Source organism: Typopeltis vanoorti, chromosome 8 (assembly GCF_054136105.1).
Source record: "Typopeltis vanoorti isolate ZY-2024b chromosome 8, IOZ_Tvanoo_1.0, whole genome shotgun sequence".
NCBI classification, from domain to species: domain Eukaryota; kingdom Metazoa; phylum Arthropoda; class Arachnida; order Uropygi; family Thelyphonidae; genus Typopeltis; species Typopeltis vanoorti.
Genome location: NC_143556.1, coordinates 18,619,249 through 18,729,857, shown reverse-complemented (window position 1 = coordinate 18,729,857; position 110,609 = coordinate 18,619,249). Strand labels below are relative to the sequence as shown.

General features: G+C 34.1%; 1 protein-coding gene across 1 annotated transcript; it reads right to left on the bottom strand.

Moving 5' to 3' along the window:
• Positions 1-24,685: 24,685 nt before the first annotated feature.
• Positions 24,686-109,965, bottom strand: LOC150103770 (dolichyldiphosphatase 1-like). Its single transcript, XM_090396539.1, has 8 exons — positions 109,821-109,965; positions 77,409-77,509; positions 58,178-58,262; positions 45,532-45,628; positions 39,984-40,082; positions 38,203-38,331; positions 31,465-31,554; positions 24,686-27,883 (listed from the first exon to the last, which is right to left on the bottom strand). Exons 1-8 carry the CDS (start codon positions 109,927-109,929, stop codon positions 27,844-27,846), a joined length of 750 nt encoding a protein of 249 aa, XP_090252665.1. The 5' UTR covers positions 109,930-109,965; the 3' UTR covers positions 24,686-27,843.
• Between the last annotated feature and the right edge of the window lie 644 nt (positions 109,966-110,609).

Below are 110,609 nucleotides of genomic sequence, written 5' to 3'. Positions count from 1 at the left end.
AATGTTTTCATGCTAATGAAGGTTGATCTAGCAATTTCTATCCTTCTTAATATTTCCTTATCACACTTTCCATTCTTTGTAATTAGTTCTCCCAAATATATATAACTCTCTACTTGATGTAAAGTATTACCTCTGATCTTAATATTTATATATAAAGTATTTTCCCTTTTTCTCTTGTTACCAGCATGGTTTTGGTTTTTTGAAGTTGAACTTAAGTCCATATTTTTCACTTAGTTTCAGCATCTCTCCTAGTAGGTTTTGAAGATCTTTTTTACTTTCAGCCTACAGTACAATATTGTCTGCATATCTTAAGCTGTTTATATTTCTGCCTCTTATGCTCCTTTAAATTCTGCTAGCTGGAAGATATTTTCAGTATAGAGGTTAAACAATATATATATAAAGGAGAAAGGACATAGCCTCCCTTTTTTATTGGGAATTCCTCCAAGGTTTCTCCTGATATTTTTATTGAGGCAGTTTGCTCTCAATATATAGATTTATCACTAATCTGTATCTTTACCATCTACTCCTAATTTTTTGATGCATTCTATTAGTTGTTCATGTTTTATATTGTGAAAGGCCCTTGTGTAGTCAATAAAACATAAGCAGACTTCTTTCTGCTTCTCCAGATATCTTTCTGTAATAGTTCTAACTTTGAAGAGTTCTTCTTTGGTTCCTTTATTTTCCTGAAAACCAGATTGTGTTTCATTAATTTCCAATTTGATTTTATGTTGATTTCTTTCTAGGATGATATATATAATATATAACATAACTTTTGCTATCTGACTGATTGTTCTGTACTCTTCACATGTCTTAGATTTTTTAGGAATTGGTAGGAATGTCAAGTGCTTAAAATCTTTTTCATATATTTTGTTTCATATGTCAGTCAGTGATTTTATAGCCTTATCATTTAATGCCTTAACATATTCTGCCATAATTCCATCCATTCCTGGAGTTTCTCCTGGTTTCAATTTCTTAATGGCATTTGTTACTTCCCAGGTAAGAATAGTAGGCTCCCCTCCTTTCTTGCAACAGCTTATTTACTGCATCATGATTGTAGGGTTCCTTTGAATACTCTACCATCTGTCCCTTATTTTGTCTTTCTCCATTAGGATGTTTTTACTGGCATCTTCAATGCAATGAGAGCCTACCCTTTTCCAAGATTTGCTAGTTAGCTCCCAAACTTTTTCATGAAGTTCTCTGGTTTTGTGTTTTTTGTCCAAAAGCTCAATTTCCTTGCATTTGTTGAGCCATAGTTCTTTTTGCAATCCTACATTCTTTCCTGATCTCCTTGTTGAAGAGTTCTTGTATTTAGGACAAATTTTGTTTCTTTCCTCCATTTTCAGTATCTTGAGAATTGTTTTACTGCCTTTTTTATTATTTTTTTTATGCCCTCTTAAAATTTCTGCCATCTATCCTCAATCTCATCTTTAGGATAAGGATACTTGGTGGAAACAGGAACATTAACAGCAGTGAATTGTGCTAGTTCCTTTAAAAATTTATCTTGTGTTTCTTGATTTTTAAGGGACCCAAGATTATATTTTTCTATGTTTACGAGTTTCATTGTTTTCTTTAATTTTTTTTCCTGCTTTAATGATCACAGAGCTGTGATCTAATCCAACATCAGTCCCCGGGTATGCTCGGGCTTGTAAGGTGTTATTCTGGAATCTTTTTTTTAATCATTATATAGTCAATCTGGTTCCCATAGCAGTCTCCTTGTGTAAAGTTTTCTAGGAGGTTGGTTAAACAAAGTATTTATTACCAGATCATTTTCTTCACAGAACTGGATTAATCTTTCTCCTCTTGGATTTCTTTGTCCCAGGCCTTGGTTTCCCATGCAGGAAGAGATCTTTCCTGAGACTACTTTAGCATTTAGATCTCCCGTAATAATAGTTATGTCATCTGAATTTTTGTTAAGTGCATATTGAATGTCTTTATAGAAGTGTTCTACAATAATTTGGAATTTATAAAGTGTTACGAGTTGAACAGGAGAGAAGTAGTGTTTTGAATGAAAAAGAATGCTAAGTGTTTTAGAGGCTGAGGAGACTATTAATGTAATGTGTTTATGCCAGGATAGCTGGATGCGAAATTAGCCCAAGAAGGGGGGGGGGGGGTGATTTGATCTTGAAATGATAATCGAGAATTAGCAAAAGTAAGAGGGAGTGAAAGAGGATCTTACTTGTAGGTAATAAGACAGGACTGTGTTTTAATAGCATCTAAATTATCTAAGTTGTTTCATTTCACCTGAGAATAATAGATCCATGTTTAGGATATTCATTATGGCAAATCAGGAAGCTTCAGTCATTTGAATACTACAGGATTTCGGAAATGAAGGAGGAATGGAGAGTAATCTCATTATCAAGACTATGATTAGAATTTGAAATAAGAGAGAGACTGTAAAAAAGAAAGACCACAGATGAGAGTAGAGAACCACCGGGGTACTCCAGCATAGATGAAGAAATCTGATTAGAGGAAGCTATCCACCATGACACACAAAGAATGATCAGAGAGGAAGCTGGCAATCTAATCACTAAGGACAGGAGGAAGACTATAAGATAATAGCTTTTTGAGAAGGCCTCAATGCCAGACATGATAAGATGGTTTCAGACATCGTGACCAACATGGGCTTCTCCAAATTTTTCCACTGCCTGTATCCAAAGTGAGAATGGCAGAATCCATATTGCATCTCTAGATATTTGACGCTGCCAGGAATTATCCACTGTGAATTTGTTCCTGTGAGCACCACAGTGAACAGTCAGTATTATTTAGGAGTAATGCAGCATGTCAGGAAAGAGCTGTTCCACAACAATTGGTTTCTGCTGCATGACAATGTGTCCGAACATTGTGCTCTGCCTATGAAGCAGTTTCAGGCAACTTCATCTGTGAAGCAGTTTCTGAGTTCACAGATGAAGTATGCCTTGAAAGGGGGAGTGCCTCAACAACATAGAGGACATCCAATGTAGTGTGATCCAGGGACTGGGTTTACATCTGTTGTACAGGAATACCTGTACAACAGATGTAAACATTGTGTGGAGTTGGACAGATTATTTTGAATGTGTAATTGACAATTCCAAATATAGTTTTGTTTTGATATGATAATGTCTCATTACTTAACGAGTGCACTGCGTATTATGTTTGGAAATTAGTTCTGTATGGTATAACTGATTTACAGGATGAAAATTCTGAGTCTGTAGGAGAAAAAGCCCTGCCACCTTTGTATGAGACCAGCTAGATGAGTCTTGTGGTTTGAAGTCTATAAAATAAATATATTATAATACTAATTTTGGTATTACAGTAGTATTACTGTTTGAAATACAGTTCAGTCAAATATTCTGAGTTGTAAGATTAAAAGACTGCACTTCTATAGAAAAAGTTCCTCTAATTGATGAATAGAACTTAATCCATAATGGTCTTTCTTCTTCTGCTATCATAACAGTTATATATAACACACTTTTTTTTTTTAATTTGGTACTAAATTGAGAAAACTTATTTAGTCAGTTTTAAAAATTAGAAACTTAAATACAAGTAGTAGTGAACTGATGATCATTTATTTCTCAAGGTTCAAGATGCATTTGAACATTGGGTAATAAACAACTCATCCCACAATATGGACTGATTACCCTATTATCAGAATGGATTCTCCTGTTGACATGACAGAAGTGTCAAAGGATCTCGAATCTGTGAGCGTACTATAACACTTTTTTTTTTTAATTTGGTTCTAAATTGAGAAAACTTAGTCAGTTTTGAAATTAGAAACTTAAATACAAGAAGTAGTGAACTGATGATCATTTATTTCTCAAGGTTCAAGATGCATTTGAACATTGGGATGAATTGAGTCTTGAATGCTGTCCTAAATTTATAACTATTAACATTTTATATAATGGTCGAGTACTTTAAATCCCATTGTCTAAGGGTCATCTAAAGGGCTACGCTTATGTGGAAAATTACATCACCACTTCATATACATGAGAAAAACAATGTTTTAAAAATCATGTTTTCTAATGGAATTATTTGATGATGAAAAGAGTACAGTTCAGCTTTGAGAGAACAGATGACTAATCTCTTTTAGAGAGAAAGACACTAGGTCAGCCAACATACAACTACAGAACATAAAGCTTATATTCAACTCCAATCACACCCAGCCTCTTGGGTTTTGAAAACTATGCTATGTACATTCACAACATGAGAATCAGTGGGATGAGAACCTTACTTATGTAGAAGGAAATACAAATTTGAAATACTCCTCTGCACTAGAGGCACCTAACAAATTTGACTGCAATATAGGATTTGCTTCTTGTTTCAGTCTTTATCAGCACTGTGCTTGCACCAGCAACAATCAATGTTTCCCTGATGATACAATTTGATTTCGGAAAAAAGACTGAATTTTTTTTTTTTTTTCCTTTATTGTATCATATTGCACTGTCACTTGCTTCCTAAAATAACACAAGGAATAATCAATATATAAACTTGCCAGTCATCCCACTGATTCACAACATGAGAATCAGTGGGATGAGAACCCTACCTCTGCAGAAGGAAATACAAATTTGAATACATGAATCATCCTCTGCACTAGAGATAGCTAACAAATTTGACTGCATTAAATTACTAGAGATATATAGTAATTTCATACAAATTTGGGAGACATTCTCAGGCTTCAAATCCAATAGCAAAACTCAACTGTGGCCACTAGGTAACTTCCACTTTGTCTAGATGAGTCTTGTGGTTTGAAGTCTATAAAATAAATATATTATAATACTAATTTTAGTATTACAGTAGTATTATTGTTTGAAATATAGTTCAGTCAAATATTCTGAGTTGTAAGATTAAAAGACTGCACTTCTATAGAAAAAGTTACTCTAGTTGATGAATAGAACTTAATCTATAATGGTCTTTCTTCTTTTGCTGTCATAACAGTTAACACACACCTTTTTTTAATTTGGTTCTAAATTGAGAAAGCTGATTTAGTCAGTTTTGAAAATTAGAATCTTAAATACAAGAAAGTAGTGAACTGATTAGTGAAGAAAGGGAAAATATTCTGACAGTCATCAGAAGAAGACAGATGAAATGGTTCGGACATGTGGAGAGGGCTAATGGCATTCCAAAGCAAGCAACTAGAAGGAATCATTCTAGGATCAAGGGTTAGGGGTCGACCTCGATTAAAATAGACTGATAACATTAAAAAATGGACAAATTCCTTCCTTTCTTAACTGACATCAACAAAAATAGACCGAGACAACTGGAGGAGGCTAGCAAAGAGTATCACCTACCAGCCATGAATAACCCAATGGTTCATAATGAAGGTTTATTTTCTTGATCCTGAGAATTAGTAATAATATTTTTGGTTTACAGATCAAGTGTTGATCAATTTTATTAACTTAAATAACTAGTTTCGCCAAACTTTAACTGTTGGCGTCTTCAGGGCACTTACATATAAGTTGAAACAATCTCACAATTATGTGTAACTATAAAACTGACAAGAATAACTGTAAAAGACTGACTAGAATAATTACGTTGTTTTCGCCAGGGAACCAGGGCGAACAGCGAAAAGTCAGCTACTTCAACAAATCTGAAAATAAACCCCAACTCAACATCACCAGAGTTAAAGATCGGTACTATCAACGTAAGAAGCCTGAATGGCAAAGAAATGGAGCTAGCTGAGGAATTAGATAAGTACCAGATCGACATAATAGGGGTGACTGAAACAAAAAAGACCAAAACTGGTGAGATCTTTCTGAGCAATAAATACAAACTGTTATATTCAGGCAATAACAATCAAGGAAAAGAAGGAGTAGCCATAGTATTCAACACAAAATACGAGGCTAATCTTCTTGAATGGCAGTCAGTCTCAAGTAGAGTAATGTGGGCAAATATGAGAATGGGGAACTGGACAATGAGACTTATTTGTGCCTATGGTCCCACAGAAGGTTCTACTAAGGTAGAAGTGGAGGAATTTTTTGAGGCTTTAGAAAAAGCAACTGACACAATGAAAAATGAAAAGTTGGTCCTTGTTGGGGATCTAAATAGCAGAGTAGGAAATGATTGTGAGACATACAAAAATATTTTGGGAAAATTTGGAGAAAAGAGCAAAGCTAATAATAATGGCAAATATCTGTTGGATTTTTGCTCAGGACATGGACTGGTTATTACTAACACCATGTTCCAACATAAAAATGTGCACAAATTCACATGGAGAGAAGAGGCTAGGAATAAGAAAAGTCTCATTGACTATGTTATTGTTGATAGTGATGTTTTCTCCATGGTGCAGGACACCAGAGTGTACAGAGGATTTGAAATTGGAAGTGATCACTATTTAGTCTTGAGCAGGATAAAATTGAATTTCATATTGAAAAGAAGAACATGTAAGAAAGTTTTAAAGAGAATAAAAGTTGAGCAGTTCTCAGATGTGAGCTGTAGGCTAAAATACACAAAGATTATTGAAGAAAAAATGAAAGAGTTTGAGAACAGGAATCAAACCTTGGAGATTCAGTGGCAAACTCTGAAGAAAACATTGATTGATTCTGCCAGAGAGGCATGTGGTGAGGTTATCTGTAAGGATAAAAAAATCAGAACTCCCTGGTGGACACAGGAAGTTAAAGAGGCAGTGAAGGAAAAGAAGAAAGCATACCAAAAGTTCCTGTCAAATAAGTCAGCTTGTGCTCTTAGAGAATATAGAGACAAATGCAAGAATGCTAAACACTGTGTAAAACTAGCTAAACAAAAGTCATGGGAGGACTTTGGCAAGAATATAGAAAATAAATATCAAGAAGGTGGCAAAATATTCTGGAGGTTGTTGAAGAAGCTGAAGAATGGAGGAAAGAGTGCTATAAAAGGAATTAGAGATGATAAAGGTGACATGAAAACGGGAGAAAAAGATATCCTTGAAGTATGGAGTAATTACTTTGAAAAACTGCTAAATGAAACAAGCAGTGATGACAGCACAGTGATAAAAAACACTGACCAGGCATGCAGTCAGGAATACATATCCATACTTGAAGTAGAAAAAACCATCAAAGGCTTGAAATGTGGAAAGGCAGCAGGAGTAGATGATATTCGACCAGAAATGCTGAAGTATGGTGGTATAAGAGTCTTACAGTGGCTGCACTGCATAGTTCAAAAAGCCTGGACAGAGGGACGAATTCCCGATGACTGGAGTAGAGCTCTCATAGTACCTATATATAAAAAAGGGAAATAAAACTGCATGTGAGAATTACAGAGGTATTTCCCAACTGAGTGTTCCTGGCAAGATCTATGCAAGTATACTTGAGAAACGGTTGAGAAGAATTGTGGAAGAAAAGCTTGGTGAAGAACAAGCTGGATTCAGGCCAAATAGAGGCTGTCAGGATCAGATCTTCACTTTACGACAAATAGTTGAGAAAGCATGGGAATATAACAAAGATCTGTATTTAAGTTTTGTCGATCTGGAAAAGGCATATGACAAGGTGCCAAGAGAGAAGCTATTCAATACGCTGCAGTTATATGGTGTCAATGGGGCATTATATCAAGCAATACTTAGTCTTTATTTGAGTTGTAAGTCAGCAGTCAGAATTGAAGGAAGTACATGAAGATGGTTTAATGTTAAATCTGGTGTGAGACAAGGATGTACATTATCCCCTCTGTTATTCATTATCTATATGGATCACATTATGAAGGAAAGTGGTATTGAACATGATATCAGAATTGGAGATGTTAATGTCAGCTCTTTGCTTTATGCAGATGATGTTATACTTCTAAATAAATCTGCTACAAGTCTGCAAGATTCTCTGACTAAATTGAATAGCTGTTGTAATAGATATGGTATGAAGGTCAGCAATAAAAAGACAAAGACAATGAAAATAGGCAGAGTCATTGAAAATGTCAACTGTGTTGTGAATGGAGAACCTGTGGAACAAGTAAAACATTTCAGCTATTTAGGCACGATTTTTACTGAAGATGGTAAATTAAATATAGAAATAGACAACAGAATAAGCAAAGCAGGTATGGTGGGAAGTCAATTGAATAAATTCATATGGAATAAGAAAGAAATTAGTCGGAACACTAAATTAGCTGTGTACAAGACAGTGTTCAAACCAGTTTTAACTTATGGATCTGAGAGCTGGGTCAGAAGTAAAGCACTTGACCAAAGACTAGAGACCACAGATATGAGAGTCCTGAGAAAGATTGTAGGCGTGAACAGATGGCATCAATGGCAATATCATATTAAAAACGAGGATATTAGGAAAGAACTTAAAATTGTCAGCATCCAGGAATGTGTTAGCAGAGCTAATCTCAGGTGGTATGGTCACTTAAACAGAATGGGCGAGGAAAGATTAGCGAAACAAGTGTTTTCTGCCAGGTTGGCAGCAAAACGACCTAGAGGAAGACCAAGATATAGGTGGATTGATACTGTACAAAGTGCTTTAGACGATAGAAATATAAGATCTGATAATGTTGGAGTCTTGACAAGTAACAGATTGATTTGGAGGAAAATTGTAGATAGGAAATTAATAATGATGTAATTTTTTCATGTAGTACTATCATACCCTGTACACCCCTTGAGGGTACATAACAGGAATTTGATGATGATGATGAATAATTACAAATAAAATAGTATCGAACATGCGTGAAACACGTATCGCGTGTACAAGATTAGCTAGCTGTTGCTGAGGAACTTTCTGCAGTTTGTATTCAAGTTCATTTCTTTTGTTTTTAAAGATTTGATTACAGTTTTCCATATCTCTGGGAGTATTATGCCTTGATTTGTAAGGGTGATAGTAGAACGGGCGACTGTGGCTGCTTCTTTGAAAATTCTTGAATGGTAATCTTCCTCTAAGTAAGGGGAACAACTTTTGTCCCCCACTCAATGACATGGTTAGTTGTGGAGAAATGAAAGGAAAGGAAAAACTAAAAAACATCAACATATCGGATAATGATCCTCTAGCCAGCCTATATGTCACCTCTCTCTCTTTACAAACGTTCCTGTAGTGGAGGTCATTGACATCTTGAGTACCTTGTTCCCACAAGATATAACCTCATTGTTTGCTCACTGCCTAAATTCTAACTACTTTTTGTGGAAAAATAAGATCTACCAACAATTAACAGGCTTGGCGATGGGGAGCCCATTCTCACCTTCATGTGCTGACCTCCTTATAGAAGACTTAGAAAATAAAATCCTATCCCAAATTATTCCCAAACCTAAAATTTGGTTCAGATATGTGGACGTTATCTTCATCGTGTGGAACAACAGCAAAGATGACCTATATGATTTTCTCAAAAAGATCAACTCCTTCCATCATTCTATTAAATTTACTCTGGAACTTGAAAGAGAAAAACAACTATCGTTTTTAGATCTTAATCAAAAAACAAATTGATGGCAGTATAGATCTATCGGTGTACAGAAAACCGACCAATACAGGTCGCTACCTACATTTCAGCTCCTCTCACCACATCTCACATAAACTCAGCATTGTACACATGTTAAAGAAGAGAGCAATTCGCATCACAACAGACGAGACCCTTTAAGATGAGTTAATTTCCAACAATCTGTACTTGAACGGCTATCCAAGAAGACTAGTCAACAAAGTCCTTTTCTCTGAACCACCACAAAAAAGAACAAGATATTCAATATATAAAAACTATTGCAATTCCGTTTGTAAGTGGCATCTCCTACAAGCTCGCCAGCCTCCTCAAACACAAAATAAGAGTAACATTTAAACCAATAAAATCTATTCGTAAACTACTAAGATCTCCAAAAGACAGCCACCCTTTCTATAAATATGCTGGAGTTTATAATATTCCATGCTCGTGTGGCTCTAGTTACATGGGACAGACTTCGAGAAGCCTTGAAATCAGGCAAAAAGAGCACATTCACTATGTCAAAACAACAGACAGGACATTTCTGGCCTATCATCTCATTTCTCCGCAACTAACCATGTCATCGAGTGGGACAAAAGTTGTTCCCCTTACTTAGAGGAAGATTACCATTCAAGAATTTTCAAAGAAGCAGCCACAGTCAAATTTTCTTTAACCTTAACAGAAATCAAGGCCAAATACTCCCAGAGATATGGAAAACCCTAATCAAATCTTTAAAAACAAAAAAAATTAACTTGAATACAAACTACAGAAAGTTCCTCAGCAACAGCTAGCTAATCTTGTACACGCAATACGTGTTTCACGCACGTTTGATACTATTTTATTTGTAATTATTCTAGTCAGTGTTATAGTTCCACATAATTGTGAGATTGTTTCAACCTATATGTAAGTGCCCTGAAGACGCCAACAGTTAAAGTTTGGCGAAACTAGTTGGTTAAGTTAATAAAATTGATCAACACTTGATCTGTAAACCAAAAATATTATTACTGACCCAACGGTTCATTTAGGACTATGGGAGAAGAGAGAGTGAACTGATGATCATTTATTTCTCAAGGTTCAAGATGCATTTGAACATTGGGATGAATTGAGTCTTGAATGATGTCCCAAATTTATAACTATTAACATTTTATATAATGGTCGAGTACTTTAAATCCCATTGTCTAAGGGTCATCTAAAGGGCTACGCTTATGTGGAAAATTACATCACCACTTCATATACATGAGAAAAACAATGTTTTAAAAATCATGTTTTCCAATGGAATTATTTGATGATGAAAAGAGTGCAGTTCAGCTTTGGGAGAACAGATGACTAATCTCTTTTAGAGAGAAAAGACACTAGGTCAGCCAACATACAACTACAGAACATAAAGCTTATATTCAACTCCAATTACACCCAGCCTCTTGGGTTTTGAAAACTATGCTATGTACATTCACAACACGAGAATCAGTGGGATGAGAACCTTACCTATGCAGAAGGAAATACAAATTTGAAATACTCCATGAATCATCCTCTGCACTAGAGGCACCTAACAAATTTGACTGCAATATACTCCATGAATCATCCTCTGCACTAGAGGCACCTAACAAATTTGACTGCAATATAGGATTTGCTTCTTGTTTCAGTCTTCATCAGCACTGTGCTTGCACCAGCAACAATCAATGTTTCCCTGATGATACAATTTGATTTCGGAAAAAACACTGAATTTTTTTTTTTTTCCTTTATTGTATCATATGCACTGTCACTTGCTTCCTAAAATAACAACACAAGGAATAATCAATATATAAACTTGCCAAAACATTACTTACAGGTGATACTCATGAGTAATGAATATCACCTATGATATCAACCTATTTTAAGCAAAAGGTCAGTATTAAGTATTCAGTTATGAGGGAAAGGTTTCATTATTCCATGAAACAAACACTTTTGGTCATTTCTTGCAGTCATGTAAATAAATATATCTCAACATGCATGTTTTCTGAATAACGAGCTGGCCTGAATGGCCAAGTTGTTTTGCACATCCACTCTCCAGCTGTGGGCATGAATGTTTGTGATTGTCTGTGAAAATACTAGTGGTGGTGGGCAGTAGATGGCATTGGTGTAGATGATGGTAGTTGCGGTTCACAGTAGTTGGTGGATTGAGTGGTGGAGACAGAGAATTGTAGAGTAGTGCCCTCCCTTGAGGAGTCTTTGGACTCCTTGGAAGTGTCACGTAATAATAACAATGATGATCAATTTTCATAATTGTAAAATTAAACTGACAAATGTAGTCAACATTTTCAATCATTCACATTTCAACGGTAAAGTGATGTACTGTGACTCAGTCATTTATGCTACAATTTCTAATATGATTGAATAGTTCTGCGCAAGGAAAGTAAATCCAAGTCTTTGCTTTGTATTTACTTCCCAAATATCAAATAGTGTAAAGATAAATATTGCATGTTAGGTGACCGTATATAATATATAAGTTGATAAAACCTTATAACTTTATATATATACACACACAAACACAACACACACACACACTCAAACTAGTGTGTTTTAGTGTGTGTGTTGTATTGAGCTGAAGCAGGGAAATTTCAGGGACTCATATTATTAATGCCTAAATTTCTGCTTCATCACTATTTTGAAATCTGAATAGCGAAGAGCCCTTCTATTTTATCTTATAAAAAAAAGTCTATGGATATCATGTCAAGTATGTATGTAAGAAGGCACTACTGAGACAATTTTTCAAAAACATCAAGATGTAATTCAAAAAATCTGTTGTGACAGAAAAATGTGTACATTCAATGCATGTAAGTTTATACACTGTTACATTTTTGGGAACTCATTTCCCAAGTGACAAACAAATCTCAGATAATTTTGCATCTTGCTAAATGGATAAAATACAAGGTTCAATGTTCATAGTTTCAAAATAGCAACAATTCTTTATAAAAATTCAACATTTTTTGAACACAAATCAAAACAGATGATGCAATTCAAGAAAATACTTAGAGTAAACAGACATGAAAGATTTATGAATGAGATTCGGGTTAACAATGTATTTTATTTTGTGATGCCAACAATTTAAACAGTTCATGACATACTTTACTAACTAGCTCATAAACCATATTATTTCTCACATAAGTCAACAGTCATAAGTTTTGGAAGTTTTTTTGGAAATTTACATTTGAATTCACAATATGCAGAATGCAAAACACTCATTGGTAAAAATGCCTTGATAGTTATATTTTATGTGTTCATATATAAAAAGTGACAACAACTGAATGAATCAAATGGAGCAGGGAATAGAGTACTGCACCAACATTAAAAATAATGCATATTACAGATAAAACACGAATGGTGAACTGTGAAATGTCCTGTCTAAACAAATTTGAGCTGTTACAGAAAAACAATTTTAAATTACTCTTGAAGTATGGAGACTTGTACCTAAAAAACCACATGGTTTTAAATTTTGTAGTCAATGTTTTCTGATACAGAATGTCACATTTCAGAGCGGTTGGAATACTGAGATATCAAATTGCATGTCTATACAATAATATACAATGAAAAAAATTAAGTTTTTTTTTTTTTTTACATTTTTTATCTACATAGTATGTGGCCTATATTTTGGCTAAACACTCAGACCTTTTGCTAGATATTCCTACGCTGTACCTTTATAGTGCAACTACAGCATATAAATTAAATCAGAAACTGCCATCTAAAGTACTTAGCTGCACTAAAAAATAAGAACATTTGGAACAGTAGATATAAAATTTCTATATATCTCCAAAGAGAGCATCTTTCTAGTTGCACTTAGACAAAGTTTTACACTTTAATGTAGTTTGCCTCCACAACCTAATAAACATGATATTCTTAGTTTAAAAAAAGTGCCTAGATGCATATTGCTATAGTTTAAAAAATAATAATAGAGAGTAGATCTTCCTCTCCTCTAATAATTATGGGTTGATAAAATATGCATATCATTTGCAGATTTATAGCACCTTTTTTATACAATAAATTTAGGTAAACACTGCTATAAAAATGTGCTTTCTCAAAACATCAAATTATATATGTAATCCACAGTGATTGCATTTTTTAAAAAAATCCCTTTTAGAATTACTTTATTTTTATTATGAATTATTTTCAAGTCAAAAAAATTTCCAAAATGCATTTTTAAACACTGTATACACTGTCATTCAATATAGCTAGATATTATTTCATTAAACTGACTTATTGTGTGACATTCTGGAAATCTTCCTCTTCCTAACAATCTGAAATGGAAATCAATGGCTGCTTTTTTTTTTAATTTAATTCTATTATCTCTAGAAGAGCACTTCTAAATTATCTGACCAAACATTACAATCTGTTATCATAGCTGAAGAGCCCAATAATAACTCTCCATATATTTACGAAATGCATTTTAAAATATAAGAGTAATTACAATATGCCATGATTTCCATATAAAATTGTTACTCATAATTTAACAAGATGAAGTAACAACATGCAAGTAATGGTGAATAATACAAGGGCTATTGAATAAAATTATATTGCAGCTTTTGATAAAATTTATACAATGAGAATATTTCATTTATTACTAATCTTGTAGCCAATTTCTGTTCACAAGAATCATGTGGAAAATAAAGGTATTATAAAAAATATAGAAAAAGATTTACTATATAAACATACAACCTTTTTTTAAATATATAAGAATGCAACAGACATAGTAAGAAAGAAAAAATCTGACAGAATTTCTCTGCTCATTTTTTTTTAAGAATAACGAGTATATCACTAATCTTAAATGAAAAACAAAATTTTCTATCTTCTCTCTCTCTCTCTCTCTCAAAAACATGGCATTAAATAGTCTAGTTAATTGGACTATGCTGGTTTTTTGGGATAAATCTTAAAAAACAAAACCAAATCGAGAAAATTTCCCAGAGTTTTCTTCACTCATTTGGAACAGTATGCTGTTGAACTGGAGACTGCAGCATTCGAGAATACCCCTCTCAGGTAACTGCTTGTAAATGGTTGGTTAGTTTAAAGTTTATTGGCACAAGGAGAGCAAAGGTCATACTTACACCAAACCAAAGCTTGTAAATGATTCATCAAATTTGTTTTTGAAGCTGTTTTAGGAAATTTAAATACATATTTTGCTAATGTAATTCATTTGAATAAATGGTTTGTTGCTCAGTGAAATGTTAGTTTGTCTTTTTATATCTTTTTAACTAACATGAAACTTTGCATAATTAAGGCAGCTACTTAATTGAGCCAAAATGTTCTAGTCCTGATGTGTTCCAATTAACCAGATTCTACTGTATTTATAACTAAAAATGTAAAGCATTTTTTTCTTTTTTTTTTTTTTGCATACATATCAATAGAAATTATAATACAATTAATCCATGAAGAAAGGCTAGCATATCAGTTGGAGTAATCTATGTAATGCTATTTATTACCATATCTAACAGAACAGACAGTAAACCACTTTACAATTATCCCAAATTAAAAACAATAAATGCCATGATAAATGAATTTCTCTCTACTCTTAAAATAATACCTACAATGCCCCAAAACTACTTAAACCTGCTTATATATTTTAAGTGTTCTACATAATAAAATTTAAACTATGAAAATAATTCAGTTTATTTGAGAGAATACTAAAAATATATAAAAATTCAATCTTTTTGAAAATAACTATAACAATGAATTTTTTTATATATCTTACAATAAATATAAACTAATAAATATATCATTAAATTGTATTATATACATATAAAACCAACTCAGAAGTAGATAATTTTATTCTGAAAGACAAAACTTTTTAAGAAAACTTCATTCTAAAGTTGCAGAATATAAAATTTATTTTATATATGCAATCACATTTTCTCATGTTCCAGACGTACACATTTTGCAGTTCACGATCATATTACAAAAAAAAAAAAAATTAAGAATGAAAATTATATTGCTCACCATTCTGTCCAATAACCATATTTTTGTCATAGATGAAAAAAAAAATAGTGCAAATGAAACAAGTGAATAGATCGAAAGAATTTCTAACTATAACAACAATCTTTGTAGTAGGTGAAGGAACATAAGTTTAAGATTCCATAGTAGTAACAGTTAATATTTTGATTTCAACATGTCAGGACTGCCATCCTACCAAAATGCATCTAACTTTCAAATGATATACCTTTATTTTAAATAGTAAATAATTCTAATGCAATACATCACAGTATGGTATCCTTCTGGACTATTGCAATGTCAGAGAAAATAAAACTAAATAATAAGCTAAGCTACCGGTCTGGGTAGAGACCCTTCCCATAATGCATAGCATTATACGTCTGCAAGGATATGTGTCTTGCATTATGGGATACTAAGGCAAGTGATGTGAAGTCATACCACCGTTACTACAAGTTGCCCCAGTCCTGAAAATAGTTCAGGTGCAAACTTTATTTGCTTACACTTGGATAAAGGATTAAACCAAGTATATAATTTCTTGATATCTTTAATTTATAGTATAACCAAGTGAAAAAAAAAAACTTCCAACAACTTTCCCTAATGCAGAGTAATTTAATAATAAGGTGTAACACCTTTTGACAACCTGTATATGAAAATATGACTTCAGCATTACTTCAACCTTAGTATCACCTCTGGGTCTGGTTCCCACTGCAGAGACCTCAATAAAGGTTGAAACCAGTCTGGGTAGTGACCCTTCCCAAAATGCATAGCATTATACATGTCTGCAAAACTATTGGAATGCATAAGAAAAATAAAATTAACCTAGTAGGTGCACTATCTCCACTTTAATTTCTGTTTAGCAAAAATATTTTCATTTAGTGACGGGTTGCTATATGTTTGAATGTGAAAAAATTTATCCTTTATATCTGTGTTTGCTTTTGATAGAATAAAATCTGGAAATGCTCTGTCCAACTTTATCCAAAAGCTTGCAACTGAAATTTCATTACAGCTTGTGGAATTATGTACTGATAGCTGAAAATTAAAGAGTTAGCATTCTGCTAACTTTCAAATATAGTGCATGATATTCATTCAGAAGCACCAATAGAGAGTTCATTACTCTGCAACAGAACACAATAAGTAATACTGTGGATACTTATGAAGTACTGAATTAAAAAAGTGAGGAATTACACTCCTTATTTTTAAAACCTCCCCAAGATGCATATAGTTCATGAACATGTAAAATAGATTTAACCTGAGTGAGGAGCACATTTTGGAATAGTCTATATCAGAGGTGCCTTATGTAGAAAGACACACATTAGGTATTTAAAAAAAAAAAATTAGGTGATGCTACAAAGGACTAATATTTTAAACATGCTGCACAGACTCCTGTAAACAAGGAGACTGACATGTTCCAACACCAATGCTTTATAAAACCTGCAAGTCTTTGCCAGATCACTCGATCAAAAATTAACCACCACTCAACCAGCTTCAGTGGATGATACATCAGCCATTCTTACGTATTGTATCTATATTTTGATCAACAGCTAAATATGTCATGGCCAGCAAAGTGGTTAATCTAGTTTTCATGACAACATAGAAACATGTGGAGAATGCTTTATATAACATGAAAAGGTTGTCACAATGCACTGCCAGACAACTCTTAACAATCAAAAATTAAGTTAATTTTCACAGAACACTTTGACTTGTATAATTCTATTTACCTGTTACAACCGATTCCTATTTATACCTTAACATATATAACATATCATAATAACACATTAATATGCTATATTTTATATGTATATAAAACATTATAATACCAAACTAATATATATTACATATATTAATGTCCAACAAAATATCTTAAAATTCATGCTATTATTATAATTAGTTCATTTTAAAAGTTTTTTTATACTACTTAAATCAAAAAAAAAATATGCAATGAAAGTTTGGATCTTCTAAATACACACACACTATACTCAACTGAATCACTTGTATTCAAATTCTCATGTCCCACCATACACAAGTCATATCATAAACAAATATAAATTACAATTTGGAGAAAGAAAATACAAAAAATATGCAAATTTACTAATAGATTACAATTTGAAAAAAAGTAATAAGGTAGTAAATAAACAATGATATGAAAGCATTGAAAGGTTAGCCTTAGGCATTGATATTTATTCGTTTTCATTATTTAACATCAACTTAATATCAGAAAAAAAAATACAAAAAATATGATTTATTAAGCTGCTACAGCTTAATAATTTATATTTATTTTGTTCTTATGGTGTCGCAAGTTATTAAAATGAATAAATTAATGTATATTTTATTCCTATTCAGTAATCACCATATATTTACTAGTAAACTGTCAATTTAGTATAAAAAAAGTCTAAAGGCATTTTATTAATGGACTTTGTGGATTTCCACAATTCAAAGATGGATCCCTGACTTCACAGAACACATAATACAGGCTTAAATAACAGGGATTATTTTATTTTATTTTTTTTTTCAATAATGAAGAAAGCATATTTAAGATGTTTTTCTAATTTCAACTACCGAAAAAATTACTAATACAGTTTAGTTTGTTTTAAAAGCAAATACCATATTTATTTAAATCTAAGGTCTTTTTTTTCCCCTCCTCATTTTTGGTGTTCAGATTTCAAGATGAATCATTTTAAAATAGCAATCCTTCTTTCAAAGAATTTAAATATTAAAAACACGAAGCCATAAACCTTTAATTTTTTCACATATAGGAGCTGGATTTCATATGCAAACTAATTTGGTGAGGGCTATCCACATCCAAAACTAGGAAGGTGGGAGGATTCTGACATATACACATGGAATGTTTACTTTCGTATGATGGAAAGCAAAAGAAATATTTGGCATTCTGTTTTAGTTCATAGTAATTACTAATTGTTTTACACAAAATACCCTGTCAATAGAATACTTAGGGTTGAATACTGCAATTCATTATAAAAAGTGAAGATTGAATAATCCTATTTCTAGTTTGATTTGTTCAAAAATGTACGACTACAATGAAACAGAAATTAAAATTCAGCAGCTAGCCAGTGGACATTTAACATTTGCATGAATGTTTCAAAATTACATATAATTCATACTATTTAATGTCAAAATGAATGTGTTTAATTCATGTTTTAATTAATCCACCTAACTGTGACTCTTGATTTTGAGAATCTTTATACAGATATTTTAAATCAATTTCTCAAGCTATACTTTCAAGTATATATTGAGCCAAATATGACATAACTAGTTGTATAGTCAGTGTATTTACTCCACTGATTAAAATAATTGTTTGCTTATAGGTATTGAAAGGATTATACCAGTATTTTTACTGCATAGTAATTTTTAATGGTGATCTGAAATATAATATAGGATTTACAAAGAGCAGCAGTAGCAAGATAGGAGGGTAATAAATTAAGTAAAATAAAAAAAAAGAGAATGAAACTTATCTTCTGTGAGTGGAGTTGAATTGAAAAATGAGAAATGCTGGCTGCTGCATATAGTTTGAAAGAATTGATGAACTGATAATTGCACACAAGTCATCAAATTATCTACAAGAGATGAACACAATAAAAATCTAATATTTGTGCTGATAGGAAGTGGAAGGAATCAGTGAGATGGAATAATTAATCCACTAATTAGTCTCTTCTGCAGTCAATTTTTAGGAAATTCTGAGAGGCGGTATCCCAGATGTGATAAGCGTTCTATGGTTGGACGGATCTGTACAACTTTAAGTTTCCAAGGTAAAACGATGTCTGCAGCAACTAAGAAAATTACTTTGATGCAGAAGAGCCAATACATGGATTATGTCAAGAAAGACTGAAAGATGAGAAACTGTTACAAGGCAGGACATTTCAGCTTGTCTAGATCTGTATATTATCACAAAAAAAAAAGAGAATAAAAAGAGTTCTAATGAAATCCTACAAAAAAGTCCCTTAACACTGATTTTCAGAATGTGCAATAAAACATAACTGAAGATAATTAAAAACCTGACATTTGATTCATACTTCTGAAAATGGTCTATTCACAAATTGATGTTTAGTGAATAAATATAAATATAATCCACCATCAATTATAGCAACAAAAAGCATCTCATTTAGCAGATGAAAATATAGCTAAATAAATCACAGGCAAGTAAGTACTTTGAGAAGTTCAAAGAACAGCAGGCAGTGAGAACTGCCACCACTTTACCCCTCCAAAGCACATAAAAAACAGCGAGTTATTTTGTATCTTCTCACTATTGCAGACAACAGTGTAGTCGTTGCTTAACAGAATGTGGATTTCTGAACTTCAAATACAATCAAATTACAGTTTGCTTAGAGCACACTTTTTTTATTATTAAAATTGCTGATAAAAATCAAAGTATGCAAACAAATCAAACACACAAAAATATCCTAGAGATACCACTGCTTTTTTTTGGTTTCCATATCTGACTGTTAAATTATATATATATATATATATATATATATATATATATATTATCTCAAATCTGGCATATCAGCTAATAATGTATATTATTAGCTGATATCTGGCATATCAGCTAATAATATACATTATTAGCATATCAGCTAATAATGTATATTATTAGCTGATATGCCAGATATCTGGTGGGATATCTGGCATATCAGTGGGATATAAATGGCCTAATTTAACAAAAAAATAATAAATAAACTATATAAAAAAGGCCAGTCAAGTGAAAGAAAGTTTCAAATCAATGTTTAGAGCAAATTAAAAGGATATTTTTTTTAATAAGAAGAAGAATATTATTATGCCCAATATAATTAAACTTCACTGAATTAAGTTGCAATTTTCTAGCAATAATTCAAATTATTTCTCAGGTTCTTGGTTTCAGCTGCGTGTTGTCTTTATCTTCTCAGGCAATTCTAAGTGTACTCATCATTAACATGCTTTCACACCATGCCTTTCTCTACTAAACTGGTATAAACAGAAAAATGCAGAGAAAAGTGGACAAATTTAGAGAAATTTATTTCTCTAAGAGTAGAAAAATAAATGAAGAGCCGAAATCACATGTATTTCATATTCAAAAGATTTTCCTTCCCATTATTCGAGGGTCATCAGACAGCAGTTAGATGCATGTTAGATTTGAACAAGTATGGTAACAATTATAAATTCATTAAATTTAGTTGCCTTCTATGTTCAAAATTTTCCATTTCACAAGAAATATATAACTTACTGACAACAGATGCATAATCAAAAACTTCAAGCAAAATTATGATATAATTAATGAAAATGAAATTTTTTTTTTAAAAAAAAGGGGAGAAGGTAATCAAATAAAAATAGATAACAAAAACAAAATTACAATCGATAAGTGAGCTTAATTATGTCATACTACTGTAATATCCTATATCCCTTGAGAGTACACATATCAGGAATTGATAATGAAAATCTTTAGAATTTTCCAAATTTAAAACAGAAAATAAATGGTGCTTTCTGTTTAAGATAACATATCACATAGGCTTAGAGCTGCAAAGCTTATTACATTCCATAATAATCCACAACTTTACTATTTCGTGCTTCCTTTTTTCAGAATTTTCTAGGCAATTCTTGCATAAAAACTATCAACATCTATGGTTAAACATAAATGCAGCTAGAGCACATTTAATAATTTAAAAAAATGCAAATAATGCAAAGAGATTTGTTTAAAATTGTTTACGTGTAAATTATCTAGTTCTATTTAAATTAAGGGGATATTAAATCCCACATTGTTTTAAAACCGAATAAGAAACTCAAAGATTGGAATCAGAGAGTTTCTTGCCGAATATAGTAGACCTCCCCACCATAATGTAATAACAGCATACATTTCCTAGGAAATGTGTTTTTACATTATGGGAAATACCTAAGAATAGCGATCAGAACTTTACCAACTTTGCTGCGAGATTTCCGGTATTGCACTATGTGCTAGGGTCACTTGCATTTAGCGGACACTAGTGGTCGCCGATACTTTATAGTTTACTATACTATATTTGGCAAGAAACTCTCTGATTCCAATCTTTGAGTTTCTTATTCGGTTTTAAAACAATGTGGGATTTAATATCCCCTTAATTTAAATAATGTTTTTGTTGCCGAAAGGAAGCTTATTAGCTCTTTATATTTAAGTATCTAGTTCTATACTACCTCAACAAGAGTTACACATACACTTACACACAGTGATTGTGTAATCCCCCTGCTGTAACTGAAAACATGCAAACCCCCCCCCCCCCCCCTCCATAGAAAAATTCAAAGTTACATTACTAAATTTATGTATTATGTGAAAAATGTTGAAAGACAGAAATTTATTTCATTAAAAGAAAAAAATACTGGATCTTTAAGATTCCATCTAAACAATTTCATTACATAACACAAAAAAATGCAAAAATCAGTCCAGAGAATGGTTAAATGAAGTTCCTAATCAGGTATCACATTCAGAGCATATGTATCTTAAAATGAAGCATAACAGACTACAAATAAATCAGCTAATGCCTTTTATTTCCTTATAGGGAGTAGGTGAGGCGATTTAACCCTATCTAACTTTTGGGTTTGGAAATTTTTTTTTTTTTTTTTTTTTTTTAAAGGGGAGGGAGTAATCAAATAAAATAGATAACAAAACCAAGATTACAATCAATAAGTGTGCTTAATTATATAATACTATCATAATATCCTATATCCCTTGAGAGTACACATATCAGGAATTGATAATGAAAACCACTAGAAAAATTTCCAAATTTAAAATAGAAAATAAATGGTGCTTTCTGTTTAAGATAATATATCACACAGACTAACAGATGCAAAAAGCATAGGTATCTCAAAATGATGCATAATATGCTATAAATAAATCAGCTACCTTTTATTTCTTTATAGGGAGTAGGTGAGGCCATTTTAGCTCTATCTAACTTGAGGATCCATGCACAATATTTTTATTATAAAAGATATGCAAATATTTCATCTAAATTTAGCAAGAATTTTCATTCACCCAAACCATATTGCCAGAATTGTCTATAATCGAAGACACTTTTATTAGCCAGATGGTATTTCATTTTTACAACTAGAGGTATATTGGTATTAGCTGGTTTGGCTAGAACATGTACCAACAGAAAATGGTGGTTTCTGTTTAAGAAAACAGCTACAAATATAAATTTAATTGCAATAGCAAAAAAATTAAATTTACAGCTCTATAATATTACCTTAATTGCAGAGATAACAGTATGATGCCTTGAAAAAAAAAAAAAAGGAAATGAGTGCATATCATGAAAAGAAATTTCTATTTAACATGAAATTTCTTTCTGAGTTATAATAAAATATTTCTTTTAAATCAGTTATTTTAGTAACAACTACATATTTTTTATTTTTTTCAGACTTTTTTTTTTATTAGGAACTTATTGTTAAATATAATATATTACTTTCAAAAAGGAAAATAATATTTTACTGGCTTTCATAATTGCAGAATGGCAATGTGAATATTTCCATGTTCCAAGAGAATATTTACTAACAAAGACTGATGTTAACTTATTAACAAACAAAATTATGAGAATCAAATTAACAAACTTCTTATAAGAATGGGGAAAAACTATGAGTCAAAGACAGATTTATTTATGTTGTGTTTATCACCAACATCACAAATTAGTGAAACGTTGTGGTGACAGAACTTCATTCACTCTGATGAGTTTTCAAGTTGAAGTGACATTACTTGTTGATGTAATCACAGAATATTTTTTGTCACATGGTGCTGCAGTTATTTGCAAGAAATAAATTTACAGTAAGTTACAAGACATCCAACAATTAGATCATCTAATTATACAAAGAGGATCCACATAGTGGATGAGTAGGTAGTGCCTCTGCCTTCAACCTACAAGCTGTGGAACAAATTCTGCTGTGGTATGGATGTCTGTGAATGTCTAAAGTGGAAAACAATTATCATTGGGACTATCCCAGACTGAGTGTCATCCTAATTACTGAAGCAGCTTGAAAAAGGAACACGTTTCGTCTCTATAGGGTTTTCAGATTATCTAATGCTCAACCCACCCACTGTGCTGCTGTGGGTTTACACCTTCCATTGGCATGATTAACATTAAAAATAAATACAGATTTAGATTTTGAATTTATTTATATTTTTTATATGAATCTTACCCATAAAAGGATGCGGGTAAGATTCATACTGTACTAAATGTATGTTTACAATCTTTTTATGGGCAAGATTCATAGAAAAAAATATATAAATAAAATTCAAAATATCAAACACTTTTTCAAGCCACTTCAGGCCTTTGCTAGGTAATGAAAATCATCTGCTACCTACAGACATTCACAAATATTCATGGTACAGCAGGATATAAATTCAAATTCACAGCTTGGTGGATGAAAAGTAGATATGCTATCCACATGGTCATCTAGGCTAGCATTTAATATATTAATATAAAAATAAATATTCTGATGACATATTCTTCAGGGAAATCTCTTTCAGCCAGCTGTAGGGGGGGGGGACACACTGCCAGGCTGAAAATATCCAGATGTTATGTAACTTACTGTATGTTGAGAATGCAAGGACATTTTCTAATAGCAGAAAATGAGAACTTAACATAAATGGTAAGGAATGCAATTTGTTAGGTGGAATTCAAAAATGTTATCATGGAAAACTTAGAAAATTAGTTTTTTTTTTTTTTTGATGATCAACTAAAAGAATTGAAATGAATTAATACAATATTTAAATTATCTTTAAAATGAATTTTATGCTTCACAAAATATGACAAAGAAAATTCCTCTGAAGGAAAGTATTTACTGCACAAACAGTAAATAAATTTACTGTTTATAATCCATAAACAGTAAATATAAACTGTTTATGGATTATACACAGAAAAAAAGTCAAGAATAAAAAAAAATTAAAAATACAATTTACAAAGAAATAACATTATAAATTAAACTAGATATTTTTTGAATTGGCATGCATTAGGAAAATGTGTGGCAATTTCATCATCAACAACTGGTCTGTAACTGGCTATAGAGAATTCTTTCTTAGACTAAATGAAAAAATCAGGATAAACATTATTTCTTCAGTAACCTCTTAAAAATCTTCTGGATAAGGCAGAATTACAAAAAAAGAAAGAATTACAGAATATGTACAAACAAAGAGCAGCAGCTTAAAAACTATCTAAAAAAACAACTCTTAAACTGTATGAGCACATGCGAAATGTGTATATTAATGTATTTCATTGATGGAAGTTTTTTCACTTGGCTATGCTATCAATTATATATTTGGTTTAATCCTTTATCCACATGTAAGCAAACAAAGTTTGCACCTGAAGTAGGCGCACACTTTGTTTGCTCACACTTGGATAAAGGATTAAACCAAATATATAATGTATTTCATATTACTGTAAATACTGATTTTTTTATTTAAAAAATTGATAAATGGGGAAAAAAAAAAAATCTGTACTTGTGCTTGTTTGCTTATTTTATATACTGGTATAACATTTTAATTTGTCCTTGATTTACATTCCATATGAAATTAAGTTAACTATATAACTAAAAGGGCTAAAACAACTACATGGTGTTAAATTGTGAATGAAGCTATGTTATGTAATTTATTATTTTTCATTCACATTTAACATGGCTTATTAAATATTAATCATGGTTTATATAAAATTGTTTATTATTCCTTAAATAAGAATTACTAATTAAATATTTACTCAAAATCTGACCTGCTATTAACTTATAAAATAATAATATGTTTAGAATTTTGTATAACTAAATATATGTGGTGTAATGTAAAGTGATAATTTATATTTAACTGTATACGTAATCAAAAAGTTAAAGAAGTAGCTTAAATATTCTGTTGTTTTTATTTGTGAAATATTTAATGTTATGTAATCACTCATGAATAATATTAGACCATACATTACATTAGCGAAATGTTTACGTGCAGTCTGTTGTCATGGAGACGCACGCGTAAACAACCACGAGTGGAGTAGAGCGTGGCGTTCGAACGTAAGGTGGGAGTGAAGGTCATATAAAGAGAGATAGATATATAGAGAAGAGTGGAAGTCATAGAGGAGATAAGAAAGGGATAGAGAAGAATTATTATTAAGAGTGAGGAGAGAGTTTTGCGGAATCAAGATTATATAATCCTCAGGGCAGAGATTTATGAGTATAGTGTTCGGAAGTGAACCTATAAGTAGTGAAACATAAAGTTTAATGTTATAAGCGAAAACTGCTGTTGTTATGAAGAAAGGTTGATGCCGTAATCAGATAAAAGGAAACTGGACAGTCAATGCGAAAATTCTGATTAGTTCCAGTTAATCTGGATTACGATTAAATTCTATGTTGCCCTAGGAAAAGGTTATATTGGTTACTTGGAGAAAAGTGAACAGGAAAAGATATTAGTACCTAATTACTGTTGTTTGGAATAGTGAAGTGCGACTTACAGTAATACAGTTTAAACTATGGAGAATATTTGTTATGTGTGTTCCGCTAATGTTAATTAAGTTAATTCATAAGTGCTCTCTCAATAATTTGATGTATTGAAGAATTTGTCTGGTAAGAGTAGTTGTATAAGTTTCTCTATTCTAGCATTAACTGTAATATACCTCCGATGCTCAAGGTCCGGGAATATATTTGCTTGGAATATAGCTTACGTAGTTTATTGCCTACTGTGAATATAAACATTGAGCTGATAGATTTGTGAAGACTGAATAAGATGTGAAATTGTTATATTAACTTGAGATAAGAAGATTTGTGTTTTTGAGACTGTGAATAGTATATGAAAGTTAGAACATTGAATTAGCATCAGTGACCTAAGAAGAAGTGTTAAGTTAATTGTATAGTTCCATTTTAAAATAGAGTTCTTGTATTTGTTAACCATATCATATATTAAATGTTTTATTTTGTTGATCTAAATATTGTGTTTGCCTGAATTCCTTATTATTGCACCGTTCATAAACATTCGAATCTTGCGGGAACCCCAAGTAAAAATGATAATAGATGATTCGGCCTAATGAGATGACTGTTAACTTAATTTAGAACTGATCCTACTATTTATATAGACTAATCTAAGAATAGGGTGGCGCAGTATAAATATAAATTTCCCTACTTTTGGATCGGTGATCATTTCGTAATTAGTTGTATTATTCATAAAAGTGACTTGAAACTAGATAGATTTAGAACACGACAGAAAAGGAGTCGTCACGACAATGGGTAATGAGTAATATGTAATAAAATCATATTCATTCGCTTTTTTTTGCAGAAGCAATATTTCAGAACACAGAATGAACATTAATTTCATTATAAATTTGTTCCTTCACAAGAGCCAAATTTTTTTAATGTTTTGCAACAGTTACAGCAGTGCTTCAGATAAAAATGACCAAACTGGCTTTTGCTAGCCAAGTGACTTTTGCACCATGCCAAATGCATCTCTCTACATACCAATTTCTAATTTTTGCAAAAAAAAAACTGCTCCATTTGCTACTTCCCCTCAATACTATAACTATTTCATATCCAAAAATTAAGAGTTTTATTTTGAATCTCAAAGATATTGAAGCAATGTGACAACAGAACTGAAAAGATTCAGAAAAACAGTTCCTAGAATTGTTTGAATGGTAGACATTGTCAACAATCATACTAAATAATGGTTAATGATTACAGAAAAATATAACAAAAATTTATGTTAATTTAGTGTCAGATCCTGTATATTATAATACATAATAATTTGGTTCTGTTTTTAAGTCCATTACAATAATGGGCATCATGCCTTTTAAAATCTGTTTAGTATGCCATAAGAATTCTGAACACAAGAACATTGAAACAGTGAGAAATTTTTTTTTTTTTTTTTTTTTTTTTCATTCATTGAAGAAAGAAAACTAGCAAAAAAACAAATTCAAGATCTGACACAAACGGAATGAATTCCAAATGAATAACTGAAGTTTTCTTAATTTTGAATATTTATTCATGTAAAACTTTATATAGTAAAATATTGAAAATTTTCAAAATTATAACATTTATATCTTTTTTCCAAACCACTGGTATTAATATTTTGAAATCTTAAATAACACTTATGTAACGATGTGTGCACACATCGTTACACATTAAAATTCCATATGTTAAATTTAACACTTTAAATTAATATTAATTTCAGTTTAGCATGTGCTCTTGTTATAACAAAATATTAAGTTTCAAAGTGCAAATATTTAAGATAATACAGAAAATACCAGTTTTTTCTTTAAAAAAAAAAAAAAACAAGCAAATATTCAAAGTCCCAATACTCTTATCACTTCTTAAATGGAATGATTCTTTATATATATATATATATACACACACATACATATGTGTGGGTGGTCCTGCAGTATGTTTTCAATGTGTTGAATACTTGCATACAACTTAGTCCCATTCCTATTTTCCCTCTATTTGCATTGCAATAACTGATAGCGAAAATTACAAAGGGAACAAATGAAAAATGGTCCACCAATATAACATGCAATCAATTCACAATAGATGCTGAAATAATTTTTGTCAAAATAGTGTCCTCTTGAGTAAATTTGAGCTATACAATATCTTCCTATTTCACTGAGACTTCATAGACACAAGTTTTCGCTGTCTAGTTCTGTAATCAACAAAAATAATATGTTAAAAACATTCCAAAAAATATATATTAAATTCATTTCAGTATGTTATAATTTGATTTGCACATACATGTCAAACTAACATGATGTTCAGATTAAAACAATCACAATCGTATTCACTTTTGTAAAAATAGCATTACCTTTTGGACAAAGTATTGTGAATATTTGGCTCAGTATATTTTGAGCTTTGAGCATAAAACTGTGAAAGTGGTATTTGAAACTAACAGCAATCATCAATGCAGAAGTGTCAAGTAAGTGAATCACATTTATTATACCCTAATGGATGTCAAAACTATATACTTCTAAGTTCTAACTATTATATACTGGTGATCCAGTATTGTAGGCTTCTGTGGTCACAGTCATGGTGTTATTTCCTAGAATGGTTCAGTAGAAATAGAAGGATGACCAGCCTGCCTACTGTTTTTTTCTTTTTAAAATAAGATTGCCATGATAGCATGCAGCTAATTCCCATCACTAATATGTGTATGATCTACGAGGTATTATAAGATAACATTATCTCCATAAATTTCTCAGACTTTTTTTTTTTTTTTTTCATAGATAAGTCATCTAAAATTTTGAAAGAATGCATGGCAGTGAAGTTGTCCTTTTTTGTTATACATGACTGTCCCACATTATCATGATGTGGGAAAGTAATGGTATTTGATGGTAAGGAGGGGGGGAGGTGGGTTGTGGAATGCTTAGAAAGGCTTATATGCTGGTTAAACATGATAATTAATACTTAAGGAATTGACAGTGTACACTAGAAATATAAATTAAATCAACTTTAATATATACTTTTCGATATTTTGCAACATCACGTTGCCATCTTCATGGGAACTTAAGATAAAGACACGTGCATGCAAGTACTACATAACAGCAAATGAGAAACAAAGCGAGGAAGCGACCGTTTTCCTAAAGTCCTGATGGTGCCCCCTGGCTGGCTATATTAGGTGTTCTTGGCCTTTGGGCTGAAGTTCTTCTGATTATGTTTCCCAAATTTGAGGTAGTCTCATGCATCCAAATTTGTTGAGGTTTGGCATGTTCCTAAGCTGAGGCTGATTCCATGAATAGTCTTTCATATATGAACTTGCTGCGGTGTATTACTGTGGCTTTCTTCCACCTTATTCTGTGGTGAGTATCCAGAGCATGGTCTGCAAGCCCAGAGTGGCTGTACTGGTGAAATCAGATGTAGTCCTTGTGTTCTGAGATTTGCTGTCCTGCCTGTTTGGCCAAAATAGGACAATTTACAGCTGCAAGGGACCTGGTATACACCAGGTAGGTCTAGGGGAAGTGGTTGGTCTTTAGTGGAGCGGATAAGGGATGCCAATTTTCTATATGGCCTGTAACAAGTGGTCAAGTCATGTTTTTTTAGGATTTTGTTGGTTTTTTTGAGGTCCTCTGATGTAGGGAATGGTGATGAATTTAGAGTAATCTTTTTTGTGAAGGGGGAGGTGGTTGTGGATATCTGGTTTTAGTATTTTTTGGATTTTTTTTTGGGAGGGGGAGTCACTGGCTGAGAAATTGTTAAGGATGTGAATTAGTTCAGTGGTTAGGGCTTGATCATTTGAGCAGATTAGTTTAACCCTGTTGAATAGTGTCTTAACTCCATATTGTTGTGGGGGTGAATGTATCTGCCTGTATGGGTGGGTTTTCTAAAAACTGAGAAAACCAAGGTACCATCAGATTGGCAGGTGACTAGTGTGTCTAGGAAGGGAAGGCTATTGTTTTCCTCTTTTTCCAGGGTGAACTTGATTCTAGGGTGTTGATTGTTTAAGTGTGTTAGGAAGGAGAGGAGTGTATCCGGGCCATGTGGCCAAATAGTGAACACATCATCAACATAGCAAAGCCATATGGTAAGTTTTTGTGGGGCAGAGTTTAAGGCTTTCTCTTCAAAAGTCTCCATAAAGAAGTTGGCCAAGGGTGGGGAAAGTGGTGAACCCATGGCTGTCCTCTCTATTTGTTTGTAGAATTTTTCCTGACAAACAAAATAGCCTGAGTTCATTGTGAACTGAAATAGGGCTGAGATATCGGGAGGAAATTTAGCTTGGATTAGCTCTAAGGTTTCTTTGAGGGGGACATTTGTGAATAAGGAGGAGACGTCAAAACTGATCATTATGTCATTATGTTGGAGTGTAAGGTTTTCTATACTGGCTTTGAAGTGGGCCGAGTTTTTTATATATGATGGTGTGTTGCCAGTATAGTGTGAGAGCGCTTTGGCTAAATATTTAGCTAGTTTGTAAGTGCGGGAATCAATGCCATCCACTATAGGACGTAATGGCACATTTCCTTAAGTAAGTATTAATTATCATATAGTGGAATGATTGCTATGAATGACAGCAACAATCCTATCAGAGCTAGATACTCAATATAGAATTACAAACAAATCACCATTTCCAAACCAGAGACGCTTCTGCATTTAATTGAAGAAAGTTGGAAATCTAAGTTTTCAAATGCAAGGAAAACATATGAAAATATCAAAATACAGAATATGTTTCTGTGATGACCTGGAAAGGGTGAAGAATCAATAGCAATTATGAGAGACTGATGAATTCACCAGAAGTATCATGCAATAATGAGAACATAATGTAAAACTAGCTTTTACATTAGTGATATGTAAGTTCTTTTTATGCATAAAAAGTATGAAAAAAAAAAAAAACCTTAATCCAAAATTTCTGATTAGAAATGCCACTTAAAGCATTTACTTTAATTATGGAACCTGAATATTAATTCAAAGGATTACATTCCACTGTAGTATGAATGTTTATTAAAGGCTTCAGATGGTAGATGATTTTTAACACCTGGTAAGTGAATCATGTCTTGCTTAGTAAAGACTTGATGGGATCCACATTTGATCTTTAAAGCATGGTTCAAGAATCATCTAATTCTGGATTTACCACGATACTAACATGTTTGGATTTCCATATTTTATGGGCAAGAATGCCACTAAAACTACAATGCTTGAAAATAATTAAAATGGTTATTCTAACCTTCCATGAAGTCAGATGACTCATCATAAGATACAAGTTTCATAGACCACAATACATATTAGATCTAGTTTGAAAACATTCACTACCAACACGCCACTTGTCTATCACTAGTTGTGCAAAATCTTCCTTTTCACTTCCTTACTTATATAACTTTTTCCAGAGTTGACTTCTCATCCTCCCACCCCAATTACCCTATGCAACATCTCCCCCAACAACTTTTATGTCTCCATTGCACTTTTCCACTTATCTGCTAAGACTCTGAAGAGCTCAGCAAGGAATATGGTGGTCTTCCAACTAAAGTCAGTCTTCCATAAGTTTCAAGATACAGTAATTCTTCAAAAAAATAAAATCAGAAAAAATAAGATTACATCTTATTTTTTCTGTTTTAGTAAACACTTCAAAATTATTATGAATAAAGTAACAGCAAATATGAATTACGACAATGCCAAAAGATGGTGCCTGTTCTCTTTCTCGCCCCCCCATGCTACTACATAACATTGCATCAACTCTGATATTCAACACATGGTGATTCTAATCAACATTATAAATAACCTATACAACATAAAAATAATTACCTGGCTTCTGTTCTATGGGACGTGTATTCAAACCACATCACATTTGGTATTAGAGTGGTATCTCGCAACATAAGGAGCTCACTTATTGGCCTGAAATAAGAAAAAAATACATTAAATCACTTATGGAAATTGTTTATTTTTTGCATTTACTTATCTCACTTTGAACAGTATTAGCTTTTTATAGTACTCAATATTCTCATTTTTCAGCAATTTTTTAAATATCACCATGAGTCACTGCTCACTTTGGTTTAATGGCAAACTCACATAAGTCAGCTACATCTATAGCAAACACTATTGTAACAACTTCAATTACAACAAGCAGCTGAAAAGCTCCATAGGAACAAAGCTGAAATTTGCTATAGCAAGGGTCTACTGTATTCGTTTGGCAATAATATTCCTTGTGTGAACTTTTTCCGTACATCGTTAGCTGTGCGAAGTTGGTCTTTGATCACTGGAAGAAGATTTAACTCTATAACAAGGAATACTACTAACTTGTACTTTTTTTTTCTTTAAATATTTTAAATAGTGAAATTTTAGCTGCAATAGTAGCCACCATAACAATATAAACCAACAGTGGATAGACAAGCTTGTAAAAATTTTAGGAGCCAATATACATTTTTTTACAATGCACTTCATAACAATATACTTTGATTAATGTACTTTTTTTTTAAAATATAAATACCTGTCGAACATCAAAATTTTATATAATCATTAAATTCCTGATGGGATTTAAAGGGGATGGGATGAGCAATATATGATCCTTTCAAGTAGAATCACCTAGCCTCTCCTCCCCGATCCAATTCTCACCTCCACGTGGTGAACCCTGGAACCCAAGCAACCTTGCTCGGGTTCCGGGGTTGCTTGTTCAGGAAGCTTGTTACAAACAAGAGAAGGGAGACTTGGGACAAGTTTGGAAGCCCTAAGGTGGCAGCCCACCAAACTAGGCTGTGAATGACCGATAACCAACACAGCTGAATCTTTTCTTACTCCAATGTCTCAAGAAAGAATTAACTGGATTGTCACTCTGGAAAACGACTCAGACATGTTAACAGATATGAGCAGGATAAGGAAAAGAAAAAGAATGAAAATAAACAAGAATATCTGGAATATTTCTATTTGGAAAGTCAGGATTATCCATCACAAATATCAAGATCTAGACAAAACCCTAATAGAAAGAAATATTAAATTAGCAGTAATAACAAAGAAAGAACAAAAAGATTCAGATGAAAGAGATAATTACATCTATATCCACAGTGGAATCAAAAAGGAAGAAAAGAGCAGAAGCAGGAGTAATGATTTTTATTCACAAATCAATTTTTAAAAAAATATCACACGTTACAAATACTGGCGCAAGAAAATTCTAGAACTAAGATTACAAATAAGCTGTAGCTTCATGACTATTGTTGGTCTGTATGCCTCAGAGGAACAAAGAGAAGAAGATAATGCCTTTTACAAAAAAATAAAAGATAAAATAAATCCAAATGATTATCTATTAATAATAAGAGATTTCAATGTCAGAGTAGAGAACATTCCACTAGGTACAAACATAGAAACAAATGGTGAAACAACATGCAATAGAAATGGATAGAGATTTAGGGATTTTTCCACATATAACTTAAAAATTAGTAACATTTTTCAAGCAAAAGATTGCCATAAATTCACTTGGGAAACAAGAAACCTAAGTATAATAGACTATATAATAGCTAACAGTCCACACAGTTAGCCTAGTGGCTGTGTGCTTTGCAACCATATGCCTGGGGAAGGAGTGTCCTAGGTTCGATTCCCGTTGGTGACGTGAGGAGCTGAAGGATCTTCCTCAGTCATAGCCAAGTTAGCCGGTCTTGGGCATGGACAGTAGGGTTTTCTCCCAGTTATCCTGGGGTTTTTCATCCTGCAAAGCAGGTAAACTGGCCTTGAGAACTCAACACTACAGGACATAGGATACACTGGAGCACAAGGCCGACCACTTTATCCTGTGAATGGTTTGAGGTCCAATGATTAATAAACCCTTGACATCGCAAGGTAAAAGAGGGCATAAAGAAGATGAAATGATTAATAGCTAACAAGAAAAAAGCTAATATGATACTAGATAGCCAGGTATTTAGAAGTGCAGAAATAGAATCTGATCATTATCTCTTAGATGGAAAATCAAGACCCCCTAAGATGGTTCACAATTAATCAAATCAGTGCTAAGAGAAATCTCCAGAAATCTTTTAGTTCAACTCTTGGATGATAAAAGTATTAACTACTTATATTCAGAAAGAATAAATGGAAAACTAGAGCAAATAAAAGAAAATTATGATATACAGATAGAATGGAACACTTTAAAAAATATATTAATAAATACAGCAACAGAGCCTTGGAACAAAAATGGAAGAGAAGAAAGGGAATAAGAAACTAGGATGAAAACAGTGAAGCAATAATCTAAGACAAGAAAGAAGCATATAAACAATGGATAAATAAACACAAAGTCACTGGAAGCAAAAATTAATTATAAATAATAAAGAGCAATAGCAAAAAAAAAAAAAAAAAAAGCATGCCAAAAAAAGAACAGAGAAACCTGGGATAACTTCATAGCAAAATTGGAAAGAGATATTACAGTGAAGAGACCAAATACACACAAAATTCTAAGGAATATGAATAAGGAAGTAAAAGAAAAAGTGAAACTTGAAATAATCAAAGAGAACACCTAGCTGGACTTCTTCCAAAACTTATGGTAAGATAATAACGAATTTAAAACTGGCAATGCTAACTACTAACTACACAGTGGAAGAAATAATATTACAAGAAATCCAATAAGCAACAAAGCAAAGTAAATCAGGAAAATTCCCTTGAGGAGATGAAATAAATACAGAACTTATGAAATATGCAGGCTTTCATCAAATGACTTAAAATTTAATAATATCTAGGCAAGGAAAAATCCCAGAAATTTGGAATAAGGCAATTATCATCCCAATATATAAAATTCCAATCTAATGAAATTAGAAATTTCATTAGAAATTTTCATTAGAAAATCTCTTCTAATGAAATTTTAATTCCATTAAAAATCTTAATGTTTCCATTAAGATTTTTAATGAAAACATTTTTAATGTTTCCATTAAAAATCTTAATGGAAACATTATGAATACAATATAGAAACACAGAGATTTGTAAACTACCAGAAAGCCTTTGATAGAGTCTTAAACATTCCAAATCAGCTGCTTGCTGCAATAACTAACATGTATCAGAATAACCAAATAGCTGTAAGAATCAATGAAAAAGTTACAGAATAGAATCAAAAAATAGAGGGGTCTATCAAGGTTGCCCAATGTTACCACTCTTTATTTAATATCTACATAGATGAAATGGTAAGGAAATGGAAGAAAAATATAAAACCGGCATTTAAACTGGATTGTGAAACTATACTTAATACCTTTTTGTTTGCAGATGATCAGCAAGAAGTGAAGATGAGCTCCAAAGATCAATATATGCCTTAAACATAAGTGCAAAAGAAATTTGGAATGCAAATATTAAAACAAAACAAAAATCATGGCTTTTAAAAGACCATCTCCAGTCAGAAGTAAAATCATGATTGAAAATAAAATTTTAGAACAAATTAACTGCTTCAAAAACCTTGGATATGCTATATCATATATAAAACAAGCTGACATTGACATCAAAATTTCAAACTTTCTAAAGATAACAGGAATGATCAATAATATTTTCAAACCTAACCAAGTTCAAAAGTATACAAGAATAAGAGTTTATAAAGTTTTGGCAAGGCCTTTTCTACTTTACAGAAGTGAATTATGGACCATAAAAACTGCAGAAGAAAAAAAAAAGAATAGAAACTGGAGAAATGAAATTACTGTGAAGGACAGCAGGCTATACTCTCTGGGACAAAAAAGAAGCACAGAAATATGTAAAGAATTAAAAATAGACTCAGTATTGGACAAAATATATGAATACTGAAGGAAGTGGATTGAACATATCAAAAGAATGGACAGTTCAAGAAACACACACACGCAAAAAAAAAAAAAAAAAAAAAAAACGATACCACCCAGTTGGAGGATACACAAATTGGGGACAACCAAAAAAAAAAGATGGAATGAGACTGGAACAGGCCACTGGGCCTAAATCACTGAATGGATGATGATTAAATTCCTGATATGCATGTACAGGATGCTGTTAGTGCTGATGAAAAGTTTACATTAGTAACTTCCTATCGATTATTTTCCTCAAATCAGTATTAGCTGTCAGGAATCCAATTCTGGTATTCTAAGGCACTTCTTGATACTTCTTGTAGTGATGGTGCCTCTCTTGATTTCTGCTGATGTTGAGTTTGTTTTCTACTGACTTTTTGCTGTTTGGCCTGATTCCCTGATAAAACCCTGTTTTTATCAGGAATCAATGTTTCACGGTTCTTAAAAGTCCAAAGAGAAATAGATAATGTTTTAGCCTGTTACCGAGAGATATATGAAGAGAAGAAAGAAGATCCTGTTCAGTCATCCCTTGTTAATTTCATAAGGAAGTTCAAATGGCCAAATTAAACTTTTAAAAAGTTTTTCTATTTTCTACCATCATTTTGATGGACTTGACAAGTAACAGACTGATTTGGAGGAAAATTGTAGATAGGAGGTTAGTAATGATGTAAATTTTTCATGTAGTACTATCATATACTGTACACCCCTTGAGGGTACATGTCAGGAAATAGATGATGATGATTCTATTTTCTATAGGTATTTTTTTCTGGGAAAACTCCCGTGTTACTCCTCTTAAAAATATTATTTTTAAAGCTATTTTGCCTGCTTTTGTTCAGGAGTGCCCCTTTTTTAATGTCATTGGGCTTTTTGCTCAAGATTTCTTAGGGCATTGCAGATGTATTTTTAGAGACAAATATATGTAGCATAATAGAAGAAGAAAATTCGCACATACCTTTTCTTGGATGTTGTAGCCTGTCTTCTTTCTTCAGCGTGCATACTTCTGCTATTATGGTGTTGAAAGGATGTCGGGGGGGGGGGGGGCATTTTTGGAGAATTAATTTGAAAAAACCCAGGTTTTTTTTATATCATATATATACATATATTATATTTAAGGGTGGGCAGAGCACTTTTTTTGTAGGGTGGGAAAAGATGAAAAAGGGGGCTGAAATTAAAAACTTTTTTAGAGGAAGGGGATGGGTTTATGGGAAAAGGAGGGATAGGGTTGACGGGGTGTGAGCTGTTTCAACTGCATGAGTTGTCATCTGAACTCATGGAGGAAGTGGATACTATGTCATGTCGGTTTGGTGTTTCTGCCTTTGAAGTGTTTGTGTTATCGCCTATTGGTCGGAGTTGTGACCTAATTTTTATGTTGTGGAGCTTCCCCTAATATTTATACTGTATTATATTACTCTGAATTAATAATTATAATATTGAAATCAAATTTGTGCATTAATTTTGTGAATGAAACAAACAGAAATAACTGTGAAAACATGCAAATGTAGTACTGTAAACACAAACATTCAGATATGATTAATGGGTGGGTTAAATCTGACTTACAAATTTGCATTATGTAAGTTTTGTGGAATGTAACTTTTAAGAGTAAAGTCATCTACAAATTTTCCTCTTAAAGAGCTGGAGGTTGTCCTTGGGAAATACTTCGTAGGAAAGATTATTCCACAGAACTGAGATAGACGGAATGAAAGATGACTGGGAGTAGCAGTTTCAGTGGGTCAGCAGTTCAACTGTAAAAAGATGTTGGATAGTTGTTCCTCAAGTTGCTGTAGGTTTAACAGAGAACAGGACATAACTGATGCTAGTTGTGGTATCAGTTATGTCCTGTTCTGCAGATATTTCCATAAACAACATTTATGGAAATATCTGTAGAAAAGATGCAGTGAGATACAAAACACTGGCTGAAGAGAGGGGAGGGGTCGTCAATCAACTGAACCACATCAAGAATTTAGAGAGGTTTTAGGTACACCACCCCAATTGTGAGAGTAGTATTCCAAGTTTCAACAGATATCTGATTTGGTGTACAGAGTAACAGACAGAAAAATACAACTTGAGTGGAAAAAGATGCCAATTATTTTGGAAGCTGAGGATGCTCTGAAAGGCTAGCTGTTAGTTAATAATTCCCAATAAGGAAGCTATCTTTACAATTATATAATATCTGTAAGAAATAACATTGTAAATTTTTCTGTATATAATGTATATTTTGCTGTGGCAGAAACTTCTTAGTAGATCCCATAGCAAACAAAGAAATCCTTCATAAATCTTTTTGAACACCTAACAACAATATTTTTCTAAATGCATATTGCATTTAGAAAAAGATTCAGACTACCTCATGAGACTAAATTTACAAAGTTGAATTTTAAGACATAAGAGATCACTAAAATTGTTATGTCTCACAGTACATATGTGTTGTATGTTATGTGTGCTCTCATATAAAATTATCCTAGATCTAAATTTTTTTTCTGTTCTTTATTCTTACATTTAATTCTTTAACCTGTCCGCCTTTATATTATCACTTGTTCAACACCATTATATTTGTAGTATTACTATTTTCTATTATTAGTTGCATTAATAAACTATTATAAGTATTGTATTATATTCATCACTTACATTAATTCTTCAGTCTTAGTAATAAATTTCAAAATTCCTCTAAGATTAGTGTGAAAGAGAAATGTGATGAAATCCATACACTTTTTCACTAACTACCTGCATCTGCTGCACTGTTCTCTAACAATATAGAATTACTTCATAAAATATCACTTACCATGCTGCAATTATGGGAAAAAGAGGAGTAAGGACCAAATGTGTAACTGCAAACCATACACATGCAAGAAGTAATCCTAATGCAGCTCCACAAATGACTTGCATCCATGTATGATACTGTAGATATACCCTATAAATTAAAAGAAGTTCAACAATAATTTTCAATCAAAGTTTTTGAATATAATAATCGCCATTCTATAAGTACTTGGTAAGTTAATTTGATTTAAACATTTACAATACTTCCAATATCATTTTATTAGTCTACTTTGCATCTATTAATACATGTTTCCATATATTTCAGGATATCATAATTATATCTTGAAATATATCCTGCAAAAGTAAAAGTGAAAATACAATAACAGCCCAATATAATCAAGGATTCAATCTTTTGGTATTCCAATTAATCAAATTTAGCAATTAGCACACAGAAAATCACTTCTATACACTAGAACAGCAGTTCCTAAAGTGGTCCACAGGCCAGAACTAGTCTGCAGAAAATATAAAAATTCAAATATGGCAAATGAGCTTTTGACCAAGAAAATCAAATTATACATAAATGATATTAAAAAAAAATCAATTAAGTTAACTTAAACAACAGAAATGTGTAACTACTGTTTATTCACATTTAATAAGGTCTACACACATACACAAATACTTAGTCCTGGCCTAGTTGCCTAACATAACAGATGCCAGTAAAAATAGCAGTTATTTTTACTGTTATTACAACTCTATTTTAATTCATACAAACAAATGACATACATACATACATAGATGTATTATATAATATAAACTTGTTTTATATATTGTATTATATGAATATATTATATTGCTGGCTTGGTTGGTGAGTGGTTAGCGTATCCACTCACCAGCCAAAAGGCTGCGGGTTTGAATCCCACTGTGGGCTCAGATGTTTGTGATTGTCTGTGAAAATACCAGTGGTGGTGGTGGTGGTGTGGGGGGTAGATGATGGTAGTCGTTGCAGTTCGTTGTAGTTAGTGGATTGAGTGGGGAGACAGAGTTGTAGAGTAGGTGCCCTCCCTCGATGAGTCTTTGGCTGTAAGTATCATGTAATAATAAGTGATGGACTGCAAAAAATTATATGGGAAAAAACAGTATCTGGATATGTAAAGTTCAGGAAACACTGCACTACAGCAATTGAAAAAATTCAATTTCTTTTTTTTTCCTAAAAAACACAAGGAAACATTCCTTGCATTTTGAGAGGATTTGAATCCTGATTTTTCAAAAGGGCACATATTTCATTCTTATAAGAAATTTACAACTGTAGAGGCATCATATCCAAAAATCAGGAAGTATTGTTTGATTAACTTCACAGGTCAAAAGAAACTAACTATTGTTGCGAGTTCTTTGTGCACTGAAATATACTGCAAAATGACATTGGGGAGGGGAGGGGGCACAGAAATATCAGCCACAAAAGTCTCCAGAAGATATTGGGCTCCAAGCATCCATTAGCTCAGATTCAAAACCAAAGCACAAGATAGATGAGTGTTATGATATTAACAATTTAGAAATTGAAAAAGAAAGAAATTCAAGTGGATTTTTTTGTGATATTCATGATCAGCAACACATCTACTATTCTCCAACTTGTTTTGGATGAACTATAGTTTTAAATCAAAGGTATATTTTCAAATTCCAAAATGAATGATAATTTGAAAATGTAAACCTATGAATAGCACAAGAAAATTTAAAAGAAATTGAGCATTTCAGACAAAAAAAAACACTCCTTTATTCATTTTCTATAATTTAACTGGATTGGATACTCACCTACTATATGACACAACTAAGGCAGCCCAAAAAGCACTTATAGTAGCAGCATATTTCCAAGCATTTTCTAAAGGATAACTGTTGTTGCAATGATGTAACCTATGAAAATTATCAAACGGAATTTCAGCTACATCTGACATGCCTTTGGTAATTAAATAATGATAATTATAAATAAGTTATAAGCTTATAACATATAATTTATAAGAAACTCATAATAAATATTGACACTACTCTAATCACCAACATTTTGACCTTCACATCAAGGTCATCATCTGAAGTATATATACAAATAAACAGGTTACATTATACACAGTATGCTAAACACTACTGGCCTGACCTTGGGTTAAAAAAAAAAAAAAATATTACATCTAAGCTAGAAGAATCCTGTTATCTACTCAGCTAAAATTATTGAGATAAATTAAAACACTATTGGTGATCACCAAAATATGAAATAAGAGCTGAAATTATTACTCGGAGTCCTGGAGTGAGGATTTGCTGGAGAACTTGAAATAAGTTACGTGGATGAATGTATACCCTCCATATTCTTATAATCTTTATGCCACCATTATTGTGTTTAGACTAGGATGATTGATCAAAATTTTATGTTCTTAAATTTGTGTCAGTGCCAAGTTTCAGTAGGATGTAAGAACAGGCTCCCTTCCAATCAATTTGGTAGAGTGTTCTATGGTTTTATGTGTGGTCAGAAAGCCTGATTTACCAAAGTTGTTAAATTTGATGTGTTGTCTCGTGTCCTATTTCACCAATGTAGGAGTAGTTACAAGTGCACTGGATTGAGCATATATAGGATGGGCCAGAAGTGGGAGAATTCCATGGAGAAAGAAAATGTTTTTCAATTTAGTAGGGTATTTAAAGATAGCTCTAATGTTGTAACTGTGTAATATTCTATTTCATCTGATATCCTTTTAACATATGCAATGGTTATAGTTCTTCTGAAATCTGCATTATTTGCATTTTTAGGTATAGTTTTGCAAAGAATTTTATTGATAGTGTTTTTGCTATAGCCATTGTTTATAAACATATTGCTAATAACATGTGATTCATGATTAATGCCTTGCTTATTAGAGCAAACTGCTATTGTTGTACAGCAAGCCCATATATGTATATATCGGCTGGCATGTGTGTAGACAGCGAAAGAAATACCAGATAACATGTTATCTGGCCACATAGCTGCCAAACTTTGAACACCTTCCACAGCAACCTATACAAACAACATGAATGCATGCACTTTACCAGTGAAGTTGAAAACCGAAATGCTCTTTCATTTCGAGACGTCTTCCTTCAGGTAGTCTTATCCTTCAATGTCTTTCACATACCACACAATACATACATGTTAACTCCAACTCAGAGTCATTAACATCCTCAAAAACAGCAATAACAATTTGCTCTAATGAGCAGGATCCTAAGCATGAATTCCAAATTATTAGCAATATGTTTATAAACAATGGCTATAGCAAAAATATAATCAATAAAATTCATCATAAAACTATATCGAAAAATGGAAATACAGATTTCAGGAGAACCAAAGCCATTTCATACATTAAAGAAATATCAGACAAATAGAAAGCTACACAGTTACAACCTTAGTGCTATCTTTAAGTACCCTACTAAATTGAAAAAAAAATTCAACTCCACCAAGGATTTCCCCCACCCCAACCATTAGCTCACTGTGGGTATACTGAATCCAGTGCGTGCATCTGCAACTTACCCTACATAATAGGACATGCAAAATAGGATATGTAATTCCTATTCAAGAAAAAAAAAAAAAAAAAAAAAAAAAAAAAAAAAAAAATACAGATCAAATTTAACAACTTTGTTAAATCGGGCCTTCTGACCATGCTCTTAACACTACATCAAATTGATTGGAAAGGAACCTGTTCCTTACAAAACTTGGTACAAGCACAAATTTAAGAACACCTCTGAAATTTTGATCAACCATTTTAAACTAAACAATGGTGGTCTAAAAATCCTAAGAATATGGATGGCACATATTCAGCCCATATAATTTCTGTTTCATGGTTCTCCAGCAAATTCTCACCTTAGGATTCTAAGCAACAATTTCAGCTCATATTTCATACATTGACTACAACCAATACTGTTTTAATTTATTTCTTAGTAATTTTTAGCCAAACAGATAAAACAATTCTAGCTTTGATGTAGGAGGATTTTTTTTTTTCCCCACCACAAGTAGGCCAGAGCAGTGTCAACATCTGACCAAATCAATGTTACTTCAGCATTGTGACGTGGCCTGTTTCTTTGTGTGTGTTTGTACTCCAGATGATATCCTTTATATCAAGGTCATCATCTGGAGTAAACATCCAATATCGGGTAATTATTTTGGTTTATATTGAACTCAAGTTATTACTCTAACACAATAGCTGTCTCCATAATTTTATTATAATGAATGCTGATCAACTGTGTAATCATGAAGGAAAGGATGCTTTAATCACATTTTTCTGCTAGTAGTAAATTATTTTATATATACATCACGAGTATACATCATGATAACCATGGAGCCAAAGGTGAAATTATTCACTTGCTCAGAAATTTTTGGAGTTACCAGTCATTAACCCTTTAAATATGAATATAAACTTATTTATATTCATTTATGTATTAAAGATGTCACTAATTTTATGCATAAAAAGTATACTAAATTTATTATCACCATGTTTATAAATTCCTCAAAATATATTTTTCTCAATTTAAAAACACACATTATATATATATAATACATATGGAAACAAAATGAAAAACCACTGCATATCATTATCAAAATTCCTGATATGCATCCTCAAGGAGTGTACAGAATGCTATGACAATACTACATGAAAAATTTATATTACCTTCCTACCAACAATTTTCATCCAAATTAGTCTACTATCTATCAAGAGTCTAATACTGTCAGATGTCATATTTCAGTCTTCTACAACACTCTTACTGCACCAGTCCTAGACCTGGGTCTTCTTCCTCAGGTTCTTTTTTTCTGCATTCAGGTATTAATAAAAAAACACCCATTTGACCCATTTGGCTAACCTTCTGTAGTGACCAAACCGTCTGAGATTATCTCTGCTTGTACATTCCTTTATGCTAACAATGCCACGTTCCTTCTTAATATCTTCATTTTTAATATGATTCTTCCATTGAGGACATATCTGTTCCTTCCCTCTTCTAATTTTTCTCAGAGCTCTCATTCCAGTGTTCTCCGGTCTTTTATCAAATACTTTATTTCTACCCCAGCTCTCATATCCCATAAGTTAAAATTAGTTTCAATGCAACAACTTTTGTAAAGAACAGGTTCCCTTCCAATCCCTTCCTCTGTGTTTTAACTTATTTCTCACCAACTCCCCACATCCCAGATTTGCTAATCCTAATGTCTATTTTCATATTTGCCACCTTTGCTAAAAATTGTGCCTAAATAGCTGACACATTTTATTATTCTAAAATCCCCACTCAGGATACAGCTGACATTTTCAATGTTCTTGCCTATTTTCATTGTCTTGTTACTGTTGATTTCATACCAAATTTGTTACGATAGTTCTTCAATTTACTTAAGGAATCCAGCAGAATTGCGCTGGATTTATTTAAGAGTATAACAGCATCTGCAAAAAAGCAAAGAACAAAGTTTGATATCTCAAATTCTAATATGTTTAATGCCACTTTCTTTAATATGATCCATATATAGATAAATAAAAGTGGAGAAGGTGTGCACCCTTGTCTTACACATGATTTTACATCATCTTCCTTAGACTATGTATTACTCTGTATAATGTTCCATTTATGCTATATAATGTTTTCAAAAAGTTTTCTCATGATTCCTTTGTGTATGCATTTTTCCAAGTCTACAAAACTTAAGTAAATATCGCTATTATATTCCCACTATTTCTTAATTATTTGTTGTAAAGTGAAAATCTGATCCTAACAACCTCTATTTGGCCTGAACTCAGCTTACTGTTCTCGAAGTTTCTCTTCCACAATTTTTCTTAGCCTCTTCTCAAGCAAGCATGCATAAATCTTACCAAATACTTAGTAATGCTTAATTACAAAGCAATTTCTCTACTGAGAAATTTTTCCCCATCTCAGTAATTCTCAAATTCAGTTTTGTTGCTCTTTTTACAAATGAGAACTATGGTAGCTTTACTCCAATCATGTGGAATTTAACCTCTAACCAGACCTTCTGAATTATGCAAATGTGGAGGTAATCTCTAGCTGTCCTTCCACATTTTAGGCATTGGATAATTTTTTTTACTATTCAAGTACTGATATGCATTCACTGAATATTTTTCTATCACTGTTGCTTCATCTGGCAATATCTTAGAATAATAACGTGAGGCATCTTGAGTATTTTTATCATCTAATTCCTTTTACTATACTCCTTCCATTTCTAAGTTTTTTTCAATAACCCATAATATTTTCTTGACATTTATCTTCCATATTGTTATCAATCTTCCAATGACCTCTGCTTACCTACCTTAACACACAGCTCTTAACATTTTTCTCTGTATTCTCTTACAGCATCTACTGACTTCTTTGCTAGGAACTTTCAAAGATGCATTCTTCCTTTCCAGGACTGCTTCTAATTTCTTGCATCCACCATGAAGTTCTGATTTTCCTATTTTTGTAAACAACTTCATGACATGCAACCATAGATGAATCAATATTTTCTTCAGAGTTTGCCAGAGACTCCAAGGCTTGGTTCGGTTTTGAATTCTGTTTTTATCTTAGATAAAATTTTTTTTCAGTTCAGTTTATTTACGACTCACCTATAAATTCCTGAACCAGCATGAAGAATTCACTATGAATAGCAATATAGCAAATAAGACTTTTTTGTGTGTCTTCTCTCCATGCAAAATTGTTCACACCTTTATGTTGAAACATGGTGTTAGTGATGACCAGTCTGTCCTAAGCAGAAATCAAGTAGACACCATTATTATTAGCTTTGCCTTTTTCTTCATATTTCTCCAAAAATTTCTATATGCAAAGGATTCATTGGACATCCAAAAATAATCAGCTTTTCCACTTAATGTCAGTTCTGACTCAAAAAAATTCCTCCACTTCTTCCTTAGCGCATGAGTGCCCTCTGTGAGACCAACAGGCACAAATCAGTTTCACTTCTCCATTTTGAAATTTCCTGCCAATGAAGAAGTTTAACTTAATGTTTGGTATTGAATGCTATCAATCAGTACCTCTTCCTTCCTTCTCATGATTGATATTGACCTAATTTAACATCCTATATTTATTGAGATTTTAGATGAATTTCGTTGCTAAGCACATGCCCTGCTTACTAGGTGCCTAAAGTGGCTTGAAAAAATTCCACATTTGTCTCTAGATCAGGGTTTCTGGAGTATAAAAAATAACAATACAAAATATATATAATTAATAAAAATCCTTAGCTCACTCACAGTACTAAAAAAATAAATTAAAAAAAAAAAAATTAACGACTTCGGGAAGTATCTATAAAACAAAGATTTACTGCCAATAATAAAAGAAAAGCTCAAGAATTATGTGATGTTTTTGAAACAATTCAACTTACCTAATTAAAACAAAGAAGGACAAATATGTGGCAAAAAACCACATAAACTGCGCATGGTTTGATGGCATTCCATATTCTGAATATAAAACTTCTCTTCCTGAAAAATACAGATAAAACATTTTTAAATGTTTTTTTTCAGAATTTGTTAATCAAACTAGAGAGTGATTTTTCTAAATATATACCATATATTATCGCGTATAATGCGAACTAGAAATTTTGTTTGAAAACTAGCCCTAAAATGCCATGTCCCCGTATAATGCGATCTGTTAATCTTGTTCCATAACATTATAAATAATACAATACAAGATGAATTAACGAAAGAAATATTTATTTTAAAACAAAATGTCAAAATCCTTTAAATTCTTCATCTTTTGAGTCGTCAAACATTTCATTTATAAATTCATCTGTAGGGATTGCGTCATCAGTGTAGCAGTTGTCGTCGTCATCTTCATGCTCTCCAATTTGTTGTGCATCATCCTCGCTTTCGTATATGACATGATCTTCGGATCCATCCATTGAATTACTTATTCAACATTTGAGAAATGAGTATAGACCTAGCATGACTGCTAGGTCTATACGTAGCTCACGTGCTTTCTCTTTGCTTGCCTCCGTTAAATGCACCCGGAACATATCCCAGACTAGCATGCTTTGTTGACTTAACAAGCTACCTGGACGTCTGTTCCATACTTGATCCAGCCACAATTGTACATCTTCTTCATCCATCCAACCTTTCTGATTGGCGCGAACAATTACACCTGGTGGAAATTTCATATGCTTCGGAATTTTCTTCCTTTTAAATATCACTGTTGGCTTTAATTTGGTTCCATCTGCCATGCATGCTAGAACAATGGTAAAATGCGTTTTTTCATGTCCCGTTGTTTTTAAGAAGTCACCCTTTTCACCAACTGAGTTTACTGTTAGATTCCCAGGCATATCAAAGTACATGGACGTCTCATCCATATTGCCAATTTGGGAAAGTTCATATCCGTGACACTTCCGTAATTTTATGATAAATTTATGGAAGGAATGCAATTTTTCTTCAAGCTGCTTTGGTAACTTCTGCACAATTTTTGTTCGGTGTCGTAATGTTAATGCTTTGCGTTCCATAAATCTGTTGCACCACCCAGGCGAAGTAAGAAAAGATGAAATACCTGGTGTGTCCTTGAATTTACCATTCTTGAGTTGTAGAGCTCGAAAATGAATTGCATTTCTTGTTACTATAATGCCATCTTGTCGTTGCGTCGAAATCCATTAATTTAGCTCTTCTTCGAGTTCTGGAAAGGATGCTACATCTCCACGACGGGCACATTTTGTTTTGGGGATTTTTTCAAGACTGTCTTTTTGCTTACGCCAAAGTCTAATATTACTCTCTGCTACACCAACTTCTCTCATAGCAACACAGTTATTATGTTCTTCTGCAAACTGCACGACACACAATTTAAATCCTGCTTCAAAAGATGAACGTTTATGTTTCTGTTGCCTCATTTGCAGGCTAGGTTTGTTTAACGAATAATATTTAAAATGAACTGTGGTTAAACCGATATACCTAACTGTGCTATATCTATCTCACTGTGCTCTATCATTTGGCGACGGAGAGCGCATGCGTAGATACAATGCATGCTCGGTCGCCGAATGCGAGTGGGTCAAGTAGATTTGGTTGCATAGGCATTAGGTGGTATATATTGTGTGTGTGCAAGTCTAATAAGATGTTATATTTTTTTAGGATCCGCATATAATGCGAACCCCTAACTTTAAGTAGTAATTTTTACCATAAATTTTTCGCATTATATGCGATAATATAGGGTAATTACAATCATATGTATCAAATAGCTATCGCATAATGTGGACATTTTTTAAAAAAAAAATGGTACTAATATTTTAATACACTGATATTAAAGATCCATCCTTGTTTCATAAGAAAGCAAAATAGAAACACTGAAAGGTTCAAAAATTGGCCAGAACACTTATGAGAATACAATCCTCAGCATTGGATTTGCTTTACCATGCACTACATAAAAAACATGAGCTTCTCAGGCATCCATACAGCTGTCTTTTTATTAGTACTTTTGATAACGGTTTCACTGGCCTGGATCTGTTTCCAACTGGTTGGTTCTCATCAGAGACCAGGCAGAAACTTTTAGAAGGGCAAGAACCTACATTTAATACCAAAGCAATCTAATGTCAGAGTTGTATTTTATGTAAGTGAAATTTTGAAACTTTATAAGTTTCAAATATAGACAAGATAGCTTATGAGAATGCAATCCTTGAATCAGAGTTGCCTTAGCATACGCTACTTAAAAGTAGTGTAAGTATGAGCAACTGCCCAGGCATCCATTTTGTAGTTTATTACTGGTCAATTTTTGAAACTTTAAAAGTTTCTATTTTTCTTGACTATGAAATAAGGATAGCTCTTTAATATCCTTAAAGAACTATCGTTAATGTTAAATAGATATCCCCTATGTCTATCTATTTAACATTATCAAAATGAAGCCTCTGGCTCTTTTGATTATTTTACTACATGTTCACACTGGCATATAATGCCCAGTTAGTGGTTTCACAAAAAATGCTGTTATTTTAATAGAAATATTTATTAAAATTTAAGATACAGCAGTAACAAATAGTATTACTGGCAGTTTGGAGAGCACAGTTTTTCAATTCAAGACAAAGAAGTCCATACATCAAAGCTATCACACAGTTCTTGCAATGTGTACTCCTCCAAATTTTTTGTAGTAATTGTAGGTACAGAAAACCTTAATTCATGTGGTGAAGCCATTTCTAATGTGCACACTATCCTCTACATAACATGGGAAAAAAAAAAAAAAACGCTACGAATGTAAGGTTGGAACTACAAAATGGAGGAAATAGATGTTTCTTTCCTACCTAACCATTTTGGTTTGTTAAGATTGTCTTACACATCTTAACAAACAGTCTTGTCTGGTAGTTGTAATCACATAATAAATGATCTATTTTCTTTCTTTTTGAAGCATCTTGTTGTAAACCATGGAATGCCCAACTCCAAAACTTGCACGGGTAGTAACCTTCTTCACACTTTAAAAACATTTCAACATTGCCACTTCCTTTGAATCGATTATACCACTGTTCTGTGGTAAAATTACCTGATGTATCCAAGTAAATTCTCAATACAAACACAATTCACTGAATCAACGTTCGCAAACTGCCATAAAACAGTCTTCTACTGAAGTGTTAATCATGACAACTGACCACATGGGAAGAGCATGCATGCACATAAAATTGAGTAGGTGGATCATCTTGAGTTAAGCAACTAACAGCAGTTTGATGCTAAACATATCTGCATTTCAAATATAGGTATTCTTTTGTGTGTAATTCTGCATTTTAAATGGAAAGTCTGAATTTTTTCATACACCTGAAAAGAATGGCATGATATGCACTTCATTTCAAATTGTTGTTTTAATGGGGGTTTAAAACTCCCTAAAAAAACAGTTGTTTCACTGTCATTTTCTCTTAATATGCTGTACTTAAAGTGCCTATCACAGTCAAGTAACTCAGCTTCTTAGACATCTAATGTTTCTACAAAGTTAAAATAGGGCAGTCAATCCCAAGTTCTCTATTATATCCAACAATTGTGCATTCTGACCAGTTTGTCTTGTAAGATGAAAAACTTGAGTTTAGGAGGGGGAAATCCTGCTACTTCCATATCATATGGGTTAATTCACCTTAATTCAAAATGCTAGGATTCATTTATTAGTTGAATAATAAATAAATGAATTTATTTATTCATTTATTATACTTAGATAGGATTCAAACCCGACACTTCACTCAAAGGGAATCACACCATACTTAGAGCTGAGAGGCTTTACCTCTTTCATTTCAAGGTTTAATCCTACCTGATATATGGAAGACCTTAATCAGATCACTAAACACACGTGAAATGAACTTCAGCACCAACTACAAAATGTTTCTCAACAAGTAAATCATGTATCCACGACACGTGTATTGTTTCATGCTCAGTACTATTTCGTTATTGAATTAGAATTGTCAGTTAACATCTAGCTTGTAATTTACTTTGCCTACCTTATTTGTACCCTGAAGATACCGACAGCAATAGCCGGCAAAACTAGTTGGTTATTAAATAGTTTATTACCACTTGACCAATACTTCTAAGAGTTAGTTATTCACTAAATTATCATTTGATAACCTTAAGTTAGTATGGAAATTTGAAAATTAAATAATTAACATAACTAAATACCTGATATGCAACTTCAAATTAGTGTAGAGGATATTATGATGGTACTATATAAGTTTACATTATTACTAATTTCTTATCAACAATATTCCTCCAAATTTGCTGGTTTTGACTGGCCAAGTGTTTACCATATCCACTGTCCAATCAGCCAGCAGGCTGAAGGTCAAATCCCACTGTGGGCATGGATGTTTGTGATTGTCTTTAGGAGGCAGATTAATTTCATATATCATTGGGAGATCAAAACCCCTGTTTATTGGAGGCCTGAATCAGATCGGGGGAAAAAAACTTGCATTTAGCTTCTGGAGCAGAGTTTCCAGACTATGTAAAAAATCAATAGAAATACAAAAAAATTACTTTAAAAAATTAATAAAAAATAGGAAAAAAAATTGCTTATCCCACATGGTACTAATATACTATAGGGTTTACAACCTTTTATAAGTGGGTGTCACATAAAGAATGTGTTATCTGTTAGAACTCCAATACTGTCAAATCTTATATTTCAGTCTTCTAAGACACTTCTAACTGCTCATTTTCTCAGAACTATCATATCTATAGTCTAGTCTTTGATCAACTGCTATTTCTAACCCAACTCTCAGATTTGTATGTTAAAAATTGGCCTGAACACTGTCATGTATGCAGCTAATTTAGTGTTATGACAAACTTCTCTCTGGTAGAAAGTTTTTTTTTTAAACTTCTCTCTTATTCAATATAAATTTATTCATCAACTCCCAAACATACTAGCTTGGCTTATTCTGCTTATTCCACATTTAATTTACTATCTTAACTAAAAATTGAGCATAATTGTGGAATATATAATACTAAATAATTATGGTGTTTAAACATTTGAATTTTCGCTTCTTACAACCCTGCTTAATCTTTTTTTGTTCTTTACTTAAACTTCGTGAAATATTGTAAATGGTCGACTGCCACCATTTATTTCTTTCTGCTATATCGTGTGTTCTCACACTCAATAGTATAACAAATTTATTTGTCTTCTGACTGTGCCAGTTAGACCATGTATTGAGTGCGAGATTACAAGATTTTTCCAACTAAAGACAAAGCAGATATTGTTGTTTATTCTTCCCCACTTATGCTAATCTTTACCTTTAATTAGTTGTGGCTTGATTATTGATCACTTAAACTTAATTGCAGGTTCAAAATTTTCGGAATAGTGCATTGACAGAATCAGTCCAACGTGTTGTTCACAAACCATTTAATTAAATCAAAAGAATTATTTACACAGTCTGATTCACAGAAAGAATTGAAATTAATAAAGAATTGTAAAGCAATTACATGTGTGTGTGTATACACAAACACATATGCAATTGTGTGTGTGTGATTCAGACTTAGTTCTATGTTTCCTCCCTTGAAATTAAATCACAGTCTAGAATATCCTGCTAGTCATACATACACAAACTGAAAGTAATGCATACCTTGAGTAAACTTAATTCACTATTAATTTACATTATCTAGTACAGTACTCTTCTTACTCTTACAATAATTACTTACACACAGCTGAGATTTAGACATTTACTATATTTACTTGAGTGAGCTTATTTCGATATTAACTTACACAATCTTATTATACCTATACACAGATACACTTGATGTATACTCTTGCTTGGAAACATCATATATAAGTACTTACAATTCCTGTCCAGTGCTGCCTTTTACATGAATCTTTTGTCCACATGAAAGTACCCCTTTCTTTTCATTCTTTCTGCTGGATCACTCTTGATCTCCCGTCAAATTTCTTCTTTGTCTGAGTTGTCGATTATTCTATGCGCTCTAGGAGCCTTAACATGGCAGCAATGTGCTTGCACGTTCCAAACTGCACACTCTAACTCCTTTTTGACCCAATGGTGGCATCTGCACATACCTGCTCTGACAAACCTTGCCAAAAAGCACCCAACCAAGAATTGCCCAACTGACCTTCTTTGGTTGAAATTATTCCTCCCCCACTCAATCAAATTCATTTGCTGCCTCTATCGCTCCCCTAATGCAACCAACCACTCTGACCTCTTTAATTTCCTCTCCTTAAAAATTGATTTTCTCCAGTCCCACTTTCCCAACAGTGAAATTATCCTCCTAGGAGATTTTAATGTCCACGACACCAACTAGCTTTCCTCCTCCAGTTGTACAGATCCTGCAGGTAGAGATGGTGAAACATTTTCCATCACTAATGACCTTACACAACTTGTTCAGATGCCAACCATAATACCAGATAATCCGAACCACTCCACAAACACCCTAGATCTCTTCCTCACCAATGACCCTTTCAAATACACTAAATGTAGTTGGCTCCCGCTAGGTAATTCTGCTCACAATCTAGTGCTCATCTCCTCTGCCATGCAAAAACACTTACACAGCCACTCCCATACAACAGTAGTTTGGCATTATAACAGTGTCAAGCGGGACTGCCTCATTCCCATGGCTGGACTATTGCCTCCAGCATTTCAACCCAAACATATGTACCGAACTTATCAAAGTAATCCTCACTGGCATGGAAACATACATTCTCCGTGCTACTCTGAACTGCCATTCCAAACTAAACCCTGGTTCGCTAAAAGATGCACCAAAGCCGCACAAATGAAAAACCAAACATACCATAAACGGCTCAAATCAAGAATTCAATCCTCCTTTAGAGTTTATACTCAAGCCCCAAAAAAAAAAATAATAAATAAAAAATCAATGCTTCAAAAAGAGTTCGAAAGAGCAAAAAGCAGGAAACTACAGACGAGCCTTTTAGTCTCTCACCAAAGCAACTGGTCGTAACTTCTGCCCAACACTATTCCCACTCCAATCATACCCATAAGGCTCTATTGCATCATCACCCACAGAAAAAAACAATCTCCTGGCTTCACCCTTTGCTTCCAATGCAAGCATAACCAGTCTTGCACGTTATGCACGTCTTGCACCGTCGGTAGAGCCAGCCCTGCCGACGGTGCAAGACGTGCATTTGCGCAGGGCGGCAAAGTTGGCATAAACTATACGAAAAATAAGGGAGAAGGCCCTATGCATAACTGACAATGGTAAATGCTCCCCAACCATTCCAGATGCCCAACATGCAATGCCACCTACGTCCTTTTGCCAGAAAGAGATCGGAAAATTACTGTCCAAATTAGACACAAAAAAAATCTCCTGGTCCTGATAGCATTCCTCCAATTGTCCTGAAAGTTCAGGCACCAGAACTGACTCCTATTCTATGTTGCCTGTATGTATTTCTTACTCCACTGGTATCTATTTCACAGCCTGGAAATTGGCCTATATTCAAGTGGTTGCACTTGATATCTCCAAAGCTTTTGACAAGGTCTGGCACAAAGGCTTACTAAGCAAACCACCATCGTTTGGTCTGTCCCAGGACTTCTGTAGTTGGATTGCTAGCTTTCTATCTGAACATACACTAAGTGTGGCAGTGGATGGTTCCTTATTCTCTCACCATTCAACTAATGCCGGGGTTCCACAAGGTTCTGTTCTCTCACCAGCTCTCTTTCTGCTATATATCAATGACCTATTTCAGTTGACCTCCAACCCAATACACAGTTTTGAAGATGACAGCATATTATACTCTTCCCTTTCATTTGATAAACCTTACTCTACACAACTCACCTCAACCTACCACCTCACACAATTCTGATCTCCAAGCCATCCTCCAATGAGGTTCAGATAACCTCGTCAATTTCAATGCTAATAAAACCAGTTCTGTCTTCTCATAAAAAAGAACCATTTGTCCCAGTATTATTTTTGACAACATCTGAATTTCCAGACAATGAGATTTCTTTTCTTGAAATTACACTGACAATCAAAGCCTCTTCTGACATAAATACATAATCATTGCATCCTCAGCTTCTAAACTAGGATTTCTCTTTTGCTTAAGGCATTACTTCACCCCTGTACAGCTGTTAACTTTATACAAATCACAAATTCCTCCAGCTATTGATACTGCTTTCAAATATGGAGTGAGGCCCTTAAAAGCTCCCTCAAAATGCTTGACTCAATTCAGAGAAGAGCAATTACTCGTTAATGACCCATCTCTTACCAACTCATTTCCCCCACTTTCACACAGACGTTTGGTTTCTGCATTACTGTATTCTACAAATATTTCCATGGGAAATATTCACCTGAAACAGTATCGATAATTCCCCCACTTAGTACTAAGCTTGTTGGAACATGTGCAGCTGCTGCTCAACATCCCTTTACAGTGCACCTTGAAATACACAGAACAAGTTTCTTTTCATCTTCCTTCATTCTGCAACTGTTGTATTGTGGAACAGTACTGTCGTGTTTCCTAAGGAATACAATATAAAGTCTTTTAAATCAAATGTAAACAAGTTCCTCCTTTCCCCACTATCCATATACAGTACTAATGTGTATAGCTTGATCAACCAACCTTTTGTGTATGGGCTCAACATTAAAAAAAAATGTACAGCTCTTTCTCAGCGAGATGTCCTGACAATTGGCACAATACTTCTCATGGCAGAAGACCCAGGTAAGAGAAGATTGATAAACCTAAAACAAAATCCATCTCAATGATTTGGATTACATGCGTACAATGGAAGTCCATTGTACGCATGCACATCTCTCGAAACTTCCATATATGGTCACGTGTTGACATCTGAACATGATGTCATTCTTCGCGAGTCTTTTGAAAATGTCATATATGGACATGGATCAACAGCGTTAGATAATGACGTCATGCGGCATATTATTTTAACAAAGGCCTATGATTAAGTTATTAGAAAATACAAAATTATTACAGACAAAATTGACATTTCTTTAAATGCAATTCTCCTAGAAAAATAAACACGTTAAGTTACTTATTATGAGAGATTTTACAATGGAAGTCACTTACTTAAAATCGTTTATTTGTAGAATTTTTGGCTATGTTTCATAGCCATTTTCAATATAATGAAATTTTACATAATGACTTTCATAATCATTTAGCATGTCTTCCACTTATGTTTTGGTTTTTAAATTTAAATAGCTGAAATGTTTTACTTATTTCAGGATTCTCCATTCAGAATGCAATAGATATCGTCAGTGTTTGTATTTGCATCGTCTGCCCTTTAACTGATGATTTCCATGCCAAATTTGTTATAGCACTTATTCAATATAGTTAAGAAATCCTATAGCCCATATTTTTTTAAGAGTATAATACCTGCATAAAGTAAAAGAGCTGAAATTAATCTTTGAAATTTTGTGATCAGGTTTCATGTTCATTTTCCTTCATAATGTGATCCATAATGATGAATAACAGTGGTGAGTAAGTGAGTGACATTGTCTTACGGCTCAATTTTACATCAAACTATCTTCCTGTACTACTATAACTTCCTTCATTTCTAAATGCTGGTTTACAACTTAAATATAAACTATGTATTGTTTGATATAACATCTCATTTACATTATATAAACTTTCCTCATGGTACCTTTTCCAAATCTCAAAAATCCTTGTTATATTCCTGTGATTTTGAACTATTTGCGTTAAAAATGAAAATCTGATCCTGACAATACCTATTTAGCCCAAATCCAGCTTGTTCTGTTGTAACAGAACAATAGGAAATTCCTTTTCCTATTCTTAAATTCCATTTTATTTCTCTCTCTCTCTCTCTCTCTCTTTTTTTTATCTGAGATATCTCCATATCTCATCAAATGTGACCATAACAGCAGGCACTGAGGAGACAAATACTTCTACATGACCCATAAGTACTTTTAAGCGTCTCAACACAGTTTCTTCAATTTAATATGGACTATGTGCAAGCACTTGCTATGCCTTCTGCACAAGAAAAGATGGTGGCAACAAAGCTCAATGATGGCAGAGCTCTCTTTGGGTCTTGCCAGCACATCACAGTCATGCTGACAAAATCAACACTGATATGAAGTACTGCAATTTCAAACTAGAGATCCTATCCTATCAGTGGTCCTAACAGGCACTTAACTGCCCACGACTTTTCCCAAGTATTCTTGGACTCTGCAACCACAACCGTAACTTGAGGATAAGGTAGTTAAGCCCAATGCATCCCACTGTGTCCTATTGCTACTCAGCTTTACCCAATTGCAGACTACACATTATTGACACAAAAATAGCTTTCATGTGACTTCTGTTGCCACTGGTTGCATGCTTATCATGCAAAGATAGATGAATCGGCTCATCGACCTCAACCAGCATTTCTTCTGTTCAATATGCCATCCTTCAATAAAGCAGCTCTTGAACTTGGAAATACATCAATAGCTTTCAGCAGCACTTTGATACTACTGACAAAACTTTCTCCTGCAAATTTAGATTGGTGGAAGCCAAATTCAAGCTGCTCAACAATCTGTGCCACAACATCAATCATACCATGCCGAAGAGCATCTGTGAAAATTGCTGAAAAATCTCCATGACCCCACTCAAATTCATTTGCTGCCTCTCACTCTCCCAATAACCACCAATGTTCTGAAATATTCAACTTCCTCTTCTTAAACACTGATTTTCTCAAGTCCCACTTTCCTAGCAGCAAAATCATTTTCCTTGTAATGTTCAAAATACCAACTCGCTCCATTCCTCCAACTGTATAAATCAAGGAGGCAGAAATGCTGAGAAATGGAATTAGCAGAAAAATTGGATACCAGATCAACATGATAGGTGTTACTGAAACAAAGAAGCAGAAATAGGCAAGATTCCTCTAAGCAAAAAAAAAAAGTATCATATTCAGGCAATAATGTTCAGTAAAAACGAGTAGCTATAGTATTCAACACAAAATATGAGAATAATTTCCTGAATGGCAGGCAATATCAAGTAGAGTGATGTGGGCAAATATCAGAATAGGGAAGCAAACAATACAACTTATCTGTGCTTGTGATTCTGCAGAAGGTTCTACTAAAGAAGAACTGGGTGGGGGGATTTTTCAATGTATTAGAGAAGGCAGCTGACAAAGAATGCAAAAGGAATAGTGGATCCTTGTTGGAGATCTAAACAGCACAGTAGGAAATGATTACCAGACATACAGAAATGTTTTGGAAAAATTTTTAAAAATGAGCTAGGTATTAATAATGGTAAATATCTGCTGGACAAGTTATTACTAACATCATGTTCCAATGTAGAGACAAGCACAAACGTGGAGAGAAGGCAAGATATAAGAAAGTCTCACTGACTATGTTACTGTTGACAGCAATATCTTCACTGGTTCAGAGCACGAGTATACATAGGAAGTGATTCCCATTTAGTTTTGAGTGAGTTAAAATTGAATACTATATAGCAAAGAAAAGCATGTAAGAAAGTTTTTTAAAAAGTTGAAAAGCTTTCGGAGACGAACTAGACTTAAATACATAGACATTATTCAAGAAAAAATTCAAGAGTTAGTAAACAAGAGCCAAACCTTGGAGGCTCAATGGTAGACCTTGGAAAAAAACATTGATTCAGCCAAACAGGCATGTGGTGGAATTGACAAAGATAGAAAAATCAAAACTGTATGGTAGACTCAGGAAGTTACAGAGGAAGTCAAGGAAAACAAGAAAGCTTATTGAAAGTTCCTGGTAAAAAAAGCCTGCAAGTGGTGACTTATTTGTGTGTATTCTCTCAGAGAATACAGAAAAAAATGTAAGAAAGCAAAGCAGCATCTAAATTGAACTAAACAAAAGTTACAGGAAGACTTTGGTAAGAACATAGAAAATAAATATCAGGAATGGCAAAATATTCTGGTAGCTACTGAAAAGCTTAGAAACAAAGGAAAGTGAATAAAAGGAACCAGAAGTAATAAAGGTAACATGAAAACTGAAGCTAAAGATGTTCTAAATCTGGAGTAATTACTTTGAAAGTCTGCTAACAAGTAACATCATGGTTGTAGAAAACATTCAAGAGGAATGCAGTCAGGAATATATATGGATGCTGAAGTAGAAAAAGCCATCAAGAACCTGAAATGTGGAAAGGCAGATGGAGTAGATGATATTCAACCAGAAATGCTTAAATATGGACAAAAGTTTCACAGTGGATACACTGTAATTCAGAAAACCTGGTTAGAGGGTCAAATTCCAAATGATTGGAGTAGGGTTTTTATAGTACCCATCTATAAAAAGAAAAATAAAACAATTAAACAACAATTACAAAAGAATTTCTCTAATGAGTGTCTCAGGTAAGATTTATGTAAGTATACTTAGGAAATTTTTTTTGGAAGAGAAACTTGGAAAGGAACAAACTAGGTTTGATTTTCCCATTAAGAAACATAGTTGAAAAATTAACTTATAAACTAATATACAAGAATTTAAGTTTTGTACATACGAAAAAGGCACAGGGCAAGGTACATGCCTTTTTCAGAATAGTAACAGAGGTATTTATCTTTTTCTATACTTATGTTTTAAAAGAATATTTAGAAACTCCAGAATGGTTTTTGAAATGAAGACACAATCTATATTTTAATGTTTACTTATTAGTACATAATAACTCACCTCTACATGGTCTCACTTCTTTAATTAAATGTTTTAATACCCAATTAAATCCTTCATTCAAAACAGTTCCCAGAAAGAATGTTATCTACAGGTGGAAAAGAGAGAGAAAAATGCAAAGAAGTATATTCACTGCTAAATAAGTAGATATATTTCAAAATTTAACAAAATGATTATAATGTTAAGTCTGGTTATTAATATCCTTAACAGGTTAATAAATATTTAAACATAACATTTTTCTAGAGATAACTAGTCTAGCTTATCTAAAGAAAATTCTAAAAGCAACGAGAATGGTAATCGACTTATGTTCAATTCAACATTGAATGATAATAAAATATCGTATGTTTGAAATACTAACTTCATTTCTATGAAGTCAAATTACATAGTTTATCCCACAGTAAATATACAGGGTGGTTCAAAATTCCATGTACAAACTTTGAGGGGAAGTAGAGAACATCAAAATCAACTACATTCACATAGGAAAGCATGACTAGAAACAGCACCCGAAAGTGACAGGTGGTGCATGTTCGCCAGCACTCCAGGTGAGCAATTGCGACTTCCTCATTCAAGCTTTCGACATTGTACGAAGAACATAGATCATTTTACGAATGCTGAGATGGCAGACATGCGCCTCGTCTACAGGTTAGCTGACGGTAATGGACGAGCCGCTGTATGAATGTATCACGAAAGGTACCCAAACAGATGTGTACCGCATCACCAAATGTTTGCATATTTGCATCAGAATTTGGACTATGGATAATTCAGGGATCGCAGGCATAATAGTGGGTGGCCACGATTGATGCAAAATCCTGCCGTGGAAGAGTTGCATGCAATGGACAATAATCCAGAGACAAGCACATGTACTATGATACTTCTATAGCAGACAAGCCTCTGCTATAGAAGTATCTCGATCCAGTGTATTGTGCGTTTTGCACTCTGAGTCCTGACATCCATTTCATCTGCAACACTTCCAGTTACTGATGGCCGAAAATTATCCTCGACGTGTGGAATTTGCCCAGTGGTTTCTGCAGAAAGTGCTGTAGACCCGGATTTTCCAACTTGTGTTTTGTTCACGGATGAAGCTTCATTTACCTGCGAAGGGGTCTTCAATCACCACAATGCTCATGTGTGGGCACATGAGAACCCACACGCTGTGCGATCATATGCAGAATAACAATCCTTCACCGTTGATGTATGGGCAGGTATCGTCGCTGACTGTTTAGTCAGCCCATAACTGTTACCACCACAACTTGACTCCTAGAAGTATCAGACCTTGGAAGAAGTTCTGCCGGATTTACAGAACAACGTTCCAATAACTGTGCTTCAGCAGATGTGGTTCCAACAAGATGGGGCTCCAGCCCATTTTGGCATTTCTGTGCATCAGTATTGGATAGTATTTGGACAGGTTCTTTGGAGCTCGATGGATTGGGTGTGGTGGACCCATTGCATGGCATCCACATGCACCTGATTTATCGAGCATTGATTTCTTTCTGTGGGGGTCCCTTAAAGCCATGGTGTACGAAACACTTGTTGCCTCTGACATGGACCTCTTGACAAGAATCCCCATCGCCACTGTTAACATCCGGGAAACTCCAAGTATTTTCAAAAATGTATGGCAATCAATGCATCGTCGGTGTCAGGCATGCATCACTGCTAATGGCCGTAACTTTGAGCACCTGATGTGAAGCCATATTATGTATCCAACTACTATTAAACTGTTCAGTTATGCCTAATAAAGTTTTTTACACTACTTACTGCCTTGTGTTATTTCCGGAAACGCTGGAAATAACACAAGGTGCATGCTTTCCTATGTGAATATGGTTGATTTTGATGTTCTCTATCTCCCCTCAAAGTTTGTAAGTGGAATTTTGAATAGCAGAATGAGGGAAATTTCTGAATAGGCAAAGTTACCTAGGAATTAAATTACTGTAGTCTCACTCTTTCATAAGATTCAAACTAATGAAGTGAATTAATATCAAAATGAGGACACTATCTGTTCACATAATGTTCATTCATGTGTCAGAAGTTCTGATATACACATTAAATGCCATGCACTGTTTCTTCTTTTCTGTCCAGCTCCTCATGCCACGATATTATTTTCATACATATCTCCATCATCTATATAAAAGTTTGAATATGGAGATATTTATGAAAATGATATCACAGCATGATGAACTGGACAGAAAAGTCAAGAATGAATTACAATCAATGAATGTTTCAACATAAAGGTGATGAAACAAAATGGAAGAAAAGTGAAAATACTTCAGGTGCATAAATGGTACAAAACAGGCTAGAAAAGTGATGACTAGGAAAGCAAAATCAGATGAGAAATTGGCTGCATAGGTCACAGGAAATCAAGTTTGATAATCTTGTTACTAGTCCACAAGTAGTTCAGATAATTTCATCTTTGCTCTCATTATACACATCCGGATGGGATGTGGGACACCATCAAAAATACAGTCCCGTTAGCTGTCCCAAGAACTGTGGGAAAGAGAAAGAGGAGGAGAAAAGCATGGTTTAATAGAGAGTGTGAAGAAGCTGTAGCGAAACGAAGGGAAGCACTACTGAACTACCAAGCGGACAGCAGGAAGAAAGCTGCATATGAGAGGGTGAGAAGAGTGCTGAATACATGTCTACGCAGGGAAAAGCGAAAGTATCTTAATGAGAAAGTGGCTAGTATAGAGAGAAATAGGATGATGAATAATGGGCAGGAGATGTACCGGACGATCAAAGCCATGCGAGGTGCCCAGAAACAAGCGGCAACCATAAGAGATGAGAGTGGAAATCTATCAACAAACTCAAAAGATGCTCTCGCTTGGTGGCATAGATATTTCTTGAACTTGCTGAATGTCAATATCGGAGGATTATACGTTGAAGGTCTCATGGACTCGTTTGAAAGTGCCGCACAACAAATAACACATAATGGTTTGTCATCAGCACCCTTGATGAAACCAAATTGTATGTAATCCTCAGAATACTGTCGGGTCCAGTATATCTTTTATGTAAGAGTAGTAGACAAAACATCATGAGGCCATTTGTTAGTGCTGTTCTCAGAACTTGTGCCCGGCTACTTGATTGTTCACTGGTGCTAATCGAAGAGTTCGTAACCAGCACATTGTTTGTTTGTTATTTTATTACCCATTTATCCATCATTAAATGGGTAATGGCAAGCGAGATGAAGAAAGAATGAAATAAATTATTTAGAAACAATTATAATAATTACAGTTGTTCAGCCGAACTCACCAGGAAAGGTACACGTAATCAGTAAATACAAAAAAATAAGCTCTCTCTCGATGCTTAACTCAAACTGAACAAGAGAAGTGAGTACGTGGTGGGCGAGTAAAACAAAGGCCAGACTGCCAAACGATTCGGCTGGTAGCGAGGTTGCCACCACGCAGCCTCGCCATTAGTCAAGTTACTTTACCGCAAACAAAGAGACTGTAAAATGGAGATGCGGATGGAGCACATTTTTCGTCTCTAATAATTAAATTATTTATTCATTAGTCCTGATTAAACGCTATTTACTTGAATTTTAGAGTTTTGTGACAAAAAAAGAAAACCCAAAAACGAAACACCTAGATTTTCGAGAGATTTTTTAGGCGACCCGGCATTTAGCTTTTGTGATCTGGTTCCGGTTCATGACCCACCATTTGGGAAACGCTGTTGTAGACTATGGCAATGCATTTCTATTTTTAGATGGTATATTTTGATTTAATGCAGTCCAAATGGCACTTATTTTTAAATTTTTGTCTGAATTCAGTTCTTTTAAAAAAAGGGTATTTCCATTATAATTATCATTTCCTAGTATGCTACATATATACTTAAACTTGAATTTTGGGGAACCCTCTCAATGTTTTAAATATCATTACTCTATGCTATAGAATGTAGACAAATTCCAACTTATACAGAAAAATCACAAAAAAAAGTGTTGATGGCTTTAAAGCAGCTAAGGATCATGTGACTGTTATTTTGCAGCAATGCTTCAGGTGATCGTATATTAAAACCATTACTCGTTAATCGATCTCTAAGATCAAGGGCAATGAAAGGTGTGGATTTTAACATGTTACCAGTGCACTGGAAGGCAAATAAAAAAGGCTGGGTTACAAAAGCAATTTTTAATGAATGGTTCCAGTGCACTGGTGCCACCTAATACAACATCCTTAATACAATCACTAAACCAGGGTGTAATTGCTACTTTCAAAACTTACTACATAAAAAGAACATTCCAATGCATTTTGGATAAACTAGATAAGGATAATTTACTGACAGTTATTGATGTGATGAAGAAATTTTCTATTTTGGATTGCATGAAACACTTGCTAAGTTGGAGTTATCAGAACTGAAACCAACATTAAATGCATGCTGGAAAGCTATTTGGCCAGAATGTGTGAAAAAGAAAAACCCCTGTATCTTTGCAAACAACTGAATATCTCAACAACATCACATTAGCACATGCAGTTGGCAGAGGATTTGATGATTTTTCATCTGCAGATATTGAAGAATTGATGGTTGACAAGCCTGTTAGTGATGATAGAATAATAGAAGCAGTCCTTGAGAATCTCAATGAAACAGAAAAAAGTGATGATGATGAAGCAATTCTACTTACTGCAGGATTAATTAAAGAAGGACTTCAAATGGCTAGTAAAATTGCAAAGTCATTTTCTTACACATGATCCAAATACTGAACGAGCTAAACAGTTTAAACGTGAACTGAAGTCGCGTATGTTGCAACATGAAAAATTATACAAAGATCTAGTCAAAATGGGATTTCAACGATTAATTACAGAGTTTGTGGTATATAAAAAAAAAATTTTTAAAAAATCAATCTTCAGAATTACTAGAAATTAATGCTAATTTAGTTACTTTTACTAAAGAAAATGTTTCACCACCACAGTATGAACAGGAAAGCCAAAATGTTTCAAGTGATGGAAGTGATTTCATCCCAGTCTCACACAAAACAATGCAGCTACTGTCAGAAAGTGATGGCGAAACAAATTTAACTAATAACCATATGCGGGGGTGTATTTGGACCTTTCTGAATTTCTGTTTTATCAGTGACACTATTTTCTTTAAGAGATGCATATATATATATATATATATATATATATATATATATACATATATACACACATACACACACACACACACGTTTTATTTGAAGGTAACTTACTGTTCATATTGGGTTTTCACATCTTAAATTATTCTTCTATTTTTTCATATGCACCGTATTCTTTTTTACACAATTTTTCTGGAACCAATCTATCATGCAAATGGAGAATTGGGTGTATTATTTACATGCTTACAAGGAAGTGAAAGGAATGATGTGCCCATGAAAATATCTATAGGAAAGACATAAGGAAGAAAGAGAATGACAATTTCGAAGTGATTAGAGTAACTACATGCACGCACGTAGTCTGTGTGTGTGTGAGAGAGAGAGAGGATGGGTGGTGGTGGTGATTGACTGATGCCTCTTTTGAATAACATATTAGGGAAGTTTTTTTTGTTGACAATCCTCAATGTAAGCAATATTCAAAGGTTGGGAGGATGAAGATGCCAAAAAATTATATTCTTGTTTAATCCTTTATCTAGTGTAAGCAAACAAAGTTTGATTACACTTGGATAAAGGATTAAACAAGAATATATCTTCCTGAGACTAATGACTCTGCATTAATTGCTTTAGCATCCCATAATGCAAAGAACATATCCTTTTGAGTGTGTATAATGCTAGTCATTATAGGAAGGGACACTACCCAGACCAGTTGATCTTTGTATAAGTAAAGGATCTTCTATAAAAACTAGACAATCCATTGGATCACGTTAATCTCAACAAGTAACCTAAAGGATCTTATAACTCACGATACTCCAAATTTAATGGTGATGCTGCAAGACAAAACTTGCAGAAGCCTCAGCTCCACCCAGTGGTAGGCAAAATCCCACCACCAGCAAGAACTACTCATCTCCCAGGGTAAGGTATGCACCGAAAGGCTACATCAGTAGAAACAATACCATAAGCAAGCATCCAATGTAATGTAGTGATCGAGACCACTTTAGAGGAACCCACATCAGTGGGAGCCAGACCTAGAAGAAATACCAAGGTTGAAGTAATGCAGAAGTCATATATATCCCCATATACAAGTATTGACAGTATTTACACACTTACAGGGAAGTGAAGGAATGATGTGCCCTTGAAAATATCTATAGAAAGACATAAGGAAGAAAGACAATGACAATGAAGAAGTGATTAGAGTAAACTGCATGCATGTGTGTGTGAGTGAGAGAGAGAGGAAAAGTAGTGAAAAGGTGTAACATTGTTATTGTCTAGTTTAGAACAGGTTGTTGAAAGTTTTTTCACTTGGTTATAAATTAAAGATATTATATTCTTGCAAGGAGTTGCCCGGTGTTATACCACTTTACCCCAGTCCTGAAGATACTTTCAGACACAAACTTTGTTTGCACACACTTGGATAAAGGATTAAACTAAATTTATTATAGTCTGACCAAGAAAAATAAACTTTCAACATCTTTCTCTAAATCCAGAGTAATTTAATAAAAAGGTGGCACACCGTTTGGCAGCTCCTATAGGAGAAGATGACCTTGCTAATGCTTCTGCCTGGTATCTCCACTTGGGCCTGGCTCCTACTGAAGAGACCTCAATAAAGGTCGAAACTAGTCTGGGTAGTGGCGCTTCCCTTAATGCATAACATTATACATATCCGCAAGGAGATGTGTTTTGCATTATGGGAGATACTGGGATAGGAGTGTTGGTAGCTTGCTCCGCCTTTGCAAGGAGTTGCCCGATGTTGTACCACTTTACCCCAGTCCTGAAGATACTTTCAGGCGCAAACTTTGTTTGCACACATTTGGATAAAGGATTAAACTAAATTTATTATTATATTCTTGAAATTATATTATAATATTTGATATTATATAAAAAGATATTATATTAAAAAAAATTATATTCTTGAATAATCCTTCATCAAAGCGTAAACAAACAAAGTTTGTATATGAAGTATATCTTTGTGACTAGGCTACTTGTATACAAAGAAATTATATTATTGTTTAATTATTTATCCAAGCATAAGAAATAAAGATCTAAACCAGTCTGAGTAATTGCCATTCCTATAATAAATAGCATTATACATACAAAAGAATGTATGCTTTGCATTATGGGATACTAAGGCAATTAATGTGAAGTCTTTAGCCTCTATATACAAGTAGCCTAGTCATGAAGATATACTTCATGCCCAAACTTTGTTTGCTTACACTTAGATAAAGAATTAAACAAGAATATAATTTATTTGCATCTTTAATTTAAGGTTGGGAGGAGTTGGAATTTATATGGTGTTAGCAACTGTATAGATGAGATGTAATGTTCTGAGTGGAAAAGGTTATTAGTTTTTATTTTTTCAGCTGAAGATTTATGGTGGCTGCAAGATAGGATAGATGATAGGTCAGTCAGTACAAGAAGAAGATTTGTAACTGTATGAAAATATGGATATTACCAAAGACAAGGAGAAGTGAAATAAGATCTTTCTTGGCAGAAATAAGCTGGGGAAGAAGCTGCTATACAGAGATAAACACTAATGATCAATAATAAGGAGGGTACTGTTCCTCTTAATAAGGCCTTAATATGACTGAATGCAAACCACTGTGCATAGATCTGATCTCCTGGATTTTCAGGAATATGTGAAAACAATATCAAAAGTGCAAGGGAATGTAATTAAGGTAACAGAAAGACTACAGAATATTGACTATAAAGATAAATCAAGAGTATTAGTTGTAGAGTTGATAAGTAGACAGAAACAAAGAAGTTGAAGATTTTTTCAATACATAGGAGAAAAAGAACCAGGAATTATCCCTGGAACTCAGAGCATGAAAAAAAAAAACCTCCCCATGAGTGGGTGCCACAGGAAGCAACATATACTTAAACTCTGAGTATCCCATCAAATAATAACTACAAACAAACAATACAGGTAACCATAGTGAAAAGCAAGCTAAATAAGACATGCAAAACAATACCAAAAATGAAAAAAGAATGTATACTGAAATGATTTAGTTTAACATAAGGAAATTACCTGATGATCAGTTTATTCTTTATTTAATGATGCAAGATAGAATTAAATAAGTAAAGAGATCAAAAATTTAATCTGTTACAAGAATATGTTCCAAAGTCAACAATGATCGCTTTTCCTCATATCAATTCTATTCAAGAGCAGTTTGTAGTGTTTTCTGCTTAAAAAAAAAAAAAAAACTTGCTGATAAATGACAAACCTCTATGACCTGTCATTTATCGCTATGTCTTTGATCACTATTACTTATGTCCTTTAATGCTTCAGCACTAAAGGACATAAGTATTATCTGTTAGTTTAACATATTCACAAGTCAGTTTGTTTAATGGAAATTCAGATGGCTCAGAGTATGCTTTGGTATGCAAGATGAAATCAGTTACTGTAGTGCAATGCTATTTTTAATTTTTACAGTCTCTTTGACTGTGTTTCCATGGTGATTTCTGCTCTAAACCAATTCCTTTAAATTAAACTTGTTAAGAAATTATATTCTTATCTTTCATCCAAGTGTAAGCAAACAAAGTTTGCACACCAAGTATCTTCATGACTAGGTTACTTGTATATTAGAGGCTAATAACTTCATATCAATTGCCTTAGTGTCCCATAATGTAAACATACATCCTTTCAGATGCATATAATATTATGCATTATGGAAAGGGCCATTACCCAGACCAGTTTCAACCTTTATTGATGCTTTCATCAGCTAAGCTTTTTTTTTCTTGTTCCCCTAGATTTCTATTTTACACATCCACTAAAAATGGATGACTACAAGCAACTCAAGCTTAGCAGAATTGAGTCTTCTGCTGAATGGACACCATAATGACTGGGACAGGCACATAACATGAATGCCACTGTGCAAGTAATGATGTGTATCCATGATCGCTGCAAGTACTAATGTGATAAAATTTGAAGTGAGCTGTTGAACGTTCTATAACAAATGCCACTATTATATGTCCTGGATTTGCTAATCTAGTAAACTTAAATATGCTGGAGCTCTTTTTGATAATTCTGTATATATTAAAACACAAATTTTAAAAGATGAATATTAAGATAATGAATAATGAGAGTATACATCCATACTCTCATTATTCATTATCATATGCAAGCATGCTTGAAAAGAGGTTGAGAAAGATTGTGGAAAAGAAACTATGAGAAGAACAAGCTGGGTTCAGGCCAAATAGAAGTTGTCAAAATCAGATTTTCAAATTATGAAAAAAGTTGAGAAATCATGGGAATATGACAAGGATCTGTACTTCTGTTTTGTAGATCTGGAAAAGGTATATGACACGGTGCCCAGGGAAAAGCTTTTCAAAACACTACAATTATATGGGATAAAATGAACATTATACAAAGCAATACATAATCTATATTTAAGTTATAAGTCAGCAATTAGAACTGAAGCAAATACAGGAAGATGGCTATGTAAAATCAGGGGTAAGACAAGGATGCCCATTATCTCCACTCTTATTCATCATCTATATGGTTCACATTATGAAAGAACATGGCATTAGGCTTGATATTAGAATTTGAATTAAAAATGTCAAACTTAGCTCTTTGCTTTATGCAGATGATGTACTCCTAAACACATCTAGTGCAAGTCTACAGGATTATCTAACTAAATTGAATAACAGCTGTAACAAATTTGACATTAAAATCAGCAATAGAAAGACCAAAGCTATGAAAATAAGCAGAAACATTGAACATATCAACTGCATTCTGAATGGAGGGGCCTATAGAACATAGGTTCCCAAAGTGGGTGATACCCCCCCCAGTGGGGGCTGAAGCCTTCTAGGGGAGCTATAGTGGGATCAGAAGCATTTAGGGGCATTCAGGCAGTCTAGGGGTCAGTGGCTCTTTATAGAAGAAATTAATAATATATATTTAAAAATTAATTATTTTCGTGATTTTGTGATTAGATAATCATTTAAAATTTAAATATTGCATTTTAATTCATCTAATGCCCATCTTACATGATCAATTTTTTTTTTATCAATTTTCTATTTCAATTATTTAATCATTTGAAAATTTACCATGTCAGATAGAAGTAGACAGAAAATTGTCAATTTTCTATGTCAATGAGAAAATAGAGCATGTATATATGTACACAATAGGTTATGTTTACAGCAGCAAATATATTCGTTACGTTTCATTTCAAAATATATATAAAATATATAAAACCATTTTTCTAATTGATTTGTACAAAAATAAACCCAATTTTATATAATTTAATATTACGAGTAAAAATAATAATGGCAAGAAAGAAATAAAATCGTAAATTTTAGTTAGCACTAACTTACATTGCTAACTAGAGGGAAAAAACAAAGCAAATGTTATTCAAAACTTATTATACTGTTATCTGTGGTTATGTTTTGTAGGTTTGTTTATATCTTGTGTAATTATTTTATTTATTAATTATTATTTATAATTATTCAGACAAACAAAATGCGCTTGCGTGCAAAATAAAAAAATTGAACGTGTCATATAGGATATTTTAACTTCGATTTTTTATATACTTAAAAAATTTATTCATTTTTTGCTATTGTAAAAATTGATCGTGCCATACAGGCTTTAGTCTATCCACGCAGCAGACGAGTCTTAACTAGTAGTATGTTGGTCAACTATTACGTAGGTAATTCACTTAATTCAGCATGTTTTGACAGGAATATGGAAGCTTGCACTGACTTGTTCAAAGCACGAACAAGTACTTTGAACAAGTCACTGCACTTGTTCAAAGTATGATGGTATCGCAAACAAGTCAATGCATGCAAGTCAATTCGGCTTTAGTCTATCCACGCAGCAGACGAGTCTTAACTAGTAGTATGTTCGTCAACTATTACATAGGTGATTCACTCAATTCAGCATGTTTTGACAGGAATATGGGAGCTTGCAGTGACTTGTTCAAAGCACGAACAAGTCACTGCACTTGTTCAAAGTACGATGGTATTGCAAACAAGTCAATGCATGCAAGTCGATTCGGGCTAGATTTCAAATCTATAAATACCAGTGGTTTAGGAATAAGTTTCATTATTTTTTGTGTGCTTTGCCAACAATCATCAGTCGAAAGTGTGATAGATAAGTGGAGTCATACAAAGTGTAAATTAAATCTTTTATTTTGTGAATATTTTTGCAAATTTTATTACTTCATTATGTCTGAATATAAGAAGAAATGCCGACAGTACAGTATTGAGTATTTGAAATATGGTTTTATTCAGTCTCCTACGAACCAATTATTACCCATGTGCTTGATTTGCCAAAAAAGTGTTTTCAAATGAAGCAATGAAGCCTTCTAGGCTACAAGAGCATTTGACTAAAATGCATGCTGACAAAAAGGATAAAGATTTGTCCTATTTTCAAGTACCAGAAGAAAAATATTTTAAACGTCTAACTATATCAAAACTTTTTACGACGTCCACTAAACAAGATAATGACGAATTACAAGCTTCTTATAATATTTCATTATTAATCGCAAAAGAGGGAAAACCACACACAATTGGTAAGGAATTAATCTTGCCGGCAGTAAAAGAAGTAATAAACGCTGTGCTTCATAAGCCAGCGTCAGATATCATCAGGAAAATTCCTTTGAGCAATAATTCAGTGCAAAGAAGAATTGATGAAACAGCTGAAGACATTGAAAAATCATTGTGAGATTATTTGAAGATGTGCCAATTTTCCATTCAACTCGATGAATCAACTCTCCCAAATAATGAACCACTACTCTTATCATAAGTACGATTCATAAAAGAAGAAAAAGTTTGTCAAGAATTATTATTTCCTAAAAACTTGGAAGCGGATACAAAGGAAGAATCTATGTTTAATATCATGAATAAGTTTTTTCAAGAGAAAGACATTCCTATTCGTAATATTTTGTCTGCTGCTACTGATGGTGCTCCAGCAATGACAGGGCACCACAAGGGTTTCATAGCGCATTTGAAACAAGCAGTACCAAATGTACTCGCTATACATTGTGTTCTTCATCGTCAACATTCATTTGGTTGTGAAAAATTTAAGTGAACGCTTGCACACGTCGCTCCATTACGTTATTAGAGTAGTCAACAAGATTAGAAGCAATTCGTTAAGTGACAGATTGTTTAGCCAACTTTGTAGTGAAAATGATGAAGATTTCAATCGTTTGCTACTTCACACAGAAGTTCACTGGCTTTCAGAAGGTATTTGTCTGAATCGATTTTACAATTTGTTTGATTCAGTACTAGAGTTCCTAGAAAACAGAGACGACGGATTGCGGGCCAACCTGATTACATCCAAAGATGACATCGCTTATTTGACAGACCTCTATAAAATATTTAATGACGTCAATCTACAACTACAAGGTGATGAATTGAATTAAAACAAAAAACGTTATTGCCGCTTTTGTAGGGAAACTTCTTCTGTTCAAGTGGAATATGGACTGAAGGGAATATAACCACTTTTCAAATTTATCAGCAGTGTCTCTCAAAAAGGAAGATTTACTTACATACTGCCAACACTTGGAGGTTCTCCATGCTGATTTCAATGAGCGATTCAAGGATATTCTAAACATGAATATACCAAATTGAGTTCTAGATCCTTTCTCACATGTAAGCATGGCAGGATCATCAAATTTAGAAGTGGAACTCATAGAACTTACAACAAATGAAGAACTAAAAATAAAATTCAAAACTGGATACCAAGAGTTCTGGCTTCAAAAATCAATACTGACACCGTACCCTGGATTATGGTAAATAGTGCAGAAATTTTTAATTGCATTTCCATCTTCTTATTTGGCTGAGCGTGGGTTTAGTGCTGTAGTGAATTTACTATCTAAGAAAAGAAATCTATTGCATATAACTGAGCATGGCGTTTTACGACTGTTTTTAACGAAAGTTGAACCCGATATTAACAAACGTTTAAAAATGCACTAGGCTCATCCTTCACATTAATTTGTTATTTTTTCTTTGTATTTTTACTTTGTAAGTTCGAAATAAACCATCTAATACATTTGATGTTGTTTTAATTATTACAATAAGATTCTTACTAATGTAATGCAATCTCTTAATATGTATTCCGAATTTTCATATTTAAACCATTGTATGAAACTTCACATTAATTTGTTATTTTTGCTTTGTATTTTTACTTTATAAGTTAGAAATAAACAATTTTGTAATATATTTAATGGTGTTTTAATTATTACAATAAGATTCTTACTAATGCAATGCAATCTCTTAATTGTATTCCATATTTTCATATTTAAACCATTGTATGAAGCTGTGCATAATGTTATTCGAGTATACATTTTACAATCTTTACATATGGGCTACTTTTCACCAAAATCGGTATAGCAATAACTGTGTTCAAGATGAAGCACATATTGGCCACTTCTTTTTAAAAATTTAACGTCATAAGTAGTAATGTATCATTAGTTGCTATTTACGTCAAAAATATCAAATGGCTCGAATGCGGAAAACTGTTATAATGGGGGGAGGGCGTTACAAAATTTATGTCTTGCAAAGTGTGCAGTGGCCTGAAAAAGTTTGGGAACCTATGCTATAGAACAAGTAAAATGTTTCAGCTATTTAGGCCTAGTTTTTAGTGAAGATGGCAAATTAAATCTGGAAAAATGGTATGACTGGTAGCCTTCTGAATAAATTTACGTGGAATAAGAGAGAAATTAACCAAAACACCAAACTAGCAGTATACAAGACAGTGTTCAAACCAGTTTTAAGTTATGGATCTGAGACTTGGGTTAGAAATAAAAAGCACTCAAAGACTAGAAACCACAGACATGAGACATTAGAAAAATTAGGGAAGTGAACAAATGGCATCAATGAGAGAATTATATTAAAAATGATGATATTAGAAAGGAAGTTGACACTGTTAGAATTCAAAAATGTGTAATCAGAGCTAATCTAAGGTGGCATATGGGCACTTAAACAGAATGGGAGAAGAAAGATTAACAAAACAGGTTTTTGAGGCAAAGATGGCAGGAAAGAGACCCAGAGGAAGACCAAGGTCAGAAGTGCCTTAGAAGCACAAAATATCAGATATGACAATATCGGAATGCTGACAAGTAATATATTAGAAATATATACATGTTAGCACAAGAATAATGTTCAATTTTCCAAATATTTTGGTCTGAATATTACAGACCATCTTCAGTGGCTACATAGGAATAGTTTTAAAAAACAAAGTAGAATACGAACAATTGATCATTCATACATAGCGATATGACATCACGCGGCGCGCTCTAAGTATTAGAAGAGTAAACATTTTTTAAAAAACATAAAGATATTAATTCAGAAATTCATATAATGATCTTAAATAACATTAGACTGATTTTTTAAAAAAAAAAATAAAATTAATGTGTTATCCTGATTAAACTTTCCCAAATTTTTGATATAGATATACAGTCATTACGATTCAAGTCAGGACGTTGAAGTAAGGCCTCTACACTTTCTTTAAATAAATGTTCAAATTTGTAGCAACATCTGTGTTGGAGGAGAGTCTTGGACCAAAGGATGTTGTGGTTTGTTTCTAATCCATGCTGAGCTAATCCAGATTTCTCAGGTTTGTTGTGTTGAATTGATGACCGATGCTCTTGAATTCTTTTTTTCTATGGAACGTCCAGTTTGTCCAAAGTAAGAAAGATTACAATTACAAGAAACTTGATACACACCAGGTAGAGACAAGGTTGAGCATTTATCTTTAGATGAAGGAAACAGGGTGGATAATTTGTTAATAGGTGTATAAGTGGCTGTTAGACCATATTTCTTTAGAATTCTCGAAATTGGTTCTGAAATCCCGGAAATGTAAGGAATTCAAACTCGACGTATTGAATCTTGGTTGTTCTGTGTTGGTTTGTAAGAATCAAAAAGATGTTGTGTACTCTTTTCGGAGAAGCCATTTAGTTTCATGTGATGTTTGATAGTCGAAAGTTCCTTCTCTAATAAATGAGAAGTTAAAGATAAACGCTCAACCTTGTCTCTACCTGGTGTGTATCAAGTTCCTTGTAATTGTAATCTTTCTTACTTTGGACAAACTGGACATTCCATAGAAAAAAGAATTCAAGAGCATCAGTCATCAATTCAACACAACAAACCTGAGAAATCTGGATTAGTTCAGCATGGATTAGAAACAAACCACAACATCCTTTGGTCCAAGACTCTCCTCCTACACAGATGTCGCTACAAATTTGAACGTTTATTTAAAGAAAGTGTAGAGGCCTTACTTCAACATCCTAACTTGAATCGTAATGACTGTATATCTATATCAAAAATTTGGGAAAGTTTAATCAGGATAACACATTAATTTTATTTTTTATCAGTATAATGTTATTTAAGATCGTTATATGAATTTCTGAATTAATATCTTTAATTATGTTTTTTAAAAAATGTCATCATCATCATCATCATCAAATTCCTGCCATGTACCTTCAAGGGGTGTACAGGATATGACAGTACTACATGAAAAAATTACATCATTACTAACTTCCTATCTACAATTTTCCTCCAAATCAGTCTGTTACTTGTCAAGACTCCAACATTATCAGATCTTATATTTCTATCGTCTAAGGCACTTTGTACCGTATCAATCCACCTATATCTTGGTCTTCCTCTGGGTCGTTTTCCTGCCAACCTGGCAGAGAACACTTGTTTTGCTAATCTTTCCTCTCCCATTCTATTTAAGTGATCATATCATCTGAGATTAGCTCTGCTAACGCATTCCTGGATGATGACAATGTCAAGTTCTTTCCTAATATCCTCATTTTTAATATGATATTGCCATTGATGCCATCTGTTCACGCCTCTAATCTTTCTCAGGACTCTCATATCTGCGGTCTCTAGTCTTTGGTCAAGTGTTTTACTTCTGACCCAGCTCTCAGATCCATAAGTTAAAATTGGTTTGAACACAGTCTTGTATACAGCTAATTTAGTGTTCCGACTAATTTCTTTCATATTCCATATGAATTTATTCAATTGACTTCCCACGATACCAGCTTTGCTGATTCTGTTGTCTATTTCTATATTTAGTTTACCATCTTCAGTAAAAATTGTGCCTAAGTAGCTGAAATGTTTTACTTGTTCCACAGGTTCTCCATTCACAACACAGTTGACATTTTCAATGATTCTGCCTATTTTCATTGTCTTTGTCTTTTTATTGCTGACCTTCATACCATATCTATTACAACAGCTATTCAATTTAGTCAGAGAATCTTGCAGACTTGTAGCAGATTTATTTAGAAGTATAACATCATCCGCATAAAGCAAAGAGCTGACATTAACATCTCCAATTTTGATATCAGGTTTAATACCACATTCCTTCATAATGCGATCCATATAGATAATGAATAACAGAGGGGATAATGTACATCCTTGTCTCACACCAGATTTAACATTAAACCATCTTCCTGTACTTCCTTCAATTCTAACTGCTGACTCACAACTCAAATAAAGACTAAGTATTGCTTGATATAATGCCCCATTGACACCATATAACTGCAGCGTATTGAATAGCTTCTCTCTTGGCACCTTGTCATATGCCTTTTCCAAATCGATAAAACTTAAATACAGATCTTTGTTATATTCCCATGCTTTCTCGACTATTTGTCGTAAAGTGAAGATCTGATCCTGACAGCCTCTATTTGGCCTGAATCCAGCTTGTTCTTCACCAAGCTTTTCTTCCACAATTCTTCTCAACCGTTTCTCAAGTATACTTGCATAGATCTTGCCAGGAACACTCAGTAGGGAAATACCTCTGTAATTCTCACATTCAGTTTTATTTCCCTTTTTATATATGGGTACTATGAGAGCTCTACTCCAATCATCGGGAATTCGTCCCTCTGTCCAGGCTTTCTGAACTATGCAGTGCAGCCACTGTAAGACTCTTATACCACCATACTTCAGCATTTCTGGTCGAATATCATCTACTCCTCCTGCCTTTCCACATTTCAAGCCTTTGATGGCTTTTTCTACTTCAAGTATGGATATGTATTCCTGACTGCATGCCTGGTCAGTGTTTTTTTATCACTGTGCTGTCATCACTGCTTGTTTCATTTAGCAGTTTTTCAAAGTAATTACTCCATACTTCAAGGATATCTTCTTCTCCTGTTTTCATTTCACCTTTATCATCTCTAATTCCTTTTACAGCACTCTTTCCTCCATTCCTAAGCTTCTTCAACAACCTCCAGAATATTTTGCCACCTTCTTGATATTTATTTTCTATATTCTTGCCAAAGTCCTCCCATGACTTTTGTTTAGCTAGTTTTACACACTGTTTAGCTTTCTTACATTTGTCTCTGTATTCTGTAAGAGTAAAAGCTGACTTATTTGCCAGGAACTTTTGATATGCTTTCTTCTTTTCCTTCACTGCCTCTTTAACTTCCTGTGTCCACCAGGGAGTTCTGATTTTTTTTATCTTTGCACACAACCTCACCACATGCCTCTCTGGCAGAATCAATCAATGTTTCCTTCAGAGTTTGCCACTGAATCTCCAAGGTTTGATTCCTGTTCTCAAACTCTTTCATTTTCTTTTCAATAATATTTCTGTATTTTAGTCTACAGTTTACATCTGAGAGCTGCTCAACTTTTAATTGCTTTAAAACTTTCTTACATGTTATTTTTTTCAATATGAAATTCAATTTTATCCTGCTCAAGACTAAATAGTGATCACTTCCAATTTCAAATCCTCTGTACACTCTGGTGTCCTGCACCAGGGAGAAAACATCACTATCAACAATAACATAGTCAATGAGACCTTTCTTATTCCTAGCCTCTTCTCTCCATGTAAATTTGTGCACATTTTTATGTTGGAACATGGTGTTAGTAATAACCAGTCCATGTCCTGAGCAGAAATCCAACAGATATTTGCCATTATTATTAGCTTTGCTCTTTTCTCCAAATTTTCCCAAAATATTTTTGTATGTCTCACAATCATTTCCTACTCTACTATTTAGATCCCCAACAAGGACTAACTTTTCCTTTTTCATTGTGTCAGTTGCTTTTCTAAAGCCTCAAAAAATTCCTCCACTTCTACCTTAGTAGAACCTTCTGTGGGACCATAGGCACAAATAAGTCTCATTGTCCAGTTCCCCATTCTCATATTTGCCCACATTACTCTACTTGAGACTGACTGCCATTCAAGAAGATTAGCCTCGTATTTTGTGTTGAATACTATGGCTACTCCTTCTTTTCCTTGATTGTTATTGCCTGAATATAACATTTTGTATTTATTGCTCAGAAAGATCTCACCAGTTTTTATCTTTTTTGTTTCAGTCACCCCTATTATGTCGATCTGGTACTTATCTAATTCCTCAGCTAGCTCCATTTCTTTGCCATTCAGGCTTCTTACGTTGATAGTACCGATCTTTAACTCTGGTGATGTTGAGTTGGGGTTTGTTTTCAGATTTGTTCCAGTAGCTGACTTTTCGCTGTTCGCCCTGGTTCCCTGGCGAAAACAACGGGGGCCTTGTTTAACCGGGCGACGCCCCAGCCGGCATGAAATTTTGTCATGTTGTACCATCATTTTTTATTTTGGTTTAACCAATAAGAATACAATTTGGTCGGCTAAATCCCAAATTGCCAGCCCATCCTCGTTCGTTCAGTATCAAAGTAGATACCCAACAGGGTGCACCACGAGAAGGTGAGGATTGGACATTAGGTCAGAAGCCCTGGTCAGTTCTCCGCATTCCTTTAAAGGCTATGTGGAGGTCTCCTCTCAGTTATACAGCTTTGACCCTTAAGCACCCCTTTAAAAAATGTTTACTCTTCTAATACTTAGCGATATGACATCATGCGCCACGTTCTATGTATGAATGATCAATTGTTCATATTCCACTTTGTTTTTTTAAAACTATTCCTATGTAGCCACTGAAGATGGTCTGCAATATTCAGACCAAAATATTTGGCAAATTAAACATTATTCTTGTGTTAACGTGTATATATTTCTAATCATTATGTCACAAGTATGGCTAAAAATCAAGTAATATATTAATTTGGAGGAAAACTATGGATAGGAGATTAATAATAATGTAAACTTAATCATGTAGTGATGTTATAATAGCCTGAATACCCCTTGAGGATACATATCAGGAAATTGATGATGATAACAAGCATATTAAGAGCAGAGTATTTAAAACAAAGGCATATACTTTTTAACACGTACAAATTATATTCATGGCAGCAAAAATGTTTACTTACAGTATGTAAATCTCTGCGAAATAAAATGAGAGTTCCAAAAGACACAATAAGAGCCAAAGGTAACAAACTTGCTATGGCTAGACACTTCCCAAACCAATCACCTAAAGAAAAAGAACAAATATCTTATGGTTCAAAATATTTTTTCTATAATCACTGTTTTCCACCCTCCCTAATATGATAATGTATTCAAGTATACAGTAATCTCCATCAAAAAAGTGGTTTCTATAGTGCTGATTCTGAGGGTAAGCCATTTATCTTTTTTTAACATAAAATATGTGAAAATACTAAAAAGAACTTAATGTGAATATATGCGAATGATTTAGATTAAAAATAAATCTGAACAATGACAAGAAAAAAAAAAAAACTGCAATACTGTCGAAATCTATAACCTATACTCTATTAGAAGTGAAACTGTGGATAAAACATGATTAAAGAATGGGTGGTTTGTATCTTCCAGGAGATATTTCAGATGGTAACTTCAATGGTGAAGAAGAATAAATTATCGGTCACACATTACTTTTCTTCCATTCTTCTAAAAAACAAAAAACCTCCTCTGGAATTCATAAAAGCCAGTGTTGCAATGCTTTGAATCTTTTTAATAAAAGATCAAATTAAGAAAGGAGGGGGGGGGGATGAAATCACATTCCAGAATATATATATATATATATATATAATTAGTATGATTGCAATTGCAGACAATTGCAATTACATTCAATAAATGGCAACTCAACAATATTTTTAATTTAATCATACCTGAATATTAGTTTACTTGATGACAACATTACAGACTCCTTTCTTCTATTCCTCTTGCTCACACACAGCACTAGTATGCTATAGGTCTTGTGGCCTTTCATGTGTGGACCAGATATAAAAAAAAAATAAAACAACAGTGTGCAGTTATACTAACTGATAAACACAAATGCCAATTAAGGCCCATAGTACTGGGCCAGTGATTTGTAATATATAGCCTTTCCTAGCTAAACAAATCCACTTTCAAAAGGTGTTGCCTATTTCCATAAATGGCACACTCTGGTGAGTACTGGCATCATAGTCATACCTTCCCTATGTAGAAGAAATGCCAACTAAACCCCCTAGGTGATAGATGACATTCATCACCCAGAGAAACACCACCTTTCTTATTGAAGGCCTGATGATGTGTTTGGTCTACAGAGTTTCTGGGTTTATGCTCCCCCATCCCATGCAGTAAGAGTGATAGCACATGGCCAAATACTGTCTAAGAACCCTAAACTTTTAACATTCAAGGATACAGCAATAAAGTTGCTCCACAATTGCCATCTACTATATAGTAAACAGTCCCTGATGCTTTACCATCAGTCCCAAAACTGATGGCAAGCATCAGGGATGGCCACCTGATCAATTAGCAAATAACCTGGCTGCCACTTACTCTGCCAGATCATGGTCAAAGGGAGTCCAAGTATAGTGATATAGAAGGGACACTGTCGAGACTACGCAACGAAGAGAGAGGATAGTTTGTATGGGAGGTATGCCTGCAAATCTTTTTTTCCCCAAACTGCATGACCCTACTTTTTAAAATTAGCTTTATCTTAACACTCAACCTAGTGAGTCATAAATAATTTTGATAACAGTGCAGATTAAATAAATAAATAATACTCCCTTAAAAAAAAAAAAAAAAATCAATCCAAAAAAAAAAAAAAAAAACTCATTCATTCTGTGCTGTCTTAATTCTAATATGATGTACAACACTGCTACTACTTACTTAGCTGTAATCCAACCTGTTAATTTTCAACAGAACCTCAACTGGTGGCCTTAATTGATATCTATTTTAATTTTCTATACCATATTATGCATTTTATACCACAAGACAAAAAACCTACACATTTATCAGATATAGCTCAAGTGAGAAAATGCCAAAACTTTGAATCTCTTCTTTTCGATTTACTCTGGTTCAAAATTTCCTTGCCATATTCATTTTAATCCCATTGCTCTATCATTCTTCAATTATGATAATGACACTGCCCTTTTTTAATTTTTTTCTTTTTTAATTATTTTTTTAAAGCTTGATTTTCTACCAAAATTGGGAAGTTTATCCCAGGCATGGAGGATGTGATGGGCAGGTTCGGAGTTGATAACAGAAATGAAAGAGGAGAAAGAATATTAGAATTTTGTAAAGCAAATACAGGTAACCCTCATATAACACGGATGTTAGGTTCTGCAGAAATGCTGCGTTATATAAATCGCGTTATGCAAGTCTCGGATCACATAGAAAAAGTAGGGTTATGTACCGAAATCGTTTTTTTTTTAATTATATAAATAGCAATGACATATCCAACAAAAAATATATTTTTATTTAATTCAGGTAATTCATGCAAGTTAAGAAAACATATAAACTATGAAACAAATACATAGTATAAAAATTACAAATTGTACTTAAACTTCATTGCACATAATGCATAAATGTTTTAGGCAAAATAAAATAGTGCATATTTTAATCTTTCATAGCACGAGGATTTGAGGATTGGTTAATACACACTGTTTTTTGTCATATAATCACCTGATGCATTACTACAAAACAGTAGAGTAATTCTATCTTTGGAAACTTTGAATCCAGGAGCTGATCTTTCATTATTCGAAATATAGGTGCGTTTTTGCACTTTTTTCCAATATAACCCGGAATCATCTGCACTATAAATGTTTATAAACTTTGAGAGTTTTTTGCTTAATAAGATTTCCATCCACAGGAATTTTCTTTTGAGGTGCAATCTTCTATCGAAATCATTAGAGATTTCTCCATTATTCATTAGAATATCGCGTACAGGAGCAACGCACTTTTCACTTATCATTGACCCAGCAATAAACACTTTCTCGGATTTCATGTTCATTTTGTTTGATTGTTTGAATTGTTGATTCATTTAAATTCAAAGTCCCTGCAAAAACTCCTGGTTTTTCTTCATTTTTCAACTGATCCAAGATTTTGAATATTTTTCTTCGAGAGAAATTAATTTTGTTTTCAATGTTGGTTTTTCCCTTTCGTTGCAGTTTGTGGCCATTACTATAAAAATCATTTTTTTACACAAAAAAAGCAAGCATTACATATTGTATGTAACTCACCAGAAAATAAAATGCTCAGCTTGAGATGAATACACTTATGATTTTTAATGCACTTTCCTGGCAAAAATGAGGAAAATTTTCAACAATAAATGTTTTATAGGGTAAACAATTTAGGTACATGCGTGCTAAAGGGTATTTCCCCTAATATAAATTCGCTACTTATAATTACATGTGGGATGCAGGCAGACAAATTTAATGAAGATAAAATTTGATTTTAAGTCGTGTGGTGAAAAACATGAAAAGATAAAGGGTTACTACAATTTGTAGACCGTGTTTTATCTGAACTGTGTTGTATAAGTACCGTGTTCAACAAGGGTTACTACAATTTTAGACCAAGTTATATCGAAACCGCGTTATACAAGGGTTACCTGTAATCTATTTATCTGTAATACCCTTTTTTTCCATACACCTTCTCACAAATACACATGTACCTCACCAGATGGTACAACAAAGAACTGTAGTGATTATATTCTAATTAAATGCAACTGGAAATCATCAGTGCAAAATGTTAGACCTTTAAAAACTCCAGACTTCGACACTGATCATGAACTGCTTGCAGCAAAAATGAAACTAAAATTCAAGTATCCTAAATCACGAGCTCCTATCAACACAGTGGACCTGTCAAAACTGAAAGAGAAATCTCTGCAAGGTAACTATCAGACACTAACAGGAAATGAGTTTAGAAGATTATCCTATGACAATATAGAAAATACATGGAATCAAGGTACTGCAAGAAACATACTTGGTACAACATCAAGACCAAATCATGAATGGATAACCCCTGAAATTCTAAATACTTTAGAAGAAAAAAAGAGCAGCAAAGCATATATTAAATATAAAAAAATACAGAAGAAAATGAACAACATTATAAGAATCTTAAAAACAAAATTGATAAAATGTGCATATCTGCCAAAAATAACTGGTTGGAGGAAAAAGCAAAACTCTGCAAAGAAGCTAATAAAAGAAATGATAATAAAACGGTATACAAAATTATCAAAGAATTAACTAAGATCTATAAAGATAAACCATTAACAATGAAAGATGAAAACAATCTAGAAACTGGATCAATACAAAATATTAAAATAATTTGGAAGGACTACCATCAAACATTATTTCAAAAAGAACAGGAGGAGGAAAGTATAACAGAAAAGATGATATATGAAAAGCCACCACCCATAACTCCAGCAGAAATTACAAATGCAATAAACCAAATGAAACTTTCAAAAGCTACGGGGAAAGATGAAATATCTATAGAACTATGGAAATATGGTGCAAGGAAGCTATAATTTCTTAATGAATTTATTTAATTGAATTCTTTCTACTGGAGTAAACCCAACTGACTGGAAAACAGGAATTATTATACCAATTCACAAATTAAATTAAAATTATATAAAACAATTATTATCCCAACGGCTACTTATGCTTCAGAAGCCTGGAGATTAACTCAACAACCAATCAAGAAACTTCAAGCATTTGAAATGAAATGCCTCAGAAAAATTAATAACACCCACTGGATGCAACACAAGACTAATGAAAAGCCAGATCAAGTCAGAATAGATTTAAACTTCCCAGATAATATAATAGACACAATCATTAAGCATCAACTGAGATGGTTTGGTCATATTTAGAGAATGGCCCCCTCATAGGCTCCCATATTTAGCTCTGAATAGATATATAGGAAGAAAAAGACCTAGAGGCAGACCAAGATATTGAAAATTTATTGTTCACTTGGTTAGAGTATAATAAATTTAGTTTAATCCTTTATCCAAGTGTGAGCAAACAAAGTTTTCTCACACTTGGATAAAGGATTGAAATAAATTTATTATACTCTAACCAAGTGAACAATAAACTTTCAACATCTTTCTCTAAATCCAGAGTAATTTATTAAAAAAGGGTGGCACACCATTTGGCAACTCCTATAGGTAGAGATGACCTGCTAATGCTTCTGCCTGGTATCTCAACTTGGGCCTGGCTCCCACTGAAGAGACCTCAATAAAGGTCGAAACTAGTCTGGGTAGTGGCCCTTCCCTTAATGCATAACATTAGACATATCCGCAACTGTGTTTTATCCCAGATGTGTTTTGCATTATAGGAGATACTGAGACAGGAGTGTTGGTAGCTTGCTCCACCTTTGCAATGAGTTGTCCTAGTGTTGTACCACCTTACCCCAGTCCTGAAGATACTTTCAGGTGCAAACTTTGTTTGCTCACACTTGGATAAAGGATTAAACTAAATTTATTAGGCAGACCAAGAAGTACTTGGATAAAGTTGCTGAAAGAAGAACATTCCCATCTACTCAGCTACAGAGTCATGATTGAGATGGCTAAAGATCATGATAAGTGGAGAACCTTTCTTCTTAGTAGACTGAACCCGTTATCAAGAGGATGAGGTGATGATTTTCTACAGTCCAAACAGTCATTTTCCTGGTGGACTTCAATATTCACAATTAAAATTATTTCCCCTTTTCAAAAACTCTACTGATCAAGCTTCAACTTTCAAGCTGTCAAGATATTTGTTGTCAGTAATGATCTTTGCCAACTTGCTTGTTTTGCAAGATGACGAATCCTGGTAACTCAATCATAACTGCCTTCTCCAAGTTTGCTTGATTTCCAAGTTTTCTCCTTGGAAATTAAGGCTAGTACTTCTTTCACTCTTCTAATCCAAATCTCCAACCGAATAGCTATAATTCTATGGAATGAAGGTCATCGCCCAATCCAACAACAAAAAGTTCAGACTACTAATAACTTGGCTTTCCAATAAGTGTGATAAGATAGAAAAAATAAAATCTGTCATATCCAGGGTGGCTCAAAACCAAAATTCCAGTATCCAGTCAGCTAACAATGTTGTATGCAATAACTGCAAAAAGACAATCAATCAGTAAATCTAAATTAGACTATGAAAGAGCCAAGTGCAAAAAACTTGCCTCTTAATCATATGACAGGCAAGCCTTGCCAAAGTCAATGAGTGAGGCTTCTATCCATGCATATTTCTACCTCTCATACCAGATTAAATGATATGACAGTTTGAGGAGAATAACAAAATCATGATTACTTAGAGCCAAGGTAAAAGATGTTAGTGATGCTATAAGGATGCAGAGAAAGAAGGTGAAAGACATTGATTTTGGCTGGTACTAATGATCTATCGAGTGAAAAGCTTAGTATGCAAAATGATATGAAAGAGTTGTTAGTACAAGCAAATATGAAGAATGATAAAAGTTGTAAGTCTGCTGACTTGGTATGATTGAGGCAAGCTAAACCTGAGTTACAATTGCAAATGAGTCAGAGTGCAGATTATGCAGGTGGAATGGTGTGGAGTGATTAGGTGTCTTGAGAGAAAGTACTGTTCAGTGAGAGTTCAGAAGTGCAGAGTCAGGGAAACAAGAATAAACATTCTTTGGGTGCGGGGGGGGGGGGGGAGAGGAGATGTGGATCTAGGCAACTTAGAGGGAAGTGGGAGAGTGATGCTGAATGTTGCTTTTGAGGTTCAGAACTCGAGCAGGATAATCAATAAACAAGGTATAAAGGAGCTTGTGGGATGAAGAGGATGCTGCCGCATACAAGGATGGTCTGAAAAGTTTTGGGCATAACAATGAAAAAAACGAATATATAATTTCAAAATTATCTTTATTTTTTCAACATAATCTCCCTTAAGATTAATACATTTATTCCAGCGATGTTCCAGCACCATTATCCCTTCCCTGCAGCAGTTTTCAGTAAGCTCTACAAAATACCCCCTCTACAGCTCCAATCACCTCTTGATTCGAAAAAAACACTGACCAGCGAGGAAGAATTTTAGTTTTGGGAAGAGATAGAAGTCAGAGAGAGCCAAATCTGGGGAATAGGGTGGATGTTCCAGCAATTCATAGTGCATTTTTCCATTGCCAAAACACTTTTGTGGGCAGGTGCATTGTCCGGATGAAAGATGATTTTTTCCTTCTGCAAATCAGGTCTTTTCTCACGAATTTTTTCGTCTAGTCTGGTTAAAAGATCGGAATAATATTCCCCAGTTATTGTTTTACCCTTTTCAAAATAATTAATAAACAAAATGCCTTTAGCATCGCAAAACACCCATCCCATGACCTTTCCTGCTGATGGACAGGACTTTGTCTTCTTTGGCACTGAACAACCGGCTTCTGTCCTTTCAACTGCCGTTTCGATTCTGGTGTGTAATGGTGAATTCAAGTCTCATCCATAGTAATAAAGAAATGCACAAAATCAGTTTTATTCTTGCTAAAATGCTCCAAGCACTCTTCAGAGATTTTCATGTGAGTGCGTTTTTGATCTGCTGTGAGCAAGTGCAGCACCCATCTTGTGCAAAGCTTTTTCATTTGCAATTCTTCATGCAAAATATATCCTACACGTTTTTTTTGAAATGCCTAGAGTCTCAGCAATTTCACACACTTTGACTCATCGGTCATCCAATATTTCTTTGCACTTGATCAATGATTTCTGGTTTTATTCCACTTTTTGAACATCCTCCACGTGGATCATCTTCAAGGCTGGTATGCCCACATTTAAACTTGGCAGCCCATTTCTTAATTGTCGAAAACGAAGGAGAAGAGCGCCCAAAAACTTTTATGAACTTCGAATGAATTTCTTTTGCCATTAAACCTTCTTTTACAATGAATTTTACAACTGCACGATACTCAATTTTATCCATTTCAAGAGATACAGCCAACACTTTTGCTTCAGACAGCTGTATAAAACAAACTACTTGATAGAATGACTTGCAATTTCACATGGATGCTTATGACAGATGTACCAGCTTGGAAAAAAAAATCATGCCGATAGTGTTTCCATCTATGGTTGAGACTGAGAACTGTTCAGACCACCCTCATATGTATACTAATGACAGAAGTATTTGGAATAAGGGAAAGGAGTTTTTGGCATTGCTTAGCTCAACTTGGTCAAAAGTTATATACATTAGTAACACTTGGTTGAATAGGAATGATATAGTCATAGAGCTAGAATCCAATGGATACTGCATTTTCAGAAAAGACAAAGGGAACAGAATGGGACGATGGATTTTGTTAATCACAATTTGTTAAATTGTTTCCTGATGGATATGAAAGAAGATAACTTCCAGGCTGGTTTGATAGTAGTACACAGATAGTATTCACAAAGATGAATACTATCTGAATACTATCTGTGTACTAAAAGATGAGAGGGTGAAGCACCATGCCCTTCCAGTTCTCTCTATTGGTGGCTTTTCCTTTTTGTTTCTGCATAGCCATGTAATCCTGTCCATGATCTTATATCTTCAAGCCATGTCCTTCGTTTTTTGCCTCTTGATCCTTTTCCCATTATTTTTCCTACTAAAACTGTTAGTATCCTCTGTCCTGCTGAACCTCTCAGTACATGTCTTGCCAATCTCATATTTCTGGATCATTTTCTGTAATAAAGATCTCTGTGTTCTCATTCTCTGCAGGACATCTGTACTTGTCACATGTTCTGTCCATGAGATTTTCAGCGCTCTCCTATAGTACCACATTTCAAGAGCCATTATCTGTTGTCTTACTCTCTTCTTGAATATCCAGGTCTCACTTCCATATGTGAAAACTGGCCACACTAATGTTCTTAACATTCTTTTGTCTCGATACCCATAGAATTTCTGAGCATATCTTTATTTTTCCAGAAGGCATCTTTAGCTATGGCTGTTCTTATTTTTATTTCTTTATCTTGCTTTCCATCTGCAGTAAAGTAGGTGCCTAAATATTTGTATTCTGTTGTTGTATGTTCAATTTTCATATTGTTTATGAATATATCTGGCTCGGATCTGTTTTCTTTTGAGATTTTCATAAATTTGATCTTTTTTGCATTTATATCTAATCCAAATTCTTTACCTTCTTTAATTGATTAATTTGTTTCAGTTTTCTGCTATTTGAATGGTATCATCAGCATATCCAAGATTGTTGTAATTTATACCATTGATACTAATTCCTATTTTTTGTTTTTCGATCTTTTTCATCACCGTCTCACTATAGATATTAAATAGATTTGGTGAAAGGATACAACTTTGTCTAACTCCTCTTTTTATTTTTACTACAGAAACCTCTGAGTTAAACAGCTGCATTTTCTGTTTGGTGTAAATCATATTTATAATCTTAAGTATATGATCTTAATCATGGATAGAGATGGTGACAGGTAAACCAAGTGTTGGCTTCTTTGCTCTAACAATTCAAACTTATAAATCAATTTTGCTTGCAAATTAAGTATGTCCATCTAGCCGAGGAGACACAAAGCCTGGAAAGTAAATCATAAAGCTCTCAACAAAGATTGTTTTTCAGGTTTACAAGCTCATTAATTTCCAAGCATGACAACCACACATTCTATAAAAGACGGTAGTAAGAGATATTTATGATGAAGAATAGTGGAAGACTGTTAGAAGATTTGTTAAGATACTACATTATATTACACACACACAAAGAGGTACGTTTATATAACAAACTCATGTTTCTGAAACATCGCCAATATTGGCAACGTCTCAGAAACATGAGTTTCTGCCAATATAATAGCTAATTTATTAAAATCAAGAAAGCCATTATATCATATATTGCACATAGGATTTATCAAAGGCCTATTACTAAACTAGTTAGATTGTGACTAAGACATGAGGAAGTATACACATGCTATATACTTCCTATATAGCATGTGTATACCAAATCTATTTAATATCTATAGTGAGACAGTGATGTAAAAGATTGAAAAACAAAAAATAGGAATTAGTATCAATGGTATAAAATACAACAATCTTAGATATGCTGATGATACCATTCTAATAGCAGAAAACTGAACATGCTTCATTACTTGTGCAGTGCCTACATGCATATATCTTATATTTTGTTCTCTGATGATGGCAGTCAAAAACTGCTATCATCAGAGATACTGGAAAGATATGCTGAAATATTAGAAGTATTAATGAAATTTATTTTATTTAATATATTAGTCTATGTTGTAATTTCCTTAAAAAATGGTATGAATCAGGAGAATGAGTTTTAACATTCTTGTCTTTGTCTCGATACCCACAGAACTTCTGAGCATATCTTTATTTTTCCAGAAGGCATCTTTAGCTATGACTGTTCTTATTTTTATTTCTTTATCTTGCTTTCCATCTGCAGTAAAGTAGATGCCTAAATATTTGTATTCTGTTGCATGTTCAATTTTCATATTGTTTATGAATATATCTGGCTCAGATCTGTTTTCTTTTGAGATTTTCATAAATTTGGTCTTTTTTGCATCACTGAGAGTAGGCCTAAAGTCCTAAATAGTAACCCTAGTAGGCTAAATGGCATCCTTGGCTGAAGTATGGCTTCCTAAAATTGGGGTAATTTTATGCAACCAAATTTGTTGAGGTTAAGGTAGTTTCTTAAGGCAGAAGCAGATTCAAAGAAAAGTCTTTCATATTTATATTTGATGCAGTAGAGTAGAGTGGCCTTCTTCCAGCATATTCTATAGAGGGTGTCCAAAGCATGGTGAGCAAGTCCTGAGTGGCTGTAATGATGGAAACAGTTATAGTCCTTGTGTTCAGTAATTCTGATATTTTTGGCCATAGTATGATAGTTTACAACTACAAAGGACTTGGTAAACACTTAGTAGGTCTAGGAACTGTGCCTGGTCTTTGGTGAGACAAATAAATCATGATAATTATTTATATGGTATGTAAAGATGTATTTTAAGATTTTTGTTAGTTTTTCTGATCTGCCTTGGATATATATGGAATAGTTATAGCTTTGATGATGTAGTCTCTGTTCTAGAGAAGGGGAAAGGGATTTATGGGTTCGAGGAATTGGATATAGTAGGAATTCTAGCCACTGGCTAGGAAAGTTTTGTGAATGTGATCAAGTTCTGTGGAGAGGACACTTATCTGAACCAATTAATTTAAATGTTATATATAGTTTTAATAATCCCATACTCATGACTTATTTTTCACGGTATTAACAACACCACACAATTTTATCAAAGAGATGTTTTATTAACTGCTTATATTTCGCTGATTTTCAACTCAGCATTATCAGAGCACAACACACTTGTACACGCGACAGTGAGTGAGTGAAACAATGCAATTGCAATGGATCTAAAGTCCTATTTTTGGCATCCTCTAACGAAAAAAAAAAAAAAAAATTAGCTATGCAGGAGTTTCTCTTAGGATAACAGTCTCCCAAATTTTTGCAAATTAATGCAACCATATTTGTTGAGGAGGTTGGGAGAATTCTTCAAAGCCGTTGCTGACTCTTAAATAGCACATTTGTTTTTCTCCATCTAATCCTGTGTGAAGGAGTATTCAGAGTGTGGTCTGCCAGTCCCGACTTGCCATAGTAATAGTAGCGACTATATTTTTCATGTTCTTCCAGGCGGATGTTAACGGATCTTTCTGTTTGCCCATAATAGTCACAGTCACAAGGAATTTCACACACTCCTGGGTGTGCTAAAGGGTGTAGTTTATCCTTAGGTGAGCGGATCAGAGTTGCCAGCTTGACATGAGGTTTGAAAGTGGTGCAAAGGCCATGTTTCATCAATACTTTGCCTATCTTTTCTGATGTACCTCTGATATAGGGAATAGAAATGGTCATGTTGTAGTCGATATAATGATACAGCTCTGACCACAGAACTCTAATATCTGCGCCATACGTTCTTAGCCAATGGCTGTAATCTCTACAAAATAGATAAAATACTACATAAGCCCATTACCCTGCCCTTTCCCAATACTCAGGAATACAACATGAGCATTTCTATGGTCCAACACATACTTGATCCACCTCTGATGTTCCCTATAAGAATAGATTAAAGGTCTGTAAGCTTCAAAAACTAGCTGAGCCAAAAAAAGAGAGAACATGATAGATGCATATAAAAGGGACACAGAAGACTTTTTTCAATACATGGCAGTAAAGGAGAAAACAAGGCCACCCTCCTGAAAAGTGTATAAGGATGTAGTTTGCAAGAATGTTAGAACTACATTTTTTTTGCTTGGAGGATGTGGAATGGGTAGTCAGAAATGGTTGTGAGTGCTTCATCAGTGATGAATTTAAGGAAAGGTATGATGGGTATTGTGTGACTTATGAGTTTTTTGCAATGAGTCTTCTGGGTCCATGGGGATACCTATGGACCCAGATGAAGATAAAAGCAGTGCATTTATAATAATAAATGCACTGCTTTTATCATCAAAGTACCCCCTCCAAACAAACATTTTACCACAATTTCCTATGCATGAAAGTGATGCATGCTTCATCTAATTTCATAAGAGAGAGAGAATACCTGTGAGGAAGTCCTGAATAATTGTGATACAAGTCTTCGGGTCATAATGTATCACCCAACTGTGCTTAAAACTTGTGCTGCAGAATTAATTAATTCAACTGATCACAAAGAAAGGTGATAAAAGTTAGCCATCAAGCTACTGTCCTACTACTCTTACCTCACTACTTTTGAAAACAGAGAATGTCATCAATAGTCAACTTCATCACCTGGGGAACTACCAATTAATTAGTGACCACCAATATGGCTTCTGCTACTCAATCTACAAAAGATCTTGTCAATATCACCCATCTTTCAACACAAAACAGAAATTTTTGGAGAAACTCACTTATGGTCTACTTCCCACTCTATGCAATTTGCTCTTGACATTTTTAGAGCATCTGAATGTAAAGTAGGACTTCGTGTGACATCCAAACTACAGTCTTATGGTGTATACTGCCGACTTTTGGGAATTAGAATTAAAATTTCCTCTCTGGTCATTACTGTATGTCATGGTCAATGGCTTCCTCTCTTTAGATTTGCTCACCAATGCCCAGGTATCTCAGAGTTCCATATTTTTCCTCATGCTCTTTCCTATTCATAAATAACCTTCTCCCACCAACTTTCAATCCTATCAACACTACAAAAAAGAGGAATGGAGTACACTCCATACTTTTCTCATTTGCAAAATCTTGAAATGCTGAAATATACCAAGCTACAAGATCCTCCATAGTCAGTATCTTAAACATTGATCTCCATGCCATTTTGTGGGTGAAGACTTTGCCAACTTCAATGATATCAAAAATCAGTCCCGTCTTTTTCACACATACCAGTAAAGATCGTATTTCATCTCCACCCCCCCTCCACATCTTGGATGATATCCAGAAGATTTTCATGCAAGATCAGATCTCTCTTTCTCTCTCTTCTCTGGCCAACTTCATCTATATCTTTCCTGGCATAAGCACATCACATCATATCTACAGTTTACTACATCTCCAAAAGCTGAATGTTGTTTTGTCCATAAACAATATTTTTCAGCTGTTCATTTTTTTTTTTTTTTAATGTAGCTCCCACCTATGAAAAGTTTTTGGAAGTCTATAGTACATTTGTACTATGAGTGGGTTAAGGTTTTTTTTCCATTAATTTTATACATATGTAGTTTTACATAGTATGGATTTAGGATGGTGCATCAAACCAAAAACCTCTCTAAAAATTCTTGATTTAGGTTTACATATGGGATGGGCTACTTCTTTCCAGAAGTGGCCCATCCCATCTGATTAAATAACTTCTCTCTTTCTCCAGACTTAATCTAGTCAATTTCTCACAGACACATCGTTTCTTCATCTCTAGTATACATATATTCATAGGCACTATTCTGCCAAGCTGATGTTACCACTATTCTTTCACTCTACCTTATCTCTGTAAACATGAGCAATTTCTGGTTAAAATCCATTCACTATTTAGTTTAAACCTATCAAACCAACTTCCCATTCTCTTTCCATGCACTATTCCACAAAAATCACAAACCCAACCTCTGTTTGTTTAAAAAAAAAAAATCCTTCTTTAACCACTTATATAAAGATCACTGATGTGCTGTAGATTTGCTCTCATGTGTAGATTGATGTGAAAATAAAAAATATAAATAAATAAATAAAACAGTAATTGTGAGATTAATGTAAATGTGTGCTTTTCAGTTTATCAACAATTAAACTAATATTATTCAATTCCAAAAGAAGATGCCACCACTATATAAATTTTCGGAATTCAAGAAAATATTCCTCGGCATTTATGGAGTGGAAAAGAATGAAAAGATTTTCTCATATATGGCCATGTAATGAGATATACTTCACATAACTTACACCTCTATATGCACTTATTTATGTGAGGCAATGCATCTCCTACATATCACTAAATTATCTATTTCTCTACTATCCACAAAACTTGTCAATTTCTATACATGGAAATCATAAATGTCTATCCTCATATTAGAAGCAGTTAGTATCAGAAACTAATAACTGACTGCACACGACAGTGCTGAAACACTAAATTTTTTTGATGCTGCCTTGTCAGCAGAATAACCATTTGCCTTAATTCATGCTCACTACCAATAATCTTCACTGTTTCAGACAGAGAAAATTCAGTCATATGCTAAAACAGGCTATTCTTTTTAAAAGCTGCCACTAAACTCTTGTACCCTTACCATGTTCTTCCTAGCTTCTTTTATTTATTTATTTTTTTTTTTTATTATGCCAACAAAGTGAAAGTTTCCATCAATGCATGTAAGTGCCAGCATGAAAATCTAATATAATTCCATGTTATATTCAACATTAACATAAAACCTGATGCTTTCATTAACTTTTAAAATTTAAATGATCATTATTACATGAGTCCACGCGGTTAGCCTAGTGACTGTGTGCTTCGCAACCATATGCCTGGGGAAGGGGTGTCCTAGGTTTGATTTCCATTGGTGACGTGAGGAGCTGAAGGATCTTCCTCAGCCATAGCCAAGTTAGCACAGTCTTGGGCATGGACAGTAGGATTTTTTCCTGAGTTTATCCAGGGGTTTTTCAACATGCAAAGCAGGCAAACTGGCCTTGAGAACTCAACACTACAGGACATAGGATACACCGGGGCATAGGGATGACTACCTTATCCTGTGAACGGTTTGAGTTCTGATGATTAATAAACCCTCGATACCGCAAGGTAAAAGAGGGTATAAAGAAGTTGAGATGAAAGATGAGATTATTACACGACACTTCCAAGGACTCACTGCAAAAGTGCACTCCACATCACACAACCCAGTAGCTATGCTACTTAATTCTCCATTTACCCACAATACGACACTATCCAGCATCTATCTACTACACTATCTGATGCCCACTAATGTATGTTCTTCTTATCTTGCATACAAGCAGACAATCTGCTTGTATGCAAGATAAAGATTTATACTATTAATCAATTCATAGAATATATTGTAACATGAAAGTAACATTGGCATAATTATTTTACTAGTTCTGTTTTTCTAATCAATGTACCGTATTTTTCGATAGATAACACACACCTGCAACATTTTCATCACCCCTTTTGATGTATAGATAACACGCATGCACCAACTAGCAGTAGAGTTAGGAACTACAGACAGAGGACGGAAGAATTCAAAATATTACCATTTTCACATTATTGGGGAGCACTGTGACATTACTATGACTTTTTGTGTGACAACTGGGCCCAAAAGAAAACTTGTGAGGGGTGCATCGTTCTCTTGTAACTAGTTGTATCAACAATTGAAAGGTATTTTTCAATCCAAAATCTTTGTTAGTGTTGGATTCGTCTAGGGCACACACGACAGCAGAAGTTAAAACAATTGTAAGTATTCCAAATTGGCCATCATTCCAGGTGGTTTAACAAAAAAACTCCAACCCCTTGATCTAACAGTAAATAAACCATTCAAAGACAATTTGCAGGCTAAGTGGGAAGACTATGATGAATGGCATCCATGAATATAACAAAACAGGGCAGATGAAAAGAACGTCATATAAAGTTATGTGGATTGTAGAAAGTTGGCTGCTGTAAGTGAAAACTGTGTTAGAAATGGTTTCATTAAAGCATAAGGGAATGCAGTAATGTCCGGTGACAATGATTATGAAGCTGAAGAAATACCAATCGAAATTTTTAAAGCAACTGATTCTTTCAATATTGAGTCTGATGAAGAATTTTTTGGATTTGAATAGTATAATGTTCAATAAACATGAAGTACCACCTTATTCTACCTTAGTTCTGTTATTACATTTGATTTACCTCTCATACCTTTCAAATGAATACCATGCATGTTCATTTTCAATAATTTTAGACTTTTTGTATGGATAACGTGCACGTTATCTATCGAAAAATACGGTATTATTTATAAATAATCATAATCTCAAGGAATAGTAACAGTAATATTATGTTATACCACTGCAACTTATATCTCAGAATTTAATAACATATTATTACCCCAAGACCTCATGGAGTCAAAGACTCATCCAGGAGGTCCTTTTATCACACACACAGCTCATCATACTGTGTCTTAAACACATTCAAACTCTTTGCAGACACCACATTCTCAGGCAAGGCATTCCAATCATTTACAACTCTGTACGAAAATAACCTGCCCCTCACTCCCCTACTCACACCCTCTTTATACAGTTTCCAGGGATGACTCTGGTTCTCCCCTGATTTCCCACTATTTTCTGTAGAACTTCTCCAGCATTAATCCTATAACAACCCCCTTACTAACTTGTAGGTCTCAATCATATCTCCTCTCTTCCTCATGTCCACCAGATTCTGCAAATTACATCTTCTCAATCTTTCCTCATACTCGACATTCCAGAGATCACTCAATAGTCCATGTGTGGCCTAATCAAGGCCTTATACAATGGAACAAGAATCTCCCTACTTCTACACATCAGTGTCCTCCGCATCGTTCCCAGAAGCCTTCGTGTTGTCTTCACAATTTTGGCTATGTGTCCCCTAAATTTAGATCCTTATCCCCTATCACCCCCAGATCTCTTATTTCCTCCACCTCCAACAATATATCCTCACCAAGCATAAATTCTGCATCCCATCTTTGTTTTCCAAATTTTAAAATCTTACATTTTGCAACATTGAACTCACATCCCCATTTCCGTGCCCAATCAATCAATTTATTCAAGTCTTCTTGTAAGGCCACAACATATACTACGCTTCATGGTCGTCCTAACTTTGCATCATCTGCAAACAACCGAATATCTCCATCCAAATCGTTACCAATATCATCAATATACAAGTTAAACAGTAATGGCCCTAAAACAGACCCCTGAGGCACTCCACTAGTGACTTTCCTTTTCCTGGACATCGCTCCCCATACACAACTTGTTTATACCTACCAGATAGCCAGTCTCCAATCCAATGCACTAATCTAATATCCAACCCCATCTGCTCTAGTTTGACTGTCAACTTATCATGAGGTACTCTATCAAAAGCTTTAGCGAAATCCAAGTATATTACTGTGTATCCTTCTCCTCTGTCCAAGGAAGCAGTCACTTTATTGTAATAAGTAAGTAGATTACTAAAACATGACCTCCCTTTAGCAAATCCATGCTGTCCATCAAAGACAATATCATTGTTGTCAACTCAACTCTGGATACTAGTTCTCACAAGCTTCTCCAACAACTTAACCACAACACTTGACATGCAGATAGGCCTATAGCTTGATGCTTGAGTTCGATCATCTCCTTTATGAAGTGGCACAATCTTGCCCTCCTTAGGGACTTGACCGAGTGCAAGACTCTTATTAAAAAAATATGTCAAGGCAGGTGTCAACTCCCTGGCACATTCCTTCAGAATATGCCAGGTTATATTATATATATTTTATAATATAACCTGGTATATATATTATCGAGTCCCACAGCCTTATTAACATCTAGCTTACTCAACTCCACATACATCTCTTGCTCACTTAGTCAGTCTCTCCTCCTCATCATCAACTGCTCTCAATCTCTCCATGAAGTCACATTCACAAGATTGAAAGACCTTTATGAACTGCTCATTAAGTATCTCCACCACACATTCTGCAACAGCTGTCTTTATACCATTTTCTCCAATCAATGTCATCCTTCCATAATCATTCTTTCTTTTGCTGGCTACATATCGAATGAACTCCTTAATATTCTTTTTGGCTTCATTAGCTAACTGCTGTTCATACTTCTCTTTAGCTATCCCTCACCAACCAAGTCACCATCCTTGCCTGGTCTTTGTAGACCTCATGTAATTGGTCATTTCCACTTCTCTTATGCTGCCTCCACAATGCCCTTTTTCTCTGTATCGCATGCTTAATCTCTTTACTCATCCATCCCACACCTACCTTATTTAACCTTCTCACCCTTGGAATACATTTAGACATTGTATCTACTAGACAGTTTTTGAAAATCCCCCTAGCTGCATTGATCTCTTTTCCAGCTAACTCCTCATTCCATGCTACACCCGCAAGCTGTCTCCTGAGCTCTTCATAATCACTCCCCTTGTATTTCCACATATACCCTTTTCTCACAGAGGTCCTCACACTGCTGGCAACCACCCAGGTAATCACCTCATGGTCACTCTCACCAACTGGCGGATGATTTGACACCTCATTTATAATTACATCCTCTGATGAGATGACCAAATCCAAGAACCTCAATCCTCGTGTGCCCTCTGTTACATACTGTCTGAGGGAGTTATCCCTCAAACTCATTTTCTTTACTTCCAGTTGCTATCTCATTCCAGTCTATATTGCCATAATTAAAATCACCCATAACAATCACCCTTTTCTTATTTGCTTGGCTAATTTGATTATACATTAAATATCCACCACCATCCACGTTACCTGGTCTATAACAACATCCCACCAAGTATTTGATTCCATTCACCTCTATCTCACACCATATATAGAATAAAAATAGACTTCCGTATTTACTGAATGATTAATGAAATACGAGGATGATCTATAAAGTTCTTGGCCTCGACCTTAGATGGCAACACTATCAGCACGACTTTTTTTCTAAGTTGGTACATCTGTCATAAGCATCCATGTGAAATTGCAAGTCATTCTATCAAGTAGTTTGTTTTATACAGCTGTCTGAAGTGTCTTTCAGACCACTCTCATATCTCGTTATCCCTTGAAGTGAATAAAATTGAGTATCATGCAGTTATAAATTTCTTTGTAAAAGGTTTAATTTAATACCAAAAAAAATTCATTCGAAGTTCATAAACGTTTATGGGCACCCTCAATTTTCAACAATTAAGAAATGGGCTGCCGAGTTTAAACGTGGTTGTACCAGCCTTGAAGATGATCCACGTGGAGGATGTTCAAAAAGTGGAACAACACCAAAAATCATTGATCACGTGCATGATATGGTATTGGATGACCGGCGAGTCAGTGCGTAAAATTGCTGAGACTGTAGGCATTTCAAAAGAACATGCAGGATATATTTTGCATGAAGAATTGCAAATGAAAAAGCTTTGCTCAAGATGGGTGCCGCACTTGCTCACAGCAAATCAAAAACGCACTCACATGAAAATCTCTGAACAGTGTTTGGAGCATTTTAACAAGAATAAAATTGATTTTGTGCATCGATTTATTACTATGGATGAGACTTGGATTCACCATTACAACCAGAATTTAAATGGTAGTCAAAACAGTGGACAGAAGCCAGTTGTTCAGCACCAAAGAAGACAAAGTCGGTTCCATCAGCAGGAAAGGTCATAGCATCGGTGTTTTGGGATGCTAAATTATTATCTTGAAAAGGGTAAAACAATAACTGGGAAATGTTATTCCGATGTTTTAACCAGACTAGATGAAAAAATTTGTGAGAAAAGACCCGATTTGCACAAGAAAAAAATCATCTTTCATCAGGACAATGCACCTGTCCACAAAGGTGTTTTGGAAATGGGAAAATTAAGGGATCTGCACTATGAATTGTTGGAACATCCACCCTCTTCCCTTGATTGGGCTCTCTCTGACTTCTATCTTTTCCCAAAACTAAAACTCTTCCTCACTGGTCAGGGTTTATTTTTTTTTCCAAATCAACAGGTGATTGCAGATGTAGAGGGGTATTTTGCAGATCTTACTGAGAACCACTACAGGGATGGGATAATGGTGCTGAAGCATCACTGGAATAAATGTATTAGTCTTAAGGGAGATTATGTTGAAAAATAAAAATAATTTTGAAATTATAAATTTGTTCAAATTAAGCGGATATTGAATCCAAAATTATTTCAAAGCCAAATAGAGAAAGTGCAAGAGTTTCATGCTGAATATAGATAGAAACTATAAAAGCTTCAGCAGATCCAAGCATAAGCCAACCTTTCATGACAGGGGCAACTTGTAGTAAGGGTGGAATAAGCTCTGATCACTATCCTTAGTATTTCCCATAATGTAAAACACATCTCCTAGGAGATGCATGATGTTATACATTATGGGGGGGCACTACCCAGACTGGTTTCAACCTTTTTTAGGTCTCATCAGTGGGAGCCAGACCACAGATGTAAGAACTCCATGATTTTTACATCTTGGTCTGGCTCCCACTAACGAGACCTCAAAAAAGGTTGAAACCGGTCTGAGTAGTGACCCCCCCAATGTATAACATCATACATCTCCTAGGAGATGTTTTACATTATGGGAAATACTCAGAGCTTACTCCACCTTTACTATGAGTTGCCCCTGTCATGAAAGGTTGGCTGATGCTTAGATCCGCCGAAACTTTTATAGTTTCTATCTATATTCAGCTTTGAAATAACTTTGTAATAGCTTTGAAATAATGTTGGATTAAATATCCACTTAATTTGAATAATTTTGCATTGCCAAAGTGAAGCCTTTTGGCTCTTTATTTCAGTAGTTATAAATTTGTTTTTTCATTGTTAGGCTGAAGCAACCCAAATAAATATGGCAAAGGCAATTACATAAGTGTCTTCAGACGTGTATTTGTACTGCTACATCAACCGAGAATGGAGAAATTCATATTGGCATTCAATGATTAAATTGTGGACCTCCTAATGATGAAGTCAGCTATTGATGACTTTTTCCATTAGTTTTGAGATGAAGTAAGAGCAATGAGACAATAGTTTGCTGACATACATCTTATGTGGAATGTAATGAATATAAGCTTGCTTCCAAACTGTATAAGAGATGTCAGATGAGTACGAGCAAGTGTTAGTTCCAAAGCAAAAATCTTGAGTATAACTGGGAGGAAGTAGTGTTGGTATAATGGATGATTTGCCTAGGTTAACTAAAGAAAAGTTGGAAGGAGGAGGAGAATGCTATCAGTGAACCTTGTTATCAAGTGATATTATAACGATAAGCATCTCTATATGTAAGAAAACGGTGGAAGCATGGAAAGGCAGAAGTTGCATCCAATGGATGGACTTGGCAAAAAAAAATTTTAAAAAAGTGACTGCCATTTGACTAAGAAGTAATTTTTCTGCATTTTGCCATTTTCAAAGTTGGAGATTCTTTGTTTATAGTCTTTTGCTGCTTCAGTGTAAGCTGACAATGAAACTGGAGGGCTTTTTTTTCTCTCTCAAACCACTTGAAATGAACCATTTGCACATTTGTTGAACTAACACTTTTTTATTCAGTGAAAGCAAATATTTGGATCATGAGGTTAGAAGTGGTTGAGAGAAAGTATTTGACAGAAAGTGAAATTTAGATGGGTTCGTGGTCTTAGTTACCAGAAGTGACATCTGTGGTATGCTTGGAAGAACTGTCAAAACTGCTGAAAGATGAGAATTATAGGTTTTTTCCCGATGGGTGAGTGGCTCATTTATAATAGGTCAGTGCTAACAGTAAATAGATATTTCTATATTTCTTCCAGATCAGGAACTGAAAGGGACTAAGCCTGTTATGATTCTTAGCATTTGGAATGAGATAAAAATATCTTAAATATCCAATAACAGGTCTGTAAGAAAGTTAAAGCAGTTGATGAAATCTTTCACAAATTGTTTAGTTGCAACAACCAGCAGGGTATGATTTTAATTCACACTGAGGAGGGAGGGGGGATAAACTACTTTGATTTAGCCTGGTCAGCTGAGTAGATAGTATATATGCTCTCCAACTAAGAGGCTATGGGTTCAAATCCCACTGTGATATGATGTTTATGTAAACATTCAGGAGGTATATGCTTTTTTTGTTGTTGTTGTCATGTGCAAAGCCACCAACAGCTTACAGGAAGCCTGAATTTTAATTGCAAAAACATTGTTTCATATCTAAGGCAGAAGTCCTAGATTAATTCTTTGCCCACCTATTAAAATGTATGATAGGTATACATGGGTGAAATATATATATAAACAATGAAACAAGAAAGAAAGCAATAGAATAATAAGTGTTCTCACCAACAATAAGCTTGAAGAATGCTAAAGTTTTTTTGGTTTTTTTTTAGACTTAGGTCTCTCAGTCAAAGAAAACCAATTGCTTTGGTGCAATTTTTAGTTATTGACTCATACTTTGCAATCCACTCGAGAAATGAGATCAGTAATCATTTATATAGGGTATACTATGACACTGATGTTTCAGATGTGATTTTACAACTAAATGCTAAAAAGGGCACTGATCAGTAATAGATATCATTAAACTTATATACTGAGTAATAACCAACTTGCCCACATGTTCTAGGAAGAAATTACTAAGTCATAATCCCTTATGGCAGAGGAAAATCAAAGATCCAAAGAACAGTTAATCTAAGTACTATATTCAAACCAGTTTGTAAAACTGACTGCATTTAGTATTTTATTAATGAAACCAAATTCTTTATCTTACACACACACAAAAAAAAAAGGTGGAATTCATAGGTTAAACCTAAATAGAAGCAATTAGCAAAATTGCTTAATTTTGCCAATTAATTATATTAATTGAAGAGATTATAGAAAATGTTTCACATCATTATTTTTTTTTATTTTCTTCTCTCATATAGATAGAATCCACACTAACATTAATATGCTGAAAACAAACGTTTAAGTGTTTCTTCAAATTAAACACACATCTACAAATCTGAACTTAGAGAAATATACATAATCACACACACTAATAATATGAATAATGGTTTAAATACATGTAAAAAAACAAGATCTCTTTCTCTTTGCAAATATCCTTCAACAAGCAGTGAAATGCAAGACTAAATCTTGCTGCATCTGTTAAACCATTATATTTTCAGTATTTAAATGTATCATGTAATTCAAATTAGGTTATCTATTCTTTTCAAACTAGATGATGTCAGTAAGTTAGTCACTAAGTGGACAAATATATCAGAGTATATAAAGTTTTTAATCAAGTCAGATAAAACTTGATATTAAATGTCATATGCCTCTTCTCCTTATGTATCATTAAACAAGAAATTAATATAAGCATAGCGTATTGATGGACGCAACAATAATTCCTGCAGAAAATACTTATGAACATATGTATGCTCATGCTCAATCATGTCAGCTAATAGGTCCTTTTTTTTAAAAAAAGTATTGGGCTTATTCAAAATATCAACTGGCCTTTCATTCACTTATATTAATACTTATATCATACTCATTTTACTTAAGGGGCTACCCATCTTTTCAGGAAAAGTGGAAGTAACCCTCATTTGCATCATTATTAATTTCAGCTACTATCTGATCAAAAGTACTAAAAGCAGAAACCTAAGTAAATACAATTAGATATGTGGATGGATAAGATAAGGAAAAGATGAAAATAATTAGCCATTATCAATGTCATTTAACAACTCGCATGACTAGCAACAAGGAAAACTTGTTACCTGAACAAGGAAACCTGAAAATATTTCAGGGAAGTTAATTTGATTTTTCAGCTCCAAGGTTATGTAGGTCTTTAACTACCACTGAAATGTATCAATGAAACTGATAGATGTCTGAAATTTGAAGTTTAGGGAAAACATTTCATATACAACTGGATAATAACTGCCAATAACCAAGTAACAAACTAAAAACCATTTAAACCATATGACTACAAATTTGGAAAACTAAAAAAAAATTAGAAATTGGTAGTTGTGTGATTTAAACTGTTTGTAGCAAACTATACTCTAATATTTCCTTTTCATTCATACCAGGTGTCCAGATATGTGCACAAAACTCTAGACGTGGTCTGATTAGTAGTTTACACATCAACCCCAAATAGTTAGTGTTTTGGATTATGGGAGGAATTCTGTAAGAAATCTTCTTAACTTTTGCAATGCATTTCCAGAACTTAACTTACCATCAACACTACCAGATCTCTTGCTGCCTCCACCTCCTCCTGGAACAATGTTCCGTCAACAGAATACACCTAGTTCCATATCTTCTAGTCAAAGTACCAACAACGAACTGATATTACTGTTCATTGTCCCAAAGCCAACTTATTTAAATCTGCTTGTAGCAACACCACATCAAAGCTTTATCATTACCTGTCCCAATTTAGTATCATCTGTATAAAAAGTGAACACATGCCCTGAAACCTTGAACTATATCATCAAAGTATAAATTAAATAGCAGCAACAGCCTCAGAACAATGTAGTATGCTGTCACCCTTCTCTTGTGAGAATGCATCCCCTATACACAACTCACCAACCTCAACTGCCACCCATCCACATATCCAGACTGCCAACTTATTATCATCTCCATCCCCTTCGATTTCAATAAAAAAAAAAAAACAGAAAAATGACAGTATAAGATCCCTTCCATTCAATACAGTTATCCTATAATAAAATGCTACCAGTTTAGAGAAACAAGATTTTATTATTATTATTATTATTCCTGATACCTCCAAGGAGTCCGAAGACTCGTCGCGGGAGGACACTTACAACTGTCTCAACCACTATACCAAACCTCTCTAATACGAATCATCTCCATCAACGCCATCTACTGCCCACCTCTATCACCACAACTGGTATTTTTTGTCTGTAAATTGCGTATGTTCTGAAGGGCCGATTTGTCTGTATGCGGGATGAAAAACCCGAGTTTCCGGGAGAAAAAACCCTGCTACCTCCGTATGAGATCGGCTAACTCACCTTCAATTAGAATCATCCAGATAAAGATTCCTCCCGTCGCGACGAGAATTGAACTTAGACCTATTCCAATCGAAGGGCGCAATGTACCGTTGTTCTTCCAATTGCGCTATGGAGGCGCAACAAACCTATACTGTCCACTGGAAAGATTCCTATCATCAATCCAATTTTATATTCTATCTCTAAACAGATTGTCCAATGCCTTCCACATCGCCTGATATACAAACTGACCTATAATTTGCAACCACTGATATAGAAATGTCCTTATGCAATGACACCTATTTTCCTTTCCTTCAACTCTTCAGGTACTGTTTCTGTAGAGTTGAACCATCAAATTAAGGCCAGTAATATGTGATTTCCCATCCAGTTCCACAGCATTAATATCCCTGAAAATTCCAAACATCTCACACATTCGTGACTGCCAGTGTCCCACATTCCATTGCAATTGGATTCAATGCTATTCCAACTCCTGAATATGAAACACACTGATAAAACAATTACTGTACTGAATACTTCTGCTGTACTTTCAGATATATAATATGGCCATCTCCAGTAACTAAAGTCAGTATTGCATACTCATCCTTTCTTCCCCTTCTAAGATTTTGTTTTGCAATCTCAGCCAATCTTTTTTCATAGGAAAAAAAACCAGTACAGATTAATGATATAATGGCACAATTTCATTCTTCACTGCACTTGTCACATAACCTATACCTTACATAGCTAATAAGCATCATATATATATGTGTGTAGAAAGTATTTTACCTTAGGTATAATAAATGTTAAAGATACCAAGCTATTTTAAACCTGGTTTTACTCCATTTCGTAAGTAAGCAAACAGACAAGTAAGTCAAGTTTGCGCCTGCAAGTATTGCAATCACAAACTTGCAATACTTGCAGGTGCAAACTTGACTTACTTGTCTGTTTGCTTACTTAGGAAATGGAGTAAAACCAGGTTTAAAATAGCTTGGTATCTTTAACATTTATTATACCCAAGGTAAAATACTTTCTACATCTATCTCTCCTCCTGAGATTTTTATTTAATAAGGTTAAAACACCTTATGGTAACTTGTTCTGGTAAAATACTTATTCTTCTGGTTCCCATCTGCCATACAGCCGCGGGAGGGTAGCAATATGCTACCATTCTAGGGAGAGATGATTATGAGCAAGGTGGTTTCCCGTTGCCTTCCTTGCCGTAAGTATTTATGACTGTAACCTGTGTGTTCACGGGGACGGTTTGCCTGCTTGCGGGATGAAAAACCCCAGATAAACTGGCGGAAAAAACCCTGATGCCCACGCCCAAGACCGGCTAACTTGGCTATGGCTGAGGAAGATCCTTAAGCTCCTCACGTCGTGGACGGGAATCGAACCTAGGACACTCCTTCCCCAGGCATATGGTTGTGAAGCGCAAAGCCACTAGGCTAACCGCTCTGTATTACTAAAATCTTGGTATTTCTAGCCTGGCTCCCACTAATGAGACCTCAATAAAGGTCGAAACTGGTCTGGATAGTGGCCCCTTGCATTTAATACATAGCATCATACATCTTCTCCAGGAGATGTGCCTTGCATTAAGGGTAAATATTAAGAATAGTGATAGTTTATCCACCGAGCTTATCCACCTTTTACCATGAGTTGCCTTGGTCTTGCAATACGTGTGGGATCACTTAGTCTTGCAATACTTGCAGGTGCAAACTTGACTTGCTTGTCTGTTTGCTTACTTGGGAAATGGAGTAAAACCAGGTTTAAAATAGCTTGGTATCTTTAACACACACACACACACACACACACACACACACACACACACACACACACCAGTAGGTCCTTCATGATTTCATAATTCCATCCATTTCATTCCCATTATTTATCCTTCTAACATAAAGATACAATCTGATAATGCCATCAATAAGTGATCTTTAACCAAGTCCCAGGAACTACCAAGTGTCATGAGGGAGTGAAAAAAGGAGAAAAATAGTTTGCATGTATAAAGGAGGCTCCAAGATAGAATTAGCAAATTATCAACCATTATCACAGGAGTGGTGATGGTGGTCAAATTATTGGAGTTTAAGGATTAATTTAAGGAACTCTAAGAATAAGTTACTGAAGAGTAGGTCATGCCTTGGTAATTTACTCACTTTATAATAAAATAACACCAGTCAGATACAAGGAATGGCTACATATGTTTGGAATGAGACAAAAACACCTTAAATATCCTATAACATCTCTGTAAAAAAAGTTTAAAGCACTTGAAATATGACTCACAGGACTTTGCATAAGCATTGATAGGAATACTGCATGAAAACATAAACTGAATCAAATGGGTATGGAAATGAAGCTGGTGATGTGGATAAGATGGTAGCTAATGGACAAGGCATCAGAAGCATTTATGGAAGAGTCAACTTGCTAGCCACTGCCATTTAACTTATATATTAATGATATAAGAAATAGTCTAAGGAAATATTCATTTGTTCAATGATGATGCAAAATTGGGGAATAAGAGTTAAAGAAATCATGCTGAATGATTTAAATAGACTGACAGCACAGGCATAGGAGAATGTCAGTTTAATGCAGCAAACTATACGGTTATTATTCATTTTAGGATGAAAAGATTATCAGATGATGGAACCAAAATGGACTTCACCACAGGAATAACAAGGGCTGGAGTAAGTTTAAATTTCAGCAGCATATTTCAAAACTGGCTAATAAAAACATACAGAATTACCAAGTAATAAAACACACTGACAAGAAGATAAGGAGGTTATTATACATCTTTATTGAAGAGATAGCTTCTACCTTAGTATCACCACCTCCCACTGAAGAGACCTCGATAAAGGTCGAAACTAGTCTGGATAGTGGCCCTTCCCTTAATGCACAGCATTATACATGTCTACAAGGAGATGTGCTTTGCATTAAGGGCAGGGACAGCTCGTGCACAGGCACTGTGGAACTGCAGCACTCCCAATTTTTCTCTATACATAAATATATTTATTAATTTATTTGCTTGTAAATAAATTAATAAATATATTTATTAATTTATTTACACACAGTTCCACTGTTTGTTTATATGCAGTTTGCACCAGTAGTAGAGTGTTAGTAGTGCTTATCGTGTTTACTCAGTCTCTTTAAATATTTGGACTTTACAATTAAAGACATAACATTTGTTACCACAGAAATGCAACTTCAAGAAATAAGTTCAGTGAGTAGTGACTGTAAGTAAACTACAAAAACTTAAATTTTTGTAGGAAAAAAAAAAACATCTCCGAGGAGCACTATGAATCAGGATAGGTTAAATGCACTTGCGATGATTTCAGAGAAACAATTCTTCAACAGTCACACAAACATCAAGGAAAAAGTTATGACCTTTCGGTTCGAAACAAAACAAGAAGAAGAATGGATTTTATTTTTAAGTAATTTTGAATTATACTAAACTGTATAATTTTAACGATAATAAACAATTAAAATACAATTTTATTTAATGCTGACCATAAAAACAAACTTATATTATAGCCTACCAGTTTCGCCAGCAGACTGTCTGGCTTTTTCAAGGCGTTTATGAAAAGATATAAAAACTAGTAAATGCAAATTGAAAGGAACATAAAAAACGAAACCAACTGGTAGCTAAGGTTACACGTTCGCGTGACAGAGAGGACTTACTGTTCTTATTCATTATCACACATGCGTGTTTGTTGTAAAAGTGTAATGTGATTGCTGGCTAGCTGACAATAATATTAGATAATAAACAATATTTTTTCATGTTTATTTATTTTTTAATTTTTACCATCATTTTGATATTTTATCCAAACACGTATACACTGTACTGACAGTGTGTATGTATATTTCGAAAGTTGCAGCATCCCCAAGATTTCAAGCCACGAGCTGCCACTGATTGGGGAGATACTAAGACAAGGAGTCATGAGAGCTTGGTCCACCTTTACCACGAGTTGCCTCAGTCCTGAGTGTAAACTTTGTTTGCTTACACTTGGATAAAGGATTAAGCTAAATTTATTATTCAAGATATATAAGTGCCTCCATAGTGCAATTGGAAGAACAACTGTGCCCTTTGATTGGAAAAGGCCTCAGTTCTATTCTCATCTTATCAGGAGAAATCTTTTTATTGGTTTTTTCAATTGAAGGTGAGTTAGCCGATCTTATACAGAGGTGACAGGGTTTTTTTTTCTCCTGGAAACTTGGGTTTTTCCATTCCCTATACAGGCAAATCAGCCATCAAGAACACATGCAGTTTACAGAAAAAAAAAAAAATGCTGATGTGCTAGTGATGGGTAGTAGATGGTGTTGATAGTTTTGTGTCATAGGAAAATTAAGCAATAGGGGAGACATTGAGATGTGTGTAGTGGAGTGAAATAGAGTGTCATCATCATAGGAGGTAATAATAGGATTCAAGTAATAATAATAGTAATATAATATATAGATTGAAGATTTGTGGGTTGGTTGAACTTCATTGGAAAAATGGGGAGGAATGTGACTGACATCAGCTATATAAGTTACTTAAAAGACCTTATATGACTGATGCAATGAAAATGTTCAGTATGTTAGGGGGGGGGGAACTAGATGAGAGCAGTTAGCAAGGGTGTGTGGGTTATTTTTTTTTGTTTGGAGGGTGCAATGGGTTGCTCGGTTGGGAGTGCTTGTTGATGAATGAGTTCAAGCATGACAGGTAATATGCAAATGATGGCTAGCGTCTGGTAAAACGTTAGCCGGCCTCCAGCAATAACTGCACAGGTTTCATTGCGAATCATTTTACTATTATGGGACTACTCTATGGAGTCCTTAGACTCATCAAGGGAGGCCCTAAACATCATGCCAAGCACTATTTGACATTCACGCAGTCTCTATCATACTTTTCTTGGAACTCATTCACAATCATGGCATCCACAACATATTATAGCAACCTATTCCACTCATTCACCACTCTCTCCAAGGAAAAAATTTAGTCCTGACACCCCTTCCAACTACACTCTTCCTCAGTTTCCAAGAATGGCCACTAGTTCAGCCACCACCAGACATGTTCTGAAAATATTTCCTCTGTATTAATCTTGCAAAAACCCTTCGGTAATTTGTATGACTCAATCACATCCCCCTTTTTCTGCCTGTCAACCAATTTCTGTAACCCACAGATCTTCGACCTGTCCTCATAAGGTTCATTCCATAGATCTGATACCATCTTGTTCATTCGCTTCTGGATCCTCTCCAACTCCTCTTCATCACCAAGAAACCCAGGTAACCAGATGTGTGCACAATAGTCGAAATGGGTCTTGCAAAGACTCTAAAGAGTCTTTGCAAGACCCATAAAGAGATATAATAACCTGCTTGTCTCTGCTCATTAGGATATTCTTCAGTAACAGAGAGATCTGATGAGCTGCTTTAGCATTATTGCATTATGGCAATATGTCCTCTAAACTTTAACTCCCAATCAACTAACACCCCCCCCCCAAAAAAAAATCCCTGGCTCGATCAATTTCCTGGAGTACAATTCCATCAATATGATACATTGTTGGTAATCTTTTCACCCCTAAAATACATAACCTTACACCTTGTCACATTAAACTGACATCCATTCTCCTTTCCTTCAGACTGCCAAATTATCTAAATCTTTCTGCATTTAACATCTTTATTAACATCAGCAAGCAAGTAAATAGTTCTTTTCAGATTCTTTCCTATGTTGTTAATGAACAAATTAAACAGTAGTGACCCAAGAACAGAGCCCTCTGGCACACCACTAGTTAGGGGCCTTTTACTAGACTACTCCTGAATAAACCACTCTTTGATATCTCTCTCTCTCTCTCTCCTCTCCATCAACCATCCTCTTATCCACTTCAACTTTATATCCATCAATTTCAATTTACTGATTAAAATTCTGTATGATATCCTGTCAAAAGCTTTTGCAAAATCCAGCAGGATCACCATAAACCTTTATTCAAATCAGCGCTGTCACTGTATTATAAAACAGGAGCAAGTTACTGAGGCATGACATATCCTTCACAAAACCATGTTGCCTCCATGCAATATTCCAATCTATGTTTCCATAATAACCTGCCCTCCACTCTTTGAGCTTATTTGATGATGCATGCCATCCACATCCTTTACATCCCCTGATCTATAAAAGAATCCAACTATATATTTTGTCCTGCTGACCACTATGTTACACCAGATGGCCTCAGATGTGCTATTTTCACTGGCCAGCAGTTGAACTTCTACTCTCTTTGGTTGCAGCTCATTGGCTATCATCAATAATACTCCTTCCCCATTCATTTCTTTCTATCCTTCCTGAACACACTATACCCTTCACATTCTATTGCACTAACTATATCAGCCATGTCTCACTAATGCCAATAATCTTTGGCCAGGATGAACTAACCAATGCCCAACCTCCCTCCCCCCTGTTCTGAATACTCCTGGAAACAGTGCACATAAAGTGCAAATGTCCATTAAGTCCATTGCTGTCCTGATGCTTTATACTAACTCTCCCATTCTGGTTTGTTACCCATGGTACTGACTTAGGCATTTTATACACATTCTCACACTCAACTGCCACGCTGTCATTTGTGTGCCCGCTCAACAGAGCAATGGAATCCATAAAAGCTTTCTTCAATCTCTTCAGTTTTAACAGCCTGTGCAGGAAAATGACTTCAATGTTTTTAAACTAAATCGTTGACGTTAAAATAAAACTGAAATCTGCTTGGAGCATTTCTATAAAACAGTCATCGAATAAAAAGGGCACTCAACTGTTGTGTAAGCAAAGATGAGTACAAGGCAAGCCATAAAATTAGACGATACGCCCATTCATTTATTATTATTACAACTTGCACACGCCACCAGCCGGCTCTGCTTGGAGGTGGCAATATACACAGGCGCCGCAGAAGAAAAGACGCCTAAAAGATGTCAAAAAATATGAGATAAGAGTTTAAACGAACAACGAATGGTACATATAATTATGAATGTACGTCGTCTTCCGTTCGGACCCCTTCAGATCTTCCCGAAAACAAACAAATAAATTCTGAAATTGTATCCTGGACCCAATTATATCACTGTAATTTTTTATTAAAATTTACGAAAATATACCTAAAATAGTTCTTTATTTTTTGATGTATCATAAATAAACTTATGATTAATTGTTGAGTTCCGTGTAAGGGCCGTATCCTAATTTTAATTGGATCGGATGCATGTGGTCCAGGCCTAAAAGTCGGTTTACTACTGATAACTCATTCTTCTCGACTTTATTCAAAAAAAAACTTTTTTGGAAAGGCGCCGAACATTAAGCGCACACACAAGAAAAATACTATGCGCCGGTCCTGCTTCCAAGGATTTCGATTTATTCTCATTAGATGAGAAAAAACTATTCTACAACAATAAACAGAAATGACTGTACAAATTGCTTTTAACGTAACACGAAACTAAGATAATATGAATTTGTTGCAAGTTCTTCTAACTCCACCAAAACGATTTAAGAAAACTCGAAAATTAACAGTGAGAGTGAAACATCAAGAGAATCATTCTTCAAAACATAAACATTTTGGTAAGAGTACATTACAAATTTCAATTAAGCCTACCTGGTGGATATTCCACGTGTGTAATAGCTAGAGATATCCATGCTGATGAATCTCCGTTTTCTATAAAAGGACCATGCTCGTTCTTCAACATATCAATCGGCTCTCCCATTTCGCTAATTTCACATGACAGGAAGAATCAACAATATTAAGCGTTTCCTACTCATCTATCAGCAAGCTATCGAGCAAACGTCACTTTGTAAATAAAACGTTTAAACATATTAAACATCTTGCCAAAAGGGGGCGTATAAATGAAAACACCTACTTTAACAGCTGGAAATGCACTTATAACATTAAATACTAAGTTATTAATTATCTTTCAGACAAATGAAGCGACTAATAATAAATGTTACTTGAATGATTTAAAATTATACTTAAGATCAGTTTACTAGAATTCCAAAGGTAAAACAGCCATATATTAAACATTATCAATTCGGAAACCAGAATGATGGACAATAACATAAAATCAGACTTTTCAGCACCTTATTAATACACTGCTGAAAACAATTAGGGGATATTTTAGTTTCTGTCAGATAATTATAACTATTGGGTACTTTATACATGAATAAATATTTCTTACTTTTGGATAGGGTGTAATTAATGTTTAAATAATCGATATTTATTACAAATTTAACAAATCATACATTTTAGCATGAAATAATTTTAGCAAGAATAGTCAAAAACGCATTTTTTGTTAATTTTTAATAGGGCGTATGGTCTCCATTAACAGCCAAAACAGCAGTACATCTTGATTGCGTGGACCGAATAAGATTATCAAACAGTTCTTGTGTG

Coding starts and splice junctions, on each gene's coding strand:
- LOC150103770 (XM_090396539.1), bottom strand. CDS start 109,929: ATGGGAGAGCCGATTGATATGTTGAAGAACGAGCATGGTCCTTTTATA. Junction 40,083..45,531: donor TCCTTCTTTGTTTTAATTAG/GTAAGTTGAATT, acceptor TAATTTTCATAG/GTTACATCATTGCAACAACA. Junction 38,332..39,983: donor TTAGTTGTGTCATATAGTAG/GTGAGTATCCAA, acceptor TTTAATTTATAG/GGTATATCTACAGTATCATA.